Source organism: Salminus brasiliensis, chromosome 3, assembly GCF_030463535.1.
Source record: "Salminus brasiliensis chromosome 3, fSalBra1.hap2, whole genome shotgun sequence".
NCBI classification, from domain to species: domain Eukaryota; kingdom Metazoa; phylum Chordata; class Actinopteri; order Characiformes; family Bryconidae; genus Salminus; species Salminus brasiliensis.
Window position 1 is genome coordinate 31,218,443 of NC_132880.1, and position 144,179 is coordinate 31,362,621.

At 39.8% G+C, this 144,179-nt stretch overlaps 3 protein-coding genes across 3 annotated transcripts in view; 1 reads left to right on the forward strand and 2 right to left on the reverse strand.

Moving 5' to 3' along the window:
* The first annotated feature begins 6,093 nt into the window (after positions 1-6,093).
* cfap90 (cilia and flagella associated protein 90) lies at positions 6,094-8,341 on the forward strand. The gene is made up of 3 exons (XM_072675896.1): positions 6,094-6,277; positions 6,764-6,880; positions 7,933-8,341. Exons 1-3 carry the CDS (start codon positions 6,161-6,163, stop codon positions 8,110-8,112), a joined length of 414 nt encoding a protein of 137 aa, XP_072531997.1. The 5' UTR covers positions 6,094-6,160; the 3' UTR covers positions 8,113-8,341.
* A 63-nt stretch (positions 8,342-8,404) lies between these two features.
* adcy2b (adenylate cyclase 2b (brain)) lies at positions 8,405-103,770 on the reverse strand. Its single transcript, XM_072675892.1, has 25 exons — positions 103,102-103,770; positions 84,229-84,426; positions 69,884-70,045; positions 60,639-60,788; positions 48,788-48,936; positions 46,723-46,834; positions 46,156-46,283; positions 43,789-43,947; positions 43,277-43,409; positions 39,709-39,885; positions 38,997-39,040; positions 37,880-37,960; positions 37,605-37,674; positions 36,144-36,241; positions 34,407-34,491; positions 29,929-30,066; positions 23,545-23,658; positions 17,280-17,464; positions 15,616-15,700; positions 13,797-13,955; positions 13,036-13,182; positions 12,409-12,516; positions 11,635-11,749; positions 11,137-11,261; positions 8,405-9,126 (listed from the first exon to the last, which is right to left on the reverse strand). Exons 1-25 carry the CDS (start codon positions 103,633-103,635, stop codon positions 8,974-8,976), a joined length of 3,609 nt encoding a protein of 1,202 aa, XP_072531993.1. The 5' UTR covers positions 103,636-103,770; the 3' UTR covers positions 8,405-8,973.
* A 17,576-nt stretch (positions 103,771-121,346) lies between these two features.
* The window catches only part of tent4a (terminal nucleotidyltransferase 4A), a 26,633-nt gene continuing 3,800 nt past the window's right edge, over positions 121,347-144,179 (reverse strand). Inside the window, exons 2-13 of the mRNA XM_072675888.1 lie at positions 138,125-138,248; positions 137,645-137,691; positions 136,789-136,909; positions 135,291-135,398; positions 133,484-133,612; positions 131,938-132,151; positions 131,007-131,133; positions 128,801-128,907; positions 127,217-127,395; positions 126,880-127,026; positions 125,820-125,873; positions 121,347-125,309 (exon numbers count right to left, since the gene is read on the reverse strand). Coding sequence (XP_072531989.1) covers positions 125,163-125,309; positions 125,820-125,873; positions 126,880-127,026; positions 127,217-127,395; positions 128,801-128,907; positions 131,007-131,133; positions 131,938-132,151; positions 133,484-133,612; positions 135,291-135,398; positions 136,789-136,909; positions 137,645-137,691; positions 138,125-138,248 — 1,504 coding nt within the window. The 3' untranslated portion in view covers positions 121,347-125,162. The remainder of the gene's footprint in view (positions 125,310-125,819; positions 125,874-126,879; positions 127,027-127,216; positions 127,396-128,800; positions 128,908-131,006; positions 131,134-131,937; positions 132,152-133,483; positions 133,613-135,290; positions 135,399-136,788; positions 136,910-137,644; positions 137,692-138,124; positions 138,249-144,179) is intronic.

Below are 144,179 nucleotides of genomic sequence, written 5' to 3' on the forward strand. Positions count from 1 at the left end.
AAGTGTAGTGAAGAACCCTTTAAAGGCCTGCTTGGTGTATTTGAATGTTCTCCACACTCACACTTCTCTAGACACTCAACATGGTTCTTTTATGGCATCTCTTAAACCATTTGAACCATTTGAAGCATCTTCATTTTCAAGGGTGCAGTCAGATTTCCAGTGCATTTGAATTTATTATTTTAATAAAACATTTGTCCAAAATTAAATCAGTGTAAAATGAAACTGCCCACAACTTATGCTAATTTTTCTTTGTGCAAGAAACAGAACAGCCACATTAGTCACCACAACACACGCTGCCAAAAATGACAATTCATCTGATAAAATGTTCACTTTGTACTTATAGAAACTTGCTTTTCTGATTTTCACACAAAAAAAATAGTATATATATATATTGCTTAATACTTCCATGTTTAATGGGTATGGTTTTGACACAGGACCCATACTTTCTACTTTTCATCTAGTGCCTTTGATATGCATGTCAATGGAGGAAACAGCTGATTTAATTTGGTTCCTGATGTTTCATTGAGCTGCTGCCAAAATAAAAAAGGTTTAACAGGGCTCCAGTTATAAAATGGGCTCTTCTTCTTAGGGAATGGACCATTTCACTCCAAATGGAACTAATTGTGGAAAACCACTGAGACCTGAAAAGAGTGATGGAGGCCGTAATGCAGGTCACGGTGGTGTAGTTGCAGATTGGGAATGGAAAATGAGACTATTGGAAAAAGAAACTGAGCCCTTTTTGAAGGTGACAGAGCTGTACTAATATAGTGCTCAGTATCTGCCCCAAAATCATTCTCCATGAACAAAAAAAAAGGATAATAGCTCTTACTGAATCAGGCCTGAGGCATATCAGTAATTAGGAACTGTCTGTTGAATCACATTTCCAAGCTTTATAAATGCTGTTTTTTTCTTTTAATGCTTGTACTGAATTTCCTCCTCTAAGCAACTGTCTAAAGATCTGAAAACAAATGGAATCAAACTGTGAGATATACGAGATATGATTGATATATATATATATATATATATATATATATATATATATATATACACACACGTTTTATTTGGACAAAGCTTTAGCTTGACACATTGTATCCACACTTGCCTGTTCTAAAATCTTTTGATGTTAACTTATTAACATGTCAACGTCTATTAAGTGTTACCAATGCTTTGCCTTCTCTTGTGAAGTTACCATTTTGGAGATACATGTGTTTTCAGATGGCATCATTAGCTTTCATATGTACTTGCCGGAGTGATGTGGTAGGAAACGCTTGTACTTTGCTGTACCACTGTTTTAATTCAACAGTGACAACATTCAAAACAGTGTTCTGGTCTGTTAATGTAGTCTAACAGGAACAGTGCATCTCAGTGGTGTGTATAGCTGGGCTCACTGTGGCCATGTGTCAATGACGCATACATCAGCCTGTCATTCTCTCTCATTAATGGTCAGTGTCATCACCTCCAAATGATGTCACATGGAGAAAAAAACTCAAAGCTTGAAAGTGAAATGTTCAACACACCATAAGCTTCTACCTACACTACTGCTCATGGGCCATTTAATCAGCATGTTTGTTTGCACAGTTTGGTAGAACAGAATAGACTCTAGTTGTGCAATAGAGTAGAATATAATAGAGTATGATAGAATAGAATCGACAGACATTAGAACACAGTATATTCGTATTTGGCCTCCCTCCATTAGAAGTGAAATATGGAAAAAAAGGTGTGTTTAGGGCTCTTTTTGTCCAAACCTACATTTTATGTCCACAAGAGGGCGCACACAGCTTTGTTATCATGTAGGCCAGTGTTTTTCATTTCCAATCCAGAGGACCCACTGCACTTAGGTACTCACGGCTCCTTATACACCTAATGCAGCTCATGATGAATAAGTAGCTGATAAGGTGTGATCACATGTGTTGATACAAAAAAACACCTGCGATATAAGTGATTGGTCCATTTAAAAAAAAAAAACAACAACAACAAAAAACATGGACTTCACCATGTCTTCCCTTGAGATGCTCTGCTAGACCTTCACTTGCTACTTGTTTGTGGGTCTTTCTTGATTTTGCTGATCAAAATGGGTTGCGGTCAGGTGACCATTCCACTTATTTGCCTTAAGAAGTTCCTGGGCTGCTTTTGCGGTATGTGTTGGGTCATTTTCCATCTGTATTGTGAATGAGCCATCCGATCAGTTTTGCAGTTTTTGCCTGAATCTGAGCAGAAGGTAGCTCCACATATTTCATAATAATACTAATATTTCATCCTGCTACCTGTATCAGCAGTCATATCATCAATAAAGGCCAGTGGCCCAGTTCCATTGGCAGCCATTCATGCCCATGTCATAACCTCAGTGCCTCTGTCATGTTTGACAGATAATGTGTTATGTTTCGGATCACGAGCCTTTCCCACCCCGATCCATACTCAAGTTAATCTTGGTTTTATCTATCTAAAGAATCTGGCTGTAGAACTGAGCCGGCTTTCTTAGATGGTTTCTAGCAGTCTGATCTGGCCTTTCTGTGTCATGAGTGTAACCAGTGTTTTGCATCTTGACGTAAAACCTCTGTATTTACATTCATGAAGGCAACTCTTGATTACCTTGTATCAACTTTGACAATGATACGTCTGCCTCCTCCAGAGTGTTTTTGACTTGATTAGATGTTATGAAGAGGCTTTTTCTTCACAAAGGAAGGAATTCTGCAGTCATTTACTTCAGTTGTCTTTCATGATCTCACCAGTGTGTTTCTGCTTTTAGAAATGTACCAAATTGCTGTTTTGGCCGGTCCAGATGTTGTGCTATATCTCTGATGTTTGTTTTGATTTTTTAGCCTAAAGAAGGCCTCCTTCACTCAAATTGATGCAATTTTGGATCACATATTGAGACGTTTTCATGAACAGGTAAAGTTGCACGTATTTGTCACTGTACAGTGTGCACTGCACAGCGAAATGTGTCCTCCGCATTTAACCCATCTGTGGTAGTGAACACACACTCACACACACACTAGTGAACTAGGGGCAGTGAGTACACACACACACCCAGAGCGGTGGGCCGCCAACTCCAGCGCCCGGGGAGCAGAGAGGGTTAAGGGCCTTGCTCAAGGGCCCAAAAGTGGCAGCTTGCCAAGCCCAGGAAATCGAACCCACAACCCTGTTATCGATAACCTGGCGCTCTAACCGCTGAGCCACCACTGCCCAGCTGTCAAATTCAATGCTTGGCCTGATCGGTTTGCCATGAAACATTGAGGGAACAGGACATGCCTGACCATCAAACGACTTATCTTTTGATGATTTATAGAAAAATGGGAGTAATTATTATACAATTAATGACTGTGATCATTTTAAACTTGAGCACCTGTCCTGTGGTAGTGAGGATGGGGCTGTTGTGGAGAAAATGTACTTTGGCTTGAGATGCCACCATCAGTCTTCATGACTTTCCTTCAGTATCTTGCCTCAAACAGATCATTATCAGGGAAAATGGGCAGTCTGGCCAGCTGTACATTAAACTTAATAAGAATCAGAGGTGAGATCTGGATGTGTAAAAAAACAAGAATGCTGTCCACCTTTATCTGGAGTGTGTGAGCTGTTATGGGGGCCCTGCACCTACAGTTCTATGCAAAGGTTTTGGCAGCCCTGTTGTAATGGCATGCTTTCTTGCTTTTCCAAGTAAAGATTAGGTAAATCCAAGTAAAGTAAAGGTTAAAGGTTAACAAAGCCTCTACAAGACACAGAAATATGGCGGGTTCCAATACATGTCCTATGTATTTGTTACATTTAACATATAGGGGGCAAATAAAAAAAATAAAAAAAATAAAAAAGGAGGGCAAACAAAATTTAAATATGGTAAATCTAGCAAATAAGATAATAATAAAAAATATTAAATTGTGCACTAAAATGTGCACTAGTGTGTTCTCTGTGGAGGATGTGCTTATTTACACTTAGAACATCAATAAAACATGTAATTAATGTGACCACGGTGTCCGTAGCCTTTGAATACAATTTTATATAGTTTATAAATGGTTTAAATTAAGTGTTGTTCCTCTGAAACCCTAAACCATTAGCTGCGATTCAGATTCAGGTTTTTCTGTTCATTCTGGCCTTTCTGAAATCTCTGCTGAGCGTAGTCCTTAAGCCAGAGTTGCTCCCTCAACCCTCCAAGCCTCTTCTAACCTGCCTACTCACCCCCCCCTCCTACACACACACACACACACGTGATGTGTGCTGAATAACAGTGGTGTAGTGCCCTTGTACAAGTGGATAACTGTTTCAAAAATGTTAAAAAAGTAAGGTTATGAAGTAGGTTTTTCAGTAGCACCTTTCAAGAGCACTTCCCTAAAATGTCAACAACAACAAAAGTGTGGGCTACGGTGTTTGTCTCTGGGAAAAGCTTTCACTAAGTGGCGCTTACTACAGTCACTCATCGAGTGAAAGTTATTTATAAAGATCCTGACTCTTTTGGTAATGGACATGGTGCTATTACACTGCCGCTGTGGAAAAGGCTTCATCTCGCTTTGTTTTGTTGGACTCTTACAATAACACGAGCAACAATGTAGACACAGTGGGACTGAATAGGAGACAGGAACAAAAACATTTAACGTTAAGGGAAGTCGTTTCACAGCACCACAAAAAGCAGAAGTTGGGTTACTAGTGTTTCTTACTGAATATTTTTAAATCAAGTATTTTTTTATCTGTGCGCTGAATTATAATTTGTAGCTTAAATCTTGTATTTTTGAAGCCATTAAACTCTACACACTGGGTAATTCACATTTACATTTATGGCATTTAGCCAACACTCTTATCCAGCGTGACTTCCAGAGCTACTCATATTACAGAGGTGGGTCAGTGTAGTGTTAGGAGTCTTGCCCAAGGACTCTTATTGGTGTAGTGCAGCATAGTCACCCAGACCGGGAATCGAACCCCAGTCTCCCACATGGTGTGGTAGCTCAGTGGCAGGTAGTGGTTTTATCTGTTGCACCACACCAACCACCACATGTACATTGACCACTTGTGACGGGCACAGAAGGAATTTGGCTTCTGCATTTATCCCATCCGTGCAGTGAACACACACATACACACCAGTGAAACTCACACAGTGGACAGTGAGCATACATGCCCGGAGTGGTGGGCAGCCATTGCTGCGGCACCCGGGGAGCAGCGAGGTTGAAGGGCCTTGCTCAAAAGCCCAACAGTGGCAGCTTGCCGATCCCGGGTATCGAACCCACAACCCTGGCATCAATAGTCCAGTGCTCTATAATAGTTACTGAATAATTCATATTTGTCACTAAATAATATTGTATTTACAAAATAATATGTAGAAGTTACTAGTAGTTACTGAATAATTTATGGTAGCTACTGATTCATTTACAGCAGTTACATAAACCAATGGTGAAATGTGTCTCCGGTTATTCTGTCTGAAATCTGATCGCTGTGTGGGACAGAAATATGCCCAGTTATTCCCAGTTTTTCCGTCTCAGACCTCCTTCTGAAGTGGTTTGAGTGATTGGAGTCTTGGGTGTGTTTACACTTGCATATGTATGTGACTTGGACTTGTCCAGATATCTGAAGAATCTGAAGACACAGGAAGTGACCAGATGTAAAGAGACTCTCAGTCAGCCCGAGTTGTTTCTGAGTAATTCATGGTTGATACTAAATCATTTATAGTAGTTACTGAATAATTGATAGTATTGAATAATTAATAGTAATAGATAATAATTCTTCATATTTACTAGTAGTTTATTGTCTTTTTAGATATTGTATGGATTATTTTGGATACATGTTTGAGCATGGCTATGGTTTGATGTTAAAGTCAGCGTTACATCATATTTAAGACAGAAACGTACATTTTACAATGTGTGATTTTTATTCACTGTGTTAATTATGGGTTTTAAATAATATAAAATTAATATATTTCACATACATAGGCAAAAAATAATTTAAAAAAATATTTATTATTAATGACAGCGGTTATTGTCTTTATTTTGTTCTTATTTCCACGGTATTTAATAATTAATAATTTTCTAATAAATAATAAATTAATTTTCTAACTCGGACCTTTCCCTGTTGTTTGGCTTTACTGCGCCTGCGTGACTCTGAGTCCGTATCCAAGCAACCGAGGCTGGCAGGTCCAAATTAGCTCTACTTTCAGACAAATTCATGCCTTAAAGCCGCTAAAATGGACGTGTTCTCTCAAGCACGGTCCAAACCTCTCTCTGCGTTGTCCGTTTTTAGTTTTATACCGCCAAGAAGAAACGAGCCCAAAGAGAGGAGATATTTCAACTGCATTCCGAAGGTAACGTTAGGCTAACGCTAGCTGCGCACCTCACAGCCCAGCTCTCTTTAGGCTCTGTAAGACAGATAGCGCTAATTAGGGTTTTCGTTATAGCTGCTAGCTGCGACAGTCCCTAAGGAACTCTTTCTTGCTTCAGTAGTGCTAAAATATTGATATTCCACTGTGTTCTGTCGTTTATTAACCCAAAAAGTGCAGAGCAAAATGGTTTATGGAGCTCTCTCAGCTCTGGGACCATTTAACTAGCTACAGAAAAGCAGATTTATTGGAGAAATGACTGAAGACTTTTCATACTTTTCAAAGGTTAGGTCTGTTGTTAAGTAGTAATAGCATCAGTAGTGCCTCACATGGCTGAATAAATACTTTAGTGTTTTTATTTATTTTTTTTTTATCAAACTGAAGAGAGTGCCTATAAGTGTGCCCATGCCCAGGTGTACATCTGTCATTCTGACTACATGTGCTTACCTGTACCTTTTTTTCCTCTGTAAGGCTGCAGAAGTGTATTTGTATGACTGCATACATCGACGAGCTGAAGGTTATAATAACAAGTTACACAGAGATGACCGAGAACACGCCAAGAGTCGTGGCCTGGACATTTTCAGTGAGGTATAGCTAGTGCTAGCTATCTAACATTCCCCTAAAAGCTATTGAGGGTGACTTAAACACAATGTAAAGGGCCCTTATCCCACAATGCTGTTTTTTCCTGAAGTGTGTGTAAAATTCAGTTGACTTCAGCATCTCCCAAATTCTCTTTATTCTCTCTATTATTTTTTTTTTTACAGTGCCTGTTTAATGGACTCTCCTCTATTGTTTCTGTAGTGGGCTAAATCTGCAGATATACACTAATCAGCCATAACATTAATACTGAGTGAAGTGGAAAACATTGACTGCCTTAATCTACAGTGGGGTCTGTCAAGGGGTGGGATGGTGGGATATATCAGGCAGCAGTGAACAGACAGGAAACATTTTTCAGCAGGAAAAATGGGCAAGCGTAAGAAAGCCACATTGACAAAGGGCCATATTGTGATGGCTAGACGACTGGGCCTGAACATCTCCAAAATTTTAGACAGGTCTTGTGGGGTTTTCCTGGTATGCGGTGGTCAGTACCTACCAAACGTGGTTCAAGAAAGTACAAGAGGTGAACCGACTTCAGGGTCATGGTCACCTGAGGCTCATTGTAGTGATCCATGCAGGCCCCACCTCGTAATTTACAGGACTTGAAGGATCTACTGCTAACCTCTTGGCGCCAGATACCACAGGTTACAGATACCTCAATATTAGGCAGGTAGTATTAATGTTATGGCTAATCATTGTATAAAAACACTTTGGCTTTTGTGGCGTTACAAAAACAGTCCATTCAAAATGTGTATCCTTTAAGAGCTACTGCGGTCAACCCTTTCATTCCTTTGTCTTTTCCAACTTGCAGAACAGAGTTCAGAATCAGCTAGCTTAACAAACCTCCAGGAAAGTTGATTTCCATGAGTAGGGTTGGCAAACACTGGTATATAACATTCTCACATAACTTCCAGCTATAGCAGGTTTCGCCCTTTGGGCTTTGTCCTTTTAGATAAACAAAGCCAAGATAAAAGGAAGTAAATGCATGCAGTAATGCAGTGTTGTTTTATAACCCATACTGACTGTACCCCACCCTTTCTCAGGAATCATCAAGACCCATTGCTGTGCTCTCATCATCCGAGTATGGGCGACGGCTGCCACCACTCATTTACAAACCGGGGCGGCAGTTTGTCAGAGTTGCTCACATTCAGTCAGAGTTTTACAGGAAAAACGGGATTACAAAAACACTGGAGGAGGGGTATGGGCCTGTTGTTCCAGTTTGAGACTTTTGCCCATGAGGTGTATAATGTATGTGTGAGATAAACTGAAGTGTCAGCATAATAAACCCAAAAACGGGAAATCTGAATGAAACAAACACAGCAGAACCTGTGTACATCAGTCAATACAAAGAAAATACTGTTATTGTGATGAGTATTGGAACTGATATCTAAACAAACATTGCTTACACACTATATTGCTATAATCTGAAATCAATAAAATATATGAATCTTACTTGCAATGAATGCAATGTCACTGTACACACAGTTTCAACTTCACATATAAATGGCACGAATATTTTTCTATAGAAATTCTTTAATGAATAAGAAAATGGCACCGAAACATGAACACACATGTAATTTGTTTACCTGGTAACACTTTACTGAAGGGCAACATTTATAAGGCCTTTATATAAACTACATTTACAAAAGCTTATTCCAACAAACATAAATTGCCATTAAAAGCTGCTTTTTTCAATTTTACTGTCAGTTCACCTCAGAAAGTGTTATGACAAGCAAAGCTTATTGGAATAAACCTTAATAAGGTTTATTACAGCAGTCATAAAAGGCTTACAGTCCTACATGTAGTCTTACAAACACGACCCTTTTGCAAAGTGTTATCTTTTTTCATAAATATTTTACAAACCCTCAGCCGTTCTGATCTGGGTTGCTCACACAGTGACTTGTCCGGGTTTCCGATTCCTTGAAGATTGTTGAATATCTGTTTACAGGTGTTCTTAGCGGTTCAGAAGATGATCTGCCGTAGAAAGGTATCTAGGCCATAGTGATACTGAACGTGTGTCTATCTGGTGTTTTTCTGTATGCAGTTGTACACGTTCATGTTCTTGGTCTGTGTATATAAGGAGTTCAAGGCATTACATTCCCTTGCGACAAGGTTCTGGTCATTTCAGTGTGTACAAAGAAAGTCTTTAGGTCCCCCTTGCCCTTCACATTGATGATCCCTCGACAAGAGCACATGTATCCCAAAGTCTGTAAGATCCGACTTGTTTCCTCGGTTACCTGGAATAAACAATAACAGCATAAGAATGAGAAATAATAATATCATTTAACACTGTTGATGTTTCAAAGCATACCATTATTTCCCCTGTATATATGGGGACTATACTTCAACAACAGCCTGTTTTGATTGGACGTCACTAAAACAACACGTTTACATATATCTGCTTATTCAGCCTACAGTAGTTTAACCCAGCCTATTCATAGTAAAGGCATAGTTACAGGCTGTGACTGAAATGACTCCTTTTTTGCTTTTTAGGGCGCTACTAAATGTCAGCCATTTTTCTCTGAGAGTCTGAATTATAAAGTTGAATTAGAATGTGACTTTGATGGCACTACAGTCTCCCACAATGCACTTGTAATTGATATTAATATCAGAGCGTACTTCATCAGCCTGTCAAAATCCATGGAAAGTTTTCTGTTACTAAGCAACACACAGCGGAACGAACTGGAGCCAATGACGTTTGCTCATATAGCTAAGCAAATGATAGTTATGAGCCACTGACTGAGTGAATTTCACATATTTGCTCACGTTATTTGTTAATGGGGAGCACCCCTCTCATAACACGCTTGAATCCCCCTACGGCCCCCTAACTTCTGCAAAAACACGGCGACAAAGTGGCAACTTACTGTTCATATAATCATGCTTTTTTATAATTATTATATATATATATATATAATTAGGACTTTTTTGAGAATTTGTTGCATTGCAAGTTATTTATATCCAAAGCTATGTGTTTAACATTGAACCAGCTAGATAGATCCTTTATTGATCCCCATGGAAATTAAGGCAAAGCTAACTCAGCAATCACTCAACAGTCAAGAGCAAAGTGAGATTTCACACTTCTTCCAAAAAAAGAAAGCGACTTGTGCAGAAAGTCAGATAGAGCCAGATGAACATGACGAGAGTGAATATTAAACTGTATAAGTAAAATGATAAATAATATTGAATGCATACATTTGTTTCTTAATGCCTGCAAAGCACCATAAGCTAAAAAGCAGTCAGCCCCTCTAACATAACCACTGTCCCTAGACTGCCCCCTTCCCCCAGTTGGAATGGTCTAGAACCGCTACCAAAGTGGGAGGCATTGTTTGTAAGTAACGTAACAGCCCATGAACAGCACAGTGTTTTTACTAATTCAGAATTCGGCTCATGTGTGTAGGAAGCTTTAAACCCAGCTCAGCCACTCAGGTATTTGTTACTGTCGTATGGTGATGATGAGAAAGTGTCTTTCTACTACTACTGAAAATGTTCTAGGTAAACAAAATATTCCTCCCTATATTACACAATATTAATAAGGGAGTAAGGATCCATTTCGGTTTCCCAGGTCTGCATTTTGAAAGAGGCACAATACAGGGAAGTCAGTTAGAACTGAGATGATTCATTTCCAAAAGGCGTAAAGTTAAAGATAACACTGATCACGGCCAAAATGTTTTATTTCAACGTCATCAGACCACAGGACATGCATTAAATGCAGTAGACTTGTTCAGATGTTCCTTTCAAAATGTTTGCTCCTTTTTTGTTCCTTTGAAAATGCTTTTGTCCTGATGACTCTTCCATTATGGTCGTATGTGTGCAATGAGCAATGAGAACTTAGATCTCATAGGGTTCCCAAATGTTTGCATGGTGCGCCTTTCCTCACTCTAAAATTGTACAGGTTGCTATAATAATACATTACTCTTGCTTAGAATCTTGAAAAGGAGGCCTGTTCATCTTCTTACTTAACTATTTACAGCTGTTCCCAAAATGTTGCAGGCCTCTATATAGTCTATACATAGACTATAGTCTGACACAGAAGCACTGTAACAAACACGGCTACTTAATGCCAGGGAGGTTGGAAAATAACTGTTTTTGTTAGATACATATGGACCTATATGTAAGAATGTAAAATATGGACCCTTTAATTTCACAATGTGGCAAAAGTTATTACAAAATCAGACAAAGCACTGAGAAAAAGCAAATAGATTAAATTATGCCATGCTAACTGCACAGTTTAGCAGAGGAGTCCATACCTGGATTTTCCCGAGGACTCCTGTGCTCTCCATTCTACTGGCTACGTTTACAGTGTTTCCCCAGATATCATATTGCGGCTTCTGTGCTCCTATTACCCCTGCGATGACTGGGCCATGGTTTATTCCTGAAAAGTAGGGAACATGCAGCTTTGTCAAAGACTATTCTCTTACTAGTATGAAGTAACTTGGCAGCAGTGTGATCACCCACAATAGATGCTCTCCTGGCTTCGGTTTTCTAAACTGCTAAAACATTTAGGGCACTCTGGTTGGTTTCAGAAGCTCAGAAGCTGAGAAGATTAAGAACTAGTGATTACTCTGATTACTTACAGACTATCCCTGATTGATTAATTCTGAATTACGCCTCATTTTTTAGATTAGTGCAAATTGTATTACAGCGTTTTCAGCCAGAACGCATGTAGTGATCAACAGAGCTCAGAGGAATAAAATTTAGGCTAATGAAGAATAACTGTGTCACATAGGCCCACTTGTCTTACTTACCCACTCGCAGCTTGAAGTCATTGAAGGAATGTTTGTTAATAACGTCAAGTTTTCCCACCAGAGCAAAAGCAAACTCTACCATTGTGCCAATGTGCATGTACTGCCTGTCATGGTCCTTAAAACAGAGAGGGGAGAAAAAAGAGATTGTTCTACTTAGTTTATGAGAGTTTCTTTACACTGTAGATTAACGTGTATCTGTGTGCACTGTGGGCAGACTGCATTTACATTTTACAAATATGGATCCCCAGTGTGATCACAAAAGATCAGGCTTTATTTTCTGCTTAAAACATGGTTCCTCATCTGTTACTAGCAGTAACACAGGCTTTCAAAATATTGGAAGTAACCTTTCAAAACAGGGAATGAAGGATCTGCATTGATGGCTACCCTCTCACCTGCTAGTCAGCAGTGGCCAAATGTGTCCTTACATAACTGTTTTCTCTCCTAGTTGCAAATCAGCAGCTATCAGTGGTTTAACCAACCCCTCGCAGTGCCTCCAACAACAAGGGCAGCACAGAGGGGTTTTTTTATACAGTGATAAGAAACACAGAAAGCTCTAGTTCCACAAGCTGATCCACCACTGACAGTAACACTTCATACCTACTCTGAGACTGATTTTATTGCGGTAAATGTGTTGAGGAATGTAAATCCCTAGTGAGACCTTTTGTTTGATAGGGTTAAATAAACAGAAACAAATAGGAACGACCCAAAATCTCAGGACCAAGGACAGCGCCAATGAGCAACAAAGCTCATGGAGAAATGTTGGTCTAAATTTACCTGAGTATACTCTGGTCCAGGAGCGACGTTAAGTCCAGTAGCAGCCATGTAGGTGCTGCCAATAGTTTTAATCTTCTCCACTCCACTGAATTTGGGTTTGGAGAGTAACTGTGAGTGATAAGAGTTGGGTAAGAGTTTTAGAACATGCATTTTTCTCTTTTAATAAAAATTGATACTATTCTCAAACAACATTCCTAACTTTTAAGGCAAGCTAATGTAATGACTATTTGTGGACCGCTTTGATTGATCACTTCAGCTGTTATGTTTAAATGCGAAATATAGAAAAATATGAGATATGAGGTAAAATGGAGATACGTGGTATTGATATTAGTGCAATGATTTGTTCCAGAAAACACATTAGAGCTGTTTCTGAAATCAGCTCATACAGCTTAATACTTTTTTGTTTTCCATGCATACTACCTAGCATCACCTAGGTTCCCATCATTACCTCTATATTCAGATTCATTCATTTTAATACAAGCATGTGGCTGTGGGGATCAGTGATGGCAGTTCTATTCCAGAGAATTCAGTCCCCATGCAGCTTTTCATAATCGTAGTTGAAAGTGAAACTGACAGCATCGAAATGGAGAGTCAGCACACTAAATATGTTCCTACAGCATTCCGTACCTCATCAAAATCTGCTATAATCTCATTCAGAAGTCTGAGACACTCCAGCCCCTCCTTGTTCACGTCAGACTCTGTGTAAAATTCCTTGAAGTCCGGGATGGAGGCAAACATGACGCACACCAGATCGTATGACTGGTGGTAGAGGTCCTATGAAAAATGATAGCAGGTACCATTAGCAGTGTAGTGAGAAAGGGGGGCAAGGCACTGGGTGTAATTCTCATTTTTACTTCATGGCCTATAAGCCTACATTTTGTAAATACTTATATTTATGAAGAGACATATGTTCATTATATACAGGGAGAAGTCAAGAGAAGATAAACCTGCCGATTAAAAATGTAAAGCAAATGTAAACAACTCATTACTTAATTATTTAATGAGTTCTGTAATTATGTAAATGTATTTAAATTATAGCAAAATAAAAAATAATTTTCACAATTAATATCATAATAGAAAATGAGATGAACTGATGAAAATATGATCAGTTTTCAAGAAAACAGAGAAATTACGTTACTTCCTTTGAGTGATACACTGCATACTGTATCCAGATGTTGTCAGTATACAAATTAGCCTGTACAAATTGTATTTTTAAGCTTTTAAGTAAAAAGACGATTGGTTTTAGAGTAATACAGCATGTATGTAAAAAAGAAGGGCAAGTCATCACATTTGTCTGTTTTGAAATTTTATTGCCTTTTATTTATTTGCAATAGAATTGGCTATTCTGTCTGTCTTCGCTCAAACCTGTCTGCTTTAACAACACTAACCTCGTTCTTCCAGTTACGAGCCAAGAAGTGTTCTGCGACATGAGCTGGAAGAACGTTCTCCAGGAGCACACGGTTGAGGTTCTCCATCGTCTCGATCTCCTCACACTCCCGTTTGAACTTGTTCCTCCAGAGAAAGTCTAACCTACAGTAATATTCATTCTGTTACAAGAGGACACAGAGGTAAAGAGATGCAGACATCTGATCACCTTGTGTGACTTTTCACAAAGCAGAAACACAGTAAAAACTCACACATGCACACAAATCAGCTCTGTTAGGCATACAGCACAGTGCAGACTATTCTCGGTCTATCAAGCCATTAGCATGAACCATTTACATCTTATTTCTCAGTGTGGCAGATTTATATAAGCACACATTTCCCCCAGAGAGTTAAATAGCAGACTTCACATTCCCAGTCAGTCTGTGAGATACTGTTATGCACTCTTAGCCCCTAACCCTTACAATGCTAACTTTTCCATATCAGTACTATCATCTCTTTTCTCTTAAAAAACATGACAGAACTGCATGTCCTTCCATGCATAGATGGGTGTACATCTAACATCTCATCCAAATGTACATCTGCACAATGAATGGGTAACTACAAAGTTGACCAAACGCTGGGACTTTCCACTGTTTGCGCTATAAGATATCTAGGGGATATAGACAATATATGACAACACTATCTAATATATTAGACTACAACCAATGTATTGGCTGGCCAATAAGATTGACAGCTGATATTGACAGTATCACTTAGAAGCCAATTTAGAATTGATACAAAACTGGTCAATCTAAATCCAAACCACCATCACAGTTAGGAATTAAAACAAGGATATATGTTATACATCATGTAATATATTAACAAAAAATCTGTAGCACTGTACTGAGCCTTTTATGACCTCAGTGAAAAAACCCTATATAGACATGATTTATAAAATAATTCTGGGTGGCTCTGCCCTTGGTGCCACTACATTCATTTTATCTGACTGTGAGCTTCTGCTGTTCATTTGATTTTAAGAAATCTTACAATTAAGATCTTCCAATCATATATATGAGTAAACTATTGTTTGACTAAGATTACTGTGTAAGTGTAAAATTAAAATTTGAAATATAAATATTATTCTCATTATTATTAACCCCTTAAAATTGGAATCGATTTCATTTCAGTTTTCATTTCAGCTGGACTCTTTACTGAATATTTTAATGTTTAAAACCAGGTTGTTTTGATATAAAGCAAAATGTACTGCTTATTAATTGTAATGGGACACAAAAATGTCCTTTTCTCTGCACTAGGGCATTGCTGTAGCGCCATTATTTGGCATTTTAGTTATCTGTGACTCTGTGGGTTTTTACTCAGGCAATGGTCATTTCTGTAAATTGTTTGTCAGAAATGAAGGGTTTAAAAATTACTCTCTCTAAAGATTCTCTCCTGAGATACATCTGCATTACCTCCAGTTAAAAGGGCTGTTTAATGACCAGTAATATGGGTCATTAAAAAAAATATCCATAGAGTTGCAGTTCCAGATAGCTTACAGAATGATCTGAGGTTTCCACTGGGACCCCGACCCTGAAGGAATATCTCTAAGAGAGTTTATCTTCCATATATAGCTGATGGTAGTTCTGCAGTGTGAATGTAGCAGCTGGGCCTGCACCTGACAGTGCAGTTGCTACACAGAATGCACGAGTGAGTGTACCTTTCTTATGCAGATTAGCCGATCTGGCACACAAAAATCATTCAGCAAAAAGTCTAATAAGTGACATTCAGATAAACGTCTCTAATTTCTGTAGAGCTCTCGAATGTTCCAGTAAATCAGAGACCCACCTGCCTCGCCAGCACAAGCAGTGTAACGAAGAAGATGAAGAGAGACACAGAACCCATTGTCTTCAAGTCTTTTAGCACACCCGGCCTGGAAAAAAAAAGAAGAGGAAAGGGGAAGAGAGCAGATCTTGTGAAGCCGGTTCACTCCAAAGAAAGATCTTTTCAGCTGCACCTTGGGTGGGTGTCTGACTCAGGTTTGTAAGTTGCTCAGCCAGGAGCAAAATGTCAGAATCTCAAATCTACATATTATTACTGCCTCACACCTTCAGGTCAAATCTAATCTCTGAGTCATCTGCACAGAGGGAGCAGAGAGAGAGAGAGAGAAAAGAAAGAACAATAGAAAAAAAGAAAGAGAGTTATTATAAAATATAATAAAGAAAAGGGGAGATAAAAAAATATGTAAAGAAACAGAAAATTACAAAACAGAAGACGTGCGTTATGGAAGAAAAAGAAAAAAATTAAGAAAAGGAAAAGGAATTAAAGCATAAAAAGAATATAAAAAGAAAAATAACAAAATAATAATAATAATCATAATAATAATGTATTTATAAAGCGCTTATCCGAAAGCTTAAAGCTCATAACTAAACTAAACTAGGTAAAGCATCCATTAAAAAGGTACTATCCTTAATGGATAAACATACATTCAAACAAAAGAAATATTAAAATATGATTTTATATATAATATTAAATTAATAAAACAACATTTAAGGAAAGAATACTAGATAATAGAGACATAGAAACAAATAAATGGACTTGAGCAGCAGTGTGCATCTTTAAAAAGCTACATTTTAATAAAAGTTTTAAAAGGGTTCAGGCTGTCTGCTGCTTGGATGTTGTCAGGAGGCTAAATCCACAGGCGTGAAGCAGCAGAGGAGAAAGCTGCAGTGACATGGAGTGAAAGGTTCACATGTGCAACCAGTGGCGCAGTGTTGTTTAGGGCCTTGTATGTAAGCAATGATACCTTCTAAGTGATTCGATGTGACACAGGTCATCAGCGTAGGTTTCTGAGTGTAGGGTATTTCGGGTGATATGTTGATGCTGACGGGTCAGTAGCCTGGCAGCTGCATTTTGCTCAAGCTCTGGTTTATTTACAGGGCGAGATGAAGGAGCAGTGAGGAGAGCATTGCGGATGAACTTATGTATAAGAAGCTCAGCATCAGAGTAGGATAGACATGACAGGGCTATTTTTCTGAGGTAAAAGAATGCCGACTGTAAGAAACATAGAGAAGAAGAAAAAACCTGAGAATTAAGAAAAGAGGCTGGATAGAAAGAAGAAATCGAAAATTCAGAAGCACAGGAATAGGTGAGGACAAGCAGACAGATACAGATACAGACTGACCAGAGAAACAGATTTTCCAGCACATGGCTCGGCTTAATGGACAATACTTTAAATGACCTGTACATTCCCTCTCTGCTCCTGCTGTCAATCATCTGGAGAAAAATCAATCCAGTCCAATCTGCACTAAACCGGCTATCTCAGCGTCTGTCACTCATAATCTCCACACTTACTGAGGGAGAGGGCTTTTTCTGCTGCCACTCGGGTAAACTGCCCTCAAAATTTTTCCATCTCACCTGTGTGTCCCATCACAGCTCTACATCATCCTGTGTCCTGATTGTGTGTGTGTGTGTGTGTGTTTCTATGTTTGGAGTGGTTGCAGGTCTGGTACCTGTCCAGTGGCTGGGTTTTATAGAGCGCTGTGCTGTACTCATCCAGGATAGAAGCGTGGGTCTGGAGAATGATGATGTTGTAGCCCACCACTGCAGCCAACATGATCAACATCTTCAGCTCATAATTTATCCGCAGGAACACGGAGCAGGACACCAGCCCCAGGATACAGCTGTAGATGAAGTACTGAAAGGGAAATGATGAGATGAAAGATGCTGAGCTCTAGAGCTAACAACAAAAGACTGGAACAAGTACAATACTTTTACAGTGACCATTTCTTTCCCATTTAAGTGCTTTCCTGCCAGGCTAATGAAAGCATGAAGTCTCTCAACACATGTACAGACCAACTAAAGGGGGTTTAGAAAATTGCATGACTTAATTTAGTTTATAAAAAAAATATCAAATTTGTTTAAAGTGAAGATCTAATGTGTGGTATAATTCTGTGTGTTTAGTCCAGTTTAAAAGACAGAACAAGACTGAGCAGAGGCAAGGAAGTTGTCACCTAGGATTTTGCGAAACATGGCCCCATTCATCTTCCCGCCGATGCGGCAAAGTTGGCCTGTGCCCTTAAAAGAAAAACACCCCCAAAACATAATACTTCCACCATCATGCTTGACGGTGGGGATGGTGTTCTTAGGGTCATATTCTGTATTTTTCGTCCTCCAAACACGTCGAGTTGAGTTGAGGCCAAAGAGCTCAATTTTGGTCTCATCTGACCACAGCACCTTCTCCCAGTCTCTCTCGGAATCATTAAGATGTTCACTGGCGAACTTGAGGCGGGCCTGGACATGAGCACTTCTTGAGCAGAGGAACCTTGCGTGCACTGCAGGATTTTAAACCATTACGTCTCAGTGTATTACCAATGTTTTCTTTTTTGGAGACTGTGGTCCCAGCTGCCCTGAGATCATTAACCAGCTCCTCCCGTGTAGTTCTTGGCTGATTTTTAACCTTTCTCATGATCAATGAGACTCCACGAGGTGATATCTTGCATGGAGCTCCAGGCCTAGGTCGATTGACAGTAATGTTGTACTTCTTCCACTTCCAAATAATTGCATCAACAGTTGTCACCTTCTCATCCAGCCTCTTACTTATGGCTTTGTAGCCCATTCCAGCCTTGTGTAGGTCAACAAATTTGTCCCTGACAGCTTTAGACAGCTCTTTAGTCTTGCCCATGGTGGAGATGTTGGAGTGTCACTCAGTCTCTTGGCAGGTGGCCTTTTACACAGGTGACAATTTGGGACAGGTGTCTCTCATGCAGGTAACGACTTCACTGAGATTAGGGTGTGTCAGTGGTCTGTGGGAGCCAACATTAGTCATGGTTTTTAGGGGATCAAATACTTAGTTCCCTCAATGAAATGCAAATTATTTTTTATTTAAATATTATTATATTTTCTAGATTTTCTTTTTGATATTCCATCTCTCACTGTTAAAATGAAGCTACCATAAAAATTATAGACTGTTTAATTATTTGTACAAATCTCTCATTGTAAACTAATGAAGCACACATCATGGCAGTTAGTCTTTATATTGTGTCAAAATTGTTTCTTGCTGAAAAGACCAACAGGAATAGTCACTGTGTCTTACTTTGATCTCCATTAAAAGTTGAAGTTGCCATTTTGGAGATACACAATTTTTGCAAGACAGTAAAAATATACTGCAAAAGTTTGCATACTACATTAAAGTCTTGGTTAGAAAAGTGAGGAAGTGAGGGCACATCCACTACTATTAGTAGGCTAGAGTCTAAAGATACCTCTGAACTAATGCACTGGCAGAGAAGCGAGTCAGTGCTGATATATATTACAATTACAAAACATTTGTATCTAAATGATACATTTGTATCTAAATGTCTTGCAGTAATGAAAACCGATGAAATGAAATGATGTAAAAACTTCATTGTTATGATGAAAAATAAAGAAAAGCCCACATTTAATGCTCTATTGTGAGCCACATAAGAAACCAGGACAGAAATCACATACACAGAACTGCCTTAGCCATTCTACTGCCATTTCAATGACGACCACTATCAGACATCGCCACCACCAGACAAAGAGGTTAAAGAACTGAGATCATTTACAAAAGGAGTCATTAATCTTTATGAATAATTGCGTCTGTGTTTTTTCTTTCCTGCCACCTTTGAAAGCCATCTGAGAGCACACTGGAGAGAACAGTAAATACGTCATCGTTATTCAGCACAAAGCTTCTGCTTCGAGAGTTCATAAATACATCATCGATGCCATCAGTTCATTTTTCACAATGAAAAAAAACAAACCCGAATCAATATACGCTCAACAGAACACATTACAGCATGTGTTTAAACCAATGATTCACTAATGTCTAACTCACTAATGGGGGGTGTGTGTGGTTAGAATATACACTACGGCAGTTTGGAATCACTGTGGTTGTTATTGTTACATATTAACTACAAGTTTACATAATTACAAATAATTAGAAGGATGTTTGACTTTAACTGACTTTAACTGTGTCCAGAATATTGATGATCTAAAATGACTCCATGAAGTTAGAAAGCACTTATGTAGCGGTTGGAGTAGTATACCGGGTAACAGCACTGCTGGGGTTCGATTCACTGGCCATGCAAGCACACCTCACTATGCCAATACAAAAGGTGCACATATTTGTCACTGTACAGTGTATGAAATGTGTCCTCCGCATTTAACCCATCTGTGGTAGTGAACACACACACACACTAGTGAGCTAGGGGCAGTGAGTACACACACCCAGAGCGGTGGGCAGACAACTCCAGCGCCCAGTAAGGGCCCAACAGTGGACCCACAACCCTGTTATCGATAACCCGGCGCTCTAACCGCTGAGCCACCACTGCCCCTATAGGAGGAGCTGCCCCAATAAGAGTCTACCCCTATCCAGAGCACTGCCCCAATAAGAGTCCCTGGACAAGACCAACAACATTTGCCTACCTGATGGTTCAAATATAAGCTGCTCTGGATAAGAGCGTCAGACAAATTCCATAAATGTAAATGTGACGTATATCGAAGTAGCTCTAGAATTTTCCACATTTCCACACCCTCCTCTCTCACCTCCAGTTTATCCCTCAACTGTGAAGGCAGCTAGACTTTATTCCTTGATGTAAAATTCCTAAGGATAACAGAAAACTAACACTAACCTTTAACCCCTTACCCTCATTCTCAGAGTCTGGGACCAACAAGGTGCAAAATCACAGTGTCAGAAGAAACAGAAGATTCCTGTACTTTGTTGCTGTGAATGGGCAGCTTTAGAACAGCAGACCCTTCCCCCCAAGGCAGCTGCCTTCCAATTTTCTTAAATATTTTAGACATAAAAAAATTAAATATAAATGTGCATAATACATTATAATGATTGAAGGTATGAATGGCAGGCATATTAATTAACTAACATTAATGTGCTCCCATCTAATGGTTATTATTAACAGATACATATAATGGAAAAATTCCCATTTGCAGTGCTTGTGCACTTACATTCAGTTAGCTGGAGTGCCTAGCAACCCACAAACTGTGAAAAAAGGCCCCCCTGTCCATTTTTTTGTGAGCCACCTAGGTCTGAAAACATGGAATTCAACACACCATTTAGATTTGACTCCCCTACCAAAGTCTCAGGGGACGCATTAGAATGATACCACCCCCATCTGAGTATGGTATCTCCACCCACAGCTTGAGAAGAACCTTAGCATTTCAACATTATGTTGAGACTAAGGGGTACACATGAGTTGGCAGCACATACTAGCTTTATTTTTGATAACGTCTCAACTTAATTTCCTGCACAAACCACAGTGCAAACTGGTTCACCAGAGGGACCGGCTGCAGCTGGTTGGTTCTGTGGGGCTTATTAGCACAGGCATTAGCACAGATGTTACCAACAGCATCTTGCTGACTACGTGTTTTTGGCCTTGCTCATACCACCAGTTTATATAATCTCATAGTCTGGGTTCTGGTCACTGGTTTTGATCTTGCTCTGCCATTGGGAGTATGGAGCTGTAGTTAACAGTCCTTCTCGATTACCGTTCTCAAAGTGTGGTGAGTATTCTTGTTTCTAGTGCAGCAATTATCTGGCGATGTCTGTGGCAGTTTGAGCAGCATAGGGAATCTGATGTACCCTGAGGAGCCGTAACTCATTGGCAGTAGTCCTGGATTCTGTGGATTCTGTCACTCCGAATGCTGATGAATAAAGTGTCTAATTTTAAATAGTCAAGTCAAGTCAAGTCAAGTGAAGAGGCTTTATTGTCATTTCAACTATAGACAGAGTACAAAGTGAAACGAAACAACGTTCCTTCAGGACCATGGTGCAACACAACACAGTGTAGACAGACAGTACAACACAATACAGACAGTGCAGACGAGACACAGAGTGCAGAAAAGGATGCAATAAATAAATTAGACAGACTGAGCTTTGACTTTGACTGAAAGTGCATACTATGTTACTGTGGAGAATCTGCCAGAAGACAGTAGAGTGCTGCACAGGTTAGTGCGGTACTCTAGCAGCTACTTTTTAATAAATAAGTAATAGTGCAAAAATGCAATGTGCAGAAACTCTGTGCAAAAGAGTCCAATGATGCAGTGAGGTAGTATTGGGATGCTTTCACATTGTCTGGGATTCACATCTTGAGTGAATGAGTGTGTGTGTGTGTGTGTCTGTGTGTGTATAGAGGAGTATATCCATTCAGTCTCTGGAGTCTGGAGAAGTCAAATGATATATAAATAGTTGTGCACTTCACCAGAAGATCTGTCAATAATGTTTTTCTTGCCTCATCAAAGTTAATACTGACTTGCAAAGTTTGGAGTTCCTGCGATTTTTACTGAGAAAAAAATACAAATAAAATGGACTAAAAGCTAAATCTGACAGGTATCAGTATCAGAAGTATCAGTATCAGATGATTTTCTGCCAAAACATGCATTTGGCAATCAGCCAATATGTCTCTAAATAACCAATCATGAGAACCAATCTGATCATCTTTGGGAGTTAACTATTACAGCAGCTCTGCGTGAAGCTCCTGGGTCACAGGATGCTGCTGTTCCTTTCTCAGCCGATAGACTGTAGGAACTATGAAGCTCTCGCACATCTGCAGGAACATATTTGAGCCAGAATCCACATTTTGCTCCATAAAGAATCCATATTTTGCTCCATTTTGCACTCAGGGATACTATATCTCAGTGATGCTTCACATCAGTAACACTGTGTGTCCTTGTTCCATGGAGACACAGCTATGTAAAGTTAAAGTACATTTAACAAAAGGCGTAGTGATGTAGAGAATTGTGAGCAGTTTGTTCGTTTGTACCAGGCACAGACAGGTGAATATCAGCTCTCGTTCTGGCAGGCAGGTGTGGATTTCTCTGCTCAACACACTTACTGAATTTGGTAATCCACAGCCAAGTTAAACAAGGTGTGTTTTTAACCGGGGAAATCAACAAGCCCTCCTGGACCAGAAATGGTCCATATTTTGGATTCATAAATCAGCAGGGCTGCTTCTCTAATTGTGTTTGACTCTTAGAAGAGTCTAACAGCACGTGATGCACGTGGGGATCTTATGTTACCATCTGAAGCCCAATCTGTTCGGCGGTAAATATGTGAATGTGCTAGACCTAAGCTCATCAACTGGTGTCCTCGAATCCCCCTAACACAACATGTTTCGTTCTGTTTTGTTCTGTCCTGGCACAGGTTCAACTGGCGCTCTTCTGCTGGGCTACAACAAAACTGTGTAGGCTGCTGAGGACCAGAGCCGAGAAGCACTGCCATGTGTTCCAGCGTTTAACTGTGAAGTGTCAGTCACTTTGCTGTGACTTATAAGGAGGATGACTTTGGAAGCTACACATCAGCACACACAATTGAAACTAGCTGTTGTATTACATAAGCACATGAGTTCCTGTCAGTGTAATGTATGACACTACAGAATCTTAGCCTGTTTCCATCAACAAGTCTGAGAAGTACACTTGGATTGTTAATAAACAATTGCTGACACAATCTAAGGCCTAAGAAACTGACTGAATAGCAACACTGCAAAGAGAATCAACACAGAAGGTGATTCAATGAACATTATAATGTTATAATATACAGTTATGGTCCAATGAATCTGATTTAATGACTACTCTACAGTCAGAGTTGGTATACGATATGATCCATGGCGCTGAAGGACATTCTGTCGTACTTCTGTAGCCTGTAATGTGAGTTTTGTAAAATGAACCTTCAACAGCGGCTGATGAGATGATGCTACTTAGAGAGGAAGCATGAAGAGAGCAGCAATAATAACAAAGATAACTTACAGGCAGGTAGAACTTGTCTGAAGCTTGAATTGCTTGACCGCAAACACTGTAGATACTCTCATTGGAGATGTTTGGCGCAGCTGATGCAGTCAGCTTGTCATCTTCTAGAAAGAACTGCACACCAAGAAGAAGAACACAACACATTTTAGGCTTTATTACAGGTAAAACACTTACAGTAAATGTGCAAGAGTGTCCAGACATTCAGCGTGGGGCACATCCATCACTAACACAGGCATTCAATTACAAATAGCTTGCAGAATGTCCTGCAACAAAAAAGCACTGGTCCAGCTGTCTAATGTGCCACCACTATTGCTCAGAGACCGCAAGTTTCAATCCCAAGCCATGCCACTTTGCCATCTGCAGCCAGAGTCAGAGGGAGCACAATTGGCCATGTTCTGTCTGAGTGGGTAGGTGTGTAGATGGAGCTTTCTTCCCTGATGCCATCATTCTTAAGTGATGCTGCTCGGCACAGCTGTTTTTTAGTGGGTGCTGTGGAGGTGGGGAGCATGTTGGCTGAATCCACCAAAATCGAAACCAAGACCTGACTAATGCTCCTGTAGCTGAATGCAATCCCATCCTCACATCAGTGTTCCAACACCTGGCGTAAAGCTTTCCCAGACGGGTAGAGACAGCAGCAAAGTGAGACAAACTCATGTATATTCCTGATTTTAGAAGAACAGTGTAGGTGTCTACACACTTTTGGAAGTATACACCTAAAAATGAAGATGCTTCAAATGGTTCTTTGAGTGATGCCACAGAGGAACCACTTTTGGATCCATAAAGGGAGAAGAATCTTTTGAAGGTCTAAAGAACATTAACTTGATGTAAAGATTCTTTACCAATTAAAAGGTTTCTTACACTCACTCATCACTACTACAAACATGGTTCTTCATGGATCTTTTTAACTTTCATTGGAAGTCAATGGAAAATGATTTGATTTCAAATCATTCTCTATTGGTCTATTCATCACGACATATTGACACGTTGTAAAAAATTAAAAATTTTAATTGTGCAACAAGTAGAAATTTGCAAAAATGAAGGCTTTTGCATGACAGCGACAATTTGCTTGTTGTGATTGGCCTTAAAAACTTCCTATCTGACAGAAAAGCCTTGAGCAGTGCACACAAACACTGACTGAATGAGGGTGCACTAACAAAGCACAACAAACCAGCATGCAAACACATACACACACACACACAGACGCCCAGATTTGATTAAGGTTCAATGTTTTGACCCAGAGAAGCTTAATGTGTGAAATCGATTTGTGTCCAAGTGCTAAACCTTTAGCCTCACTCTCAGGTCTGAGCCGTAGGGCTGATGGGGATGCAACCCAATCACTTAATCACACACACACATCTCTTTTCCTCTGCAGACACACACACACACACACACACACACACACACACACACACACACACACACCTGAGATCAGATTCTGTCTCAGTGGGGCCATGACCAGGGCACTGACAAACACATACAGGCACATACAACCACCCACCATAAACTAGCAGTAAGATCTCCACAGTGTAAAAGATCTACGGCTTGCAAGTTCAAACCATGCTATCAGCATATGAAAATGTGGGAGGAGAAATGTAAGAGGGAGGGAACCACTGTGAGCTAGAAGGCCAGACCCCACTTTGATAAGTGGAGCTAGGACAAAGAAAAAGAGAGTTAAACGGAGGAGATGTAGTGGAGGTGGTGTGTGGAACGTTTGTCATGGGACATAGAAGGTAGAGATGGAAATTTATTAGATGTTAGGCTGAGAAGGGGAGGAGCTTTAGGCATGTTTCTATAGACACATTGTCACTGTCATGCATCTATTTTCTCCTTTTATCTCATTTTTCACTGGTTGAATCTGGAAAAATGGTTCAAATGGTTCTTTGAGAGATGCAATAGAAGAACCATGTTTGGTTCCACAAATATGAGTGTGAAGAACCTCTAAATTGTTTAAAAAACATTTACATTTATACCAAGCAAAAGCTTTATACATAATCCATACAGTTCTTTATGGAACCAAAAGTGGTTCCTCTATAGCACCGATTAAAGAACCACATGAAGCACCCTACATTTCACCAGCATATATATGTATATATAGACAATTATCTGTCATAAAATGGACAGTGAGTGTAGAAACTTGGTGGTCAGCTCCACTGACCATATAGGAGCACTAGTTTTGTAATTACAGACTGTAGTCCAGCAGTTTCTCTGCATACCTTGTTAGCCTCCTTTCACCACCATAGGGCAGGCATTATTTGGGTGCTGGGTCATTCTCAGTGATTGTGACTGACTGGTGTGGTGGTGGTGTGTTAGTGATTGTTATATATGTGGTATATGTGGATCAGACCCAGCAGTGCTGCTGGAGTTTTTAAACACTGTGTCCACTCACTGTCCACTCTATTAGACACTCCCACCTAGTTGGTCCACCTTGTAGATGTAAAGTCAGAGTCAGAATCAGTATTACCATATCAGTATAACTGCAGTGCTGAGAATGACCCACCACCCAAATAATACCTGCTCTGTGGTGGTCCTAGCAGTCAAAAGTTTTAGAACACCCTCCATTTTTTAGCAGTCCACTGTCAGTGTTCCATGGCCCACTCAAGCCTGCTTTGTTTGTTGTGCCATCTGAGTGTTGACTTCTTACTGCCACTCCACCTGTCAAACCTGCAGCTCCAGGTCTTCTCTTCATAGTTGAAACTGATACCTGGTCCAGTGTTAAGATGTGCTAACAGGTGTTTTCATGTGAACTGCCTATCACACACAGAGTTGACTCTCAGAAACATGTCCTCTGGTGATGTTGTGGCTGTGAGTCAGTTAGACCTCTTGGTGGACCAGACCACTTTAGTTTTCTCTAGTTTTAAAGAGCTTTTTGGTGTAGGAAACTGTTCTCACAACATTCAGTCTTAATCTTTAATTTATCAAAGGACAGAGAAACATTTTTAGGAGGTCAATATGCCTTCCTTCATTAAGTGTCTTCTTTAAGACATTGTAAAAGGAATCTGAATGCGCAATGATCTCAAAATGCTGTGGTGCAGAGTGCCGTAACACAGGTCCTACACTGATTTGTAAGATGCTGCCTAACTTTGTACTATTTGTGGTCACAGGACTTGGACAATGGACAATCGGAAAATCGGTAGTATTCTAAAACTTTTGACCAGTCATGTACATAACATCTCTGCAAAATCATCAACTAAAATCCTGCCAAAACCTAAAGTACAGAAAATGTTGCATGTTCCATGCTGCATGTTGGATGCATTCCCCTGTTGTTCTGAAAGTGAGTGAGATACCTCTACTGGACAGCAGGGGGTGCTAATCAAGTTTAAATTCAATGCTGACCTCTACATTGACTTCTCTAACACAAATAAAGCTCAACCTCATTAGTTTAGTATTTTAGTTTTGTATCAACATCATACATCACCAGTGCTACATCTTCACATTATCACAACTGAAAGACGCATGTCTTCAGTCATGAATATAGTATGAAGAAAAAATGAGGTTTTCACCTTGTTTGTAAATGTTGCCTTGTATTTTCTCTTTAAAACACTGAACAATATGATCACAATAAGTTATGAAATTCACACATGGCAAAATATTTTATAGTGGTCTGAAGGTCAAAATGGGAAATTATTTGAGCTGATAAGGTTTTTCAAGAGTGCTGCATTAATTTCCAGGGATAAGGAATTCTGCATCTACAAGTCTAGATTAGACTGCTGAACAGCCAGTAGGACAGTGTATCAGCCCAGTCCACCACAAAGCTATCTCACCGGCCTCATCACGCAAGATATCTCATCACACCTCCGCTTACTGCACTTAGTTACTTACTTACTGGAACTGTGACCTCTGCTCAGTCACACTGCACCCACCAAAGACTTCTCCCTACTCACACTACGCATGAATTTACATCTTAATCAATGTCTAAATGTAAATAGTAATGCAAACATCTCAGATTATATATCAAACCAGTGCAATAATGTATATATAATGTATGTATAGTGTAAGTGAATGTGCATATATTCTGTATTTCTTATTTTGTATATATTTGGTTTTTTACTACCGTGAGGGACTATGCACCTATGACTTTTCTCTCTTGATTGAAATTCCTGTGCATTTTGCTGATTGTTTGGCTCAAACACACCAGATTCAACTCATCAGTTAATGGTCAGTTGTAGTAGGTGTGCTTGAGAAGAGAGAAATCACCAGGCTGTGCTGAACTACGGCCCTTAGTTTTCAGTTCAAGCTGTTGGAGAATGTGATTGAAAACATTAAGACGAGGTCACCATATATATGTTTTATTTTACCAAGTTGTCCCATCACCTGAATCATTCCTGATTACTGCTAAACACCCTGTAAGTCACTTTCTACTGCGTTAATATGCTAATATATGACAGTAATATGCTACTATGCAGCTACTCTTTACACTGTATGAACGTTTTATGAGTAATGGAGCAATAGAAATGGTCCAAAATGAGCTTGTTACATTAACTTACACCATAGTCCAGTTTCCAGGACTTTATCCAGGGATTATTAAGCTGTGAATTATATTTATATATAATATAAAATATATAATTATATTTTAATGGGTAAAAATGTATATTGGAAACTCGAATTCTGTGTGTGAATGTGTGAATGTGTGCATAAAAGCAAACAAAGCCAATATTTAAATAATAATATTTAAAGAGCTTGAGCTTGGAAAATGCATGAGCAATGAATGGGTTAATAAGTGGATCTTTATGGAAGCCTATCTATGTCTGAGCAGCTCCTATAAGGCTGCTCAGAGACTCTCCCTCTGTCACGGGCTGACAGCCAAAGTCTATAGACTCCACTCAGGCTGTATCTGGAAAGCTTCTGCATATGCTAAAAAAGAACTAATATATGCATATGCGAACTTCAGGACTAATAAGGAAAAAAAATGCATTAGCCCATTAAAATCAGTGCTGTCTCTTTCACCAAGGCTGACTGCCTACTCTAACCACAGGCATCTAGACTATTAGAACCACATAGGGGATGGCAGAACCATCTGCTGTATGTATAAGAAATAGCCTCCGGTTAGCTGGACCAAAAAGGTCACTAAAATCGCGGGGTATTAAACTGACGACATTGAAGACGAAGTGGGGAGGGCTATTTACGTACCAATGGGACATCTTAAGCTCCATTAGGTTATATTATGCTGACCTCCAAGGCTGACTGTTTCACACGCATATAATTTAATGAACAAGGATGTAAAAATGCATTATGACTCATTGATCTGAATGTGGTGATTCAATTGTATTGATTTTTATATTTTAAAAGAGGTTTTCTCTTATGTTTTAATTTGTCAGTAATTCCTCCTGTCATATTTGCATTTTTATACTGGTTATAAGACATTCGTTATATATACAGTATCATACAGTGGTATGCAAAAGTCTAAGACCACCGTGCATTTCCAGTTAAAATGCTATATATACAATGCCCTGGAAAGCTGAAATAGGAAGGTGAACTCAGAGGTCTTTTGTACTTGATTTTGGGGTAGCCCTGTGGTAGTACCACCCCTTGCACCCCCCCGTAGCTGAGGTGAGCCTTGTAGAAGAAAGGTGGAGATGGGGTGGAGGTAGGTGCGAAGTTGTTTGTCACAAAGTGAGAAGCAGAGAGCATATACAGGGCTGGAATAGAGAAGTTTGCGGTATGGTCCTTCTCCCAAAATATAGGTTATTCATATTTTTAATATCCAGTGTTAGGAAACAAAGCAGAAAACATATTTAATAGAATGAGTCCAACCTTTACTAAAGCTTCTATGCTTTTCAGGAGACTCGTTTTCAGTTCTTCTGCAGAAATCTTTAGATATCTCAAAATTTCTGCTTTTAACCTGCCAATTCATCCATAAATGGCGCTGAGGTCTGGGCTCTGGGGTGGGCAGTCCAATGATGCAAGAGTGGAGCTTGATTTTCTCCTCTAAGATGAAAGTGCTGTTTACTTGATGGTCTACAAGCTTGTACAGTTGTTTGTGGTTAAACACCTATTCTGAAAACTCTCATTTTCCTTTGCCATTGTCCTTCCTTATGCATGTAAGTTGTGTAAGCTCCACTCTCATATTCCAGGCTCAAACCCCTTCACTGTCAGAAATGAGTCCCAATTGTATTAAACTAATCATGGAGCGATTTGAGATTTCATGATGCTTCTTAAAGATATATAATAGATCCCAAATACTCTAACACCCCTGATGATCACTTTCCCTACAGGATCTGCAGCACCGAACTGCAGGGCCTGATCCACGGCACTCGGAGGCATTAGCATTCCTGCAGGGTTTCCTGAACAGCTGACTCATAACACCACTTCTGTCTCCAGTGTGCTGGAGTGTGAGTGTGCGGGGCTGTTGCGGATGTGAAGCCCTTTGGCAGTCATGATACTCACCATGTTGAACACGGCCATGACCAGGATGAGCGCGGTGGTTGCCATGGTGAGCACAAGCCGTATCCAGGGCTTGTTGGCATCGAGTGTGGAGGAGTTCGGGAGCCAGGGCAGAGAGCAGGAGGCCACCGTGCCCCATCGCTACGGCAACAAGAGAGAGTGGTGAGAGCTTTGACTCCCACTAATGTCATTAGCATATCAGTTCCTCTACTGAGCGCCTAGGGTCACGCTTCCGATGAATAAGAAGCGCGTCAAACATACAAGTATGAACGTCTGAGGGAAACAGGCACGCAAATCCAATCCCATCCCAAAGCAAACCCGAGTCGAATGGAGACACATGGCGTGTAGTGATATGGGATTTAGAGCTGGTAAACAGATTCGGGTGAGATTTGGATCTGTACATGAAGGAACCATTCCTATTTTTGCCACTCTGCATTCTTAAAAAAGGTGCTAGTATTGGGTCCTTTGAGTGATGCCATAGAAGAACCACTTTTGGCTCCATAAAGAATAAAATAAACAATGATGTGAGCGTGAAGAACCTTTCAGTAGTCAACTTTGGGCTCTTTACCTTTTGAAAGGGTTTTCATACTTACATCTTTAACCAAAATGGTTCTTTTTAGAACCAAAAATGGTTCTTCAATGGCATCACTTAAAGAACCTAGCCTAGCAGCTTTAATCTTTAGGAGTGTATACTCATTTATAGTGACTCTGCTTTGGGAAATGACCTTTAAAACCTTTGGTTTGGTTTCCATTTGTGTGCATTTGTGTCCCTGCATGGTGTTATGTAACGTTTGACAGGGCATTGCTGAACTGTGTTGCGACCATCTGTTCATGTCTGAAGCACTCGAGTAATAGCGCTCTTCTGAGCTCCTGCTTCACGGAGATGTGAAGAGCAACCAATAAGAAAGCACCTCTGCTCACCTGGAGTGCGGGTGATGTCAATGAGTGCTTTTTAGCACCACACAAAACACCTCCCCAAGATGAATTTCACTCAAGTTCGGTTCACGGCAGTTGTGCTTGAGTTTCGGAAAAAACTGTATCCGCTTGCATCCGTGTAGCAGGAGTAAGAATGCTGCCTACTGCAGGATGGAACCAAGCAGAGACTCAATTCACAAGCACACTTCTAACCGGGGCAAACCACAGGGCTTTTGGACCCCAAAAAAAACCCTTGTTTCTTCCTACTGGTGCCCATAATGGGACATAACTCAGCTCAGGGAAAAGGAACTTACACCCTGCTGGAGAATAATAGACCACAAACGACCTAGTGAACAACCTAGTAAATCACTCAAGCTGCTACTGCAGGTTTCCTGTTTTTTAACAGGGTGGGGAGGTTGGCTTTCAGCTCAAGGTCGACTATAGCAAAGTCTGGTTTTAGAAGCGCAGCAACTAGATTCATTATGCACTGATGATTGGACTCATTATATACTGAGGCACAGATTGTGAATGAAGGGCAAATTGAGGATAGAGATTGATGTGTTGATGGCTGGGCAGACTTTATACCTAGGTACAGACTAACTGAAAAGTTTGGACCCCTCTATTCAGATGCTTTGTTGATTTTGTAAGTGTAAATAGGTGAAAACACATTTATACTTATTTGCTGAAGTAAACACTGTAAAAAAGAAAACATTCAAAATGTTTCATTAACTTTTTCCCCCCTTAATATGATAAAATACACAATAAAAACCAATATACAGTAAGCACAAGACATCAATAAAAAAATCTATGATCAAGAATGAAGAATGAATGTTCAGGATTCTGCTCCTTGTGGGCAAACATTTAGTTAAATAATTGTCTTTGTATTGAATATTGTGGAGTCCATGCCTTGAATGCTCAGATCTGTTATGGCAACACAATTGGGACCTACTGGATATTAAGCAGGTGGTATTAATGTTATGGCTGATTGGTGTACTGTACAATTTGTGCGGCTAAATGTATAAGCAGTGGATAAATCTATTATGTAGATTTAGAGTAGAATGCATACACCTTGAGAAGAATGGACTTGACGTACATCACATAACATTAGCTTAAATTTGAATGTATTTGCATATGTGCTGGGCAGACAGTATAGAAGGGACAGCTCTAGATGGTCTAGGTGGTTTGCTTTATTACCACTGCAACTTCATTTGTTCCTCACTTTGAGAGACATCAGTGTCAAACCCCAGCTACAAATGCCACATCTGGCCTTTTTGTTATCTCCATAGTAAACTAATGATGCGGCAACACACAGCTGGCCAGGCAACGACAGAACAGCCAACTGTCCAATTACTCTGGTCGCCTGAAGTGAGGGACTATGCATAAAATGGCTGCAATTCTTATATGGGTCACTTAATATACATGCAAATACTGTCAAATTAAGACTGACATTTTGCACTTTGATCTCGTTGTTTAATTTCAAATTCAATATGCAGAGACAAAACAGCACAATCTGTTCCACCGTCCAATTACTTGCAGACTGCACTGCATTTGTAGATTCCTCTGAGCAACCCTGTTGCTTCCATTACTGGGCGTGATGGCACAAGAGTGAGATTGAGAGACTAAAGAAGAGAAAGAGATGACCTTTTCAAAGCGAATTGAGACATTTCCTCTCCACATATCCTTTGGTGAAAAAAATGAAGGGGTTGTCTCTGTACATGGTGTTTTATTTCTATAGACCACCAAAGAAACATAGGACAACACAGTCACTGACCTTAATACACTGTTCTTTTCAACTCACCACACCATTTTCTCTAACAAGCAGGGGGTGGAGGGGACAGAGTTCAAATCTGTGTTAGCACAAAGCTTCTTAATGGAACATCTGATTGGTTGAGAAACTCTCAGACTGCGGATTTTAATTAAATGAATAATATATTTAATCAAGTGAACTCTGAATGACATGGATTTCTGCATTGATTACTAATAAAATGTGTTCTGATTCTTATTAAAGTCACATATGAAGACAAACACAATATAACTAAACTAAGCACACACAGACAATTGCACTGTTCATATCTTTTATTAAGCACATTGAGTAAACATCCACAGTGCAGGCTAGAAAAAATAAGTGAACCTCTGTGATGATGACTTCCTTAAAAGCTAACTGGCAAACAGTTTTCAATTAAAGAGATGAGTTAGAAATGTGGGTTTCGTGGGTGCTTTGTCCATTAAATAAAGGCACACAAAACCTAATTGCTGTCAAAGCTGTTTTTCACAATTAAGATTGGTTAGTAAGAATCATGCTTCGATGCAAACAACTTTCAGTGGACAACAGAAGACAGGGACTGAAAAAGGCCTCAAAAACATTGGTGCCCAAACTATCTGTCTACAAATGGAGAAAAGTCAGAACTGTTGCTATTCTCCCTAGGAGTAGCCATCCTGCTAAGATTAATCCAAGTATCCAACAGGCGATCCTAAAAGAGGAGAGAAAGAACCCAAGGGTAAAAGCGAAAACCTTTGTCCACTATTAGAAAAACACTGAATGTTTTTCATGGAAGGACACGACAAAGGAATCTGCAGCTGCCACAAAAACTCTGCAGCCCATCTTAAGTTTGCCCAAGAGAATCTGAATGTATTACAATGCTTCTGAGAAAATTTTCTATGGACAGATGAGTGGATCACTGAAGGAACAATGAATGTAAAGATGTATCACAACATGTAAGGGCAGTTGACCCAAAGCACATAAGTAAATTAGGCAATGGTTAAAAAGGAAGAAGCTTTGTGTTTTGGAATGGTCAGCATCAGAGTCCTGACCTTAACACTACTGAGATGCTATGGGGTGACCCAAAGAAGAACTATTCCTAAATTTGAAAAACATTTGCATTTACAGGCAACATTTGGTAGAGATGATTGCTGCTAAAGGGTGATCTATAGCTTATCAAATTCAAGGCTTCACTTACTTTTTCTAGCCTGCACTGTGGATGTTTACTCAATTTGCTCAATACACAACATGAACAGCACAACTATTTGTGTGTTATTTTATAATGATCAGAAGACATTTGATAATAGTGATCAATGCAGAAATTCAGGTAATTCCGAAGAGTTCACTTACTTTTTCATGCAACTAGAGTCAGTAATTATAGATTTACAGGAAACAATACCTGTCATTTACAGAATAATTTTTTTGTTTGTTATTAGTTATTGTTTTAGTGTTTATTTTAGTGAAATTATGTATTTAAAATTCAACTATGCAATGCAAAAGATTTAATAAAGGTTTGCCAGTATGTATTACTTTCACATCTACTCATTTTAAAAGGGGATATTTGACCAAAAATGCATTTGAACACACAGGCTTTTGGCACAGATAATTGGTACTGGAAAATAGAAAACCTATAGAGCCAGATTGAGTCTCTCTCTCTCTCTCTCTCTCTCTCTCTCTCTCTCTCTCTCTCTCACTCTCTCTCTCTTTCTTTCTTTCTTTTTAACTCTCCTGTTTGTGATGACAGCTTAATAGAAAATTGTGAAAAAAAACATGATGTTATCTGGACTAATTTGAGTGCTTTACTTACCAGTATATGATGAGCAAAACAAATTATAAGGATAAGAGAGAGCAACAGGAAGGCCAGTCCAAAAGACACCCCGAGGAGAGTGGTTCTGCACAAAACAGAAGCTCCACTCAATAAACAATAAGTGTTATACAACATGCACTTGCTTTTACTCATTAGGATACAGAAAATGCACACATCATCACACTCTGTTTCACATCATACACACAAACACACAAGCTACACATGCTATTTACATTTCTATTGAGGGATAATGGAACCACTAGGCAATTTATTTGTCAACATCAATAATAAGGAATTAGACTGCATTTTGCCTCTAAAACTGTTTTGCACATTTATGAACAATTTCTACTGAAAATTGAACCATTAAGTTGAATAGACCTGCTATTACATTGCGCAGCTAAACATGCTGACTCATTATCTCAAAGAACAGCCGAAGGCTTGCTTTTTTTTTTAAAAGAGAAAACAACCATGACAAAAGGTGTAGGAGGTAACGCATTGGGTCATAGTCTATTTTACCACTCCTAAAAGGTTTCTGCACTTGCTGCTCAGATGTGCTTTTCACCTTTTATGTTTTACACATGGTTCTGGCTGTGGTTATGAATGTGTTCCAAACAGTGGTTATGTTATGAATATCACATCCATGAACAATTTTGTTGGTGCAGGGTTTGGGGTCAAGCAGGTGGCAGGGCACAACTGAACTAGAGCCCAAGCAGTATATTTGTATACATATATATCTTATTACATTAGGATGTAAGATTATTTGTCTTACAATTATAGATATGGTGCTGGGCACATAATGTTCATAGCAGTCAGACACTAACTGTGAATTTAACATATTTAGTAAGTAAGTAAGTATGCTAACTTTTTATCTAGCACACAAAAACTACAAAATGCCTCACAATAAAATCATTTAAACAACATGAAATAAGACACACACAGACACAGTTAAGCACAAAAAATTGAGAACAGTGTGTCTTTAACTGCTTCTTAAGATGTAAAACCTGATATTGAGAGGAAGTCTGCATAGTCTTCTGTTCACTTCAGTGTAGTTCTAGGTACAACAACAATTCCTTTATTTACCCAGTACTTGAATGGGAAACTATCAGTTCACAAATGTATTTACGCCTACAACTAATAACTAATGTTGATTTCAACCAATCATCCTCAGTATTTTCAGCAGTACATGATGTCACTACACTGCACAGCCCCTGCTGTTTATATCATTGTTAATATAGACCGACCACACAATGGACTTTGCATATAAAAGGTGATCCAGGTCTTAAAGTAAGAGCTGGTCCTTGATGGCAGCTTATTTAATGGTGTTATTAACTTGATATAAAGACAGAGCCAGGAAGTGAGGACACATTATAGAGAAAAATCAATGTGTGCTTTCGGGCCTCTGAAAGTGCTTGCGGCCAACGCTCGCAGTAAATTAGAGCGACGACTCGCATGGATTTTTCTGCCTGACTCCCTACTTAAAGAGGCATAATTTCTAAAGCAGCTCGGCCTCTGATTCCTAAAATCCATATCCATCTACACAGAGCTGCCTGTCTCTGGCACACATTGATCTGTTCCCTATCAGTATGTGTCTCCATCTTTCTCCCATTCTTATTGTCACTTAGGTCTTGTAACATAGTCAGTCATGTGACAACTACCGTGGTGCCAAATAGCTGCTCACAAATATGGTACAATTGTACCATAGGAGGTTGGTTGGAGTAAGTTATGGAAAGTACTTACTTTGGCAGGACTAAAACTTGCACTACGAAAATACAGAAGAAGATGAGGCATGCACAGGTGACGTAGTACTTGAAGGCAGGCAAAGTTGTTGCTCTGTACTGTATGTGGAGTAAAAGACAAAACACGATTCAGTGACAGAAGTGAAGCACACTAATCTCACCTCTATGTTTTTTAAAATCTTTACACAAAGAAATTGTTCACAAAAAAATCTAATTTACACATTTACAAATACAATATATGGACAAAAATATTGGGACATGTACACATTACATGTACAGGAGCGTTTATGACATCCCTTTCTAAATCCTTAGGCATTAATAAGAATGCTCTGTAATTTTACATGGTCTGATACTTCATGTCTGAGTTGCTGTGGTTCCTAAACACTCCCACTTTTAATAATACCACTCACTCACAGCTAATCGTGGAATATCTAGGAGGGAAGAAATGTCACCAACTGACTTGTTGCAAAGGTGGCATCCTATTACAGTATCACACTGGAGTTCAGTGAGCTCTTTAGAACCACCCATTCTTGTGTGTAAAGGCAGACTGCATGACTAGGTGCTTGATTTTATACACCTGTGGCAATGGTACTGAATGAAACACCTACATTCAGTGATTAAGAAGTGTCTCAATACCTTTGCCTATATGAGGTATATCGTACAGCTAAAAAGTCACAATGCACTCTTTATTTCATTTCCAGTCAAAACAGACATTACATTCTTCCAGTGTTCAGTACATCAACCCTTTACTTTTATTAAAAGGTGGAGCATTTTCTGCTTCTCGCCATCCAAGTCATCCCAAACACATTCAATAATGCTGAGGTATAGACTGGTCAATAGGATGGTCAATCCATTGTCCTTAGAACAGCCACAGCTTATTTGTTTGGGTTGATCTCAAATGTTCTTCTTTGTTGTCTGTTTACTTTTCTCAGGACAAACTTCTGATCGACTCCACATCCACAGTGCTGAGTCTTCCCACAGTGTGGACAGAAGCAGAAACACCCGAAGATGTTTTCTGAAGCAAGAGTAGAGCTTGATTTGCTCCTAATTTGCTCCTCATTAAATACTGTTTATCTAAGGGGGTGCAATTATGATGGTCTACCGGGTCTTGCATGGTGGTTTAGGCTCCCATTTGAACTTTAATTTTTATTTTTTTGAATCTCTTATAACTAATTTTTTCAGAAATGTCTCCAGAAAAATGAAGAGCGTGTAATTAATGAAATAAATGAATGGTAGTCTGAAACTGCTGCACAGTGTAGTAGAGGATTCGCTTCGCAGCGCCAGAGTGAAAATCAAGAAACTTTAGACACTGAATATATCTTGGCTGATCGACTACATCTGGGGTAAGGGGCAAATTATGCTATGATCTGTTTGGTGCACTATTCCTTCAAAAAGGTGTGGACATCAACGAATCTACTGATTTTTATTATATAACACAACCAGAACATGTCTGAGAACATACCTCTTTTTCCAGAGTCTTATTGTGAAAGAAGAGAGATATCCTCTGAATGTCCTCAGACTTCAGCCACTGTCTGACAAGAGAAAGGACAAGAAAAGGGACAGCGTTTACACCCAGTCCAACGGGACAAATTGGCAATTATAAGAGATAGAAAAAGAGCGCCCATTCTATGAATGTGCTCATTAGCGCTCACTGAAACATGGTTGGCAACTCTAGCATTATCTATGAGAGGTATCTTCAGTAAATCAGAGTGAGAAGAGAACGCAAGGAATACTCACTTTTGTGAGTTGATGCCATCAATTGTGCGAATCATCCTTTCATTTAGCTCTTCTTCAAACCTCTTCTTCTGAGATTTTGTTCTGAATGAAATGAAAAGTGATGTCTGAGTAACTTCAAAAGGACTGATAAGGTCAAGGCTGGATGTTTCAATGTATGTATTGAACTGTACTGCCCTATGCACTATGCATATACAGTATATGTATTTATATATACACATAACACAATATTTACTATTTTGTACAGTTTTTATTTGCACTAATTTCTATTTTTTTGTCTTTCACTTGGATACTTTCTTGAGCAATGTTTTTTTCAATCCACTATACACTTGACTGGGGGCTTAACTGAATGTGTACTCATACCAAACCGACATAGTAATCATTGGTTCAGTACACAGTACACGGTACACAATATGCACAAAGATTGATGAAGGTAAAGAGAAGCAAATTAAAAAAAAAAAATTACAAGCAAATTCTGTATTTGCATCCATCTTGTTGTCCTGGCCCCTTTCCTTGTTTCTTGCTGCTGCATGTAGAGAGACTTGCATCAACTGATTTTTTTTTTACTGACAGATGGGGCTGAGCTCTTCGACATAGAATACTAAAAATTATTTATTGTATCAGAGGGCACTTGAGGAAAATGTGAGACAGTCTGTCTAAAAACTAATGCTCAAACATCACACTGAAAGATTTCTGCTTGGAGGAGTGGAAAAAACTTTCTCCCAGTGTCAGAGACTGGTAGGTCATTAGAGAAAACACCAAGGTGGGAAATACCACTAATAGGGCTTAGGGTGTCCTAACCTTTTCCTTACAAGAGGAAATGGGTCTTTAGTTATACTACATTCATCTCTTAATTTAAATAAAGATCAAATGTCCATATGTTTAAATATATAAAACTCTTTTTCACATGACTGTCCCTTAGTGGGAACTATACAATACGAGACTGCCTGTTCAAAATTCCTGTTGTACTGAACTCATACCAAACCGTGAGGTCCAAACCGCGTTGCGAACTGTTACACCCCTACTCCTGATGGTATAGCAGAACAGTTCTTCTTGACTTGACCTCATGTTTCCCAGTTTATATGTGTTGATGGAGAGATCTTTAGACCTATAGACTGACCTTTCAGACTGCCCTTGAAAATGGTAGTGCCCCAGTGGCACATCCTGAAAAGGAAAAAAAAGATACATTTCAATTTACTCTGTTTAAAGGTATACATAATTTCTACATGAATAAAACAAAGATATTAAACTCAAACACAATTATTTTTAAAAGTGAGTACACTTAAATTGTGTAGTTTGTAAATTGCTTTGCCAAATGTCTTCACAAATTTGTGTACACATTTGAAAACTCCAGTTTTAAAATACAGTATGATTTAATGTGTGTGGGATTTGCAGTTTCCATGCAACATCTATTTTATCAAATCAGTTTTTCGCTGAAATAAATCAGGTGAGCTGCTGGTGGAACTGAACTAATCCATACAGTGGCTGGAATTCAGCAAATAGAGGCCTACAACCAAACCTATGCTCTTCTAACCAAAATAGCAAACAACACATTCTGACTACTGACCACTGCACTTTCGTACAGTGCTGAATATGAACTTCAAGCTGGGAGTATACAGTTCCATTCTTGAACCAAAGCAGGATTATCCAGCTTTAAAAAGCTTTCTTCAGCTTTAGCTTCTCCTTAGTTATAAAGTCCATGATTGGCTGAAGCAGGTATCATAGAAGACTGTATGATGATAAACTGTGCATGGCAATCAACCAGCAACCAACTCTTAAATACTAAGCTGTTTCAGTTGTCGAACAGTGTGTGTTTTCTGTAGCAGACTCACGTGTGTGTTGATCTTGCCGTTCTCGTTGGTCATGCTGTCTCTGTGGTGCAGGTTGGCAAAGGGCTTAGCGGCTCCCCAGGACTCCAGGTACTGAGTCATACGGACAGACGCCCTCATCTTCACCCCATCCAGAGCGGGACGGGGGCGGCAGTGAAGCTGCGGGCTACGTCTCTCACCCTGGGAGTTAAAGTGCATAACACACACACAGCTGAGCAAATGTGATCACGGTGTGAGAAAAAAAAACAAGGTTACAAGGTCGCATAGGAATACAAGAGACACAATATTTCAGCCTTCTTTCCATACTGTAATATTTCTGGTGTCAAGGTACTCTGCCTGCCAAACAGGCAGGAGACCTACCTTTTCATAATGTGTTTTCTTTGTTGGTTTGCATTAATGGTGCCAAAGAAAGTATTAATTTAGCATTTCTTAAGTATTAAGATAATCCTTGATGTTTAAGTAGTGAGATCATGACTTTGATTGGGGTGTAAAATATTTACATGACTATTTACAACCCTGTTACTTTATAATGAATGCCTCAGATATTGCTTTTATGGTGACCCTCCCCAATAAAAACTAAGGCAGCATGACTTTACATACCCCAGCATAGCGTTACTGTTATCCTCTGGGTCTAGCGGGGTTAGCTTTTAGACCAGAGTTAAGACAAATTTGTAGTGTACTCCTCATAGCAAGGACGATTGGCCATACTACCCGCCAAGAGAGAGTGAGATCAATTAAGAATTCTTAGACTCCCAGCCACGGATGGCACTGACTCCAAGTTGATGGTAGTAAGTTTAAAAATGGAACATCATGGAAGTAAGAAAACTCAAATTTCAATCATTTTAAATTTCCTAAATTTGTTCTTGAGGAAAGTTCAAACAGAAAGTCTATGCCAGATTAATGATGTGTTTTTAAACTGCAGAATTGTTCGCAGATATGCTCTTATAGTGATGGATCCCATTTTCCTTGTAAATTGAACAAATCATTGGTGTCAAAATCTTCATGAAAACTGGGTAAGTGGGTTATTCTTCTTAATAACAGCTGGTAAAGGCCCATTGTCCACAGGCGTAATTATGATTTCTCCTTCTATGCATGAGAAAACTTTCCTCTGCAAACATAAACCATAGCCAAAATGCACTGAGCCTGTCAATCAATCACATAAGTGAACCAAATTTTAACCTCAATTACTATTTATCGTAGTCGTTTGAAATATGAAGTAAATTAAGATGCAATTAATCAAAAGACCCTTGGAGTGCTTTCAAGGATGACACAAGAATAGTATCATAATCAGTCTTAAATTTAGTGCAGCCCGTGAGTCAAGAGGTGGTGTAGGAGGAGCCGTGGGCTGCCGCGGGTCAGGCTGCAGAGAGGCTGTAGAGGTGGAGAACAGAAACCTGCAGGAATCCCAGGAGAGAGGCAGCTGCTGTTGAGCCCGTCGGCAAGAACTCGCATCCACTGATGCAGCCAAAATAAATGACCAGATTTTGAAAGAAGCACAGGGTGTTACGTAGCACTATATGCTGCCAAGCTGAGTGATACATGTGGGCAGAGAGAAACCCACACACATCTAAAAACATAAGCATTCTGGGATCATCTGAGTTGCAGTGTCTGCTTGCGCTCTGTGCCGTGCCAAGTTGCCACAGTAAATAGACGTGTATCAAACGAGACATTCGTGGAGGATGGCTTATGCTTGAACTGATGGTGAAGGAAAGAACTCTAGAGGCACTGCCAGACACCGCGGCTGTGAAATCTGATTACTGAAGCTGCTGTAATTGAATCAAGGGAAGTGACGCCATTGTTCTTCCATGAAACCATCAGAGTGTCAAAGCATTTTACCTGTGTGATAAAATACAACCCAACTACCTGTTGTGTCGGTCAGGAGCCAGTGTATAAACCTGTAAAGTGACAGGTATCCCTGACAACAACAAATACATGGACATTTTTTAATTATTTCTAAAAATTGTCTACTCAGTTTGGAAGCCAATTTGGAATTACCTCCCCCACTAACAATGCCCCCAACACTAGTGTGAAGACTAGCACATGTCTCCTTCAACACATATGAAGCCAGCCACCGCCTCTTTTCTAACTGCCGCTGATGCAGCATTGCTAGGCAGCCAGTGCGTTTAAAGGAAAGCATGGCTCTCCAGCTCCGATACAACAGCTAACACGCGGCTGTGCTCATAGGCATCACACTAGGAGTGATGTGGGGAGGAAGTGTCATCAATCTACCCCAGAGAGAGTAAGGCCTATTGTGCTCTCTTGGACTCCGGCTGCTGATGGCAAGCAGCATAACCTGGGATTTGAATCTGCAATCCCTTAAAATATAGTGGCAGCACCCTAGACAAGTGGAAAACACATGGAATTTTAAATGAAGTATTTCTCATTGGTAGCTCACTGAAACAAGAAGAGAAATTCTATCAGATATTTGTGTTCATAAGTAAACGTGAAGTGAAAACCAAGGAGAAACATGTGAAGAAGAAGACCCATTTCTATACTGAGATTTGTAAGGACAGTGGCATCCATCCGTATAAGAGCACAGCTGTGAACAATTCAGCCTTAATCTGATATGTATTCAAAGTTAGAATGTATTTAATGTTCTCTCAAGAAGAAATTTAAGAGACTTCAGATGAATATACATGAATGAATGAAACCCAATGTTTGTAACAGCAATTCTTCTACATTTTAGTTATTGAGAATATCTTAAATATTTTCTCAAGACCTTTATAAGACACTCTTAATTGTTCTCTTATGTATCCCAATTGCAACATAGCCTGGTATGCTGGTATTTATGGTAAATATGGTAAATATGGTAATAACACAAGTGTGTGTACCTCCCAGAAACCGTAAGCTCACATGGCATTATGGGAACTGTAGTGGTTTAGTGGAGTTCTGGCTTTTAACTCATGAAATCATGATGGATTGGAAGAAGATGCTGCATCAGCATATTTGAGTGTGTGTGTGTGTGTGTGTGTGGAAACACATCAACCATGACAACGTTTATACTTTACTGCTTAATTAGCTTACACACTACTAATACTACTGTATTAACTACCTAAGGAGGGCCTGTACAGCTGTAGATGGAACAAACAGTAATTTGCACAGCTATCAGTTCAAACTAAATGAAAATATTATTTTTATTATTATTTTTTTCCCCGTTTATCATTCTCATACCTAATGTTGAGGTCCATGAAACTATTTTTTTTAACGTGTAATGGTCAGGTGTCCACATACATGTACTTATTGTTTAACCTTTCCCACTTCAGTATTAACAGTTGTCTGCCCATTTACAGTGAGGTCAGTCTGGAGCCATAACCAAAAAATTAGTTAATTAATTTAGCCAAATTTTGGCCTGAATACAGCCTTGAAAAACATGTGGACCTGTCAACTGAATGTAAATTGAATATAAAAGCAATGTGTAACTTATTACCTAATCAAATGACAATAATATCTAGACTTCCGACAGTTAATCAAAACATAAACTAAATAGATGTAATATTTTGACATACCCATAGTCTGAAATATGCTGCATATTTGTTTGTATTTACATAATACATTTGCAATGACACCTTACCTTCGGGTTGATGACCAGGTAAGTGATGATGCCATGCTCTTTCAGGTATGAGTCCCGGCTCTGTCCCATCCCCGCCTCCACTTTATACGCCCCCTTCAAATGTTCCAGTGTTACAGAGGAGATATGAACCCGCCTGCGGAGCAGGACAAACAGCAGAGCGAGAGAAAACACTTCAATAAAAACACGCGGACGAGAAATTTTACATTAAACCCCTTTTCTGCAGCTCACAGAGAGAGGACGCTAAGTGTATAATATGAGCGAGGCGGCCAGATAATAAAAGGGACTGAACGGCTTTTATTGTCTTTTTGTCAAACAAAAACTCATCATTACCCACAAGCACCTTTAGAGTGCTCTCCACAGGATGTTTATATTACCATGAAGGGCTCTTGATAGATTTAATAGTGCTCATCACAAATGCAAAAACACAGGCACAATAAGGAGAGAGAGACAGAGAGAGAGAGACAGAGAGAGAGAGAAAAAATAGAGAAAAATAATGAAAACAAAAAGCTTACCCAGGTACGCCCCCAGCCTCCATATGATTGGCCAAAGTGACATCATGTGACCAGACATCGTACTGCCACTTCTGCAGGCCAATTACGCCACACAGAACGTTTCCTGAATGCACTCCAACACGCATGTTGATGTCAACCCCAGTGGCATCTCTCACCTTCCTAAAACGCCACATCACATTTCAGCATTACAGCACGTTCACACTGAGAACAGCGGTGCTTAGACTTACAGCTATCACTCGGCGTCAGGTTTCACCCTGCAGTGAATTTATTCAGAGTCACTTAGATGTTTACAGGTGCAACAGACAGGCACATCTGATCATTTAAATAAAATGAAAAATCATATACTGTATGTATGTATGTGTTTACATGTTATAGTATCTACTGCCAAAAATTCACTGTAAATTTGATCTTACATCACCAGGGGCAACATACAGCTAACTGTTGAAGATAAGAAGGTACACTATGTGTCCAGATATTTGTGGACACCCCCTCTAATGAATGCATTCAGCTACTTTAAGTTGCACGCATTTTCAACACGGATACATACATGCACACACACACAGCTTGTCTAGTTCCTGTAGATTAGTCTCTGGAGCAGACAGACATGAACGTTTAGGCACCATGCCTAATGCCAGGCGTGGGCTAGAGGGGCATAAAGCCCCAGAGCATTGAGCTGTGGAGCAGTGGTCCAGTGTTCTCTGGAATGATGGTAAGTTTGGGATGAGCTGGGGCATGGAGGATGAGGTAGGGTGATGATCGTCCAACATCCTGACCTCACTAACGCTCTTGTCGCTGAATTCAATCAAATCCTTAAGTAAAAAGCCTAGTAAAAGTAAAACGCCTTCCCTGGAAAATAGAGACTCCAACAAAAACAGGGTAAAATGAATTTTCTGAAGAAAATCATGAATGAGCAGGTGTCCCAATACTTTTGTCCAGATAGTGTAGAATAATGGATAAGTTAGTCAGATAAGAGATTAGAAGATAAGAAGATAAGATGCTCCTGGTGATGTGGATCAACTTATCTCCTACAAGGATGTTCTTACTTATCTTCTACAGATGTCTTCTAACTTCTACTCTACAGTACACAGAGTGATTTTACTGCGGGCTTCTCACCGCAGGGACCACCTGAATAGAAGCGAGTGGGTATGTGTTTGTGTGTTTGTTAGTGCTTGTGTGTGTTATATGTGGCTGAGAACAGCACTCTATTGCAAAATCCTTGTCTAGTGGTAACAGCTATGTTCAGGATGAGGTACATCAGAGGAGCTCATGAGTGCTCATCAGACCAGAAAATGGATTTGTAAAAAAGTCAGCTCACTATGCAACACTGTTCTGTTTCCACAGTACTCTGGTCCAGACCTCTGGTCCAGATAATATTTTATGTGATATTTAATGTGATCAATCTCATCTTTGTCTATGGAGTATAGAGCTTTGTCCCATTATTAATTATTAATTAATAGTTATTAATTCCCTCACAATGGAAATTAATTAATAAAAACAAGCAAATAAGGTGTTAAATAATATTTGTTATATTTCTAAGCATCCATCATTAGAGATTTCTAAAGGGATGGGGATGGTGGCTGAGGCAAATGTAAACAATCACAAAGATATATGTTTATTATTATTATTATTATTATTACAATGTCCAGTCCACTGAACACACTGCTGCATCCTGGCATTTACCTGGACCAATATAGACTCTCTCCACCATCCACCACAGACCACACACCTACTAAACATCTCTACAGACCTGCAGTGTAAAAAATGCTTTAAATGCTGCTATTCACAACCATAACCACCTCAGCACACCTTAATCCTTTAAATCCTTTAAATGCTACAATTTTACCCAAATCCTTCTGGTCAGCCCAACATGTATGAAAGAGAATGCTAATTGCTGATTCTGTCATGCCAGCTAACAGACAATTACTCTGGCTAGCATTGCGATAAGTGATGGGGAAAAGGGCTCCCAGATAGACTTTTTTGGCATGTTTTTCACTTTTTGTCATATTCTGGAGGTTGTTTTTTATATTGTGTCAAATTGTCATAATTAATGGACCAACAGGAATGCTTTAAATTGACCCGAGTTTAAACATACAAGTTTTTTTGTGTGTGACAGTGACGATATGCTTGTAGACCACTGTATTTAAAAAAGAGCCGAATCTAAGTGATTCAGTGATTCACTATATGACACATACATATATCTCCTATTTATAAATGCAATTAATCAAATGGTTCATTTGTATTTATTTAGTAGATGTTGGAGGTTTTGGATGTAACATTTGTTTTTATCTTACCAAGAGGTTAAATTAGAAACACATAGAGAGAGCGAGACAGAGAAAGACAGAGAGAGAGAAAGAGGTGGTGTTTTACTTGATTGCCTCACACATGTCCAGTCCCATCTTTACGCAGTTCTTGGCATGGTCAGGCAGAGACTCAGGCAGTCCAGACACACAATAATAACAGTCTCCTAAAATCTTTATCCTCATGCAGTCATTATCCTGAAACATTAGCAAGAAAAAGACAGACAACAAATTAGGCTTATTATTCAGCAGGGTATCTGCTGCATCCTTACGTTACATTTAACACTTTGTAAGACTTCGCTCTCACTCTGAACAGAATTTAAGATGACATTTGCAGTGACTATGAAATATACATTCTTCCACATATAGAGAACAATTTATCTCTGTCTAAGCCAGACAAAACATTACATAACATTGACATACATGACTTCTTGTTACACCATCTTTTCATGATCGTTTTCCCTGATGTCTTTTGGGCAGTACTGTACTGTATGTATAATATGTACAGTAGTATGGTGAGTTAGAAACATCTGGAAGTGCTAATGTTAGCTGAAAGATTAAGGGATTAACACACAGTGTACCTTCTGGTCATTCATGCTGATTTCTAGGCAGTGAGAAGATGTGTCATGTGCAGTACCTTGGCTATCTGGTCGAATTTGCCAAAAAGCTCATTGAGCATATGAACCAGTTCCCCTGGAGAGCAGTCACTGGCCAGCTGAGTGAAGCCAACAATGTCTGCATACAGAATGCTGTAAAAATAAAACAACAACAACACCAAAATATATGGGATAGCTGTCTCTACTGTACATCTGACAAGGCCTGTATAGTCCATTTTTATAGATTAAAAATTAAAAACATTAAATGCCCAAATGCTTGTGGACACCCCTTCTAATGAATGCATTCAGCTACCTCAAGTCACACTTTAAGTCGCACTGAACACATGTGCAAATGCACACACACAGCGTGTATTGTCCCTGTATGGAACAATTGCCAATAGAATAGATAACATAACCCTACTGGTACCATGCCTAATGCCAGGGGAGGGGTGGGGCGCAGTGGAACTGTGTTCTCTGCAGTGATGGTGGTGCATCTAATACTTTTGGGGTGTGTTGGGGAATTGGGGATGAGGTAGGGTGATGATCATGCAACATCCTAAAGCTCTTACTGAATGCGGTCAAGTCCTCACAGTAATACTCCAAAATCTAATAGAAAGCCTATGAATGAGCAGGTGTCCCAATACTTTGTCCATGTAGCGTAAGGCATTGTTGCACTTACTGTACAGTTCATTTTAACAGATAACAGGGTACTGTTCTTTAAAGGGATACTTGTCCATAATTTATTGACTTGTCCATACTTTATGGCCCAGTTTTTACAGTCCATATTACAGTATTACAAACCTCATAAGCAAGTCTCTCTGACATTAACAACCCAGTGTGCTTTGAGGCAAAGGCTGATGTGATGAATTAGCCAGTGCTGACTGATGGGCTATACTCTTCAACTTCCTGTCAGTTGCATGAACCTTGTAGCTTTAGTGTAAAACTACAACAAGATTTTTAGGTAAGAAGTGTATACAATTGTTATTTTGTCAAACTGTCACGTTAAAACAGCCGAGACAATTGTGCTCATTAGTGCAGTGCAGACAGTACAGAAGAAAAGAGCCGTACAGCATGTTATTGCTTCAAATTTCGTCATTTTACTCTTTCTCAGTCGACCAGTGCTCTACACCATCCCGCACGAAACCTCACACTGAGAGGCGTGCACTTCTCAGTGCACCACACACACTCTGTAATAGCACGGCTGTGAAGTCTGAGGCTTATGATCCCGGTGAAATCGTGAGTAAATGAACGCATCTGTACTCAGACCCAAATAGAGCTCTTCAGAAAGCCGTTGTGCTGCGGGAGGTCAGAGGAACCATCTAGCCATCTCCCTCTTCCTGCAAAACAAACACGAGCGCCCCTCATAATGAGGAGAGCCGTCCTTTCAGCATGCTCTCACCATGATGGAAAACATATTACGGGGGGAGTGTAAACCTTTGATGCAAAGAAAAATATTACTTCAAGAAAGGGAAGGACTCCATGTTCTCCTGAGTGATGGAAGGAAATCGATTTTGTATGAACCTGAAGAGTCTCTCTTTTTTAAGGGTAAATGATTGAATATAAAAGCTACTTATGTCCTTTACAGTAAGTATAAATACTCAGCACTCTCATATGTGGGTGTTTTTCCAAATGTGGCTCTTTTTAAGTCCCGTTAAAGTGAACCTGAAAAGGAGCCAGCTGCAAATGACCTCTTTTGTGCTTTTAAAATGGTCTTTAGTGTTCTTTGTGGTCCTCTTTTGCACTCATGAGATCTCAGAACACATTATTCACACCACACCTCCTGTCGACCATCTTGAGCAAAGTATGAGTTGTTTATCATATACGAGATCTGGGCTGGGTTTCCGAAAGCATCTTAGTACCAGTAAGTGATTCGTAAATAGCAGGGTGGGCACCACACTGTCTATTCGTGACACTAAGAAGCTTTGGGTAAACCAGGCCCTAATTGGATCACATCACATTCGAAGGCGTGTTAAAATACTCCAATAGCATTTAGCTATTTGGCTACTTTTTAGGCTATGTGTAGGCTACTCTACCCCCCTGTGGCATGCAAGCATGTGTTCAGTTAACCTGATGGAGGTGTGTGTGGGGAGTTAAGCAGTGTCCTACCTGACATTGGTGTGTCTCTGCACATAGAGGTTGTGGAAGTTGTTGGTGTTCTCGGCCTGGCCACAGTTTGGCCCCTGCAACCTCTGGATGATCTCTGCCTTCATCACACGTGCGATATGGGCGGGCAGCAAGGACAGCAAGAGACGCTCCTGTTTGGTGAAAGAAAGGCCTTACATTTTTTCCTTTTTACCCATTTTGTCTCCTTAATTTTTCTCCCTAATTACCCAACACACTCATGAGTACCCTTCTGCTATCATATGTAATGCTCCTGACACTGGGAGGGTGAGGACTAACACATGCCTCCACCAACACATGTGCAACCACTCACCACCTCTTTTTGAACTGTCGCCGATGCAACATCACTGGGCAACCAACATGCTCAGAGCAAGGTACCCGGCTCTGATGCATCAGCTAAAGCCAGAAACATACTCAGCGCAAGTACACAAATGCCAACGCCCGCCCTGATTACTGTGGTGGTAATTAGGGAGGCAATAGAGGATCAAAATTGGTCCACCATGACAGTTGACTGGAAAAGCACACCATGGGTACAAGACAACTTGTCTGACACTGTAACTCCCCTAGCTGTCATGCTGAAAATATTTGCTGAAAAGTTGCGTTATTAAATGCATCGTGACACATTTCTAAATGCAACTATGCACAAAACCCAGTCTGGTAACTTGAAGTGTCTGTGTTTGTAGTATGCGAGAAGTTTGCATTGGGCCTAACAGATATCTGTGCCGTCCAGCATCACACTGAAGTGAAGTGGGAGTGAGGGTCATCTGCCTACCTGGAGAAAGCAAGGCCAGTTGTGCTCTCTCGGGCTCTGGCTACTGATGGCAGGCAGCATGAGCTAGGGCTACGTAATTTGAAACAATATTTTTGATTTAATAAAATCCTTGTCTTACAAAATATTTAAGCAATTTCAGCTGCAGCACATTTAATAATGTTTTTAAGGCTCAACACTATATATACTGTTGACCATGTAAGATAGTATAAGATGTAAGAATTAGGAGAACATTTGGCTAAAGTAAAGCTACCTCAAAAAAGCTATGTAATCAGTGACTGTATCATTTTGATTTTTTTAGTGCATGGATCGGCTTATCGAGTTTGGCCTTTATCACTTATATAAAACATAAAGTCTAGAGAGTAAGGCTATATATAGGGCTGAAAGTTATGTGCATGTGAGGTAAAGGTCCGGTCTGGAAAAAGGTTAATCCTCAGGGAATGGTTATTCATAAATGACAGTAAACACTGCCAAATAATGACAAACAAGTTCATGAAATGCCCATTTTGCCATTAATGACTAATTGAATTTGCTGAGGCCTGCAAATACTCTAATGATGTGCATTTTAAATTCTGCTGCTAATCTTTATTCCACTATGAATCACAGCCTGATGAACAATTTCTATGCAAAACTGATAAACCGAACAAGGTAACACTTTCTGAATGCTTTTAATTCATTGTATTATGAAGGTTGTATATACAGCATGCAAACATTAGTGATTTGAGGCAGGGTACTTTCCACACTGCTGGTGTGGAGCGGACAGCAGGTGCTTCAGTAGTTTCAAAGGCTTTCTTTATATCTTTATTACTAATGCAATAGTGACAGCCGTATTGATATAATACTGACAGCCCTACTAATATAACACTGACAGCCCCACAATCAACTACAGAAATCACAGCCATCTATCAGATGCGTGATTTAAGGCTCACAGACACTGCAATGCTGTGTTTTCCTCACTCGGGTGGCTGTGTGTAAAGGTTTGGCTCCAGCCCATTACTAAAAGACAGCAATGTGCAGTGGAAACACAGATGAAGTGTGTTCGGTACAGGGCAAACTGTGACTGAGTGGGCACAAAAGGAAGGTTAATTATCGTCTGACTCAGGTGCATTTTCCTGACATTTAAATAAACGGCACACAGAAGCGCTTTCAAACGAATGTGCTATTATCAAAAAAAGACCCCTTCCTCTCAGAGATGTTCAGCACACAATTCTCCCAGATTGTTACTAATGAGAGTGGTCTAGGAGCTGAAAAACTCCTATTCAATTAAAAATACTGGATACTGAATGTATCCATACATCCTTCTCCCTTCTCAGCCTTAAGATCCACCTATTGCTGACACGGATGTTATAGATAAGTATTGTTGACAGAATGGGGCGCTGTGGAGCAGCCACACATGAGCGTAAGGTCACCATGCCCAATGCCAAGAGTAATTTACATGCGTGTAAAGCCCTTGAGATGTGGAGGAGTGGAACTACATTTTCTAAAGTGATGGAGCTCCATCCAATAACTTTGGGATGAGTTGGAGTGGCAGAACTAATCATCCAAGGTCAGTACATGACCGTACTCTAGTGGCTGAATCCAATAAATCAATATGTTTCCCACAGATATCCACAGCTTTCCTACATCTACAGTAAAGCCTTCCCCAAGGAGGAGCCCTATTAATACCCTTGATTTTAGAAGAAATCTTGAATGATGTCTACAAATGTAGTGTTGGTAAAGTAAAGTAGGTAAAGTCTTGAAAGTCAGCAAACAAGTGATTACATACAGTTGAAACCAGAAGTTTACATACACTTATATAAAAAGACATTTTTTTCTCACTGTCTGACTGTCCCGTTTTAGGTCAATTAGGATTATCAAAATGATTTATATTTGCTAAATGCCAGAATAATGAGAGAGGGAATTTAAGAAATTTTTAATTACTTTCTTCAAAGTCAAAAGTTTAAATACATTTCATTGGTATTTGGTACCATTGCCCTTAAACTGTATAACTTTGGAAATCCTTCCACAAGCTTCTCACAATAGTTGGCAGGAATTTTGGCCCATTCCTCCTGACAGAACTGCTGTAACTGAACCTTGTTTGTAGGCCACCTTGCTCACACATGCCATTTCAACTTTGCCCATAAATTTTCAATAGTATTGAGATCAGGGCTTTGTGGTGGCCACTCCAAAACATTGACTTTGTTCTCCTTTAGCCACTTTGGAACCAGTTTGGCAGTATGCTTCGGGTCATTGTCCATTTGGAAGAACCATTTGCGCCCAAGCTTTACCTTCCTGGCTGATGTCTTGAGATGTTGCTTCAGTATTTCCACATAATGCTCTTTCCTTATGATGCCATCTATTTTGTGAAGTGCACCAGTCCCTCCTGCAGCAAAGCAACCCCACAGCATGATGCTGCCACCCCGGGGTTCACAGTTGGGATGGTGTTCTGAGGCTTGCAAGCTTCCCCCTTTTTCCTCAAAACATAACAATGGCCAAACAGTTCAATTTTAGTTTTGTCAGAACACAGGACATGTCTCCAAAAATGAAGGTCTTTGTCCCTGTGTGCATTTGCAAACATTAATCTGTTTTTTTGTTTCTTTTGGAGTAATGGCTTCTTCCTGGTAGAGTGGTATTCAGCTCATGTCGATACAGTACTCGTTTCACTGTGGATAATGACACACTTCTACCAGCTTCAGACAGATTTTTCACAAGGTCTTTTGCTTTTGTTCTTGGATTGATTTGGGCTCATTTCAGACCAAAGCACGTCCATCTCTGGGACACAGAACCTGTCTCCTTCCTGAGCGGTACGATGACTGGACATTCCCATCTTGTTTGTACAGATGAACGAGGAAATCCATCTGGAAATTGCACCCAAGGATGAGTCAGGCTTGTGCAAGCCCGCAATCCTCTTCCTGATCTCTTGGCTGATTTCTTTAGACTTTCCCATGAAGTTACACAAAGAAGCAGTGTTTCAGGTGTGCTTTAAGATACATCCACAGGTGTGTCTCTAATTAACTCAGATGTTGCCAATAAACCTATCAGAAGCTTCCAAAGACATGACATCATCATATGGGCTGTCCCAAATTTTTGTAAAGGCATAGTAATCTTAGTGTATATAAACTTTTGACTTTGAAAAAAGTAATACAAATTCCCTCTCTCATTATTCTGGCATTTAGCAAATAAAAATAATCTTGGTAATCCTAATTAATCTAAAATGAGAAAAGTTTATTCTAAATTCATGTCAGACAGTGAGAATAAATGCATATGTGTCTTTTTATATAGTGTATGTAAACTTCTGGTTTCAACTGTAGGTAGATCAGGTAGGTAAGTAATTAAACTATCAAAGAAATAACTCAGCAGGTACATTATCATTCAGTCATGCACTGTATATTCAGCGATTAAATGTACAGCAATTAAATGGCTAAGTGAATCATGGCTGTGACAAACCAGACGCTTGCTGATAAAAAATGCGTAGCAGTTTTACACTACAATAACAGCGTCAAAATCATTGACTTGTAAAAGGGAGAATAGCATTACATATCTTTGTTTTACAAACTACACTTTGAAACTCATGTGGCATGACACGTGAGAACTGCATAACCCGAGTAATATTTGTGTAAAATCCTGTAATTTTACTCTATATCATTCTACATGCTTTTTTCACTTTCTACGACAGTTCTGTATCTCTGTATTTAAATTGACAATATGGCACAATGTGCAAATTACTCATCCTGACTCTAGGGGGAGCCCAGGAGCAAGAAATACCAATTCTCACATAAGGCTGCTTTAATAGTGAAAGGTGCAGTCCAATTGAACGGTACATAAGCTGGGCCAGGTCAAAAACGAGAATAGGAAGTTCTGAGAAATGTGCAAGGCAAAATCAAAGTCGAACAACATGCTAGTGTCTAAAACCAAAAACAGAGGATCAGGCAGACATAGCAAAAAGAGCAGGCCAAAAAGAGACATCCAAAAATACAAAACAGGTTGATAAGGCACTCAGATATTAAATGCTTGGCATGCTTATGATAAATAACAACAATACTTTGCAATGGACCTGATGCAAAGTGAAGTGCAAAGTGAAATGTGAAGTGCACAAGTACACGTGACTGTGATCTGGGTGTCAGGGGATTTATGAGAAGTTGGTGGAGTCAACAGGGACAGTGAGCAAGCCAGGAAAGTGTGACACTAAGGCTATGTTCACATAGCAGGTGAAGTGTCCAAAATCAGATTTTCTCACCAATTCTGTTGATGCTATCTTTTTAATGTGATATATATCTGTATGATATTTGTCTAAATATAAAGTTTTGGTTTCACCTTTGCCGCATCACATGGGCTATCACAGAGTTCCAGTGGTTGACACCCAGGCTAAGCACCAAGAATGTGTTCAAGCTCGCTGCAAAAAATTTGTTCAATTTTGTTTGAACAGAGACATCACCTCAAATATTTATGAGATCTGCTGTCTCACTATCTCGCCACCTCCCTCACTGCTGCGGCCTATTTTTCCTTCTCCTCAGCAAATGTCAAGTTGGATTTCCATAAAATTACACAAATTCCAATCTGTCACAGTCGCGTTTTGAAATTTCAATCCCCCATATGAAAGTGGCCCAAATCGGAATTGAAAATATAAGATTCTGTTTTTTTGCCATTAAGACAGCCACAGAGGTAACACATCTGTGTCACTAGATTGGATTTGGGCCCCTTTTACTTGCTGTGTGAATGTAGCCTAAGATGTAAACTGAACATAACTGGCCTTGAGATTATCAATATGTATATTAAAATCACCAGCAATAACTGCTGTAATAACTGATAGCATATAATAAATAATAAATGATAAATTATATATGTGTAAATTCATCAATTAAACTAGTGTTGTACTTCAGAGGCCTGTAGACAATTACTAATGAATTTCTTGATTTCTTGATTTCTAATGAAATTCTTGATGCACCTTTCAGAACCGTCATTAATGATGACTGTTTGCACTAAAAAAATGATTAACAGAGTAGCTATACCTCCAGATTTCTGCTGACCCATGAAATTGACCAAATGAATACAGTTGCAGCACTACATTCCTGTAATCATATTTTAGGAGTATAAAATCAAGCCCATGGACTGTAATAAAATCATCAAAAAGAAGCACCTGGATGCTGTAGATTAGATACATTCACATTATCTGACATGAACTTTCTGTTTTTGGAGTTGTCTGTTTCTGACAACTACTGGAATGGGACAGATTGCAGGCACACTGACATCATCACTGTACAAGCATGGACCTGAAAAGTATCAATTCACCAGACTTGAAAACTGGATGTCCCTTTGCTTTCAGCAGATGAAAGTGGGTAGAGCTCCTGCTGACAATGAGGTAGAGAGAGAAGCTTCCTTTTCAGTGAGTAAGGAGCTTGTCTCCTTCATTGCGGTTCTAGGTGGTGGAATGGAAGCATTAGATGAGGGTGGAGAAGGAGCTGGGGTGATTTTTCGCTGTACCCGAGGGCTGGCTGACATGGTAAGCACCAGCCTTGTCCCAGATGATACAGGCTTCTCCACGATTGTTCTGAGGTTCAGGTGATGTGAAGGGGAATGAGGGTGGACATGTAGGACAGTGCAAATTGTCCTTGGTGTGTTGGTGTCTCTGTCAGCCGATTAAGTTAATTGTCATGGCTGCAATCTGGTGACGGCAGCTCTATCAAAGTATGGTGGCTCTGGAGGGTAAACGTCAACTGCTACTGCTACAATCTCCACTAATACACTCAAATATCAAGGTGCTTCAGATACTTTGGGTTCTTTGAGAGGCGCTATTGAAAAATCAAATTTGGTTCCATAAAACATGTTTGTAACAGTGTAAGAGTTTGAAGAACATTTAAATTAATTGCAACATAAAGTGAAGGTTCTTTGGTAGTGTTTAGTCAAGACTGCTGAAACCGAGTCAAGACCAGGAGTGGCCGACACAGAGACCAAAAACCAGAGTACAGAAAAGAGACCAGATTAACAAGAAAATGGATAAAAATGAATTTCAGAATCTGCCCTCAAACAAAAACTATCCAGTTGGGCCATCATGAAAAGGAACGATTAGATCCTCAGCATGAAAAGGAACAATTGGATCCTCCAGCACATCACAGTGCTCCAGCCAGCATTCTGCCTTCTGCCATTACCATGTTACAGGAAAGTCATATCGAGACCAAAAAACGACATTGTAGATGACATGCGACTTGAAATTTACCCATGGCTTTAAACAGCGCTAAAATGCTGAAGCTCTGTTACCCCATAGAACTTTAGTACCCTGGTCTTTTTTCACCTTGAACACGGTGTGCTTCAGTAAGGGTATTAACCTCATACTGAACGTAAGAAATGAAGGTGTCAGCTTCAACCTGGCATTTATCAGCACTCTCATTGCTACACATCCAATGTTACAATGCTATGTGATGCTACTCAGCATTGTGCCGTGCGTCCGCTACCCAGTGTACGGTGGCTAATGGGCTTAATGGGGAGAGTAGAAAGTTGAGCTGTTCAGCACGTTGATTTGTACATCCTTAATCTCTACTATTAATCAATAATGTAGACAACATAGACTCAAGACATATTTGACTCAAGTACTTTAACACTACTCCTTGGACCTTTAAAAGGCTCTCTACACACATAGAGGTGGGTGAGTTGAGCTTAATGAACATTAAGTTCTCTGTCTTATAGGGCTATATAACGTATGAGCATAAGAATTGTGGGTCTGGATCTGCCCTATACTGCCTATATAAGTGCAATGATTGTGTCTTTTTAAATAAAATTTAAAAATTTTCCCTTTTTCAGTAAGTAAAATAACAAGTGTTACCATGACAACTGATTTTAAACATTTGGATAATAGAACAGATCAAGTCAAATTAATTGATTAATAAAAAGATAAAAATATAATTAAGATAAATATATTCCAGTCTATAGGTTGGGGCACATCCTCACGAGGTGGTACAGTGGGAAATAAAGCGGGTCTCTACTGAAGCCTTAGCCCAATGGTAAGGCCTGAGCTAATGTAGTGAGCGCACAGTCCATCTATAGAGCAGCTTCAGTAGAGTGGCAGTAAAAACAGAGAGCCGTCTGGCTCCGCTGATGCCGCTCAGCAAAAATACCAACACATTCTGCCACACGGCAGGCCAGAATGACTAGTGATGTACTAAGGGAAAACTGCCATCCATCTCAGTGGTAATTACAGTAGAAAAATAAAAGCATGGAGCGAAAAAGCAAAAGAGTAGCTTTTTGTGTGTGTGTGCATTAACTGCAACAGAGAAGAGGAACAGGGAGACTCGTAGACCTTAATTGCACCATGCAGAAGCGAAAAAAGCAGCAGCTCAGATGACATTTGGAGAATAATGAAATTACAGGTGTGTATATGCAGATAGAGTACTAGCTCTAACACTGTCTCCCTGCCCAAAACTCTCTCCCACCATTTTCTAACAGGCACTTTTATAATCCTTCACACAGAGTAAAACACCCACAAACGTGACAAAGCCAGCCAGAAGGAAGTCTTACACAAACTTCCACCCCACCCAGCTCCAAAAGGAAGGACAGGGTGGGGGTTACTGAGCTATTTCTGGCCAAAACAACTCTCTGCTTCACTCTGCCTTGGTATATTAGAAGCCAGTTGTAGTGACATAATGATCCTTTGTGTTCAACTGCATGGATGACTCATACTGAACCCCCCAGACCCCTATTACTCTCCTTTGCTCACTCACTTACTCATTCTTTCCCTCCCAAAGCAATACTTATTCTGCCGACCAGCAGAGCTAGCCAGTGGCTCTCGGATATCTTTAGAGCTGTCACTGTCAGTTATATTAGTAATCCAATAATCTAGTAAATGTCATGAGTACAATTAGTGGAGTAATCAGTTTTTTTTAAAAGGCCAACCTATTGAAATTGATTTAATCAAATGACAACAAACTAGAGCTGGGCAATATGATGATTATTTATTATTATGATGATAAATTACATCACTGTTTGTCAAAATACACTTTCCTGAGTATGTTGTGGATATTATTGGTACTTTTGAATACTGAAGAACTGCACAATTACTACAAAGAGAGCATACTTAGGACCAGTTACCAGACCATTATCATACTTCTGCGTCTATTATCGCGGAAGCGTAAGTGATATCATTAAACAGCTTCTGGCCATGTTGTTATCAGTGGCTGAGGAGGCTGCCCTTCCTAATTACACCAAAAATTTATTCAAACACAGTTTACACTTCAGCTGAAAAACTCTAAGCTCATTGTGTGTCATTTTTTAACGAGGCATCCAATACAAAGAAAACAAAGGCTAATCTGAACCAGACTGAACGCAGAATAAAAATGCTTATAATATCAATGTTAATTAATTCAATATTCATTCAAATTGTCATCAGCAAGGTTTGGTTTAAAACCTTGAGAAACCGACCCCGTAGCGTTGGGTCCTTCCCATCTGGTAGTTTAATGTAAAAATACAATGCTGTGTGTCTCTTTGCCAGTTGTGGGGTTAAGGGCTCTGGCAAATGTTGCTAATGTTTACATGGACTGAGTGGGAGGAATTAAACCTGCTGGACCTTTTCCCCTCTAAAATAAAGCTCAGTAAGTGTTAGTCTATAGTCTAGCACCTTGTGCATTCAGAGATGTGATGTGGGGTTAACATAAACCAACGCTCTGCTCCTTCTCTGCTTTGCTCCTTGCAGCGGTAAACAGTGCGCTGCGGCAGATGTGCAGGGTCACCCAAATGTTTTAAACCTTTGCACGTCTGCCAAGACAAACAAAGCCATTTGTCCGTGTTGGAGAGATTTCCAGACCTGTTAACTGCCCTCCTGCTGGCTGTGCTGAAGTCCAATGAAGATTTTGGAGGGAGGTTGAAAATGCTGAGCGCTCTGTTAAATGGTGCAGGCGGTAGTTCGATAGCTACTAGCTGGATGTGATGTGATAAAGGTCTATTAGGTTTGTGCAGCATAGTATAGGAAATGTTTGGTAAGAAAAGGTATAGTCATGGCTTATGATAAAGTTTAGTAGTTAAAGGTGGAGAACACGTAATTGAGGGGGGCCAAAAAATCCACCTCCTACCAGAGGCTGGAAAATCTGCATGAATACAGAAATATTTTTAGAATGATTGAATACTCAAACCAGGAACAGCAATTACAATGTAAAGTTCTTTTGTGTGCTTTGAGTAGAGACAGGATTTTTGTTTTTCAAGTCATTTACAGAAGCTTTTAATAAGGTCCAGTCCTTCTCCCTGACTGATAAAAGACAATCCGACCAATGACTGACTAACTAAAATGAACTTAGCCTTTATCAGATCTACATATCCCATTCAAGTGCATCTCAATAATCAAATCATGCAGATTTCCCCTTTACAACATCCAGAGAATTCAGAGGCCACCAAGGTGCTTGTTCAGTCTCTTGTCACTTTGAGACTTGATTACTGCAACGCAGATTCAAAACCCTGATGCTGGCCTACAAAGCCAAGAATGGACCAGCCCCTCTGTACTTGATGGCAATGGTCAAATGCCGATCTGCACTAAAAGCCCTTCGATCTTTAAGTATGGTTCAGCTTGACCCACCATCCTTTAAGATACACGGAAGACAAGCATCCAGGCTTTTTTCTGTTCTGGCATTAAAGTGGTGGAACGAACTTCCCCTGGGTGTCTGAACAGCAGAGTCGCTTGCTGTCTTCAAATGCAGACTGAAGACCCACCTCTTCCGAGAGAATTTGGGCAAATATTAATAGAGTATTATGGTCTCCATATTGACTTGTGTTTAGTAGCATCTAAACTTGTCTTTGATTTTTTTGTCTATTCAAACTAGCTGAGGTTTTCTTGAGTAAATAGTGAAGCACTTTTGTAAGTCGCTCTGGATAAGAGCATCTGCTAAATGCTGTAAATGTAAAAATAGAATATCAGGAAACCTTTTGTTCGAATTTAATTGTAAAAGTTAAAATGTCGTATATTTTGTATTTATTACATATAAACTGGCATATTTTTAAATTCTTTTTAGCAGTATGTGCTATAGGTCCTTATAATCAGAAATCCAGTATCTCAAACTATTGGAATATAATCAAGATCAAACAGAAAAGGATGTACAATACAGAAGTGTCCACATTCTGACACATACATTTATTTATACACTTAATACTTGGTTGGAGCTCCTTCACCACAAAATACTGCATCAATGCAGCTGTAATGTTATTGAAGTCCAGGTTAATCTGATAGGAGTCTCTATGGGAATCAGGTCCGGAGGGTTGGATGGCCAATCAAACATGGTAATATCATGGTCAGCAAACCACTGGTAGTAGTTTTGGCACTGTGGACAAGTTCTAAGTCCTACTTTAGACCCCAAAACCATTACAGACTGTGATTGAAATTTATTCTGGACTTCAGACACTCTGGGTTCTGTGCCTCTCCACTCTTCGTTCAGAGTCAAGGACCTTGATTTCAAAATGAAAAGCAAAATTTACTTCCATCTGATAAGAGCACTTTGGACCACTGAGCAACAGTCCAGTTCTTTTCTCCTTAGCCTAGGTAAGATGCTTCCGATGTTGTCTCTGCTTCAGGAACATGGCAGTTTTGTTGTTAGCTAAGACCTATCAGAAAATATCAGAAATCTATTTTAGTAAAAATACTACCAACAAAGAAAGCAAACAGTCTTGTTAAATTTAAACCTGTGCTAATTTTGCTGTTTTGGCAAATGTTCTACCTCCTCCAAGCTGAAGTGAAGATTCTAACTGGTTCTGCCACTGGTTTTGACCGTCTGTTGCTCACCTCCCAATTGGAATGTATATTCTGATTGGTTCTGCCATTAGCTTTGACTCTCTTTTACCATCCCCGACTGAAAAGCAAACCTTGAAAAAGACATATAAACGTATGTGCCCATCTAGCCCTTTGCCTTATTGTAAGAATTTAAAATGTGTATTTTTATCACTCAACCGGACAGCTATTACTGCCAGTGAATCGAAAAGGTGTATTTCTAAGTGATTAAGTTTATTCAAGTAGCCAGGATTCCTCCGGACTGCTCTAAATCCCTGTATACATATCTTACACTAAAAACAAACACCTGCATCAATAGAGATTGCCTGATAAAAGCTGTGCTTTTTCCATACCTGCTGATGTTTCTCAAACTCCAGTTTGATGGGTGACTTAATACAGTTACATGTATCCTGGTAGGTCTGTCTAAGAGCAAGCTCCATCAGGTGCTTGTGATAGGCACCTGCCATGTTCCCGCAGATGAAGATGATGATGTTTGCCAAGATCTGTCAAAGGAGAGAGAATGGTCTTAGTCAACATAAACAATAATCAATGGTGAGTGTTGTAGCACTCAACATCCACTTTATTAGAAAACACTCTCTTGTAGGTCCACCATGTTGGTGTACAGTTAAAAAGGTAAGTGGAAGCACAAGGTAAATGTTTCTAATTAAATGGACATTGAGCGGAAGTACAAGGCAGTTGATTCTAATAAAGTGGCCAGTGAGTGGAAGTACAAGGTAGGTGTTTCTGATTAAATGGACAGTGAGTGGAATCACAAGGTAGGTTTTTCTAAAGAAGTGGACAGTGAGTGGAATCACATGGTAGGTTTTTTTTAAGAAGTGGACAGTGATTGGAAGCACAGCGTAGGTGTTTCTATTAAAGTGGCCAGTGAGTGGAAGCACAAGGTAGGCGTTTCAATTAAAGTGGCCAGTGAGTGGAAGTACAAGGTAGACATTTGTAACAAAATGGCCAGAGAGTGGAAGCACAAGGTAGACATTTCTAATAAAATGACCAGTGAGTGGAAGCACAAGGTAGGTGTTTCTAATAAAGTGGCCAGTAAGTGGAAGCACAAGGTAGGTGTTTCTAATAAAGTGGCCAGTGAGTGAAAGCACAAGGTAGGTGTTTCTAATAAAGTGTCCAGTGAGTAGAAGTACAAGGTAAGCATTTCTAATAAAATGACCAGTGAGTGGAAACACAAGGTAGGTGTTTCTAATAAAGTGGCCAGTGAGTGGAAGCACAAGGTAGGCATTTCTAATAAAATGACCAGTGAGTGGAAGCACAAGGTGGGTGTTTCTAATAAAGTGGCCAGTGAGTGGAAGCACAAGGTAGGTATTTCTAATAAAATGGCCAGTGAGTGGAAGCACAAGACAGCTGATTCTAGTGGCCAGTGAGTGAAAGTAAAAGGTAGGCATTTCTAATAAAGTGAGCAATGCCTGTATATGGTTAGTAAGTATTTCTCATTGTATCTGTTTTAACAGTGGAAAATCTGTTTTTAGTCTGTACACTATAAAAACACGTCATTCAACTGTGGTCACATTGGAATATGTTAAATCAACATCATTACTGTGATCTTCTGGCAAGAAGTGTGTTGATGTGACATTAAATTACCTGCAACCAACACCTTTAACCATATAAATTCGCAGTGACATTTGTTTCGTTGTGTATTTTCAGTGATGTTGCTGGAGTATACTGTATAGGATGAGTGAGTAAAATAACACAGCATTAATCACCAAACAGCAGCAGTGAAGGCAAAACACTAATAAAACAAAAAACAACCCATGAGAGTGATAAACACATTGTTCAGAAGGAAAGTGGCAGGACCCTTCTCTGCTTCAGTGAGATTAAAAGTTGGGACTCACCCAGACTGTGTAGATGTGCTAAAATGTCAGTCAGTTTAATTAACCTCGGAACTCGCTCACAACTATTAGCCAGACTGTCATTATTAGCAGATTAAACTGGTCGAGCAGAGGCAATTACACTGTGCTCTTCATCAGTTAAGAACACAACGTCAACGAGGAGCTCCCTATTTTTCTTTCCCAAGAACTCATCTAAGAACACCATGTTTGTCTTTTTGAGAGACGGCTGGATGAGATTTGATTCAGACTCCACAGACGTAACGGGAGTTCTGCTCAGATGCTGTTTACTTTTCTGCTGTGTAGTTTGCTCTCTGTCATCCTCTGCTTCTTCTCTCCTACTTCCTCAACCCCCTGCTATTTCCAGGCCTGACCTACCTGCCCTGGATGAATTGGTGTTTTGAATGAATTACTTGATTCAAATGTGGCTCAAAAACATAACTGCCATCAAAGTAAGTTAAGAGAAAGACAGCAGTTGTGTTCATGCATTAATGCATCGTGTTTTAAGAACATTATTAAACATGATTAAAATAGTAACATAAGCTCTATGGACAAAAAAAGGTGGTAGTACTTTCAGGCTTTTGCAGATGCTGTTGCACAAGGATAAGCGGGCTATAAATACCTGTGGGGTGTGTGATGGGATTCATAGATTGAGAAGAGGTGGTACAGTGCAGTGAATGTATCATTTGATATGTGGAAAATGGGTTGCAAAGCAAATATCAATGATTGGCAAAAAGGAGTGATGGCATTTGGTCATCCCAAAGGTCAAAGTCTGAAGGAAGTGGCTGAATTTGCAGGTGTATCGAAGCATATGGTCATAAGGGTCTACCAGCAGTGGCAAATATCCCTGGGAACGTATGCACTTTGTTCACTAGTGTATGTGTGTGTTCACTGCATGGATGGGTTTAATGCAGAAGACACATTCATTGTGTTCAGTACCAACTGATATTAAGAATGAGCAAGAATGAGCGATATGTCCACGAAAACAGTGCAATATATTTACTTGGGTCCAACAATGTACAGTATATATTTAACAGTATAATGTATATACTACATAATATACTATATACTCTATAATTATATACTATACATTTTATAGGCACTGTGTGTGTGTTTGTATTCGTGTGGGGTATGTCAGTTTGTATGTTGATGTATCAGGTTGTGGCCACCGAGAGACTGCCCCAGTAAAGAGCAAAAGGGTGTATATTAGGCACGGACTCATGGACTAATAAGTCATTCTGCTATCTGTAATTACTGAGTCGTACCAATAAAAGGCTAAAGACAGATCAGGGCCAGCAAGGAGCGCTGGCTTTAATTAGAAAACACACACAAACACACACACGCTCCTAGCATCACACTGCTGACTTATGACTAATGCCAGGTTCACACCACACAACATTTAGAGGCATCAGATTGTTGTACTCCTCCCACTATACAACTTGTTGTCTTGTAATCAGGAATCTTTTAGTGGTTGTGTTTTATACAACTGATTTATAACAAAAACACACCAATGATTAAAAAAAGGAAGAACTCCACCCTCTTCTTTCTCCTCAACCCTTTCACACTACCAGTAATAATGAGCCGCTCCCCCAAAACAAGCCCTGGACCAGTCCTGGGTTTAGACTTGTGTATTTGGGACAGGTATGAAAACACCCCAGACTAAGGCTGCCATCAAAACAATGTGTGATCAGTGTCCAATGTAACATTTCTACATATAAAGGGGCCCCTTTATATTTTTTACTGGCTCAGGAAAAGATGAGCACAACATTTTAAAAATAGTGTTAATGTTTTAATGAGATATATGTTGTAATGATTCGTCCACAGAAACTGATTAATTTTCTTAGACAAATTGTGGCTTTGATTTCTGCTGCACAGCCCACAAATCTAAAAACTACAATGGTAGGTATAATTAATGTGAAACTTATTCACTCATATCTCAGTGTTCATTATTATTTTAAAAATGTAACAGAGGGACTTGGCTACCAAATTTCCCCCAGGACAGAATGTACCTGCTGAGTACCAAGTACATTTGAATACTGAATACTGGACACAGTATGGACAGAATATATAATTGTGGATGATAAGAAGGCAGCTAAGTGCCATAAAGGACTAATAGCTATGGGGAATATGATCTTGTAAATACTGTAATTACGGATAATACACTTTAAACTCTTCCCAGATAGTGTTGTTAGCTCACCTGTGCTTAAGGGAGATAGTTAGCTACACAACATGGTTCGGTTGCTAGCTGACACTCAGACTCACTCATAACACTATAGCAGTCATGCTTTGTGACTAATTAATAAGCTAAGTTACAGTAATATATATTAGTTGGCTGAAAAACTGGCCTTGCTACATCAGTGAAGTAAATGGTAAGCAGTGTTGATTGACCTCTTCACCCGCTGGTTTATGACGTTGCGCATTGTGTCCAGACATGAAGTGGGCCAGCTGACGAATTGTTAGCCACTCACAATGGTGCGAATGGTGGAATGGTGGTTGTCATGTGCATCCAGAGCCTGTTTTCTGTAGTTAGTGGTCCCCTTGAAAAATGACCCCCCCCCCCCTTGGTTGGCCATCGCAGGAAATCGCCTGTAAACTGAACAGTGCATCTCACCATTGATTTCCTCCTCTCAGCTATACGCCACTTTCTCTTTCTTTTACTACCCACGTATGCTTCTTTTAACATTGCTTTCAAATTAACTAACGACTCCAAGAAAAAACTTGGAAGGTCAGCTTCAGACAGTTTTCTACCTGGTTTTGGGATTTGCGGCAATAGTTTTTACTGGCCCCAGGCTATCGGGCCATTGCTTATGTTAAACACTGGTGTGACTAAAGTAAAAAAGGGATCGGCTTAGTTATTTTCACAGTCTGTGAAAAAGTCTAAATCTGTGTCTAAATAGCTGGTTGAAACTTTTCTTTTTCCTATCTGCGTTCCTTGATTTTGCCTAAACTGGTAGCCACAGGGATCCACATGCTAGGCAGCACTACCAGTTTATTCAGTGCTACAGATCAGGCAAAATGGGAATGCAAATAGGAAAACTATTCACACACAGCCCTGGAGTTAAGAGTACAATATAATCTTTAGCTGCTGTTCAAGAGTCCCGCTAATCAAAAAACTTAAGTCTGAGAAACAGGAGCCTTAAGGGCCAATTTAATGATGTGCCTGCATGGCTAAAAAAAAAGTCTGGCATTTAGTATACAGCAGCTACTCTCAAATATTAGACAGTAGTAAAAGTGGTTAGAGCATCTCAAATAATCTACTCAGACACAGTTCTGGAGATAAAGGCACAACACTTTAACTGTCCAAACAGGCACTCTGCTTCAGCTTAATGGGGAACCAGCGGGTCTCTGTTTGAGGGCTCTGTTAAAGAAATTGCATGGCTTTTCGACAGCATTCAAGCCCTTTGTGTTACCATAGCATTGCCATGGCAACCATGGTCACCACTAACCTCAGGTTAAAACAATAAATAAAAAAAAATCTCAAATTTCCACTCTAAAATGGGCTGATACAAGGAGTTCAGCAGGGACATTTCTATTCTTACAGCATTTGAGTGACAACATTCTTTGCATGTAAACCCTACTTTTTCTTTTGTCTTTTTTTCCCCCGAGGCCCACTTGTATCATTTGTGTGGTTTTATGGGTTTTATGTACCATATTTTTGTTATTGTGCCGAAGAGACTGATACATGTAAATGACGCCTATTCTGGCTATTTCTGTCTATTCTATGCTGTATTGTTCCTCGTTCAGAAAGTAGTACAAGCTGAAACACTATAATTATAGATGGGGATAGACTGCTGTAGGCTGAATAGGCAGATATACTGTGTGCAAATACATAGTTTATGTGACATCGTCAAAACAATGAATCCAAAATATCTGGACTAAATTAACTGGCAGCGTAAACAGTCTTAAAAGTTTCAAAACACATGAAATTTGGACTTATCAAGGCATAGACCCTTTTACTTATCACCACTGTCATGTAAAAGCATTGCATCTCCATTTTTGCACTTATAAATCTAATGTCAATTTGGTTGTAGTCCTTTACATTGTCTCAAAAATTCATAATGAATGGACCAATAGAAATGATTCAAACAGACCTGGAGTAAAATCTAAGTTAAAAAAGTTTTTTCTTCTCCCGGGAAAATTGCTGTTTGGGAGATATGAAGGTTTTGTAATCTGGATCATTTAAAGTTTTGGTGGCACTTTATTTGGAGTGGTCCTTTTAAATGATGTAAAGACTCTCGGTAGCAGATCACCGACATATGAATGCTGTAGCAGAATCTGAACATTCAGTCGATTATCAAGAGACCGTTACTGAAGACTTCTACTGAATTAGGACCTTTTTGAGTTGAGGTTAAGGTTGGGATTAGGACCAGGGTTAAGGTTAGGTTTTAGGTATGGCTGGGTTGGGATTTCTTTTTATTGACAGAACATCAAGTCTACTTAATGTAACATATCAACAACATACCTACTTAATGTCAGTAATGCATCAATAGTATGTTTTTAAGATATGCATCTCAATGTATTCAGGTGCTTCACTGCTACTGAACTTATTTGTTGTTGATAAGTTATTGATCATTTACCACAAGGACCACTTACTAAAGATGGCGTAATTGTAGACTGTAGATGTTTTCTGCAGAAATTTCATATTTGCGCAAAGCATGAGCATTTGCTCATTTTGGAGCATTTCTATTGGTCTATTCATCATGACATTCTGACACGATGTAAAGAAAACCTGCAATAATTAAATTATTAAGCAGTGAAACATGAAGACAAACTAAGTGAACAAACCAAGTGAACAAGCAAAGTTTGTCTACCATCAACTGCAAATGTTAAACTACTCTGAAGAGAGAAGCTGGTTAGCATTAGCTCAGTCAGCGGCATAACAATCTGTCTGAACAAATTTCAGTCTAGCTGACTGAAAGCCCACTTATAAACACTTCGACGAGAATGACTCAAATTGAGAGACTTTGAATTTAACATTATTTTTCCCGTCGTTTTAGAATCTGTAGCCCACTGGCTAAGCTTTGCTTAGCTTGCTCGGCTACAGATACACATAGTATCAGACAGCCCAGTGCAGCTGCTTTGCTGACAAACTGCTAAATAAATATAGAAATAAAAAAGAAATGACTGGTGTTGGGAGTAACTGAAAGGGGGAATTAGACAGACTTGGCTGTGTTTGGACTCATATCCGGCTATCTAGGCTTAGATAAGTTAGCTGGAAGACTACCCACAACACGTACCGTGTTCCAGCTAACTAGGGCACTAATCACACACATTTAAAAAATAAAGCCTCAGATCAGATCAGAGCAAAAAGTCGAGTGAATGGTCTTAGGAATGATTTGGGCTGTTTTTAGGCTCACACTGAGTAGACTGGCTCATCCAGGTTTGCTTGTTCTGGCTTTTAACTGAACTGAGCACTTTGCAAAACATGCAACTACGGTCGGCATGTTTTCCCACCTGTTTTACGAGAGTGTGACACCATTAATCAGTGTGCTCCCACAGCGCCCCACCCTGTGGCTCTCTTAAATGCGAACAGGGGACTGAGCTGATGTTAAGATATCGCCAGCTTTTTTAAATACTGCAGTATAAGATATTACTGTTATACCACCCAACCCTATCTCAAAGCATGAAAATTCAAGATGTAGAATCTGCAATTAATGCAGCTGATGAACAAAATGTTCATCAATATCCGTACCAATAAAAAAGACCAATATCCGTATACTTACTAAGCAATTTATTAGGGACACTATACCGTTTCTGGGAAGGGTCTCCTTTTGTTCTCAAAACAGCTTCAGTTCTTTATTGCATGGGTTCCATAAGATGTAAAAAATGTCCAGTTAAAATTCTGGTCCATGTTGGCATAATTGCATCATACATTTTCTGCAGACTTCAGGATCACCTTTATGCTGCCAATCTCCTGTTCTACCATATCCCAAAGGTGTTCTATTGGATTGGCACCAATAATCATGCAATGCTCAAAATCACTGAGATCACATTTCCCCCCCCCATTCTGATGGTTGATAGAGAGAATTATTTGAAGCTGCTGATTAGAATCACATCAAAGAGTAGATCTTAAGGTGAGTGTCTGAACATTTAGGGTTACAAATGTAGTAAAATGAACAAAATGCAGATATTGCAGGGCAGAAGTCCAACGTCACCTAAACATTCTGCTCCTCTGGAGCTCAATAAATGCATTAAATATTAAAGGTCTGATGATTATACATTTTAAAAGCAGCTGATCTGCCGATACTGATCTGATTCTAGTATTCTTCTGCTGATACTGAACGATTGGAGAAACATCCACGCATTTATGTTTTACAGCAAGCATTATCAATATCTCTTAAAGCTACCAGTGAAGCTTCATTTATTGGGTCACTCTGCGGAAGAAAAGAGAAGCCTGTCTTCAGAGATTAGCCTTACTGGCGTGGACCGATGGCATGTGGAACCCGTCTGGGTTTAGCTTTTGCCAAAGCTCAGCTCTTGGCTTGATGAAGTGTGTCATTAAACAGGGGAAGCCGTCTGGCCTGCAAGTCCCTCTGGCAGACCCACAGCAGACACACCCACCATACAAAACACCACAGCAGCTAGGACACAGCACTGCAGCAAACATAGATGGCAGAACACAGGTCTCCCTGGGCCTCCACAGCTCTGATCAAGTTTTGTAGGACAAGCTGCGCCCTATTTAAAACTTCTGATGTGCAAGCGCCATGCTTAGGTACCAGCTGCCTATTTTGTTGTCCTATCTATTAAAATAGCAGCAACGGGACATCTGAATTCACAACACACAGCCACATATGGACGGAGCATTAAAGTAGAGCCTGACTAATACACTGTTTCAGTTGGGAGAAAATACCACAAATTACACAGATAACTTCATTGCAGAGATTCACATTATGGATCTGCGGATTATAAAGCAAAATCTGTGTAACTAGGCATGGGGGATGGGGGGCTGATATTATACAATGCCTATTCAACTATTTACAGGAGTTCAAGCTAAACTGCTAAATTTAAAACTGGTTAAAAAACAAAAACAAAAAAACATTCACACCTTTAGTTCCAGAAAAAATACGGACAATAAGAAGTAATTAACACAAACCAAAGAAATGTAGGTACCCTTTCTGTACTTCAATATTTATATTATGTAAAACTGTGACTTGCTGCTGTCTTTTGAGTTAAAGAGGTTTGATTAGTTAGTATCAATCAGTAAAGCAATGAAGCATAAAATCAGAATTAATCAGAAGAAGAAGAAAAAAAAATCAGTTTTTAAAAGATATCAGTTGATAATGTTATTGTAATTTTTATTATTGGTATATAATATTGGTATTAGTCACAATTCTGTATAGATATTTATTTTAATTAATTAATGATAGGAATTAAATAAATTAATTATTAAAAAAAACATAGCATGTGAACATGTTCCCTTTGCCAATTTTGCAATACAAATAGTTAGGACCCAGAAAAATGAACCCATACATACAAATTTCTCTTAGCTCCTACCAACTGCTGCACACACTTTCTTCATACAAAAATTCTGCAAAGCTTTGAAAAAACTGCTTCCATGTCAAAAATGAAGAAGATTTGTAAGCAATGTTTTTTTATTTATTTTTTTATTTACAAGTGATAATTGTATGTTAAGACTATGTCAGGCAAGTCCCCCCTTATAATTTAATATGCGATGTGATTTCAATTTCAGCAGACATCTTTTGACACCCGACTTTTGATAGAGTGTGGATCATACATCGCACATTTACCTGCCAGACAAGAGGCTCTGCATGCTCAGTGGTGTTGGAGAGACAGATGCTGAGCACCAGGGTGTGTGAGGAAGAGGTGAGGACACTGGCGATGACAGCATCCCGCATGGAGAATGGCAGCATGGTGTAAACCACAAAGACTATGAAGAGAAAGAAGGAGACCTGCAATGGGAGAGACAGGGAGAGAAAGAGAGAGAGAGAGAGAGAGAGAGAGAGAGAGCAAATTATATACTGTTCATTATTTAATAATTAGTTACACCACCAAGCCTAAACACGTAACACAATCCACACTGTTACACTACTGATCTGTAGCACACTCCACACTGTTACACTACTGATCTGTAGCACACTCCACACTGTTACACTACTGATCTGTAACACAATCCACACTGTTACACTACTGATCTGTAGCACACTCCACACTGTTACACTACTGATCTGTAGCACACTCCACACTGTTACATCACTACTGCTCTGTAACACAATCCACACTGTTACACTACTGATCTGTAGCACACTCCACACTGTTACATCACTGACCCATAACACAATCCACACTATTACACTACTGATCTGTAACACAATCCACACTGTTACATCACTAACCTGTAACACACTCCACACTGTTACATCACTAACCTGTAACACACCCCACACTGTTACACTACTGATCTGTAACATGCTCCACACTACTACACTCCTGAGATGCAGCATTCTACATTGGTACACTACTGACCCCTAACACACTCCACACTGTTACACCACAGACTCATAACACACTCCACACTGTTGTTACACCACTGACCAATGACAATCTACATTCTGTTAGACTGCCTATTAGACTCCCTCTCATTGACAAATAATTGTGAATGTATTGTTTTATTATTATTGTTATTATTATTGTTATTGTTATTATATTACTGATGTTGTTATTATTGTGTTTGCTATTATTATAATAATGCTGTGGCAGTGTCATACACAATATAGTAATCTTAATAAAGCTATCGTGGCTGGAACTGATCTCAGAGAAAGACAAGATGTCAGTGTCTGATGTAATATTTCCCCCAGAGGTTTATTAAGATTCAGATAGGCTTTGACAAATAACTAATACAGGCGATAAAGGCTGTAAAGACGTAGAAGTAATCAGCAACAGCACAATACAGTACAGAGATACAGTGAAATGAACAGAAAATCATCATCACACCACCAGAGAATCAAATCTGGCTGCCTGTCTAAATGCAGTCAGAATCTCCTCCCAGTCTGAAGTGCTCTCACGTCCAGGGTCAAGGCCTTCACCAAAAAATCATTTCAAAGTAAATCCATTTTTGCTGTATTATGCTGCTCACTTTTCATCTGCTTTAGTCAAGCACAGAGGTGCTGTGTTTTTTTTGTGCAAGAACACAGCTAATGGCAGATGGGTTGGTAGGCAAAGCCTAATGGATTTCTGGTTTGGCCATGTTCACAAACCTTATTGTACCACACACACACACACACACACACACACACACACTTCTTCATTATTGATTCTGACCACTACTCACAAACACTGACAGGATCGGTAGAGGAGAAGACACTGTTGGATTGGACGAGCGCTGTCATGACAAATCGGTTTAAAAAACATGTTGATTTTTAATTTAATTAACATATAATTAATTACCTGAACTTGCTATTAATTAGTTGGCAGTTTGCATAATATCTGCAGACTGCAGAGAAGGTAGGTCATTGGGCATGGTGACCATGTGTGGATTCTCCAGAGTGCCCCATTCTATCAGTCACTGAACAATGGTATCTCCAATGGGTACCTTAAAGTAGCTACATTTACTGGATACTTTTGGATAAATAGTGCATTTTTTTTTCTTAAGGTTACATATAGACTGCCATTGTTTATTTGAGTTATTTTTTCATATTTTGGCATTTTTTCCCCTAAAAACCTTTTTGATTAGTCTTTTTTCACTAAAATTTTGATTAGTCATCAAAATAACTGGTAAATGACTTGCTTATTAAGCAATCACAGCCATGATTTTTTCCCATGTACTTCTGCTAAAGTGACATTCTGGTGACATTAAGAAGCACTGAGATCAGATCTTTGCCTCAAGGTTGACTGGGTTAAATGCATAATCTCCTTTGAAATGCATAGCCCATTTATGCTTGTGGAAATGTATAGAACAGGCCTGTCTGGTTGGTTGAGTAGGATTGAGACTGACAGGCCAATTCGGCTGTTTCTTCCCCCTATCAGCTCTGTTAGCGTATGTCCGGTCTCCATCGGACATTTTGAATCAGGCCTGACCTTCAGCTCCTGATTCACAACAAACCTAAGAAGCCTGAGAAGAACTTTATGCAATGTGCTGCACCTGTTCACTTTACACAAGAGACATTTCACTTCACACACTTTCCATTGTTCGGCACTCTTGGCAGTGCAATGTCCTGCCAAAGGCCAAGTTTACTACATTTACTTCACTGAACAATACAGCTACAAAACAGCCCTTTCTGCTGAGGACTGTGCCTTTATTGTTTATTGTTCTGCAGATGTTAGCCATTGTCCTGCATGTACTGTTTGTGTAGTTTATTGTATAGTGAATAGAATTGTCTGTTGTCTGTATTTATTGCATTTATTGACCTCTGTACAGTTTACTGTACTCTGTAGAGTCACCTTATCCTCTTGTCTGCTGCTGTTTCATGATAAAAGTAGCATTTTAGTTGTGGGGTGGAAACTCCCCATGATAAGGGGCACATATTTGTCACTGGTAGTGAGCATACACACACACACGTGAACTAGGGACAGTGAGCACACACACCCAGAACCAGCCAACTCCAGCACCCCGGGAGCAGAGAGGATGAAGGGCCTTGTTCATGTGCCCAATAGTGGCGTGTTGCCAAGCCCGGGTATCAAACCCACAACCCTGTCATTAATAGTCCAGAGCTCTAACCGCTGAGCCAACACTGGCTTACACGTGGTTGTGGGGCAGTGATCAACACCTGGTTGTGGTTACAGAAATGTAGAACATCCCAATTTCCAAGGAAAAATACTGTTACTTTTGTGAGCTAATGTCTCAGGTAAAAGTCTCTTCAATAAAAGGACAAAAACAGTGAAAGTGCGAAAATTGCTAAGCAACTTCTAGAACTGCAGCAAAACGTCTTAGTACATCTAGTGACAATCAGCATAGGATCTGAGGTCTTTTACGCTCCATTCTTCTCCATTCTCAGTCTGGACAAGTCTGCACTGGTTGGCTCTAGTTAGCAGATTTTCAACCAGCCGGAGCTGCCAGTTCAGAAACAAATTTGAGGCGCCGACTCAAACTTTTGCCTCCCAAATGTATTTCAGACCAGCTGGAGTTTATCTACTGTGATTAATTCTTTTGACCCGACTCTGAACGAGACATACTGCATACTGAACACTGATCAGCGACTCATTTGAAATGGACAGCCAATTAAAACTGGAAAAAAAAATAAATAGGAAAAAAAGAAAAATGATGATTTCATGAGTTACAATGATTTTAAACTTACTTTTTCACTTATATTCACATTACCCATATACATTTTACTCTTTTTTTGTTTTTACTCTCTCAACAGAGACGTCAGCAGCAGAAAACAGCAGCCGTTCTCTGCTGTGCCCCCATGCTCCTGTCTCCTAGTAACAGGACAGTTCATGTGCTCAGTTCAGTATGGCAACAACCTTAGTTAGACTATTCCAAGCCGTTAACTGTGTGATCCCCAATATTTCACCAAAAATGAGATATATTTTGGCCTGCTCAGTCGTTTTTTGTGTTAGGGCTTTAAAAGTGGTGTAGTGTAAAGCGTATATATATATATACAGACAAGAAAATAAAGTTCATTATACTTGTAATAAAATTTCTGGTGTGAGCTCCCACTGTGGCTGTAAAAAGTACTGCATTGCTTGACCGTAAGACTCTGTTTCAGTTCTGGTTACCAGTGTTTCTCAGTTTTGAAAGAGTTCATAGATATCGATCAGTTCTCCTGTAAGCCGTCTCGTTTTCACACCCCATTGCACTTCACACACTCCTGCCAATATGATTCGCTCTGAAGTATAAAACATTTAAACACAACACCTCCTCTATTGCTCCGGAGCTTATTACTTGTGATTGCACTTGTCTAGAAATTACTTGCACTGTAAATGAACCACCAACAGTGCGAAAGATCATCAAAAGCAGACGGCAGTGAGACAGTCTCAAAATATCAGAAATCCAATTTACCAGTCATCAAATATTAAACATTTGATGATCATTTTAGCTCTTTATTAACACAGCCTCAGGGAAATTGGATCCTTAATCAAAGATGTTTAATTGTAGAATGAAGTATCCGACTTTCACATAAATCTAAAAATGTCCTATTTCTGGTCTTGGGAGAAGATAAAGCAATATAAAGACCCTTTCACGCTTGTGCTTTATCCGGGCATGTGACGATAAGTAAACAAATAGGGGTTAAGTATAAACACAAGCTGTGACCTTGTACTTGAGCTTCATCAGGGGTTTAAATAGTCTGTCACATTTTCTGATAGAGCCATTACTAAAATGTGAGGAGCACCTATTGTTCCATGGCATTGTAGAACCCCTATTGTTCACAGTCTCCCAGAACAGGACAATTTAGATGAGAAAGCGTGGTTTAGTAGAAATAGAATAGGCGAGTAGAAATGACGAACGCGATGGTGTTATTTTTACACTGCAAAGTAAAATCGGATCTCATCTGGTCACACCCGGGAAGCATTTTAATGACAAGTCTAAACAGGCTCCTAGGGTGACTATATGTCCTCTTTTTCCCAGACATGTCCACTTTTTGGTATCTAAAAAATACATCCCATCAGGATTTCTAAATTAAGTAAAAAAAACGCTGCATTAATTTCACGTCAGAGTTTGACAGATTTTTACACTTTAAACACGTCCTGTTAAGTGCCATTTTCTTGTGGTCACAATTGTATGTGCATCTACATGCAGAACTTGGTCAGTCTGCTCCCAACCACCAGAGGTGTCAAGTAACGAAGTTCAAATACTTTGTTACCTTATCTATATTTTACTGGAGCAATTATTTTTCAGACAACTTTTCATTTCTGTACTTTCTACTCCTTTTTAAAAATCATTCAAAACCCCCCCAAAAAACATATTCAGATAAACTGTGCCATTCGGAAAGTATGAATTTGATTGTGGTTGGATAAGAAGTATAAACATATACCATTCTGACACCCTATTGGTTTATAAGCGATTTATCACACTTGCACATGTCACTTCACTCCAGCAAGCACACAGCAGACGTATGTAGCCTAGTATGATGAGATGTCTGTGGCAGAGACTCAAGAGAACTCGAGTGAAATGTCCCAACTAAGCCCCACATTTACATTCCAATAAAGCTTATTGATAACATGCCTCTGAAGTTTGACTCTTTGCACCATTACAATTATTATAGGCAACTACTCATCATATTTTCCCTCCATGAAACACATGTTAATGCTCAGTAGTGCACATAGATGTTCCTTTAATATATTTGATATTACTAAAATGCATTCCTTTTCAATGGACAGATATGCAGCTGAAACAGGTAGACTAGTGCATCCCAACATTTCTCAACATTAATATTTTAGTAGAACATTACAGTCATTATGGTTTTCAGAAAATGTTATTTTTAGGGAGGTGGGGTAGTCCTGTGGTGCGGCCTAAGCTTTTGGCATTAGTTTTCCTTAAATTACTTTTACCTTTATACTGTAAGTAGCTTTGAAACCAGTACTTTAACACTTTTACTTGAGTAAAAAGCTTAAGTTAATACTTAATAACTTAATAACTTCTATAGAAGTCTTTCAAACCCTAGTATCTACACTTCTACCTGAGTAATGAATGTGAATACTTTTGCCAACCACATCATAAAACTGCCTAAACACACATGTAAAAACACAAATCCTGAGGACCAATAATTCTGACAGGTCCAAAAGCATCATGTTTCCAATCAATAATGAAATCAATCACTCACACAGTTATGGCCTGCTGGAAACACCAGGAGGACTGAAAAGAGTTCTGAAATAATGGATTTTTATAGAAACAGACTGTTATATTTCTGTATTTTTTATTCTGGCAACAAAATAAAAAGGAAAGATTAGAGATAATTTGGCCACATAAGCTATTAAGGCTTGGTAAATAAGTAAATGTTAATGCATAAATGTACACTAAAATATCTGCATGGTTTTAGTGTCTAATTCCCTGCCACCATCACACACACACACATACAGCCATGATCCTACAATTTAGGCCTATTTAAAGCCCTTCAGCCACAGAATCCATGGACATGATTGGTTTCTAATTAACGTTAGCTTAGACAGATGCATTGGCCACTTGCACACGCTGAGACGCTGGTCTTGACAACCATTTCTGAGTCCACCTCACTCCGAGATCGAGAAAAGACAGATTCTAAATAAAGGCTGCTTGTTTATGGTCTCAATAACGATCTTGAGTACTACAACACTACTTTCAATAGTCCTACTACACTGCTTGGGAGATTATTGGGAGGCTCATAGTGAGACGTTCTTTGCAGTTTGAGAAAAACTTGCAGGAGTTTTATACATGATTCAGGCATCTTGCTCTAATTAGGTTTAAGGGCTACATGTGTAATTGACACACAGCCCAAACATCATTGGATTCAAGTGTGAAAGGTACTGCAGATGTTTCTAAACCCTCAAAAAGAGCAGTAGCACCTTTACTTTTCAATGTAAGCAGCTTTCTTATGCATTGTAATGTACACATCTGTAGGTGTGAACAAACTGCACTGGGTCAGGCAATCCTGTTCTAGAGACTGATAGCAAGTTTTCAGATGAGATCATATCTCATTACATGGTCACATTCTGGATATTTATACTTTGGACAGTGCTAACCAATTTTAAATGTACATTATGCTTGATATTTATTATTATTTATTATTAATCATTTAAGTCCTTTCTAAACATTCTGAGGACTACGACATCACTAGCTGCATCCTCTGGATGTGAGTACGAACAAAGCTGCCACACTGATAAAAGACAGACAAAAATAGTTTTGGAAAAACAACAAAATGAATAACATTTTGCTTAATGATGATGGCAGTCGCTCATTACTGAGTCTGGAGGGTGGAAGTTTGCTTTCTGAAGCTCGGCAGCCTGATGAAAGCGAGGCAACAGTGCCGATACATATTTTAAACTTGAAAAATACATTTAAAGAAGATCGAATATAAAAGGAAATGTAAATAGCAGCTGTCAGTTCTAGATAAAATTCTGGCTGTAAATACAAGCCGGAGAAGAGTGGCAGCTTTGTGCAGAAGAGATTCTACGACCAAATAGCAAAAAGTATAAAGAGGAATATAACTGCTGCACCATTTGGTGAATGTTGGAAATGTGAATAAGAAGCCAATTTCAGCCTCGCCAGTCTGTAAATGCACAGTACACAAGTGTACTGTCTTTCAAACACATCATACACAGGTATAAAAGCATTAAAGCATAAGTTGTTGGTTCCGATGAGCATTTTCAAAATAGCTAGATTCACCAATTTGCTTACATTGTGGCAAAGATTGTTTTAACAGGGCGGTCAATCATAGCTAGTAAGCACAGAAACACAACTACAGTAAGATGGACAACCACTAACAAGCCAATTAGCCTACTGTGTTGCAGTTCCTGTAACCATATGATTTCTAGCTTAGTTACTATAAAAGATGACTTAGAAGCACACCATAAGCTTTTTAAGCCCTGTAAGGACTAATTTCATGAAACGGTTCATTCAAGAAGCATAGCTAGATCTGTAGTAACATACACTGTATAGACAAAAGTATTGTCTATACAGTGTATGTTACTACTTATTATTACTTATTAGTTATTTCTTCTGAAATCAAGAATTGTTAAAATAGTTTGTCCTGTAATTTTTGGATTAACTGTCTCTACTGTCCAGGAAAGGTTTTCTACTAGATTTTGGAGCACTGCTATGAGGATTTGTTTGCATTCAGCAACAAGGGTGTTAGTGGGACCAGGATGTTGGATGATCATCACTTTACCTCATCCCCAACTCCCCACCCCAATTCCAAGTTGGATGGAGCACCATCATTTTAAAGAACACAGTTTCTCCAGTTGCTCTACAGCTCAATACTCCACAAGATCTCATAGAATTCGCTCATGTACCACTAAAGTGAAAATCCACACTTTTGCACAAACATATTCATACATATTTTATAATTCACAAGGACCTGCAGTCCACTGGTGCCGTTATTTTGCCAAATACACACAGGCCAGCATGTACTCATGTACTCGAAGAAGAATTGAGAAAACAGTATTCTGCACTACTCCATTATTGAGCTTAGAAATAATTGATGAATAGACACAGACACGGTTAGGGTAAGGGTTCGGTTTAGTCTATGTTTAGATTAGAGATTGTGAGCAGGCTGCAATGCTGTGGGGCTTTATTCCCCTCTAGCCCACGTCTGGCTTTCGGCTTGGTGACAACAGAGTCCTATTCTATTGGCAGTACGTCTATATAGGGACTAGACAAGCTGTCTGTGTGTGTGCATTTGTAGATCTATGTCAGTGATAAGTGCAACTTAAAATAGCTGAATGCATTCATTAAAAGGAGTGTCTATTTGGACATATAGTGTAGGTTTAGTTAATGCATATGAATATGAATGCACCTTCAGCGTACCCACTAAAGATGCACATTCATACTCTTCAGAAAAAAAAACAGCCATCTCTCCATTTCTCTTGCTTTTAACCTTCCATCCTTTCTTCCCCATCTACAGCGACCCTCCCATCATTCTTTTTGCACCCCGGATATAACAGGCCAACACGATCTCCAGGGTGGCCATTGATTAGAGCTTAATGAGAAAGTAAAGGCCCTCTAAAGCTGCTTGGGCTCTAGGTGCGTTTCCCAGGCTCTGGCCGCAGGCTGATTGGAGGAAGGTGCATTAGATCCAATATATATATATATATATATATATTTTTTTTTTACACTTTCTTCTGATTAAAGGGTTTGATTATGCGCTCACTTCTGAACAACATAAAAAGACCTTCGACTTTATAGTGGCTCTAATGGAGATTTGCGGTCCGGGGTGAATACCGCCTACGGTATGGAGCCGAATGTCCTACAGTGAGCTCTTTTCATCTGCATCAATAATGTCTCATGTTGACAGGTGTCCTTGCTTTCTTCCCTCATGTTCGCTCTTGGAAATGATGCTCCACACACGCTGATCAGCTGCTGAGGGGATGTCATCGTTGAAGAAGAAATAAATTCATTAAGAGCAGCAAGGAAACACTGTGGGAGTGTGCTGGCTTTTGGTTGGCTATGGAGTCACCTCTGTTGTATACGAAACTGTCAGTGAAAACAATTACTCGGTTTACACACACTGCCTGTGCATCACCAGTAGAAAATACACCAACATATCAGTTGAAATACTCTTGAATTGTTCAAACATGTGTCATTCAAACGGATTATTCTCAAGTTATGCAAGTGGTCATCTGAACTGGGGAATGGGTAGTGATGAATTTCTTATCAATTTGTTTGACATTCATTGTTTGATATCAGATCACTGCAATTCCTTTAATATCTTATGCAAGATTTTATCAATCCTTTCCAAATAATACATGCATTTATTTATTTTTATTAAAAAGTACTGACCACAAAGTTTAAGGAGCTAATCCAACATAAAACATAGTCATATCATCAAATCTTTCTTTACATAATAATAATAATAATAATAATAATAATAATAATAATAATCATCAGTGTGGTCTGTCCAAATGTTTGGGCACCTTACAAAGTCAGGACTTGCTGCAAAACATCAAACTGTTTTCCATCAAAGTTATTGAAGAAAACAATGCATAGGAATAAAATTGCCAGAAATTCATCACTGTCCATGTTTTTTATTGGACAGCAGCATTTTGCATTTTATAGCAACTAAAAAAAACTTGCAGTGTAGTTTATTTGGATGTATAATTTAGGCTGTTAATAGTATATTTCTCTGTTTATAGCTTACATTATATTATTCAGTTTACTTATATTATTGTGTTTATTACTTTATATCAGATCACAATTATTAACTGTTATTAACCAAGTAATTTAATTGTAAAATGTTTCTGATACCCTCAATATAATATAACACAGTACACAAAAAAACAAACAACAAGTGATTTCCACCTTTTGAATGGTATTATTACACTAAATAATTTCTTTTTTTTTCAATTCCATGCCCCCTCTGGTCATTTCTGAGCCAGCGGGGTCCAGAAGTTTTGGTAAAAACTCACCATGGTGTAGAGCTTCATGAGGACTGAAGAAACAAGACAGTATGACCCTTTGACTGTTCCCTGAACTCCCACTGACATGGACTCTTGGTCTAAAGCAGCCAGCGGTCAGTGTGTTTGTTAGACCAAATCACCCCTGACTTAGCTTTTTTCCCCCGAGGATAAACACAAAGGCAATAGAAGCTGCTCTGGTGGGGTTGACTTCAAACACAATTGTCCTGCTGTTGTGTTTTTGCTTCCACATTGACCCGCAAAACGCCAGAGGACCCGTGTTGTGGGCTGAGCCAATTTCTTCCATGATGCTATTGCTCTTCCAACCTAAACGCTAAAGCCCCCCAACTGTCCATAATATCCCTCGTGAACAAAAGGCCCCAGCTTCCAGCTGTCAACTGCAATAAGCTATGGAGCACCCTAAGAGCTGTGAGAATACAGCAGTGCTTCAAAGTGCCACCTGATCAAGCTGGCTATGAACAGAGCGATTGCAATACTAGCCTAATGGAGTGAGGTGATAAAAGAGTTAGTTCTGGTGTCTGCTTTCATACACTGTGCCAGTAGTGACCCAGAGAGAGATAGAGAGAGCGATAAAGAGAAAGAGAGGAGATGTCACAAGGACAGAGCAGGTTTCTTAATAATGCAGCACCAACAGGTATTAATATCCCCAGAGAAAGAGAGGCAGAAAGAGTGGAAAGCAAATGGAGAGAGACGGAAAGACAAAATTAGATACAGTGTAAAGGATGTGGCTTCTGAATTAAGTATATCTAGAAAATGATAAGGATTTGTCACTGGTTCTCTCAACAACCATCGCATAATCATGGGCACAAAAATCCAACAGTCATTAAAAGCTCTTCTGAGCTCCGCCACTGTCTAGAAACAGCCAACTAGAGTATTGTGAGAGGACATTAAGCCACTTTAGGCCACTTAGGCGAAACCGTCTGAAGCACTAATAGAACAGTGTCTTTAAATACAGCATATGGAGAGAGTCCATAGATTCCCTGACATCATTATTAAACCATCCTTTTTCCATTCACCTGTTATACCTCCCTTAAAGGAATACTTCCTATTTACACATCGTTTCCCTTTCCTCAAATGAGTCACTGGGAAATATATCATGGTATCCAGTGAAGAACAATGAGTACTAAAGCTAGATCTTTAGTTCGGGCCATAAAGTCGAAACCTGGTCGATACCATCTCTCCCATCTCTCCATAATTTCTGCTAGCAGACCAAAAGAACTTCTTATGATGGACGTGAATGATGACCATTGAAGCTCGATCTTCATTTTGCTTCATTTTGCTTACTTGCTTCAACTCAACTAGGAAAACTCCACTGCTAAGATAGGACTTCTGTTAGCTGCCCTGTGGGATCTCTAATAGTATGTTAGCGCTAAGCTAATGCTGGCACATATACAGATTTTTTGGTTGTTGTAGATTAAACAATTAAAGGTTTGTAAAAGATATCACATATGTTTGATACATATATTACATATTATGAAATATACATTTTAACAACTGACTGAATCATGGTTAAACTGATGCTCGTATTCACAGCCAGGGATGTACTAGAATTGAAACCTATCAGAATGACTGGAGTGACACTTCTTCTCACAAACTTGGTCCAGTGCACTGGAAATTAAAACATCACTGTTTGATTCCTCTGACAGTTCCTAAAAAGAGCTTGTTGAGCTGTATCTCCCTAGAAACCACGGAGAAAATAATCCTGGTGGGAGAATTTCTGATTAGTCATCTCAAGATTTTAAACCTTTTGCTTCGGATGAAACTTTGCAGTGAAATGAGAGTGTTACTACAATACCTGCAGAGTGTAAATACAAAAATGAAGATTCTACTAAATACAATCATTATGCCTTCTCTGTAGCTCTAGGAGACGCCGACAGCCCCCCACTGAAGGAAATGGACAATGGTTAATGTTAGCATTAATAAAGTTAATGAACCAGTGCTTCCTGAGAACTGCTCCTCAGAGCTGAATGCATGTTAAAAAGCTGACTGAATTCTGATTAGATTGTTTTTGTTATGTTTTCATTATATTAAACACCTTATTTCATTTATCTCTTATATCCAAATGAACCATAGACAGTAGTGAAAACTTTACCCAGTACAGAATGTAATGACAAAATACACAATTTGATTCAATTTAATATGGTGGTGTCTTGATATAGTCAATCCAGCAAAATCAGGTCTAAAAATGTGCCTTCTAATATGAAAATCTTTCATATTATATTGATTTGTTTATTATAATATATATTTATAATGTGTCCAGAAACATTTACATATATTGTGTATTTATAAAAGCTGGATAATGTAACTTTCTTTGTTTCATATCAAAACAAAGGGAAATATGTAAATTTGATTTTTTAATAACAACTGCAACTGATCTCGTTTCATGGGGTATTTTCCATATGCGGTCCATTAAAAATTAACTTTAACAATGTTTAAGTAAGAGTATCTGCTCAAACTCAGATGACATCAGAGCAGCTAAGCACCTCCATACGCTCCTCACACACACACACACACACTGCATGTTAAGAAATTCCCACAGGAGCTGTGTTGGACCTATTTATGCTATTTAAACAGATGCAGGTCATTAGATATCACAGCTCTTGCTGTGGAAGTGTTACCAATCTTCTGACTCAGAGTCACTCAGTGTTGCATGTATTTTACCTCTGCTCATTTCCAGGTGGCCTCCCAAGTGATGTCTGGCCCACAGTTCAGATGACTCACTGACTCACATTCATTCCTCAGTGAACAAACCGCTCATCTCAGGACTGACTTCATAGTAAAAGGCTACTGAGGGTACATAGTACGAGCACTACAGTGAAAAGTACAGGCCGTGACAGGGGGGGTTCTGTTGCATATGAGGTTCTGTTGATATGGCTTCTGTACCTTAATGAAGTGCTGAACTAAAAGCAGGTGCATTAGATGCTATACAGGATCGGCAGCAGCAAAATTAGCTAGGGTTAAAGCAGCTGGAAAAATGAAGAGGAGCGCATTTGAGAGAACGAGAGCAAGAGAGAGAGAGAGAAAGAGAGAGATAGATATAGAGTGCAGGTGTAGAGAGTGGGTGAAAAAATGAGAGTGGAGATGACAGAACTAAAGGTAGATAGAGAGAGACAGTAAATAAGAGAGAGAGGGAAAGAAAGAAAATGGTAGAAAAGGGATGAGAGAGAGAAGCAAAGAGATAGAGTGGGAGAAAAGAGAGTAAGAGATTGAAAGGTAAAGAGAGGTTGAAAAACAGAGAGAGAGAGAGATAGGTGGAGGAAAAAGAAAAGGCTAGAGATAGAGAGAGTGAATAAGAGGAAGAGATGGGTAAGATGGAGGAAATAGAAGATAGGTACAAATAGAGAGGGAGAGGTATAGAAAGAGAAAGGAAGCAGCACAGAGAGTGAGAGAGAGAGAGAGGCACGAGAGAGAGAGAGAGACAGAGCAAGAGAGAGAAGGAGAAAGGGCGAGATGAGTAGACAGAGGTAGACAACGAAAGGGGAAGATAAAGAGAGAGAGAGAGAGAGAGAGAGAGAGAGAGAGAGAGAGAGAGAGAAAGAGAGAGAGAAAGGCAGATAGTGAGATTGCGAAGAAACAGAATTGTGAGAGAGTAAAAGGAAGAGAAAAGTTGAAAATGGAGAGAGAAAGAGAGAGAGAGAGAGAGAGAGAGAGAGATGATTGACTGAATGGGAGAGAAAGAGAAAGAAGGAGAAAAGAACAGAGACAGAGAGGGTGAACAAGAGAGAGAGAGAGAAAGGGGTGAGATGGGGAGACAGAGAAGGGAGGGAGATATATGCAGTGGGGCTCAGAATCAGACACACACACACATACACAAACACACACACACACACACACACATGCACACCGCCTTTATTGAAGTTAATAATTTAATTCATGTACAACTGTAAAATGAATCAGGAACAAAGCTGTGGATGGTCTGAATCAACAAACAATTAAACGACACCAAAACAACTCAAAGTGTTCAATCAATCAATCAATCAATCAATCAATCGCCCCCGGCTTTTACAGCTGATACAGTGCTGCGGATGTTAAAAGAATGAGTGGTGTGAGGTGGGAAAAGAATCCTGTGCTGATTCTCCGGTCATACCTGGTCCCACGGACAGATGATCCCTCCAAAGAACATGAAGAGGTAACCCATGGCAACCAGGCAGCCCCAGATGAGCAAGGAGAAGAGGCGGAGAAGCTTCTTGAAGACCGACTCGATGCAGACGAGGATGAAGATGGTGAGGAAGATGACCAGTGTGGTGGGCACAGTGATGAGGAAGGCCACGTGGTCCTCAATGTCCTTTAGAGAGAGGAGGAGAGGTGGATGTTCATGAAAACAGTAAGACGAAAGGCTTTCAGAGGCTAATCAAAACAACCGTAAGCTATTCGCCTTACTTTCCGTTAAACAATAGAGGGGGCAACCTTGTTTACTTTGTGTTGGAACGTCCAATGCTACAGTGGATCTGTTGATGAAGATTATAACCATAGCGATAATAAACATATAGTGATGCAATATAATATGCTCAGTTAGAGGGTGTCTCAGTTAGAGAAGAGGAGCCTGCAGGTATGGTTGAAGATGCTACATTTAAAACATCCATCTAAACATCCACACGTCTGGTTATGAAGGTCCAGTGAAGCAGAGGCGTTGGGTGCTGGTGAGGCTCTTAGGTTAGCTATTGGGCTAAAGTCTAAAGTCAACCTCACAAACCGTGCCACAAAATGGTAAAAGCTGGATGATTGGGTGGATGTTTTAAATTTAGCATCTTCGACTACAGACGCAGGTCCTCTTTTTTGGATATGCTCAGTAGTGCACATAGATGGTCCTTTAATACATTTGATATTACTAAATGCATTCCTTTTCAATGGGCAGATATGCAGCTGAAACAGGTAGACTAGTGCATCCCAACATTTTTCTACATTAACATTTTAATATAACATTACAGTCATTATGGCTTTTAGAAAGATGTTTTTCTAAAAGCTTTTACTTTAGTATACTTAGTATAAGTAGTTTTGAAACCAGTACTTTTACACTTTTACTTGAGTAAAAAGCTAAAGTTGATATAAACCACTTCTACCTAAGTAATGAATGTGAATACTTTTGAAACCTTTGACCTTTCTATTCTTTTACCAGCCAGTAGCTTTAGACTTTTTTGGACATGAACATATGGAAGCTGTACTTTAGCTTAGCTATCTCACGCTAGCTAGTTTTTACAGCGAGTTGTTTACCTGCTTCAAAACGGTGCTCTATTATAGATCAAAATCCCATAGGAGTGAATGCTGTTCACACAATTCTGTAAAAGCATACTTTTATGATATAATTTCAGTCTTTAGGGCAAATCTGAAGAAATATTTCTGTGAACACAGTCAGAATTCACTGATGACGTTGCTATGGGACCATGAGAAGAACATCTAAGGCAGGTTCTACTTTTGGATTTTGATAACTACGTAAAATCTCCATGTTATATTTTACCCTGCGGTAGTTTATGACCTGCTTTTTTCGGTGTTCCTCAACACACAAATCAGGCATTCCATTCTGCATTGAATATATTTACAGAGTATCTAGAGAAATATATCTGGAGTGATATGCCTTAACGAACCTGCAGGACACACACTTAGGCCTACATTCAACGCTCCCAACGCACACATAAGCCAGGAGGTAGACTACATGTATATGAAATATTCAGAAGCCAACCTGACCTTTTTACATTTTCTCTCTCCTCTCTCCCTCCTCCTCTAACTGTGCATGTGTGTGTCGGGGGTGTCTCACTGAAATGCATGAAGTTTATCCTCAGGGTCATACCTCTACGATACAGACAGCCAGGCAGCTTGAGTCTAGAGCAGCGAGGCACGATACACAGAGGCTTCTTCTCTCGGAGGAGCTTCTAACAGTATTTTTCAGTTTATGAAATGTCTTCCAGTCATTTCCTCAATGTTCTGCATATACCTCAGTGTGTATGTGTGTATGTGTGTGTGTGATATGCTTAGGAAAGCGGCATGGTGTGTATGGCTGATCTGATTAGCAGGTAAGAGTAGGAGCCGGTGGAGTGAATCTAAAATAATATCATCAGTACTGAATGAGTCACCAGACGTAAGGGGAGACACCCGCGGGAGCAGTATGGTCTCAGGAAAACACTTGCGTGCGCACACACACACACACACCCACACTCACACACTGAATCTCAATGAAGTCTTGAGGAAGTTATGCTGCCTCATTTTTTCTATCACTAACACACTCCCATCTATCTACCTGTCTACCTACCTATCTGTCTGCCTGTCTACATACCTGTCTGTCTATCTTTCTACCTATCTGTTTACCTGTCTACCTTTCGGTCTAACCATCTGTCTACCTATCTATCTGTCTCTCTATCTCTCTGTCTGTATATAAGAACAGACACGCACATCTCACAGTTTTATGAAAGTAAAGTAGACCACTAGTCAGAATGTGCTGCTCAGTAATGGTATTGATATGTTGGTTAGAAGAACACATGTTTGATTGCTGATTCTCTGTGAACTCCTGTAATATGTTCAGTTCCACCAGCAGCTCACTTAATTTGCTTTAATGAAGAACTGATTAGAAAATTAGGTGTTGGATGGTACCTGAAAATACTAACTTGGGGAAGAGCTTTGGTTAAGCGTACTCAGTCACTCACACAGACAATAAATTTAACTATTGGCAAATTGTATATTTTAGTAAATAGTATATTGTCTAAAATATGTTCACACCAACACTGTAAAGCACACAGGAGGAAACATCAGCGTTGTTTTCATTGTTTAATGGCATCAGTGAGCGTGTGTTCACTGACGCGATCATGAACTCAGAGGAGCACAAAGGCTTTCTGGATGCAAACCTAAAGATGTCTGGCAAGAAACTGTTCAACTACTCAACTGACAACAATCTGCAACATCCTGGCTTCCATTTAAAAGAAAAAGCAAATGACAGTCTTGGTCTGTGTAAAATGAACATCACTCCTGTTTCTAGATACAGTTAACTTAATACATCTGGATTTATGCCAGATTATTTACTTTTTGGGTCCACTGGATATACAGAAATTAAGGATTCAATACCCTAGCTGTGTTTCTATGTAAAAAAGACAAGTATAGAGCTACCCCCCCACATATGAACTTGGGATTACAGCACCCTCCACTGCTTCACACAACAATTTCTAATCAGACATAATTAAAGTATACATTCCAGACTTTCATTTAAGGGTATTGCAATGTCGGCTTCACCACGTTGAGATCACCACAATTTTTAACACTGTCCCTCTCATGTCTCAACATTTGGCTTTATTGGTGTTTATGATAACTCAGCTGTGTCAGTGAAAGTCAAACAAGAATGGGATTGGGATTACCAAAATCAACTGTGTGGAATATCATTAAGAAGAAAGATCTTGCAGGTGAGTTCATTCTTCGCAAAGGTACTGGTAGGCCAAGGAAGACCACCACTGCTGATAGCAGAAGACTCCTCATTAATCTACAGGAAAATCTGTTGTCTGTTTGACAGATGAGAAACAGACTTCAGGAGGTGGTTGTAAATTTATCAGATACTACTGAAGAGATCTGTGGAAGACTTCATCAACAGAAATACAGAGGTTACAATGCAAGATGCAATCCACTAAAATGATTGGCCAGATTATGGCGAAAAAAGTACTGCAGAACGTTGAACCATAACAGTGTGGAATACAGTTTTACTGTACAGCTATTACTTTTTACAGTAATAATTCCCTAAATCTCATACAGAAAATAATACAGACAAATACAGACAGAGCAGCTGTGAGTCATGTAAATGGAGCATGTGGACAACCCTGTTACAGTATGTAAACACAGTGCCACGGGAAAGTCATATGACTATAGATGGAAGGATTAATCGGCTATGTATACGCATCAGCCATATTTGCTCTGCATGAGGACTATTGGTCACAGGGCGCTGCAGTTTCTTGTTCAACCACTAGATGGAAATACAGACCTCGTGCACAGCTGTAAAAACCCTGTGTTGGATTCTGATGCGTGTGCTGACAGAAAACATCTGTCTGGCAGTTTTTGTTTTTTTTAATAATATCTGACTCAAACTCAGCCAGAGCTACTTGTAAAATGTGTAAAACTTATGTACCTCAAAAGGGAAGCAGAGTACAGACTTTTTACACCATTAAATGTATACCATACTGAGTATAGGGTCCATCACTCAACCCAGTACAGTGAGTATCAGAAGAAAGCAGAACTAGCAAAGCAAGCTAATACAAAACAATGACCATGGTCTGTTGTCATATAGGCCTAATTGTCATTATAGTGTCATATAATATGACAATTGCAATACATTTAGCAGAGGTCTTCGAATCTGGACCTTGAATCCAGTTTTCTGTCCTGGACTTTGTAATGTGTGACACTACATGGCCAATTACATGAACCGTTCCTCTCATATACATTGAAAAACCAAATCCAGGACTGGAAACTTTAAAGGTCCACATTTAAAGACCTCTGTCATAGAGAACTGTCACCGAAGTAACTGTAACTGAAGTAACATCACTCTGGCCTGTCAGTGGAAAGCAAAATTATGTTTGCCTCCCTTTCTTTGCTAATCTGAATCAGGGACTCAAAATCCTTGATACGATCTGAACCGTGCGTTCTGTGATCCGTTAAACACCCCTAGCTCTATCTGCACAAAGAGACAGCCGAGAGAGTGACAGGGTTGAACAAGCTATCCCTGAGCATATATGAATATGCTAAACCAGAGCCCAATTAGCGCTCTCAGTCACTGATTGCATGATTAGCCTTAAAACACCAGACTCTCTCCTTTAACCTCTGTCCCTGCAGAGCGACTGGACGCCTGTGTTATCAATGTGGGCTAGACACTGAAAGAGCCGCCTCTCTGCTCCTAACTAGCAGAGGGCAAAACTCAGGCAGCACTCAGATTGAGCTTTTGAACCCATTTAAATCCATTTAAACCCATTTTCCAGCCGCTACAAAAGCAAACACTCTCCTCATCACCAGGCAGCTTTGTTTCTGCGGAGGCCCTTCCTGTTCATCTGCTTCGTCTACACTTCTGTGTGGCTGGGCGCGGCGGATGTGTATGTGGCTGTATTATGCATGTAACTTTGAGTGGCTGTTTGAGGGCTGTGTACGAGTGTGTGTTTGGGTGGTTATGTACAGTCCTATGCAAAAGTTTCCAGTCATTTACTAAAGTAGAAGCAAGCAGGAAACTCTACAGGAAACACATTTAACAGGGCATTTTCTGCACATTCATAGAGGTCACAGTTTGTACCCCCTTTCCAAAAGTTAACTCTTGGGCTCTGAAATGTCTGTAACATGCTTTGGGCAAAATACCACAAAGATCAAGCACCAACAGCACCCTTTTCACCCAGTCTAAAACAGCTCTGTAATTGGGCCATTGGGAGCTTTAGATAGCTGGTACAGTCAGATGTTGTTTATTGTCCAGCTCAAGTTTTCTCATAGACCAGAGACTTACACATCTGTAACCATGACCTAGCGCTTCTTGAACAACAAGTCTTTTGGTGAATTACTCAATGCTTTAAAATTAGACACTTCTTTCCGAATTTAACAGCATTCAGAGCAAGAGAATCCTCAGAATCCAGGACTACTGCCAATAAGTTATGGCTCCTCAGGGTTACATAAGATTTCCAACACTGATCAAACTGCCTCAGACTTCTCCAGAAAACTACTCATCACTTGTAAACCACAAGAAATGTGAACTATAGCTTCACTTTCCCCCACTGGCAGTCAAAGGTGAGTCCACTAAAGCTGTGGCTGGCACAGCCCGTCAAGCTAAGCTAAGACTGGCTGGTCAAGTACAGTTCCAGAAACTCAACAGAGCAAAATCAAAACCGATCAACAGAACCAAACCACAGGAGAGTATCAACCGGTGACATAGGAGTCACAAAGCCACAGAACCAGCACCATTCAAGGCAAAAAGGCAACTGTCGCTAGTGCTTTTGGTGAACTGGTTAGCACACAGGTTTAAGCAGACTGAGACATTGTTTATAAATAAACTTTATCCACTTAGCACTTCTTTTCTCTAAAGATAGAGTTGATTTGCACAGCATATTGCACTGGTCTATGAAGCCAACAACAGAACGTAGCTCCTAGCTTCAAAGTAATGATAGTGGTTCTGGCTCCTGTGAGAAAAAAAGTGGCACAGCATTTCCACTGAGGTCTTTCTCAAGCTGTGGTCGGAGATACTCAGTTGAGAGGGTGGTATAATTCTAATGTGTCCCCCTGTGACGTAGAAAGGTGAGTCAAATCTAAATGTGGCACTAAATTCTAGGTTTCCAGAACTAGGCAGCTCAGAAAACAAAAATGAACCAGTTATCTAATTTTACAGTTTGTGGGTTGGTAGACACTCCAAATACTCTATGTGGAAAATACACTTGTCCATAATATGTCCAATATGTGACCTTCTGATGAATTATTAGAAAATAATTATACAACACTGCATATATGACTTTTATTTTAAATCATATTTGGTAGATTAGGACTTAAGTTTTTTAAACAGGCTAAAACATATAAAACATAGGGTCAGTTTCTCAGACAGAGCTTAATCCTACTTCTGGACTACTTTCTCCTTTCAATAGGGAATTCTGCATGCTGTGCAGTCTAGGAATAGGCTTCATCCCTGTCTGGGAAACCAGCCCATTAAGTTTAACCCCTTATACTTAGAATTGCCTGTAAAAGTTTATTATGTATTATCTGTATGTATTGTCCTGCTGCATGCAGAAGATCTGCCATGTGTTTTGACTTTATTTTATCATTTATGTAAATCATTATTATGTATTTAATTTAATGCATGTTATGGATATCTTTGATATATTATAAAATCATCTAAGATAATTTAGGATAATTCATAATTCAATTGTCACACTGATGCTGCAAAGATCTCAGATATGACTCACATGGCTTTAAAGGGTCAAATGAAGAAAAAAAAACCAATAAATATATATTAATATGTGCAGATTTGTGTTCTGTGTAGATTATTTGCTCTTATTTACACTTAAAAAACATCCAGCAGCACATTATTTGACTGGTGGGGACCCAGTCTTTGTATATGTCTGTGTGTTTGTAAGTACATGCGTATGGCCATTTACTAGTGGCCTGTATACTGCATATAACGGCATAATGCCAGAATCCCCTGCTGAGTAAAAATGTAATTATATATGAATCATTACAATAATAATATTTATAATAAGTATTATTTTTATAAAACAGTATTTAAAAATACAAGTGTGAGAGGGTATCTAAACCACCTTTCAACCATGACTGTCAGAACTGTTCCCCCCTATCTCAAGCACTAGATTAAACACTGGAAATATGGTCAAATTTCAAGGCTGATTGCATCCGGGCCAGTTTTAGGCCACAACTCTGTGTGACCTAGAATTGGTTGCATAAATGTTACTATCTGTGATGGTGTGTGTGTGTGTTCCTATGTGCGGTTGTGTGTGCACATATGGTATATGTGTGGATGTGTTGTTGTGTGCTTGCATGTGTGTGTGTGTGTGTGTGTGTGTATGTGTGTAGATGTGTACGTGTGTGTCGTTGTGTGTGGTTTTGGAAGCCACTGCTACAGAGCTGCTGATGGAACAAGAATGCGAAAAATGTCACTCGGTGTCAGCAGTTCGGGAGCACACTTCCCAAACACTCAGAATGAGCCTCTGACACACACACACACACACACACACACATATACACACAGCTCAAAATGAGCTACAGGTTTTGTTTTTTAACAAAAGACAGAAGAAACTTGAGCAGGAGAGAAAACCTGACTAATAGGGAAACACTTGTTGTTTTTGTTTCTGCTGGTATATTTTTAATCTGTGTTTGTGGGTGTGTGGGTGTACAGTGGGAGTAACCAGAGCCTATTAACACCTTCACCACAGGAAGCCACATGCATTTCTCCTGTGCTGAGGCTTCAGTGTGCTGAACAGGGCCGGACATCTACAGTGTTAACACAGGCTCCAATTACCATCGGCACATATGCGTCTGCAATAGCAGATGCACAAGTTTTCACTGAGGAGAGATTTGGAAAGCGAACATACTTCCTTTCAGATGGTGACAGAGATACAAATACAATTCCCAGAAACACATAATCCATCACCCAGAGCCCCAGCAGGTTACATATCACTGTAATATGGTTTCCTGCTACTCTCCTTCATTCTTAACTCTTTAACCCAGGGCTGCTAAAAGCAGGGCATTAGGATGTTTGATTTGGCATAGTCGGATTCATAGTTAGTATTCAGTATTTGTGAAGTACTCTTAGGGGGCATTCAAACTAAGCCCAGAAGCCGTGTACAACAGTTGGGCAGTATCCACTTTTTTTCACACTGTCATACTGTCTCAAAGAATTTCTGCGGTACTCTGTACTACCAGTGGCGGGGGGTTGCTCAAGCAAACTCAAGCAAATGGTTCTACATTTAAGGGGTTCTCTGAACCAGCATTATTTTGAAACTGAAAAAATGATCTAATACAAAGTTCAGTTTGCTCACAGGGTGAAAAATGGGGATCAAGAAAAGTGGAAAAAAAGTGTACAAGCAATTTTATATTTGTCATTCAAAAAGCGATAAATCATCAGTCTGACAAAAACTGCAAATGTTAAACTGCTCTGAATCAGGAGAGAGACGCTGGTTAGCATTAGCTTTGTTAGCAGGACAACAAACTGTTCACTACAGAACAAATTCAAGTCTGGCTGACAGAAAGCACACTTTTAAACGTGTAGTTCACCTCATCAAGCGGGCCAGGGTATGGTTCACCGTATTGTGCTCAGGCATGGTACGGAACTATCACACTACTCAAACAAACCAGGCTTTTGCGGGCGGAAACATGCTCGGGCATGGAATGGATTGGCTAGTGTGAGTAGACCCTTAATGCTGAAATATCCTGTCACTGTCACACGAAAAAACTCACATCTCCAAAATGGTTACTGTACAGGTTCTTAACTTTCTGTGAAAGTTAAGATTCCAGGTATTTTTGGAGTATTTCTATTGGTCTGTTCATCGTGAAATTGTGACACAATGTAAGGAAAAACTGACAGATGAAATTGACAGATGAAACTGACACAAAAATGAAATCTGTGATGCTGTACTCAATACAGTATTCACTGACTCCAACACAGATGTAACACCAAATATACAGCTGGCAGTCACAAGTTAATAGAGTGTAACTGGCAGTGATACATGAACAAGAGAAGATTTAGAGACCACTGGTGTGAAGAATCTTTTCACTGAATTTATAGGTGAAAAAGAGTTTTTAGAAAAAAAAGAGGACTTTTATCAAAAAATGTTTGATGTAGTATGTAATAATTTATAATGTACCATTACCCCGGTTCATACAGTTTATAGATCGAAATAGACCTTTAAAACACAACATTTCTGTGATATTGCAAAAAACGATACATTTACAGAAGCATGTATATCAATTCAGCCTACACGCACCCATAAGTTAAAGGGAGTGCTTTAGCTTAGCTGCTTTTTGTATAATACAGGACAGCCAATCAGAACAAAGGCTATTTACACACACCCGCTGAGCACTTTATTAGGAAGACTAGACTATAACTAAGCAGAGCCTCTTTGTGCTCTCAAAACAGCCTCACTTCCACATGGCATAGGTTCCACATGATGTTGGAAACATTCCTTTTAGATTTAGATCCATGCTGACGGAGGCTGGGAAAGCCACTGAAAAACACTGAACTCTAATCATGCTCATCAAACCAGTTTGAATGCAACTAGATCTTCACAGCAAGTGTTCCAATGTCTAGTCTAAAGTCCTCCAGAAGAGCAAATGAGGAAAAACTCCTATTAATATGCTTGATTTCAGGAGATACACTGGACAAGTAGATGTCTACATACTTTTGGACACATGTAAGTGCATGTAAAGAACTGTGATATAGTGGTGTTTGGACTTGTAACATACACCCATCAAGTTCTTTATTTATGTACATCTACTCATGCATACAATTTTCACATCAGCCAATCATGTGGCAACCGTGCCATGCATACCATCATACCATCATGCAGATAAAGGTCAATCAAGGTAATCTTCACATCAACCATCAGAGTGTTGGTGCCAGACTGGCTAATTTCAGTATTTCTAGAACTGCTGATCTCCTGGGACGTTCAGCACAACAGTAGTAGAATTGACTCAAAAAACATCCAGTGAGCGGAAATTCTTTTTGATGAGAGGTCAACACAGAATGACCACAGTAGTTTGAGCTGACAGAAAGGTCAGCAATGGTAACTTTTAGCAGAGATAACCACTCTTCACAGCTGTGGTGAGCAGAAAAGCATCTCAGAAAGCAAAACATCCACGTCCAACCTTAAGGTAAATGGGTTGCGACGGCAGAAGACCATAGCATCAACCCAACTTGCCTTGTGTCAACAGTCCAGGCTGGTGGAAGTGGCGTAATGGTATCGCCCATTAATAACATTCAATTCTTCTTATTATTATCATTGCCACAATTTATCCATCTTCTAATGACTTCTAATTTCAGCATCCACCATATCAGAAAGCAAGTCTTCTCAACTTGGGTTTCATAAACATGACAATGGGTTCTTCAAAATCCATCCCAGTTACTGGATCAGAATCCAATTGACCGTTGCAATGTGGAAGAATGTGAGATTCACAGTATAAATGTGCTCCTGAAAAATCTGCAGGAATTGTGTGATACAGTCAATGAATGGACCAGAATCTCAAAGGAATGTTTCCAACAAAGCCATGAAGAATTGAGGCTGTTTTGAGAGCCAAATAAGGTCCTACCCAGCATTGGTATAGTTTTCATAATGAAAGGCGGTGTGAGTGTATACCAGTCAGCATTTTATTTCAAAGAAAGTGATTTTAAATTGAAGGATAAGGTCCCCTTTGCCCTCGTTTTCCTCTTTTCTCTTTTCCAAAGCATTAGAATATTTTCTTTCTACAGCTTTGGATTGGCTTTACTCAGTGTTCCAGCCCAATAAGCCCTGAATAAGCCGAGTGCCTCCCGCTGCACTGTCTCAATGAATGAGCTGAGCTTAGAAAAGAAAATGGATTGAGAGTCAAAAGTGAGTGAGTGTGTGTGTGTGTGTGTGTGTGTATGTGTGACTGAAACCCTGTAAGGGTTTGGGTCTGTGGTTCTGGGCCAAAACACCAGCCCTGCTCCAAGGTTTGGCTCTCAGTGTAATTTGAAAAGGATGGAAACGAGGAGTTGGATCATTAGAAATCAAATCTCACTCATAAAGGTCTGGCTGAGTGAAAAATTGTGGCCATTTCTGCCTCACCGTTGCTGATAACCATAACACTCCACCAGCTTCAGTTTATACACGACGCAGAAACATTTCACGAGCCTTCGCGCAAAAGGTTCCGAGAGAGCAGGGCTGAACCAGTCACCAAAGTCCATCATTCCACCTCGTCTACAGAATCACAGAGAAAACAAACACACCGTTCCATCCTGCTTTGGTTAAAAACCATGAGAAATCAATTACTATACAAATGAGTGACTAATTAATGAACAGCTGTGGAGTGGAGAAACATAAAGAGGGCAGATGTTTCCCGGCAGGTATTACATGATACAGTCAACAATTAACTAGGAATTCCAGCATAATTCAGAGTTCAGGATGTACACAGCCACTGGCTTGTTCAACAGAAGCTTGGCTCCAAATTGCTGTAAAGCTGTTTGTGACAATACCTGTTGTAAAAAATCTCTATACAAACCACCTTTTAATCGAACAGATGGTGTTGTTGGGAACAAGGGGATACAATACCTATAGCAGAATAATAGCCATCTTATTACCTGTAGAGGGTATGCCCTGACACCACATTCCCGCTGCAACATGCCCCCTTTAGCCGGACTGAGTGGCAAAACTCAATTCTGCAACACGGCTGCATTTATTTGGGAAAACGGCCAATTTTCTGCTCAAGTCAAACGCAGTTGGACTCGACAAAAATCCATCCAAATTATTGAGCATTATTATTCCAGAGAACACCCCTCTACCCGCTTCATACCCCTAGGCGTGAGGCCTGGCATTAGGCATGGTGCCAATAGGTTCAGGTCCTATTCTACAGGGACTAGAAAAGCTGTATGTGTGCATTTGCACATCAGATGTTTACAATGGGTACAGCTTAAAGTAGCTAAATGCATTCATTAGAAGGGGTGTCCACAAGCATTTAGGCCTATCGCGTAGCTGACTATGGCTAGTTCAAGTTAAAGTTAGTAGCAATCCCTCAGTCCAGTTGTTCCTCAGTCTAGTTGTTTAGCCGTCTGGTATCCTATATAATATTGATAGATAAGGAGATTCGTATGTCTTGCAGACAGACGTTAAGGTACGTATAAGCATCCTACATCTGGTTATTAGTGTTTCTGTTGTTAGAGCAGTGTGGTTACAGGTTCTATTCACTTAGGCTTGTGGTAATGATGGGTCTTTTTATGGAGACTGAGCAGTTTGGAAAATAGGGCACTGCAGCTCAGTGTGAGCTTTTATTGGCAATAGAGAAGACACTGCTATTTAATATCAGCACTGAGTTTGAGAATACAGCTGTCATCATGGTGGTGAGTTTCTTTTATCTTTGGCTTTGTAATCTTTGTTCTCTAAATGAATTTGGATTGAGGATGTAGTCTTTTTATGTGAATACATGCCCCTAAAATTAAGTTACATTTTGGGGTGAAGCAGACAATAATTGGCTCTGTTTTTAAAGAAAAGTGGGAGCAGTATTTAGTTCAGTTTAATTTCAACTCTTAGTAATACAGGGTTGTATAACAAAACACCATTTGGCTACGAGTGGCAAAGACAACAGAAGCTAGTGAAGAAGTGAATGAATACGTGGGTGTTATTTCCAATGACTATAACAGCACAAATAATAGACATGCAAATCTTTGAACAAAGTACAAAGTAAATGTAGTAATTTATGTCTTCTAGAGGTGTAAGAAAACGAAGTATTGCGATATAATGTTTTGCTGCATTGATTCTCGAAAACACAGTATCAGTTTTTACTGAATAGTTAACATGTAAAGATTGGTGGCAGACAGTGGTTGACTTTGTGTTGTTTTTAAACCCTGACAGCTAAATAGCTGCATTGTGCATGTGTCTTCATATCATGCATTTATGTGATAGTGTAGGGTAATGGATCAGATTATACAGGGTTATGATCTAAACCATTACCATTATATATATATATATATATATATATATATATATATAGGTCCAGTGAGTTTGGCCAGTATTGGACAGTATTGACACAACCCTGTTTAGGAGTGTACTTTATACTTTTACTTGAGTAGAAAATGTAAACCATACTTCAGCTGTTAAATTTGACTATTTGTACTTACTTAAGTATGGGACTAAATATTGCCTTGCTTATAATATCGCAATATATCGCAATATACTGTATAGTGTACCCATAAGCCCTGTATCAGGGTACATATCATATTGCCAGACCTAGTATTTATCGTAATACAAATATGGAGACAGAAAATCGAATATAGTTTTAAAGTACCCCCCCCCCCCAAGGTCTTAAGATATGTATGTTAAACTGCAGTTAATTGTATAGAAGGAGCTGCTGTACATCCTGGGAACTGCTGGACCAAAAAACGATCTTGCCATCACCTTTGAGAACTCACTGGTCACTCCTTCTAGAGAAGCTTGAAGCCTTGGTGTAGTGATGGATGATCAGTTATCGTTCTCAAGTCATGTTGCAAACGTAACTCGGTCCTGCAGATTTCTCCTGTACAACATCCGGAGAATTCGACCCTTCCTCTCTAGAGAGGATGCCCAGGTGCTCGTTCAGTCTCTTGTCACTTCCAGACTTGACTACTGCAACTCTCTTCTGGCTGGTCTCCCTTTGCGCACCATCAGGCCCCTGCAGCTTATCCAGAATGCAGCGGCACGGGTCGTCTTCAATGTTCCTAAACTCAGCCATGTCACTCCACTACTGCGTTCTTTTAACTGGCTTCCTGTAGCTGCCCGCATGAGATTCAAAACCCTGACACTGGCCTACAAAGCCAAGAACGGACCAGCCCCTCCATACTTGATGGCAATAGTCAAAAGCCGATCCGCACCAAGAGCCCTTCCAGCTTCAAGTACGGCTCGGCTTGACCCGCCATCCCTCAAAATCTGCGGAAGACAAGTGTCCAGGCTTTTTTCTGTCCTGGAAGTGGTGGAACGAGCTTCCCCTGGGTGTCCAAACGGCAGAGTCGCTCGCTGTCTTCAAACGCAGACTGAAGACCCACCTCTTCCGAGAATACTTGGACGAATAGCGAATAGAGTACTATGGTCACCTTATTGTCTTGTTTTTAGTAATGCCTAAGCTTAGAGGTTTCTTTGAACTATTAGTCTATTCTAACTAGCTAAGGTTTTCTTGGGTAAATAGCAAAGCACTTTGTAAGTCGCTCTGGATAAGAGTGTCTGCTAAATGCCATAAATGTAAAAGTAAATGTATAATCTAAAACTTTGTTACTAAGGAAGGACCTCCATGCCGTGGCTTGCCTAACACCCCTGGATAAAACGGTTGGTAATCCTTATTTATAAATGAGTAAACATGTTCGTGTGAAGGTATTTAACGTCTCTTAACGGCTCTTAACGTCACAGTAAATCTGCTGCTGGGTTTTTTAATCTGCCCCTTGATGTTGCTTGTCCTTTAACATGCACATGTCTGTAGTTATAAGATGAACTTTATAATACCAGTATTGGCATGAAGCATCATTTCACACATGCCAAAGCGAGTCAAAACCTTTTCAAAAACAAGTTCTAAGAGATTTCTCTGTCCCGCATGCTCTCAAAATGGATTTTTCATGCAGCTAACGATGGGCCGATCTTATCAAATTCATTAGCTTTTCCAATTATGGTGCCCTTTTTTCCCTGCTGCAGAATTCGAGCACTCACGGAATCTGTGTATCGCCAATGCTTTGGTGCGCTGCGGACGCTCAACAATCACACAGTGTTTGCTCTGTGAAAATGAGATAAGCGCTTTCAGAAAGAAAAAGACTTCCTGCACGAGCACAGGGCGGTTAAAAACATAAAATATGAAAAGGTTGAGATGGGAAAAGTGAGATAAAGTGACGTTTGTGTTCCCTGCCATTATCTACCTCATTAGCAGCTTTATTGTGTGGCAGCTACTGCTCCTCTGATAAGGTGCCCAAAACCCTCTTATTATAACACCATAGAACATGGGTCAGATTCATGCATGAATCTGCATTCACATGTCTGTATGTCCAAAAGTATCCAGACACCCCTTCACATAAGCACACACAGCTCATTTAATCTCCACAGGAACGTATTGCAGCACCATGTCCAGTGCCGCGCATCGGTTAGAGGGGTACAAAGCCCCCCAGTGGAACTGCATTCTCTGGAGTGATAGAGCTCCATCCAATACTTTTGGGAGGAGTTGGAGTTGGTGTTCGTGATCCAGAGCTGATCATGACACATTGCTAATGAACTACCTTTCCAGAAGAGTAAGTAGGGCAATATCTCTGGGACAGTGGTGGCTCAGCGGTTTGAGCTCCAGGCTATTGATGACGGGGTTGTGGGTTCAATACCTGGGCTTGACAAGCTTGAGGAAGGCTGCAATGGCTGCCCACCACTCCAGGCATGTGTGCTCACAATCACTTTGTGGGTTTCACTGGTGTGTAAGTGAGTCTTCACTGCATGGATAGGTTAAAGGTCGCAGCCAGATTTCATCTACATTTACCAACACAAATGGTGAATATGGTTGTCTTGTCTTGAAATATGTGCAGGTGTCTGCAGACTTTTGGACACATAATGTATATGCAGGTATCGAAACAAGCCTCATAAAATCTCTATCCTAGAAATAATGCCACAGACAGTGGAAAAAAGAATGATAGTTCTAACTCTCTCTCTCTAATTTAATCTAATAAATTTAATGTCATAACCATATTCAGTAACAGAATTGCCAAAGCTTCACAGCAATAACAGAGATTTAAGTTTGAAATGAGCTCAGGACAGAAGTAGAAATAGCAAATTAGCAATATATTTCAAATATACTCTCTCTATCTCTCTCTCTCTCTCTCTCTCTCTCTCTCTCTCTCACACACACACACACACACACACACACACGTTTGTATGCCAGCACTGAGCTAAACCTCCCTTTAGCACTCCCAGAATCTAATCACAGCAAGAGCCCAACCTTGCAGACTCATTACCATGAAAAAAAATGAGAGAGAATGAATAAGAAAAAAGCTGAAAGGAAAAAGATAACAACTTGTGAAAAAGGTGAATAAGTTCTTAAACAACACAAATACACAGACAGAGGCAGACAGAGAGAGAGAGAGAGAGAGAGAGAGAGAGAGAGAACCAAAACATAACCACACAGAGAGGAGATGAATGAAGTACAGACAGAGGGGGCTAACAGCACAGAGAAGAGTGAAGTACAGATAGAGGGGACTAACAGCACAGAGAGAAGAATGAAGTACAGATAGAGGGGGCTAACAGCACAGAGAAGAGTGAAGTACAGATTGAGGGGGCTAACAGCACAGAGAGATGAGTGAAGTGCAGATAGAGGGGGCTAACAGCACAGAGAAGAGTAAAGTACAGATAGAGGGGACTAACAGCACAGAGAGAAGAATGAAGTACAGATTGAGGGGGCTAACAGCACAGAGAGAGGAGTGAAGTACAGACAGAGGGGGCTAACAGCACAGAGACGAGTGAAGTACAGATAGAGGGGACTAACAGCACAGAGAGAAGAATAAAGTACAGATAGAGGGGGCTAACAGCACAGAGAGAAGAGTGAAGTACAGATAAAGGGGGCTAACAGCACAGAGACGAGTGAGGTACACATAGAGGGGGCTAACAGCACAGAGAGAAGAGTGAAGTACAGACAGAGGGGGCTAACATCACAGAGAGAGGAGTGAAGTACAGATAGAGGGGGCTAACAGCACAGAGAGATGAGTGAAGTGCAGATAGAGGGGACTAACAGCACAGAGAGAGGAGTGAGGTACATATAGAGGGGGCTAACCGCACAGAGAGACGAGTGAAGTACATATAGAGGGGGCTAACAGCACAGAGAGAAGAGTGAAGTACATATTGAGGGGGCTAACAGCACAGAGAGAGGAGTGAAGTACAGATAAAGGGGGTTAACAGCACAGAGAGACGAGTGAAGTACAGACAGAGGGGGCTAACAGCACAGAGACGAGTGAAGTACATATAGAGGGGGCTAACAGCACAGAGAGAAGAGTGAAGTACAGATAAAGGGGGCTAACAGCACAGAGAGATGAGTGAAGTACAGATAAAGGGGGTTAACAGCACAGAGAGACGAGTGAAGTACAGACAGAGGGGGCTAACAGCACAGAGACGAGTGAAGTACAGATAGAGGGGACTAACAGCACAGAGAGAAGAATAAAGTACAGATAGAGGGGGCTAACAGCACAGAGAGAAGAGTGAAGTACAGATAAAGGGGGCTAACAGCACAGAGACGAGTGAGGTACATACAGAGGGGGCTAACCGCACAGAGACGAGTGAAGTACATATAGAGGGGGCTAACAGCACAGAGAGAAGAGTGAAGTACATATTGAGGGGGCTAACAGTACAGAGAGAGGAGTGAAGTACAGACAGAGGGGGCTAACAGCACATAGAGAGGAGTGAAGTACAGATAAAGGGGGCTAACAGCACAGAGAGATGAGTGATGTGCAGATAGAAGGGGCTAACCGCACAGAGAGACGAGTGAGGTACATATAGAGGGGGCTAACCGCACAGAGAGACGAGTGAAATACATATAGAGGGGGCTAACAGCACAGAGAGAAGAGTGAAGTACATATTGAGGGGGCTAACAGCACAGAGAGAGGAGTAAAGTACAGACAGAGGGGGCTAACATCACAGAGATGAGTGAAGTACAGATAAAGGGGGCTAACAGCACAGAGAGACGAGTGAGGTACATATAGAGGGGGCTAACCGCACAGAGACGAGTGAAGTACATATAGAGGGGGCTAACAGCACAGAGAGATGAGTGATGTGCAGATAGAGGGGGCTGACAGCACAGAGACGAGTGAGGTACATATAGAGGGGACTAACAGCACAGAGAGAAGAGTAAAGTACAGCTAGAGGGGGCTAACAGCACAGAGAGAAGAGTAAAGTACAGCTAGAGGGGGCTAACAGCACAGAGGGAAGAGTAAAGTGCAGAGGGAGGCTAACAGCATGGAAAGAAGAGTGAAGTGAAGGGGGATAACAGCACAGAGAGAAGAGTAAAGTATAGATAGAGGGGGCATAACAGCAGAGAGAGAGAAGAGTGGAGTACAAAGGGGGGCTAACAGCACAGAGAGAAGAGTAAAGTACAGAGGGGGACTAACAGCACAGAGTTGAAAAGCAAAAAGAGAACAGCATAAAAAGAAGATTACTGAGAGATGAAGCACAACACATCACTACCACACACACTGAAAAGAGAAGGTGAGGAAGCAATAAGATAGAGGGCAAAAAGGTACCCCCAAGCAAGTGGTGGGTGAAGGGAAGAGATAAGAGACTGAATAAGAGAACAGCTAAAAAACAAAAAAAGAACAGCATAAAAAAAATAGTGTTTGGAGATCACTGTGTAAACACAACACTCATGCACACACAAATACACAGAGAAAAGAGAAAGTGAGGGAGCAATGAGACAAACATGGCAAACAGGGAAGAAGGGGCTTAGAAAAGGAGTGATAAGAGAAAAGCTGAACAGCAAAAAGAGAACAGCTCACAAAGAAGAGCACTGAGAGATAAAGCAGTGTGAACAACACAATACTTACAAGCATACACACTGAAAAGAGAAAGTGAGGTAGCAATGAGATAGAGGGCAACAAGGTACCCCCATGTAAGTAGTGGGTGGGAAGATGAGAAAAGAACTAAGAATAAGAGAACAGCTAAAAAGCAAAAAGAGAACAGTACAAAAAGAAGAGCTATGAAGCACAAACAACACAGAACACACAAAGAGAGAAAGTGAAAAGTGAAGAGTCAGACACAACATAAAACAAGAGAGACAGACAGACAGACAGGGCACAAAGAGGTAAAGTGCTTGCCCTCACCAGCCCCGAGGCGAAGAAGACAGAGATGAGGGCGAGACAGGCTCCCATGACGATGAGCAGCAGGAAGACGATCAGCGGGTGCTGCTGGCTCATGCGGTAATACGACTCATACAGCCAGTCCGGCGACTTCAGCCCAGCCTCATCCGGACCCTCCAGCAGATATGCTCTGTGCGACCGGAGCATGGGGTCAGCAGCCTGGACCCCCTCGACCCCGGAGCCTTCCTCTTCCTCCTCCACCGCCTCCTCTTCCTCTTCTTCCTGATCTTCTCCGTCTTCCCCCTCTTCCTCCTGCTCCCGCTCGTCCTCCTCTGGGTGAGCGCTCAGGGGCAGGAGAGAGAGAACGGCCGCGCGCAGCATCCTCCAGCCAACATGATGGACTGAGCACAGCAGCCACGGAGCGGAGAGAGAGAGAGCGAGAGAGAGGGAGGGAGGGAGGGAGGGAGGAAGTGAGTGAGGGAGGGAAAGAGAGACACAGAGAGAGAGAGAGAGAGAGAGAGAGAGAGAGAGAGAGAAAGAGGAAGAGAGAGAAAGCATGCGAGAGTGTGAGACTGGCAGAGAGAGAGAGAGAGAAAGAGAGCGCAAAAGAGTGTTTGTTTGAGAGGGAGGGAGAGCGAGAGTGTCAGCAAGAGAGCGAAAGTGTTAAAGTGGCTCCATGGTATGTGTGTGTGTGTGTGTGTGTGTGTGTGTGTATTTCAGAAAGGAAAAACAACTGAGTCTTGGAGTGGGCAGGAACAGAGAAGAGGAAACAGGAGGGAAGAGGCAAGGGAGGATCGGCAATCCAAAAGCTCCAGCGGTGAGGGCTATTCAAACAGTTTAACAGACCCACACAATACCCTCACTATAGAGGAAAATAGTGATTACTCTGATTATGAGAGACAGAGAGCACTCGAGAGCACGCGAGAGCACAAGATTGAAACAGCAACACATATCTGAACAACATATCTGAAAAAAAGTAACTTTACAGGAGAAAAGAAAGGAAAGGCCCTAAACGTCTGTTAATGAGAAATTCTTAAATTGTGCCCATGTCCCCAATTTATACATTCATGTTAAAAACACTTTATTACAAAAGAAATAGCTTAGAACATCAATAGTGATGAAAAGTGATGAAGTGATAAAAAGTGATTTAAAATGTAAAACAATCTTTTAGTGTGTATTAATTAGCCTCCTCCTTGTTTAGAACCAAATAAAGGAGTATGGTACTGTTGTTGGCAGAACAGAGCATTTGCATGGTAGTTTCAAATGCTGGTGGTTTCTAACCAGGCGTAATTCAAGAGTAAAGACGAGATGGGAGTAAGGTTATATCCCAAATGGGTATAACAGAAAGGAAGGTTGTTGTTATTGCACAGCTACAACCAAACTGAGTAGTATTTGGCAGCGTGGACAAAAATGTCAGAAAACAGACAAACATTTAATGGGAGTGGTTTAAATCCTCCTCTGCTGACGGATTAAGTAACTGCTGCTCTGTGTGCCGTTTACAGCAAGGCTCTAAGCTAACTCTAAGCTGAAGTTTTGCTCTACCCCGAACTCTCCATTCCACCTTAAATTAAGCAGCAGTTACATTCTGCTGTTGCAACTGCAGAACTATTTAAGGTAGGTTGAAGAGTTAGAATTAGAAGCCAACTTCAGCTCTAGAGCTCACAAGCTCTGTTTTTTGCCTCAGCAAAATAATATCTCAAATGAACCCTAAATCGGCCCCCAATCCCAAGTCACCGAATGGGATCGGGACATCCCGAAACACTAGTCTATGTTATCAACAGAGGCAATAGAATACTGAATGCAAGTAGCTGAAGATTTCCATATCCCAAAGAGAGACTAGTTTAGCCACTGCACACAATGGGCCTGTTAAATGGGACAAGAGAAACAGAAAGATTGAAGACAAGTTGGTGCCACTCTTTTAGCCATGGCTAATTTGTCTTTTTTGCAAGGGTGAAACGTGTTTAAATTTGCTGATTCTGTGCAGTGCTGTGTTTTCTAGCCCTACATAACACACAGTAGCATGAATCATATATTGGCTGAGCATGGATTTTGTCTGAGAGAGTGTGTGATTGCATTTGTATGAAACAGTAAGTATTGTCATTTGAAATCAGAGTAAGGATGCAGCATGACTGCCGTTTGACAGATACTACTATTCAAGTGTTTTATTTTTAAGAGCGGCAGTTCGTAACACAAACGCTACATAAATTCATGATTTTTAAAACTGTGCTAGATCCTATTAGCTACATATTAAAATGATTTTGTAAAATCTGGTTATTAAAAATAAACAGAAAATATATCAGCAAAAATTTTACTGTTTTGATGTCAGACCCAAGTGGTTAACACTAGTTAACCCACGTTAACCAAGTTAACACCATTGACAGAGCCAGTTCATGGAGATCCTGGCCACTTTCTTTTTTCCCCATTTTATCAAACAAAAACGCCAGAGGGAAACCCAAGAGTGAGGCCTCCATGAATGGGGGTGAATGTAGCTAAACGTCTAAAAACCCAAAGGTAAAATAGTGTCTAATCACTAATCACATCCTTCGATTTTGGTCCTTAGAAAGCAGACTGATGTATTTTGCTAAGAAAAGAAAGAAAACCTAGCTGTATCTTTCTGTTTTCCTACAGCGAATGGGTTTTGGCAGTAGGGTTAGTAGCATTACAGCTACTGAGCGCTGATTCGTTAGCTAGCTGCCGCTGGATTTTCTGCCTATTACAACACAACAGGTTTGTTTGGTGATAACTATGGCTGGAAGTTAACATCCTGGCCAGATAATGCTATGTTAAGGTGTAATGTGACTACCATTGCAATTTTAAACTAACATTATTACAATCAAGAAAAGTGCATACCCTATCTGCTCATGCCGTTAATTGTAGTAATTCTCATCTCTACAAGTTCTGTGCTATAACTAACTAGCAGCTAGTTAAGCTAGATTCTTTAGATCAATGTTAGCAAGAGCAAGACAGGTGGTTAGATTAGTCGATTCCTCTGTCAGTTCCGAATTATGTTGGTGGTTAATCTGACGTGTTACACATTCAGTTCTACCAGTGACGTCCTAATCAATGGTAGAGCTTGTTTAGCTGTATGTGCATCACATTCTTATAAAACTGGTTCACAACATTGTTAAATGTAAAAGAGTCTGCTCTATAAATACATGCTGCTCTCTCACTGTACTGTATCTCAGCTTCAGGGTGTTGAACACTACCAGAGTTGGACTCTTGGCTAATTAGGCCACAGTGAGCCTCCTTCAGATGGGTCAGCAGATATGCAGGCTCAGGAGTTTAGGAGGAGAAACTGTGATTTCTCTTCATTACTTTTATAGTGCACACTGTACTAGTTACTAAAGGACAAGGTAGGAAAGAAATACACTCTCTGCTCTTCCAAAGGAACAGGTGCACATTCTATAGTGCTTTCTAAGTGTCCCTATCACGTACAACCAAAATACTGCTCAGTCCTCTTGAAATATTTGATGCAGTATGCAAATACAAATCTTCCAAAATGTTCCGTTTACTCCCCAGCCCATATTGTCCATATGTGGACTTGGCATTGTTTTTGTGGTGTCAAAAAAACAACACATTTACATATACTGGCCTGTTCAGCCTACAGCAGTTTATTTAAGGAGTGTTTCAGCAGCACTGCTTTTTGAGTAAGGCACAGTACAGGACAGACAATAATCAATAATCTGAGAAAATATCAGAACTGACAGCACAGTAACAGAAACTGCATGCTTATTTCTGAAGAATAAAGAGTGAAGGTAAATTATGACTACGCTGGGCAATGATGTGCAATATGGCGATGATGTATTAGGTTGTGTTACATGTCTCATGATAAATATCATGTATCGGGAAAATGTCTTTTAAATATCTTGATACAGTATTTTTGTCATATCAGCCAGCCCAACATAAACATTAGTGAAAAAATTAAATACAAGACATTTAGGATATGTGATATGAGTGTAATGATACACTCAGCCTATGATTCAATTAGATTCAGTATACTGTGGTTTACCTATCAATATTCCCATGATATCTTGAACAGAATCTGAAAGACCAAAAAAAAAGGTAACTGCATCCCGTTGTTGCATAATATTCCAATAAGACTACAAATAGGAGACGGTAGTACTATGCCACATGGCATAACCATGTTGGAGCGGGTTGTTGATGGGCCCTTTCCACAAGATTGGATTGCGAATGAGTATTTGCCAGAGACACACTGGCAGTCTTATCACTCTAGCCCACCACTGGACAATTTTTATATGTTATCTTTGTCGTTGGTGCCTTGCCTGAACTTGGATTGCAGATCCCTCAATACATGGAGAAGTTCAAAAAGAACTGCTAAGCAAGTAAACGCAAACACAGAGGACGTGTCACATGGCATCCCTCCAAAGCCACCATAAATAAATATGTGCTCCCCACAAATCACTTCCCTTTAGTGCTTTTGAGGGGAAACATGGAAACTCTTCCACTAAAATTGGCTGATAAAATACTTCCAAGCGCAAACTACCCAACTACTAGGCAGGAACAACCTCCTCAGCAGCAGGAAATGCTGATTACATTCAAAGGTTCTCTCCCACTGGAAGAAAATCTTCCTTTTTGTATTTTTTGAAATTTCTGTCTATTACAGAAAGAGAGAACTATAAAGTGTGTAATACATACAGTGTGTATAGCCATGTTGTGGCTGCTGTGTTGAAGGAATTATATATTTTCCAGCCTTCTATCACCATGACGATGCCTTCATCCCTTTTAAGTGAAACCATTAATTCAAAAGAAATGGTCATTTTACAAGAGTGGTAGTTTTTGACAGAAGGTGGCATTCTTTGCATCCCCCTTTAAACTGAGCCCACATTTATTTACTGTATCATATACACATTACATATAGCTACAAGTACATGTGTTCACATTGTAGGTTAAAGGAAGCAGGTATTGATATTTTATGCAAGGATCTCAGCAGATTTTTGAAAGCAAATGTCAGGACCGAAAGTATGGAAATGTCTTTATTGATCACCCCATTCCCACTGATTATACACATTAGCATAGCCAATTATGTTCCACAGTGACATTACTGACTGACCCCATCATAGATTACAGCACCAGTAAACAACAAGCTCTGACAAAACACACACACACACACAAGTCACCAGTGTGGAACCCTCAGGGCATTGTAAACCTTCATAGAGGGCCTCATAATCTAGAATCACAATCTGTGATTCTTCTATTTAAACTCTGCTCTGTAGGATTTGATTGGAAATAAAATAGCTAAAATCCTTAGAGAGAAAATTATTCAATCACAGTTACTTTATCTAGGTAGAGAAAGCAAAGTAAGCTCTCTCACTGGTCAGTACAATAGCAACTACCAGCACAAATGACAGTATAGTGCATTAATCACATTTTAAGTTATAAAGGGTAGAACCAATTTCATTAAGAGAAAAAAATAAACTCTTGGCCTTTTGAAAGTCCTCGCTACAAGGTAAAATACATGTTAACATCTGTTAAAAGCTTCAAATAAAACATTTGGAATATCTTTCACCAGTTTCAGATGTCTCAGATTTTTTCTCCCTCTTACTGCTAATTCAAAACTGTGAAATATGTAGAAAAATAGAACATAGTAAAATAATAATTATTATTAAGCAAAGGTATCAGCATGTGTATTAGGTGACTAAGAAAACCTGTTTGAAAAACAGAGCCTCGGTCCAGCTCCTTTTCGTGTGTTTTCACTGACGTTCTGTCTATCTGTGTGAGACAACACCCCTTCACTCCACCTCCGGCTCCGTCTGTTTGGCTCAATGACTGTAAGAAACGTGGTCAGTCCAAGCTCTCTTAAAAGTGACGCAACCACAGGTCTAGCACCTCTGCTGAATGGTTGCAGTATGATGTGTAGCTCTCCTCTAAACCGTCTTTCCATCTCCAGAGTCTAATTCCAACGGTTAGTTTTCCCTGTGCTAATATTGGCCCATTTTTATTTCCCCAGTAATCCGTTTTTCAAACGCTGTTCTGCTACATCCTAAGAAGGCGGGCTTACACTCAGGAATAAAGTGACTGACAGCCTTGGCTGAGTTGTAGTAGAACTTATCTGAACTGCACTTTGACTGTTGAAACATCACACTTACTGGACAAATTGGGTATCCAGGAGACGAAATTGCTTTGCTTCTGCACTGGAAGCTCAATGTAGGTAGACAATTTTGGCTTCATTTCTACAGAAGGGAAGGGAATGGAAACACGGCATCCATGTTTTCTACAGTCACTGGTTTGGCTAAACAACATGGCTGAAGCTGGAGAGTGCCCGGCATTGCTGTGGAGTCATGCTACCAAAAAACATAACTCCTACTGTTTGAGTGACAGACTCCATAACGAATGGAGAAGATCTCCAATCTTTATCACTTAGAGAATCGAGTCAAGTAAAGCTTTGGGTTAACTTTCTTTTAGAGAATTATATGTAACACTGGTCAGCTGTAGCTAATGATTCCAACCGACTAACACAGGTAGTGACTGATAAACTCATGGGAGCTCATTACATACATGTGAGACACAGCAGCAACTTCTTATGATACGGATTTGTCAAGTCTTTATAGGTTTATGATTTCACAACACTATCACGTCTCTCAGAAATGGGAGTTTGTCGACTGCTCTTGCTAAATACCAGGAGAATAAACCAAAAATGTAATAGCTCTAATGGCTGGAAACGGAATGTAGATCTATGGGGAAGAAAGTCTTAAATCTTGACTAACACCCCTTCAAATTCATGTTCATGTGCACCAACATTAGCTTAGTGCTACCCTACTATCCAATAATTTAGATATAGTATCTGACAAATGCACTAGGCTCGGATATAAACATTTATTAGTTTTCATTTTTGACTAGTTTTAAAATGTAAGGCCTGTCCCAAAAGCCTAGCTCTAATAATCATGGATTGCCAGTGCAAATCACCAATTCTCAATAGCTGAAACCTGAAGTCTGGCAGTGCTGAAGCCTCAGGCTTTCAAAATTGGCTTTCACAGTTCAGCAAGCATGAGTAACCACCTTGTAAGCTATGTTATGCATCTGTTCTTTAAGTATGTATAATGAACGAGCATATGGTACAGCTTAGCATTTAAACAAGAGCGCTGAGGACTTGATTAATCTGTCTCCATTACAGTGGCCTGCTCTAATGGCTCAGACTGCGCCTCTCTCCCGGACTGTGACCCCCACCGCGTCTGCCCAGTGATATGGCCCCTTGATCTCATTAACCATGTGGATGTGTAGAGCTCCACACACACGGACCTGCATACACACACACACACACACACATGAATGAATGGCTCCAGCTAGCCACTGTATCAGGATGACCTTCCTTTTTTCCGTGGTGTGAACCTAATCTAATTCAAGTGTTTTAGGTATTATTGCTACTTGGCCTCAGTAATGGGGATGATGCGCTGTGGCTCAAATCCCTGTGGCCATGTCGTAATGCTATAATCAATGAAACCCAGACTAGAAAACTCAGTATTAAGTATATTAAAGAGCTGCCCTATGGATAAAATATAATCATCAGAAATAGAGTGCTTTGCTCCTCATGCGTTTACTTTCTTCCCCAAGAGAGACTGCTGTGTGCCACCTTGGCTAACCCAGAGAATCATTCATATCAGTAATAAGCTGTCCAAAGATTGTGGCGTGGCCAGAAATATGCTAAGCAAAATCACTGCATGATTCGTTAAATTAAATTGATAAGTGAGACTCGCTGCCAGACAGTAATAGGAGCGGTTATGGTATTCCGAATTTGTCATTTCATTGTTTTAGGCACCATCATGTTAACAGGCATCTGAAATAAAATCCCTTTACAACAGTTCAACTGACAGTAGCAGTAGAATAAGGACTAGTGTAGCTAGCTAGTGCTAGCTGGCTAGTAGAATTAAATCAGATATTGGAAAAAGCATTATCATGGTTAATCATGTTTTTCACAGTAGTGACTGCACACATCCATTACACCAGAAGGCAATCATTGTGTGGCAAGTCTGAACCAAACATAGCTCAATAATTGATGAATTCATGAAGCAAAGAGCATTATGTGGCCACTAGCACTTGTCTTTATTCTATTAAACAATGAAATAATCTTTATGTAGCCATTAAGATGTTTTTTTTTGTTATTAGCAATGATTTCAGATGTAATTATTGCAAGACTAAGGTTTAAATGCCTCTCTAAGGCGGGAGTCAACGGTTTTTGAATTTCATCCAAGCGATATTGGGGACAGCCGTTGCTAACATTGTCTTTGTCAGTTTGAGGTCCCCTTCTTCCACAAGAAAAGCTGTGGTCATGAGACCTGGTTTGTGCAGCAATCGCTATTTCCATAACTAGCGAAGTGTGGTGGCGTTGCTCTCCAGTATCAACGCCATATTCTTTTGCCGTTGTTAGGTTCATCCACTGAACTGGCTTTTTTGTTTTGAGAAACTGTCTCAGGGTTTTGCATTTGGCCTGTTTTCCAGCCCTGTTTTGGTTGTGCTAAATCTTCTTTTGAATGGTAAGACAAAAGTGTACAAGGTTCATGATATGTCACTTCCAAACTTAAATTCTGTAACTATGTATTCAGCTATGGCAGGGAAATATAGTTTGGCATTTTAGAGTCCCCTCAAAGGTATTGGACTAACAAGTGCAATATAAAACTACCAAAACAAATCACAATATTTTACTGAAAAACAATTGAATGTAAATACATGTAAACATAGCACCTGCATTCAAATGTAATATGTATTTTAATGAATTTAATTAAATGAATATAAATAATAAAATAAAAAACAAATATGGGCTAAATGTGTGGTCACAAAACATCTTTAACCCTTTAAAGCCCAAACCATCAAATAAATGCCAGATTTATCAATTTTTCAGTCTTTAAGACTGGATTGTTTATTTGATCTTCTGATCATTTATATTATATTGTCTTATATGTGACACATCTGAAATGTATTGCTCACAGCAGGTTTTTAAAACAAACTACAACATGCATCATACACAATTATTTACCCCTTCAAATTATACTCCCTATTGCCTTTAAAGATGCACTTAGAAATCTGTATGCATTTTTCTGGTGCATGCAGTATATAGATGACCCACCCAGGAAGCAGACAACATGTATCTGACTTTATTTCCTTATTTCTACAAATGTGTTATACATTATTGTTATTATTTATAAATCGTTTAATAATCATTAAGGATATTTCAGTATTTAATGATCACACTGATGTTTCTGTGGACTCAAAAACTGCGGACTCAAAACAAATATTGTCAGTTTAGCTTGGGCTGTTTTTTTTTTAGGCCAGATGACCTCAAACAATAATCAAGTGACCCTGTCATCTGCATTCATTGCCTGCCTAAACAATTTTTTCTTGAAATGCTCTTGCTATGAAAGAATGTATCTGTGGGCAAAGCATAGAAAAGTCAATAGTAAATTTAGAGAGGACCGTCTGATGAGCATGGGAAGGTAACATCAGTAATTAGCAATCAGCTTGATGTCAGTTAGTGCATTGGGCATTAGCAGGAGGGATCTGCATACTAGCCCTTCATTAAACGGAGAGGGTCAATAGCACTGAATGTAACACACAAGGCATTTGTTTCTGTTCCATATCTGAAGGTCAAGAGCCCAGTTCCACAATCACGGTTTAATAATATTTAATCAAGTTGAGACGAGACTCAGACCTGTAGTGTCTGACCGGCCTGCACTAGAGATGAAATTGCTCTTGAAGGTGACATGCAAATCTCACAATCCTCTCTAGCCTTTAATTTGCAGAGCCACTGGAGCGGCCTGTGTGAGACGTCCGGGCTCAGACGGGCTGTTCTCAGGCCGCTGCTTCCGGAACTAATCCGACTGGAGCTGTCGCAGGGGACAGCAGAAGACGTGGACATTCTGGCTCTCTGGCAGATTTTTTCAAAGAAGCACACGGGACAAGGACTTCCACTTCTCTGAAAGAAAGACTTGACAAAGGAGAGGCGGATGACACAGCATGAAGAGAAAGGATAAAGGCATGAAAGGGATGTGTTAAACTGAGGAGTAGATAAGTGGATGGTCAGAAATTGTATTGTATTGTATTGTATTCCGATGTTTGTGGACACTTTGCAATCTGAATTTTCCTGCAGTTTCTTTTCAGTTAAGCAAGATCAAATATTTGTTCCCATAAAGAAACTGTGTGAGATCCTCTGAGTACATTTATTTCACAGTTTCATCAAAAGTAGCCTTGACATAAAGAGCAGATTTTGCCTGAATAATAATTTGACAATTTCCTTTTCCAACCTGTTGTTAGAAGCACAGATTGAAACTCTTTAGTCCCAAGTGTGGTTCTTAAATTTTCATTAAGAGCAAAAAACACATAGGAAAAATTTGTTGATTCTCCCAAAATCCATATTTTCCCACCTCAGGCATAAGCAAATGCACACACCAGCATCTTGTCTAGTAACTGTAGAGAAATATTGCCAATAGAATAGAACTCCCTGGAGAGGATCAACCTCAACTTATTGGCACCATGTTCCCAGCTCCACCACACCAGATAACAGATGACTGTGCTGACCAACACCGCTTAAGAGTGATGAGGGCTCTCAGTTGTGCTCTCTCAGACTCACAAAGTCAACTGATGGCAAAGCAGCATGGCTTGGCATTCAAACTGGCAACCCCCAGGCCAGCTACAGATAACTGTTAAACCTAAAAGCTGTCTTAAACAAGACACCTGGTATCTTCTGTAATTTCTCTTCTGTAATTTGATCATATATCTGAGCTGCTGAGACCCTCAGGATGGAATGGAGGTGTCTGTCAGTGAGGCAAGTGATAATTTGTTTATCTTCATCACAGTGAACAACTGCTCTCACAGGTATGTGCCAAACCTGGACAGCATATGGCCTGCGTGTGGACAGAGCTCTGGCATTGTGTCTGGGATGAAAGATGGGAGCTGGGCTGCTCCAAACTCATCAAGAAATGACTGAAACTGACTGTGATTTAAACGCTAGGCTTTGATGTAAATGACGGCTTCTGTTACAGCATGCATAACATGCTCCATTCTCAGTGCTTTATAGGTTGTTGTTGGCAGGAGGAGGGTCGGAGTGCATGTTACGTTGCAGTGCATACATTTTTTGGGTCGGATTGGATTGTGTTGCAGGCCTGATGTGGCCCTCAGGCCTTGTGTTTGACACACTGGTCACAGATTAACCACTTTTGGTTGGTATATGATGAATCATGTTTCCAATAAAGATGAGAGTGAGAGTCTGAAGAACCTTCTAAAGGTCTAAAGAACATTCACTTGATGTAAAGGTTCTTTACCAATTTAAAATTTCTTTTACAAACCAGGACCAAAAGTGCTTCTTCTAAGGCATCACTCAGAGAAGCATCATTTGAAGCATCATTAGCATTAAGCATTTACATGGGTTTAAGCCTAATAATTATTACTTAAATAATTATTTTAGGCTGCTTCACATGAAATTATATGAGACTTTGACAACCTCGCCAAACAAAGTCCAAGTGATCTAGGCCGTATTTCTATCTGAATGTTACAAGGGGATTCTTGGAGTGAACTTGGCACGCTAATGTTGAACAATTATGGTGTTAATTTGCTTTTCTAGTTCTAAAGATTTTGGACCCTGTGAAAAGATGTTACACTGGGCCCCACAACAATTCCTCTGACAATTCTGCCAAATTTGTAGGGCCCCTGTCAGTCACAGGCCCTACCCACCATACAACGTCCCTGTTTGTCTTCCTGTCTCGTAACTGCACATATTCAAGAGAAGCAAAATGTGGACACCAAACATGTCTTGACCGATCGATTACATCTGAGCTATGGGGAAAATTATGTACATTTGATTTCTCTTTTACCAAAGCATTCCTTTAACCCCTTAATGCAGCAAGGCTTATTACACACTAAGGTGTATTACTCAGGGTACTGCACGGACTTCTGTACAAACTGGTGGGCCAATTTTTGCTAACAGAAGTTTGTAATAGCACTTTTAGCCCACCGGCGGTCCAAAGGCTGTTTAAGGGGTAAATAAGCGTAATTATTGTGTATGCAACATGAAAAGAGCTAATTTGCTCTTTTTTATTAGGCTAGAAAAAGGCTTTCCTGATGCAGGGAAAGAGAAAAGTACTCGTACCTCTATCGTTTTGTCTTTTTAAACATGCTGATGTGCAGAGTGGAAAACTGGTAGTCCTGATTGTTTATTCTCTTTCTTCGTAGGCTGTCCAAATGGGGATACAGGATGCAAAACACCTGCTTTAAAAAGGGTGACATGACAGAATGAGGGCAAGCTGAAAGAAGAAACTACTTGGTGTGTGTGTGTGAGTGTAAGTGTGTGTGCGTGTGTGAACTAATTCAAATGCCTTTGATAACACGTATACAGTATGAAGTTGGAGACGTGTGCAGAGGAAATTTGTTAAGGGAAGAAGTTGGAAACAGCAGCAGATGACTGTGCCTTTACGGATCACCCCTTAATGCAGCCTCACGCACATCACTTAACCTTCAGCTTCCCTTAAGAGCAGAACCCACTGACCCAGCATTCCCCCACACCAACAAACCCCAATGCTGGGTTAATGTGCGTGCTGTACCTGGGAATGATGGTGCCTTTACAATGTTCTAGACTGTTCTTCAGACTTCCACACTGATGTTCTTCCTCTATTCACACACTAGGAAAATGTTAGCAGTCATTCACACTGTTCTGGGATGTTCACCTCAATTGATTTAGACCGTTCTCTGTCGTTCACACTGTTCTAGAATGTTCTCCATCATTCACACTGTTCTAGAATGTTCTCCATATTTCATACTGTTCTAGAATGTTCTCTATCATGCACATTGTTCTAGAATGTTTTCCTTTATTCACAGTGTTCTAGAATACCCTCTTTTATTCACACTGTTCTAGAATGTTCTCCATTATTCACACTGTTCTAGAATACCCTCTTTTATTCACACTGTTCTAGAATGTTCTCCATTATTCACACTGTTCTAGAATACCCTCTTTTATTCACACTGTTCTAGAATGTTCTCCATTATTCACACTGTTCTAGAATGTTCTCTGTCATTCACACTGTTCTAGAATGCTCTCTATCATTCACATTGTTCTAGAATGTTCTACATTATTCTCATTGTTCTAGAATGTTCTCCTTCATTCACACTGCTCTAGAACGTTTTCCATCATTCACATTGTTCTAGAATGTTTTAAAATTGTATCACACTTTCCACATTCAAACCAATGTTTCCCTTATTCCAAAAGTCTACTTTGTCTAGTAATGATTTTCTTTAGGAGTCACAGCTTAACTTGGGTCTCAGCTCTGACTTTTGTATTTTTGAATAGCAAAAATCACAGACTGGCTTTTAATACAGTGCTGCTCCACAGTCACGAAAAAGGACGAAATCACATTTGAGTGTGTATGTGAGCTTTTAGATCATACATGCTATGACACCGGCATCCATGGTAACTAGCTGGTTTTAGGAGACAGAAAATGAGCCTTCCAGCAGAATCTCATGACATCATATTATCAGCCAAGAATGAAGACAGGAATTGTTAATTGAATTTTTTACATAAGAATGGCTAAAAGCACCATGATGGCTGGGCATGTATAAGAGGACTATGGGCCTTATTCATCAATATATCCATTGAAGAATTCTTAAATTTGTTCTTAAGAAAAGTCCTAACAGTTCGGCTCTTATAATGATGGGTCCCATTGTCCTCGTACAACTCCAAATAAGAAAACACTGGTGAATGTCAAAATTACCAGTACGTCTGGGAAAAAGGCAGTAGTGATCCATTTGCTCTGCTACAGACTGCTACATCACTTCCAATTGAATGGGTGACCTAAACTGCTGTGTGGGTGATCACTGCAAATGCGCTTCTGCAGTTTTGCAGCGTTTACATGCCACACCAAGCTCTAAATATTGGACTTCCTTAGGCTAATAATGGGTCCCATTGTCCTCGTAAAACTCCAAATAAGAAAACACTGGTGAAACTCCTTAGTTCTATTGGTTCTAAATGTTTTTCTATGAGAATTGAAATCCACGTGGATTACAATACCATATTAAGGTTGTAAAGAATTTATTCATCATTGCATTCCTCCGCCTATGATCAATATCCTGCCAGCAGTCGATGTTAGATTTAATAAATGCTGCTTGCCACACAGGTCTACGGGCCTTATCTGTATAATTAAGTAAGTAACAGTATGTAACTCACTCAGTGGGTGTGGAGTTATAGAAAGAGTGCAAATAGACAGGATTTCACCTATACTGTGTGTACCTGTGTGTATGTGTGTGTGTGTGCAGACTGATGCATAAGGTAATTAATTACACAGACATAATAGCTCAGCTCAGAGAGGAAGTATTAATGAAGCTAAATTAGCCTCCTGGTTCCCAGCAACAGGTTCTTCTCTGCCTGCAAAACACAGGCAGGCAGTAGTGCACTGTAGAAAGCCATATGAACTCTACAAATGTCAAGAGCAGCAGTTCTCAAACCAGCCTCATTTTTAAGATTTCAGATAATCCACTTGCATAAAGAAGAGGAATACCAACGGAAAATAAGTGGAAGCACTGGAGTTTCCAAAACTAGAGTTCAACAAATGAATCAGACATACAGAGAAGATATAACCCCTAGCAACTGTGAAAGAAGGGGCTGAGCAATGAAACTGCCCCCTTCAGATAAAATCCACTTAAGGCCCTTACCTTTAAGAGAGTGAGAGAGAGAGAAATCAAGCTCCAATCTCGCTTCAGATATGGAAATCAGAACTTGAGAAACTTGGGTGGGAGTTCAGGGCGGATTCGAATGGATGAGGCCTGAAACCAGACCCCCCACCCCACCCCACCCCCATTGCAAAGCAGAAATAGAGCATAAGTTGAACTAGAAGGAGGAGCTGGGGCAGTGGTGGGTCTGGTCCTTCTCCCAAACCTTTAGTTGTTCCATAACGTTTGTTCCATAACATGGCTTTTTGTCCATTTTTCCACTGTGAGAAGACAACTCAACACAGAGGGCCTGAATTGCATTCATTCATAATTACATTGAGAAAGTTAAACTGTCATATTTTATATTCATCACATGTAAAGTGACATATTTCAAGCCATTGTTTTACTTTTGATCAGTATGGATTATTATGGATTAGCTTGTGGAAATCAGAAATCCAGAATCTCAAGTTATTTCAATATTTAATTTCAAGTTTGAATAAATGACAAATTGAACAGTATCAACATAAAAACAAAAAACGCTTTGTCCATTTAAATGTAATTAATCTAAAATGAGTTAAATTATGAATACAAATGAATTAAATATATATAATATTTAAATATATATATATATATATATATATATATACATGACAAGTGTAATAAAAGATTAATTGCTGGCATGAAATATTAACATAAATATAAATTATTATATATTAAATATCAAAGTAAATATATGAATGTAATGTATTTGGCTAATGTGTTTTACCATATATTGTGTAAGTACATACATTTGCTAGTTTTTTTTACAACACACTTTTGCAAATCTCAGTACATTTAAATACAATTCTGTGCATTTCTTCTGTACCGCTGCCTTGTGAGGGTTCGAGTACTTTCAGTTTTTAGATCTTTAGACAGTTGTTTAAAGGAGCATTAGTATAATACTTAAAGATTTAGAGAATTTTTTAGAGCTGGGCATTTGATTCAGCTGACAGTTCCTAATTACAGTTCGTGTCTGGCCTCAAGCCTGGTTTGCCGATCAATGTTTAGGCTTTGCTTAGGGCACCCAAACTTTTGCACTGCTGTTTTCCACACTAATGATTTAGATTTTATGACGCTGTGATAATTTAATGCTGCATCGTGTCGAAATTGGGTCTTTTTACCCTGACTTCCACTGAAATGTTGAGAAGGATTTTTCCTTCTCCTTCTCTAATGGTAATTCCTACTTTTTGTGTTCTCCTCATCTACACAAACCCGTAGGAAAATCCCTGCAAAATATAATCCCACTTCCAGCCCCTTTAATTACAAAAGAAGGAGAATGGTTCTCGCCACCCTCAGGCCTGCTGGAGCTCATTAGCTGCAGTGGTGCTCAGAGAGATTTAAGGAAGCCCTGAATTCTCTCTCTTCTCTCCTCAGGCTCATCCCTCCTAATCCTGCTGCTGACACTATTTTCTCTCCCAGACTCCTGATCACAGAATCTCCGAAGGGAACACCCTCACTCTCTTTTTTGTGTCCATCATTCAGTGTTATGGGTCTGCATATCATCATCCCCATTACACTGGAACGCTCATTCACCCTGGAGCACAGCTGACTGACTAAAGAGTGAGGTAAAGCTTCCCCAGTCCATATTATCACATGTGGAAATTACATACATCCCCCCGCTCCCGGACAAAAGTATTGGGACACCTGCTCATTGATCATTTTTTGTCATTGCTTTTGTTGTAATAACTGTCTCTACTGTCCAGGGAAAGCTTTGAACTAGATTCTGGAGCATGGCTGTGAGGATTTGATTGCATTCAGTGATGATCACCACCCCACCTCTCAGACTCATAACAAAAGTATTGGATAGAGCACAATCCATCAATTCAGAGAACACAGTTCCACTGCTGCACAGCTCCACTGCTGCACAGCTCAATGCTAGGGGACTTTATACCCCTCTAGCCCACGCCTGGCATTAGGCCTGGTGCCAATAGGATCTAATCCAGAGAGTCATATTCTATTGGCAATATTTTACAGAGACTAGACAAGCTGTGTGTGTGTGTCTGTGTGCATTATAGCACATCTGTGTCAGCAATGGGTGAATCTTAAAGTAGCTGAATGCATTTATCAGTAAAGGTATCTACAAACATTTGGACATGTAATGTGTATGTATATGATCTCTGTTCTGATTGGCTGCCTCATTAAAAACAGGTCAGCGCTGAAATATGCAGAACACAGTGCTAAGTCTGGACTGCATTCCTCCGTACGTCTGGGGGGAAAAGGCAGTAATGATTTATTTGCTCTGCGACAGACTGTCTAGAGGAACATCACTTCCAATTGAATGGGTGACCTAAACTGCTGTGTGGGTGATCACTGCAAATGCGCTTCTGCAGTTTTGCAGCGTTTACATGCCACACCAAGCTCTAAATGTTGGACTTCCTGTTGGTTTGTAACATCAAAACCAATATGAAGTCAGAACAGAACGTTTTTGGAGCCGGTACAACAGAGTGTCACTGTGTCAGAACATCAGCAGTTCAAATTAAAACAAAACCAGGGTCCGGTTTCCACAAAATGGGCCCGTCAAACGCCTGCATGTCTTTCAAGGCCTCACATAGAATGGAACTGTTCATGGTAGTGTGGTGAATTACAGACCTGTAGAACTACACAGAAAGTGAGAACAGTGAGGAGGGAACCAGAAAGCCTTCAAATCCTGGTTAAGCGCTAAAAAGATCAAGGAAAATGCAGCAGTGGCTCCTCTAGAGTAGTGTGCTGTCTGTGTGTGCTGAGCTACAGAGTGGCAGTGCCCTCTAGTGATGTAGGCCAGCCACTCACTTACACTTAAAGGAGGTTTTAAAGTTTTAGAGAAAACTTTTTTTTGCACAAGTAGATGATCTTTGCCAAGGTAACACAGTTTTCACATAATACATATAATTTAATCTATATCTAAAAACAATATCCAGAGCGACATGGCAGATGCAACATCAGCTAATGTAGCTAATGTTAATAACTTGCTTTACGCTAGCAGAGCAGTCAGTCAATTTGTGATGGATACATCCATAAATAGAACTGTACTATATCAAATTAAATGCACATTGATTACAGGTTAAAATAATGTGGACAAACAACCATTAACAGCAGCTGCACTGTTGAAAAATAAAGAATTATGTGCCATGCAGTTTTGCGCTTTTCCTGCTCAAACAACCCAATTCAACTCTCTTGTTAACTGCCAGGTTTAGAAGGTCTGTTAGAGCAGGGAATTCTGCAAGCTGTGCTGGACAGGAAGCACCCCAACACAAAAATGTCCTATAAAACTCAATTCTAGACTTGATTCTAGACTCAATCGGATCTAATTTCAAACGCTAACAGATCAGTTTTACACGCCAGACTTCACAGATTTTCCTGAAGACAGAAGGCTCCTTCAGTTCTGCCCCTGCATGGCCACGGTCCATAACAGCAGGTGTTTTTCCTGCTGAAACAAACCGGATTCCACGGCTTTGTTAATTGCCAGGTTTTGCGAGATACCAGATATATATATATATTTACCAGATACCAACCTGTGCTGGACACTGGCCCTACAGGACTAGAACTGAAGAACCACAACACTTAGTATATGTGTAATGAGTGCAATGTGAGACATGTGGATGGTTTTGAGACTTTTATTTAAAAAATAAAATAGAAAAGAAAGTACATAAAAAATATTGAAGAGAAACAAAGGGGAGAGAAAAAAAAAAGAAAAGAAAAAAAAGAAAAATCATCTTCCACATGACCTCTTGGATGCTTTGAGGGCTTTCCGTATCGCAACTGACAAGTTCAGGGGTGCTTTTGGCCACTGCAAAATTACAGACGTCAGCAAAAAAGAAAAAAAAAAAAGTACATTTAAAATCGTCCACCGACATCTAAACAGGGAGAGTCACACCGGAGATAACAGTACGTGGCCGCCAAGGTGAAACCCATGAATAAACACCATCACACACCAGCCAGTCTCTGTGTGTCTGTGATAAAGAGCTGGTAGATAGGACAAGCTTAGTTAAGAGCAGCTCGGTGTCTGAGCACTCACAAAGATGCTGCATCTACCTAAAAGCAGATTCTGCAGTTATGCTTAGATTTGCCATATTGCATTGATAGGTGGGGAAAGTCAAGGGTTAAAAGGACACTCCTGCAGCTCAGACCAGGTGTGTGGCGTCACATCTGTCTGTGACAGGTACGACCTCGTAAAAGCGCTTCACAGACACAAAGTTTTTGTGACGGCAAAAGTCATTCCATACAGAGGCATTCAGAGTCTGCTTTTTTTTTGGCAGTTGCCACAAACAGTTTTAGCAAGAGACAGAGAGATTGTGAAAGAAAGTGTGAAAGAGCATGAGAAAAATAACAAAAAAAAATAAATAAATAAAATAAAAAAAAGGAAGCAAAAGAACCTAGACAGAAGAGAGAAGTGAAGAAGAATGGAGAAAGAACAGGACAGCAGAGTGAGCGCTCCGCAAGAGTTAGACAATGAGAAAAGGAAAAAAGAAAGAAGAGTGGGAAAGTGAGAGCAAGCAAAATAGAGACAGATAACGGCACAGAGAAATGAAAGTAAGAAAAAAGTGAAAGTGCGAGAGTAAAGAAAAAAAGGCAAGTGAGAAATTTAAAAGAAAAAAAAAAAGTGAGAAATACAATAAATAAAGAAAACGAGGATAGCGTGAGAGCATGTGTGCAGAGAAAAGTGGGAGAAAAGTGAGAAAAAGACAGAAAGCGAGAGTGCGCGAGAGAGTGAGAGAGAGCAATCAAACTGCTGCGTAAACAGTTCTGAGCAGCAGTGGTAGCTGGATATTACATTTTTTAAATAATTTTTCTTTTCCTTTTTTTGTTTTTTTTGTTTTTTTGTTTAACATTTTTTTCCTCTTTTTTTTGAAAACAGACTGAAGTTGCAACCAGGAACTGTTCACGTGTACCTTGATCAGCCAGCTATATTAGATAGAGTGGTCCTGCTTCGGCAGGTTTGCGAGTGCTTTCGCTCCCCTTCTTTCACCTCGCTGGTTTCAAGCGACCACAGCCACGACAGACGAACGAAGAGAGGCTCAAGAGAAACTCCACTTTGCATAGTAACAATAACCTGTATGCCTGTAACGCTCCGAGTAACAGCAATACAGTTTAGTGTGCCATATACAGACAGAACCCATACAATACAGTACAAGAATAAAACAAAAATAAAAAATATATAGATATATTTATATAATACAAATAAAATGGCAAGGCAATACAATACAGTAAGTACCTGGAAAAGCACATTGAAGATTCCAGATAGGAATCAATCATAGTAAGTTTCCCTTTCTCATCTCCTCCATTTGATTTGGTGCCCATGCACATCTCTAGGGGTCAGGTTTTTAGAAGCAGATTAAGTTTAAGCTTAGACTAAATTGGACTGTCAAGGTGAAATACTATTAGTCCAAGACCAGGCTTAATCCATGCCCACAAACCCGGTCCTATGCGGTGGACACTTTGCATAAAGTTGCACTGCCTAAGAGGCCACTCAGCATTAGCTGTATGTTCAGGCTCCCTGCTTCCATCGTTACTTACAGCAATCTAAAAGGGAATCGCACACAGATGTATGCACGCACACACCACGACTGGGTCTACCATGGAGGCTCGAATGCTGCAAAACTTCAACAGGCTTCTCTGGCTGCCACACAGCATGGCACCAATTTAAAGAAGTGGTTTGGTGAAACACCCGAAGTTCCACAAAGTATGTAGTCCATCAGCCATGACCACTTTGCTGTCCAAAACTGGCTTTCTTGGTTTAGTTTTGGAGCTACAAAGCCAATACAGCTAAGCACTAGAAGTCAACAGTCACCTAAAACGTTTCTGTGAAAACATTCCAATAGCCTTCTCCAAAACTTCTCCAACAACATAGCAGGGTCTTCTTTAAGGCTGCATATGATGCAGTATGGCTTTCTGTAACTTCACCACAACGTAGGTTGTGGGGCAGAATCCCGCACACAGACACTACAGACGACAGCAAAGAGAAAATCAATGCCTGAAAGCCAAAGTTTCTATGTCAGAATTTGTCAGCTTTGGGCTATGAATTTCTGTTCATTCTTACAGTTCGCAAGAAGTCATCCTGTCACCTAAACCAGAATCTTAAGAAAGGTCTTGATGCTGTTTGGGCAGACTGAGAGAATTCATGGAAAAGATTTGGGTGACCATTGACTTCCTGTTTTTGTTAGTTACATTAGCCTTGTTGCTTACTTAGCCTTTCAGCCACCAAGGAAGCAATATTTAGACAACAAGCATGTCCTGGCTACATGTGGGGCAAGTGGGAAAACTGTGGAACTTTTTGTCCAAACCACTCCCTTAAGCCAAGAAGGTCCTGCCAAGCTGTAGGTAAGACTGATATATGTCAAGAGGTCAATGCGACACAAATCCCCACTCACTCACAACCACAAAAAAATACACACACACACACACACACACACACACACACACACACACACACACACACACAATAAGTATTCAGAGGAAAGAAAAACAGCTGGAGGAGGGCTCCAAGAATTGACAATCTTGGTGAAATGGCGCCACCTGCAGGCAGAGTGATGATCATTCCACAGAATGAATAAATCAACATATGCACAAAAACCATGCACACACACACACTTCATCATCCGAGTGTAGCTCAGTCTTCTGAGATAACGCAAATAAAGCAAAGTGTGTTGATACTTTGTAAACAGAAAATGCAATAACAGGCTTAAAACAAACAAACAAACAAACAAACAAACACTTGATAAAATAAAAGCAAAACAAACAAAAATACTAATAAATATGCTTCTCGTCCAAAGTGGTGTGGGGGGTGGGGATTTGGGAGTACTTAAGAACTTAAAAGGTTATTGCACAAATGACCCACTCGAGCCACCCACTCCACACAAACACACATCCCTTTCCCTCAGCTCTATGGAACAACTAACCCCTGATGACACTACAACCATAATCCACTGGACCTAGCATGTCCTGTCTGCAGATGTGTCCTCTTAAGCCCGCCCCACCAAAAATAAAAAGAAAGAAAATATAAACTGCTTATGAAATGTTTACAAATGCAACAACAATAATGACCAAAAAACAAACAAACAAACAAACAACAAACAGTTTTTCCTTTGAACCGATATCATCACAGGGTTAATGACAGAACAGGTCCGGTTTTGGAAGCATCCTCAGGGGCATCGTCCAGGTAGAAAAAAAACTAACAAAAAGAAAGGAAAGAAACATGCAGGGATTAAGTGGTAAAGTGAAAGTAGCACCACCATGACCACAGCTACTGCACAGAGCGAGCTGGGGCAGGAACCGCTGGTCTCTCTGTCCAAACCCCACCAGCACGGGGGATGGGAGGGTGTCAAGTTCGCATCATCTTTAACCGCATATAAAGAACGGGGGAAGAACAGGAGGAGGGAGATGATGGGAAGGCGAGGGACAGGGCTGGAGGTAGGGGGCGCTGTGGTTTATCTGCTGACGCTGGCCGGTAAACTATCCCTTTTCCTGCGGCGGGCCGGGTTGCGGTTGTACTGCATGTGGCTGCGGCTGGCCAGGCCTGGGCTGTGCACCACCGCAGGGTTGTGGAAGCCCTTCAGGGGGAACTTGGGACCTGCCTATAAAAAAAGAGAGTGTTTGGTGATTCCACTGCACAAGTTTTAAAAGGTTAGACCGAAAAAAAAAAAAAAAAAAAAAGGAAGCTTAACCTGCTTTTGCTGGAGTCTCTCCATGTAGTGTACATTCTCCTTTATTGCCCCCAAAATATCTTGGAATTGTTAACCAATAACTTGCCCCCCTTTAATAACAATAACAATTTGGCTATTTTTTCCTGTCCAGGCAGTCTACTGCTTACATTTGTACCATTTGAGGACACTGGACTATTTCAGGTTATTCGCTACACTTCAGCTGCTAAAATGTAAATAAACACTAGGAAAAAACATGGGTGTTCTAAAACTTTTGACTTGCTGCATATATAATGAGTATGCAAGAGAAATAAAAATATTCTCTATACTGACCAATTTTAAAATACTGCCTGAAAGGGTCTGTACACAAAAGCAACTCAACCAGTTGTTGCTGTTCCAGCATAAGACAAAGTAGTAGTAGTTCAGTGCCACACATTTACATACCTGTCTGCCAGGTAAAACGTGGATAGGAAGATTCCCAGGCATCGACACTCTTGCCTAGGAAAGAAAATATCAGAGTTAAACCCTTTCAGAACTGAACTGAGCAGTTGTGCACCAATGACTGAACTAATTAACATGTTCAAGCACACAGAACCATCCTGTAATGATGTGTGAGCAATAGCTTGAGATGATGTAGTGATTGGACTCTGTAGTGATTGGAAAATGTACATTAAAGCATTACTCTCCAAGAACTGAGGACTAGCAAGCAACAGAATAAACAAAAACAAGAGCAGAAGAATCGTTCTCCGTTGATGATGACCTTTGTATACTGCTCATCTTTCATCACAGGATTTTTCCTGTTGTGTTTTTTGGTCTGTTATTAATAATTACAAAAGGACGGATCACAGCTAAACAAGAACAAAGAGCTTGTATTATTATACCCCTAATCTCTTACTGAAGGGCATCATTTTATGAATTATTTATTAGATATTTTAACATAACTATTATTTGCCCTCCTATTTGTACGCTATGTGGACAAAGGCATTGCAACGCCTGCTCAATTTCTTCTATAAATAAGAGCACGTTTGGGTTAGTGTTTAAGAAAGGCTTTCTACTAGATGTTGGAGCACTGCTGTGAGAATTTGATCGCATTCATCCACAAGAGTGTAAGTGAGGTCAGGATGCTGGGTGATCGCGACCTCACCCTCATCCTCATCCCAAAACTACTGGATGGAGCACAATTACTCCAGAGAACACAGTTCCACTGCTTCACAACACAACAGTGGGGGGGCTTTATACCTCTCCAGCCCTCTCCTGGCATTAGGAATGGTGCCAAAAGGTTCATGTTCATCTGCTCCAAAAAGTCCTATTCTATTGGCCATACTTCTCAACACGAACTAAACAAAATGCGTGTGTAATGGGTGCAATTTAAAGTAGCTGAATGCATTTGAAGGTCAGAGAAAGGTTGCCAATCTTCTGGTCATACCGTACTAAGCCCCTGTTAAGTAGACACAAATGACAAGTCTGATTGATTGTTGATCAAAGGCAGAAACTGTGTGCTCACTTGGTTGGTAGGGGGCATTGTGAATGGCATGCTAAGGTTAGCTTTGACCGTGCCCATCTGCAGGTCAGTAGGCAGCGCGCCCAGGGCCAGTGTCTGCAGAGGATAGGTTGTCACTGCTGGAGCCGCACAGGGTGTGCAGTCAGAGTCCTGCCGGGAGATAGAGTGAGAGTGCATTTATGACTTAAATGAGGGAAGACCAAAAACCAGGATTTTAAATCACTTCAGCCCAAAATTGAGCACTGTCCAATAGCAATCTCCCCTAAACTAGGCTAAGTATTCTGAAGAAGAACTGAAAAATCTTGTGAAACTTCCTTCAGACGGACAGGTTAAGACTTACAATATCACTGCCGGACAGTGAGGAGGCAGAGGACTGCTGCTGGGGGCTGGACAGAGACATGGGAGAGTCTGCGCTGTTCGGAGAGACAGAGTCCCTCTGAGGAGGCTCTTCCATGCTTACACCTACACCCAGCAGAGCGCTGGGGTCAGCCTGGTCCACAGAGTCTTTATGAGCTGGACCTGCACACACATACACAATACACACAAAGTTATGCCAATAATGTATGTATAATAGCATGCCTCATCTTTCTGTAATTGATCTGAAAGTCTGAACAATACAAAACCCAAGAAAAAGTACTGCCAACAGTATAGAACTATCTGGAGCAGATAAACATACACCTATTGCCACCATGCTTAATGCCAGGTGTGGGCTAGATGGGTAGAAAGCCCCCCAGTATTGAGCTGTGGAGCAGTGGAACTGTGTGATCTATATATGAATATATGAGTAATATCTCACAACGATAACAGTAGAACTCGATCTCACAAAAGCTCTTGTATCACTGAATGCAATCAAATGCTCACAGCAATGTTCCACAATCTAATAGAAAGTCTTCCCTGGATAGTACAGACAGGTACTTTTAAAAAAAGTAGGATAAGCAGTTACACTCATTAATTCCTAATACTTTTGTCCATATAGTGGGCCATAATGGTTCGGACCAAACTAAAAAGTCCAAAGGTCCGGTAGGTAGGTGTGAAAGGACACCTACCATGTTAATATTACCATATTATTGATTATTTGCAATTCATGCATCCCAGTTTTGACTCCATTACACTATCTAACACCTAGAAACTGTAAAAACAGGAACAGATGTTACAAATCAAGTCAGATGTAATTTTGGGGAAATGTATAGCTGCAGCATCACATACATTATCAATTCTATAGAATTATCAATGGGAAAACCCATTGGGTTGTAGATTTAACCTTAGGGGTGTCTAGAATGATGGACAGAGCTGTAGGGTTGCTCTAAGGTGACTACTTTTCATGGCGATTGTTCAAAAGTTTATGGATGCCAAGGCAGAACTACTGTCGCAACCTAATAAAAGCCATCAATCATATGTAATCTCATTAATGAGGAGTAAAGGGAGTGGATGGTGGACAGGCTGCTGACTGAGTGACCGACATCCCCCACCCCCCCATCACAGACAAGTGACATTCTGCAGAGTTCAAATTAGACTTCCAGCTCTGGTCAGCAGTTTAACTGCTAGGATCCTAATTTCTGAAAGAAACTGCTGGACACTCCTTCTTCACAAGTCTCTGTGGTAGACAGACAAGGGTTTTACTGGGTCAGAGTATATACAGAATGGCGTTTGGGTACCCTATAGATAACTGTGATGTAGATTTGATCTATGCTGATGGGTTTCACAGTAGTATAACCCTGTCTTAGCTGAACTTTACTTTTAATGATGTACAGTGATCTTACCTTTAGCTTAGATCCAATGATATTCAGCATCAGACTGTGTATGTGTGTGTAAATGAATCAAGATAGCTGGCTTTGTATGTATAATATGTAGGCCAGCAAGGCTGAAAAATCCTCAACCTATCAAACCTGTGCCATGGTTTTTAGCTCTTATGCAGGCAGCTTACCACCATTCCTCTCAGGACGGGAAACGTGCTTGCTGCCCCACTTCTGAACGATCCACTCCCTGTAGTTGATCACCTCCTGAGTGACCTTAATGATGCGTCCCAAAGTGCTGCAACAGAGCAAGCAAAAGACCAAAGTAAATCTCAAGTTCTTCATTGTTACATGCACATGGAAGCAAGCTGCATTACAGAATTACATTATTCAGCACTATTCACCACTTGACACAACCACACTGACAAAATTAAAATTAATGTTAAATTACACTTTACACATTACACTGTCCAGTGTGTACACATCTGGTAGTAGTTCAAGAAGGAGGGGGATTTTCAAATGAACATAATGAAGGTACTTTTTATGAATTAGTAATAAGACTATAGTGGCATGCAAAGGTTTAGACACCCTGGTAAAAAATGTGTTTCTGTTAATAATGAACTGACTAGGACCTTCTGCTCACTTACGTCTCGTCCGCGTACAACCGAAACAGCAGTAATAATTTCCACACATCAAGCGAATTTGCCTATTCTGTCCCACACAGCAAACGAATTCCAGCCCAAACAAATAGACGCATCTGACTACTGAGTATAAATGCATTTGGCTGAAATCTATTTAGGATACAACGCAGATACTAGTCACATGAAGTGACCTGGTGTAAACGGGGTCTAAAAGATCAACTCCTCTCCAAAAGGCAAAAGTTAAAGATGAAAGATTCTTTTCAAACAAGATTAGTGTATTTGTATTTGAAGAAAACAAAAAAATAATAAAAAGGGAGCACCATACAAATGTTTGAGCACCTGAGAAGAATTGAGCTTTTCAAGAAGTTTTACCAAAGTCTCAGACCCTAACTAAGCCAGGTGATGCAAATGAATAAAGACTCCCCAAACCTTGTCCCAACAATCAGCAGTCATATGCTCTTCTAAATAGCTGCTTAGCTATTTAAGTTGCTGATACCCACAAAGCAGGAGGCAGCTATACGAGGGTAGCAAAGCATTTTCAGATGGCCCATTTTCTTAGTTTATAATGTAATCAAGATGTGACAATTAGCAGGAAAGATCATGAACACTTTCAGAGTGAACTGCTCAAAGGATTGATATAATTGCCCCCACCTGGCTGCAAAAGACTTAAGAGAGATTTAGCAGAATTTGGGAGTGACTGTATACTGTTCTACTGTGCAGCAACACCTGCACAAGAGCAGCACAAGAACACACCTTCAACTTTTAAATGACGTTTGGGTAGATCATGCTTTGGGTTTGTGATGCAGCCAGTGGCACACTGAACATTCGACTGGTACAGCAAAGAATATTTTCTCTACTCTTCAATTATATAATCTGCTAATTCTGGAAGCAAAGCAGACATGTCCGTTAAAAAAAACGTCTACAGGGGGATAGATCATTCAAAATACATTTCAGTATCTCAGAACCCACAGTAAACTACCTCGAGAGGCTCAAGCGGCCATGGGCCGTACACAGTCCTCCGACCTAAACATCATTGAAAATCTGTAGCTAGGCCTTAAAAGAGCTGTGCATGCAAGACATCTAAAAACTCAAAGAAGTAGAAGCCTTTTGTCAGGAGGAATGGGAGAAAACCACCAAATATAAATAGAAAAAACAAACTTTCACTTCAGGCCCTTTTTTGTAATAATAAAATGATAAAAAAAGCAAACAAAAAAAGGATCAAAGGATCAAATAACCATTAAAAAAAGTTTGAAATGTGGAATTTATCAGGTCATCTTTTACATCTTTTACCAGAGATGCCCAAACCTTTGCATTCCAGTGTTTGTTCCCAGGTTTGTAGACCCCTGCTTATTCAACATGTCCTCTGAAATCAAGTGAGTTTGTCCCAGTTTGTTGGAGTAATAGCCTCTGCTCTTCTGGAAAGGCTGTATACTAGCTGCTGGAAAATTGGCTTATAGATTTGGTTCTATTCAGCCACGAGAGCATTAGTGAGGTCATGTATGGCTTTCCCAGAGCATGCCATTCTACTGAATACCTGTGTCTGTAACAGATTCATCCTAAAGTAGCTGAACTCACTGATTATTAAGAGTGTGGCAACTTTTGGACAGATCATGTGCCAGTTATTAAAATAAGGAAGAAGGTAAACCCTGTCACCGAGGCTAGCAGTGCTTGAATTGGGTTACAGAATAAAAAAAAAACAAACACTAGAGCAAATTGTGACTGCTTCACTCAATCATACACATGTGTGATGTCCCACCTGTCACTGTCTTTGTTAGGATAGGAGTTGGCCAGAGGAGACACTGCATGGCTGAGGACGATGTAGGCATAGTCAAAAACCTGCTTCACCTGCATGGCTCCATACGAGCTCCTGCCCACGTCGTTACCTGACACACCAAACCGAAAACATGGTAGTGTTCATACCAAAGAATACATTTATTAATTACATTCTTCCACACAGCACATACACTTGCATGCATTAAGAATAATGGTGCCCTTAAAGAGTTCAATTGTTAACATGTAAATAAAGCCATTCATAGTGGTTTGGTGTAAAATGCTCAGCTCTACAAAAACGTACCAAGTTTTGAGGAGCTAAAGCTAATAAAACATTTAAAAAAAAATCAATTATTGTGAATAAGCAATAGCCCTAACAAGCCAATTAAGGTCGGAGGCCTTGGTAAAAGCTATCTGAGAGCACAAATCTACTGGGGTGTCTAAACTCGTGAACACTGTTTATAGACTCATTGGTCCATCGGTGGATATTGGATGGTAACTATAATTGCTATATTTACATTGCAGTGGTTCTCATCACCACCACCACCACCATGAAGAAAGTTCTCAACCACAAACCAGTTCACTCCCAATGTAAAAATTATCCCCATATTTAGAAAACTCTGTTACTATAGTTTGAGACAAGTGTGTGATGATGATTTAGCCATGCGGTTTGGTTTGCATGATGCTAATTAGTGGTTATAGGCCTCCATTGCTTGTTAGCTACAGCCTTGTTGTTTCAAAGCAAAACTAAAGAATTTTCAAAACACCAAAACTTTTGGTTTTCACTGCATGACCAAATAGGGGTAAAAGGAAGAAGGGTGTGCAATATCAGTGCAAACAATTGGTCAAATATGAGTATTTCTTATTAGCCACACTACATAGAAAACTAGCAGTAGGTTGAAGAGGCACATACACACCTTGAAGCAGAGGGTCTTCTATGCAGAGCATTGAGGGCCTGTAGCCGTTGCTCATGGCTTTCATGATGTCTTCTTTAGGCATGTACGCACCGCCGTTCTTTATCCTGATGCCTGTTTTCAGGTAGTTAAAATGTCTGCCATACAACTCGAAGAACTCGATGAGCAGAACGCCCAGGTTCGTGTTTGGAGTGCGGGCATCAAATCGTGGGTGTAGCTATGAAACAAGACAAAAAAAAACACAAACAAAAAACAACAACAACGAGAGTTAGTGTAAAGAACATAGAGCTACTCATTAACTAACACACACACACACACACACACACACACACACACACACACACACACACACACACACACACATATATATATTTAATTTGACTTTAATGTAGCTTTTTGGTCTTGAATATATATGTCCACCAGTCACATGTTTGCTGTCTATAGGTTTCTCCTTAAGTTCTGAACTGGAGCTACAAGGCTAATGGAGCTAGGAAGTATATTTGTTCACCAATCATCAATGTGCACCCTTGCTTCAAGCCATACAGAGGCTGGTTACACCTAAAATGAACATGCATTTCATATACAGATAGTATCTTGACATCCTTTCGCCAGATTCTGTCTTACTTTCCACTAAAATGCACCTCCAGTGTGACCAGAAGAGGCGCAATTTCACTTTACCACATAAAAAGCACATCAACACGTCCATAATTTCCATTTTACTTCCTGTAAACAACTGTAAACATGGTTTGTCATCGGCTATAACCAGCGAATTATATGCTATTAAACCTCTCTTTGTCATGCAGCTGCTGTGATTTCTGCAGTGGCCGACAACTCTACTGTCCAGATGACGTTTTAGGCACAAAAGAGAAGACCCGTGGGAAAGATCTGTGTCTGGTTTCACAATGCTTGTCGTTTTGTTTTCTGTTAAAATGCATTTCTGCTTGTCTATTTGTATCTGGGCATGGAAAACGCATTCTGTTTACACTTGTGTTAAATATGATTGAGGTGCATCTCCAACCACCTCAACCCCCTGATTATGGTTTGTGTGATCCGATCATAACCAGGGCATGTTTACGCCTGGCTTTTCACATGGTCAAGCAAAATCTGAATGTGATCTGATTACAGAAAAACACATTTATGCAAGGGGTAAACAGCCTAGATAGTTTACACATGAACAAACATTTAAAAAGAATAAAAAATAATAATAATAATGATAATTTGACTGAAAGTTTGTGGACACCTCTTCTGCTGAATGCATTCAACTTACTCAGCTAAGCAGCCACTGCTGACACAGATGTGTAAATGCACACACACAGCTCGTCTAGTCCCTGTAGAGACGTACTGCTAATGAAATAGGACTCCCTGGAGCAGATAAACATGAACATATTGGCACCATGCCCAATGCCAGACGTGGACTAGAGGAGTATAAAGCCTACCATTGCAGCCTTCATATAATGTGTACTAAACACAGATCGACCCTTGTGCATTTTTATCTTTACAAGGTTAGGAGGAAACATATGCCATTATAGCATAAATTGCAGAGCCTCACCTGCAAAAAGCTAATGACCATCAGGATGAGGCTGTAGGAGCTGATGCCTCCAGTAAAGACTTCATTCAGGTCTCTCTGCAGGAGGAACTGCTTCAGAACGAAGATCAAGTAAGGCAGCACGGTATACTTCTACAAGAGGAGAGAGAGAGAGAAGAAAAAAATATGGAAAGGCTTTAAACAACCCACTCCAGCAGCAGAAGGGACAGGTCAGCTGCAGGAGAAACAAACACACAGGACGGAGATCTGAAAGCAGAGGTAAAGAAGGCCTAATTTCACATGGGACAGCTCCATCTGTTCAGTCGCAGAGCAGCAGCTACATTCTGGCTCGGATTCCAGAATGAAAGTGCAGTAAAGCTGAAAACTATCTCAGTGAAAAGTGATAAGACACAGTGTTCTGCCTCTTCTTGCAAATTCCTCACCGGACAACTGCATGCATTATAAAGACAGATTTAGGATGCCTTTATACTTTCCTTGGTCCAGACCAAAGCATAAAGATACATTAACGTATTTTCAGTATAAGTAACTTTATTGTCAAGTGGGTTTATTGTCATTTCAACTACATACAGAGTACACAGTGAAACGAAACAACGTAAGAGCAGCTGGAGATGCCGGGGATTGAACCCGGGGCCTCATGTCTTTATGCTTGTACAGTACAACACAGTTCTACTCTTCATATATCCCAGATTTAGAAAATTGGTGCAGAGCCCACAATGCTACAGTGTCCCAGGTGGAGCCCAGGCGGTCAAGAAGGGCTGGTGGTCTCAAACTGGACTACCTTAGCTGACTACCAAAATACTGCTACAGACATCAGAGACAAACCAGGGTGATATAGTGGGGGCAAGGATAAAAGCTAACAAGCTAAAATTTCTTCACCTTATTTATTTATAAATAAAACATGTTTAATATGCAGCTTCTGTGAACCTGGCATATTGTCCTATATCAGGCAATATTGTTTTTTTACCCTCTGTAAATGGAAAATCAGTTTAATTCTTAAAATATAAGGGTTGTAAACAGGCTTGTAATATTGCATCTGAGCATTATTTCAAATATTACTTAACTGTCTCTAAAATATTCTTTTTGATCTTACGTTCAGAATTGACATACTTCTTAAAAATTTGACAATCAACTCCGACTACAGCTACAGTTTACAATGTATTGCATTATCTCCGTCACGCTCTCCATCCTCAATTCCATCCTATTAAAAATTCTAAAAAGAATTCTCTCCTACTGCATTTACCCAATTCTGTAATAACTTCAGAAATCATATTCACATTTCTACCCACACATTTGAAGTTTGTTAGTCATCAGTCATTCCGCTGAATCCCTCAAAAACAGACCGCTCCACTGAGAACATCACGTGCCCCGAATAAATCCTTCACTGCTGACACTTCTTCAGGAGCACGTTACAGTCTCTGAAGTTGACTAACTGTCAAACGTGATGGCACGATGCAACAGCAGGAATGCAAAGGGAAAAAAGGGTCTGGAATATGACTTCACTATCCTCCCATCATTCAGATGTTCAGGCTAGCTTCTTCTGCCCTTAATCAAACAAACCAGGATGCTACATGCCAAACACTAGTCTGTTAAGCACCTGACAAAACTAGGTCACATACTACAAACAGCCTACTATGCAATCCTGCTTACCATTATCATGATTACAATAGTTCCCAATACAGCATTCCATTAATAGTTATTCCCATTAGGAAGCCTTCATTCATAACAAATCTGTCACAGAGTCCTATGATGAAAAAAAAACTACGCCAGTAAGAAGGGCGGCCAACAAACTGCCAATTTAAACAGGTGTTACCTTCACGTAATCTTTGATGAAGCGGGCAGCTTTGACGCCAGTTTCCACATTGAAGCTGATGTCCACTTTGACCTCCGTTTCCTGGTCTGTCAGTTTGATAATTGGTACCTTGGGAAAATATATTATATATAATATTTTTGTCAGTGAAAAGAATTTATGATTAAGCCATAAATAGCGTAAACATAAAGCAAACAGCAGCCCATAAAGCCTGCAAAAAAATGAACTTCTCAAATCAAATAAAGTGTTGGTTAATAAAATATAATCAAAAAATAAATAAATTATATATATATATATATATATATATATATATATATATATATATATATATATATATATATATATATATATATAGTAAAAATATATATTAAATATATATATATTTTTTACATACTATAAAAAATATAAATAAATAATAGAAATACTGGAACGGTGGGTCGGCACGTCTATCCGAGATTTTATGTACGTCACCCAAAGGCATGAGTAACGTTAATAAAAATATAGAAATTGGATCCGCAATACAGGGAAATAGAATATTTATTTCTGAAGGGTTTGAATCTGTAGAAAATTGTGCTTCCTGACGGAAACATAGCAGAGCTTTCCATCTTCCAGGTAGTAGCTAGGCTGTTGCTACATGGTGACTTTTGTTCACTTTAGCTAGGTGCTACCTAGTTGCTACAGTATACCAGGTGGTTGCTATAGTGGTGCAGGGTGGTCGCTATATTGCAGCGAGGTGGCTGCAATGGTGTTGTTAGATCAAACCTTTGCAACAATGTGGAACGTTTAATTAGCCTGTGTTGCCATGCAGAAACCATACATCTAATCAAAAAAGCTATATGCAAGCTAAGATAAGAGATAAGATAATCCTTTATTAGTCCCACAGTGGGGAAATTCTTGTATGCTCGTATGCGTATGCTCTGCAATGCACAGCTATAATGAAATGCAGACATTTTAATGCAGCAGTCCAGCATCACCTAAACATTCTGCACTTCTGATGTTTAAATAAACACATCAACTAAACATCGGTAAGCCCCCAATTTTCTAACATGAGCATATTAGCTTGCATCTCTAACTAACTAACTAACATCACAACATGCATGTATTTCACAAGGATCGCACCAACACTCTGCAAATTCTTAACCAATGCTGATATCTGAGATCTTTCATGCATGTGTGTGCGTCAATGGAACAAACTCCACCTGGATTAGGACTATGGACCAATGTAACATTTACCTGTAACTTCTAATAATGCTTATACCAATAATGTAAAATGGACAAAGCAGATATTTTAGCCTAGTAGCCCAGAATTGCGTAAATGTCCTGCCTCTAGAAGCCAATAAATGGATCAATGTAATTTTAAATGATTAGCCTAATCAGTGCAATCTCTTTCCTTAAGAAATCATCTTCCAACGGTATCCATGCACCTTAATATCCCAACTAACTGACGATCATACAGGTTGAATGCAGGTGTGCTGCCTTGGAAACATCATTGATCTCTCACCGTAGCTTTGTCGAGTACTTTGATGGAGTACGGCTCAGCCACATTGTTTTTTCGGAGGGCCTGCTCCAACTGCTGTAGAGGGGGTCTCTCCCACTTCCCAAACACCACCAAGTCGATGTCACTTCAAAAGAAAATACAACACCACAAATCCTGATTAAGTCTTTCAGAAATACACTACATGCACAAACAGTATTGGGACACCTTCTCATTGCTTGTGTCTTCTGAAACAAGGTTTCTTAGAGTAACTGTCTCTACTGTCCAGGGAAGGCTTTTCACTAGATTTTTAGGAGCACTGCTGTGAGTATCTGATAGCATTCGGTGACAAGAGCAGATGTGAGATCAGAATGTTGGATGATCACCATCTCACCTCATATACAACTCCTTATCTAATCCCTTAAAGTTTTGGATAGGGCACAATCATTCCATACAGCGTTATACCCATCTAGCTGCCTGTAGCAATATAGGCAGTACAGAAGCCACAAAATATAAAAAGGTCCCAATTACACAAATGAAAACCACAATCAATAAAGCTTACGCCAGAGGACATAAGCAGATGGCAGTTGGACTCTGGAGATGCATTATGAGAACTCAATTAAATAAATTAACAAATGAATTAATAATGAAAACACTGTCTCTGCAAATTTCTCATGATGTCCAGAACTCATGAACATCCATGGCCATGAATTTGTTAAGCCAGTGTAGCCTATTAATCACAGATACATTGGTGGGCCAAAGGGTAAAAGAGCAATATTACGGACTATAAAATGTACTTGAGATTTTAAATCTTTCTTTACAAGCTTCTAAATCTCCTCAGGCTATTTGGGAGAACCATTAAAGTTATTACTCGCCTACTCACCTGGTGGGGAGGTAGAGTCCAGTGCTAAAGCTGCCAAATATCTGAACCTGGAAGAGAGAAAATCAGAGAGAGATGTAAAAATAGAAAGAAATTCTGGTCATTTAGGACTGAGATGTTGCAATTTAGGGTCCGTTAGAAAGAAACAATTATATGGAAAAAACACCACTTCTGCTGTTCATTCTTTTTGCTGTGAATCTGACCACTGTTTTTCAAATTATTTATTAATTTTTTTACATTGACTTCCACTGAAAGGCGAGCTGGTTAATCACGGATTTTGCTTTACGGCAAGCTCTGACAGATCCAAACATTTCATTACCTCACTCATATCAATTAACAAGCTCTTTAGTCATCATTAGAACTCTCAGTCTCTGCAACTTTAACATCTGTGACGCACGAGCCTGCCCATCTGGCCCTAAATAACTCGCTCTGTGTAGGTCCATAGCGAGCGTGCTTGTATACAAAAATGGTCCATTCACTTACGTCAGCACTTGGCCACTGCTCCTTGATGACAGACTCTATTCGGTCAACCACCTCTTGCCTCATGGTGGCCTCTTCAGGCCGAGGGGACATGAAATTGTAGAAGTCTATGATCTCCTCATGAAGCCTTCAACAATGGGACAGGAAAACAACAGAGTTAAGCCCGTTTTTACATTTCTACCACAGTTCAACACTAAACTACCTTAGCAGGAGGTCTGTCTGGAAGACCTAGCCATTCCCTCAATTAGCTGACACAGCACTGATGAAGTCTGGGAGACTCTCGATATCTTCAGATCAACACTGCAAAAGGTCATGATTTTGGTTATGCGTTGGTTTCCCAGCCTTTTAGAACCAATCAAAGCTATTTATCAGCATGACCCATCCGCTTTAATGGACTTCCTTCTTCCTGAGTGCTGCTACTCTGTGTTAAAAGAACATCTTTATTAAAGTGGCATAGCCTGTTTGGTTCTGGTTTCTTTCAATATTAAACCTAAATAAACATTACACCATATTAAAATCAATAAAAGAAAGCTACAGTACAGTAATAGGAACACCACTGTTTGATGGGCATTATACTAGATACACTACCTTTTCATTACAATCACTCATCCACTTGGTCTTTCCATTTTCCTTTCAAAGGAATCTCAACGCCATCTCAAGGGTCATTTTATTTATTTATTAGCCAAACATAGTTCATAGATTATAGGAGTCCTCACAGGGTGAGGGATCGAGCAAACACACACCGTTCCATCCTGGTTCCACCTGACCTGGCTCTCTAATACCCTCCTGCCCACTGTCCTGCTCTGGGACCTCGCACTGATTCATCCTCACCTCACTGCATGACTATCATTCTCACTCACATTTTCATCTTGTATGGCTTGATGCCACATTTACCTTTTTTTTACCATTTCAAGTCAGCCTTGTTTTATTTTTGTCTTTATTCCTGTTTTGATTTTTTATTATGATCCTGTGTCGACCTGAGGAGGATGGGTTCCCCTTTTGAGTCTTGGTTCCACTCAAGGTTTCTTCCTCTAGACCAGAGGGAGTTTGCCTTGCCACTGTTGCCACTAGCTTGCTCAAAAGACCAGGATCTCTGTACAGCTGCTTTGTGACAACATTTGTTGCAAAAGAGTTATAGAAATAAAATTTAATTGAATTCTGGGCAAGTTTTGCTGTTGAATCATTGCAACCCATTGCATTTCCCCTTTCAAACTCATTTTTAAATCTATTTAATTGCTTATTATTTAAAAACCTCCGGGATCGCCGATACAGCTTCACTATTTTACTCAGCTTGCTTGCTAGGTAGGGAGCCAACGACGACGACCAATTATTAACATTTTGCACTGTAAAGTTTGCATGACTAGCTGATTGCTAGCTGGGTGGATTGCACAGAGGGTGACACGATCGAAAGTGAATGCTGTTAAACCTACTTTAATTACCTTTCAAATAGGTCCACAAGAAAACTCTAAAAACTAACAGCAGTATCAGGATTTACTGATATCGCTCAGCACGGGAAGTGATATCGTGTACAGATTAGAGATAACCCAATACCCCTTTTTCCTTTCCGATACTGAAACCAGATTTTCAAGCGTTTGCAGATACCAATACCAATACCAACTCTGACTTAAATACTCGACAGACAGCTATAAAGCCTGATATGGTGTGTGGTGGATATCATTATAGCTTATATTTATATATTACGATACAATACGCTTGAAAGAGCAGCATTTACTGGTTGAGGAACTGCAGATCTGATATAATAAAAAAAAAGTCCACAATGCAGAAACACGTGCAAGTAGGGACGCATAATCTCTCGCTAAGCTCGACCAAGAGCTTTTTAATCAGTGTTTAAAATGCACATTTCAGAGTAGTGAAAAAATGCCAGTTTAGGAACGAAAAGTGCTTATGAGTAATTTCACATTCAAGTACACGTCTGTATGTAAAAAGCTACTATACGTCAGTGTATGGCCTGAATACAAGCGGCTCGAAATCAACTTTTGGTTTCAGAACCAAAAAAAAAAAGAAAACTGCATGGAAAAAAGGTGCTAATGTAAAAGTTCAAGGAAAGATCTGTTTAATGGTAAAACTGGCTTTTACTAGTTCTTTAAATGTTTGGTTTCATAACAAGGTATGCAAACAAAACTTAATGAAAAACACTGATACAGTGCACATGACCGATTATTGCAGGAAGAGCGTTGTCTGTGGATTATAAACAATAAATCCCAGAGAACGCCGCCTATCTGATAGGACTGTGCCATTAGCAACACTGAGGACAATCTGGAAACCAGCACACAAACATACTGACATTACAGCTCCACAGAGGGCTTGATTAGAATTTGAAAAAGTGCAATACAAACAAGTCACACATCACTAATGAGCTATAAGAAAGCAGTTATTAATCAAGGCCGTAAACTAGATGGCCCCAAACTACAGCACCGTCCAGCAGACAATCTGTTCACAGCAACAAAGAACAAAAAAGGAGAACGGCAAACAGAAGAAAGGCATAATACACAAATCAGCAAACACTTTCCTACACAGGCCTTCACTGGGGCTTTAAATGTTTGACAGTGCACATCTGCCGAAACGGCCCGAGAAGACAGATGGTTCTTGTTGAACTGTTACAAAGACTTAAGAGGAAACTACTGGACACGGAATCAGAGCCTCACGGTGCTTTTCCACCAGGCATCGCAGTACAGTGAGGAACGGGTACTAATCCGGATCTAGAACCATCTGAACCATCACAAACTGGTTGTGTGTGAAAAGTAAGAGACGTGCTAGCTCTCGGTTATCTGAGCCTTCATGCAGGGCGATCAACTTCTTAGCCAGTGTCTGCGGAAGGGCAAGTCAAACTTGGCTAGCCAGAAGCTAAAGCTGGGAAAGCGAGCAAGAAACCGGAGCCCCAGACTACAGCTAACCACACATCAGATGGGGAACCCAAGAATGCAGCCTAGCCAAACTAAGGAAGTCGTGTACATGTGCTCGGCTACATGGTTCCTGTGACTGCTGCGCTGACATAAGCAATAAATCTTAACTATCTGCCACTATTATTATTATTATTATTATTATTATTACTACCATTAACCATCATTACTCTTACCACTCGTACCATCAGTACTTATGATTTTAATATTATGATTATTTTGCACACCTGAGCAGTAGAACAGTCTTGATGGTTCAGTAACTTTTAAATCAACCATTTATAAATAGTTCAGACCAGAAGAGGACGGGTCCCCCTTGGTTCCTCCAGCTCTGAGGGAGGTTTTCCTTGCCAGGGTCCCCTTTGGCTTGCTCACTGGGGGGGTCTTATGTTTTTAATGTCTTTTTATGTGGTGATGATCTCTTATCCGCTTACTGATAACTGCTACTGTAAAGCTGCTTTGTGACAATAACAGTTGTAAAAAGCACCATACAAATAAATCTGATTTGATTTCATTAGCCAATAAAACAGAGCTCAACTATTTCTAGGAACCCTTTCAAAAAGGAACATTTGCAGGTGTCAAAAATAGGAATGTATATTGGCATCTGGCCATTTTCTGGCCTCAAAGTAAGTCGCATGCTATTTGCATATACACATATACATAAGAGAACAACTGAAAATACTAGTCCTCTGCAGAACAAATCAAAACAATATATATTTAGTTGGTATTCCTCACTGCAGAATCAGGCACAGGGAATGTTGAGAAATGAAATGGAATATATATTTAGTTAAACCAGACAAAAGTGTTGTATGTGACCTGTCCTGGTAGGGTACGCCTGGCACCCCAACCAAAACCAGCTGTACTGCACCGCCCAGTGGAACATGAAGCTCAAACAGTGCCCTTGACTGACAGCTGCTGTTGCTACAGTCATCTGGCAAGAAATGATGAGAGACATCCCTCCAGGCATTTCAGTGTGAAAACACAATTCCCTGTTACCTGGTTCTTGGGTACACATTCCACACTGCCTTTTAAACTCCTTGGTTAAGTCTATATCGCCATATTTGTGTATAAAATGTTCAGTTTTAGACTAATTTCATGGAGTAGATCACAGTGGTGGTGATCTGAACCAGAATACATTACATTTACTACATAAAATAATTATGAATATACTGTCAAAAACAAAATCAAAAAACAAGTCAGTCATGTCAAAGCAGTGCATGCAGGGCTATGGAGAAAACTGGTCCCTACTGGGATCCTGACAACATCAGTAGGTTTCTCTTCACATGAAACAATCTTTAACAACTGTTTACTTCTCAATGACTGAATCATGCAGATATTTTAAAAATGAAATTCTCCTTTTAAACAGCCAATGAGAAAAATTTATAAAAACTTGCCCAAATAGGAATACATTACTTCAAATCACCCAATGTTCACCTTTAAAAGCCACCATCTGGTCATGCAAACAGACCCGAGAATTAAGAATCGCCAATTTTCCCCTCAAATAATAAAATAAGAGAGGTAATCATTTTCTCTTCCCTTTTAAACATTTATAAGATAATTTACTTAATTGGACATTTTTGAACAAACTAATATGCAATTAAAATGCTGATAATTATATAAAAAAAAAGGTTAAAAAGGTAAATTTCTTATAAGCATTAGTAATATTAATATCATGACCAATAGAATTTTAAACTATTACCATTTTATTTCATTTAAAAATCTGCATTATTTGCAATTTTTATTTTAATATATTTAATTGTAGTTATTTTGCATTAATTCATTGGTTACACTTTTTTTTTTTTAAATGTATTACCATTAACAGCTCAGTGCACTTGTGTGTTACAACTTGTAAGAGGGTCCGACTTTATTAAAATGATATGGACAGTACAATCTTCAAAACCCCTCCTTCCTCAAGTGCTCCTGGCAAAGCTAATTCAAAAAGCTGGCAAATGATAGAGGACTGAACCGTCACCTCTCGTGTCAGTGCCTAGACCTCTAATCATGATGAATGTGCCAAGTCTAAAGTTTCAATGATTTCAATTTTCAGCATTTAATATAATTTGTATGAAAAAAGTGGGCCCATAATGTAATGGGAAATAGTTCATAATTCAATCTCACTTCTGATCAAACCGTAGCTGTCAGTTTCAGACTCGAGCCATTTTAATTTAAAGTTGAACTATTAAATAAATCAAGTTAAGTTCTGCTTCCTCGATCCAAAACAGCTCTGCGTGTCGTGCTGAAGGGAACAGTCCTGTTCCTAGAAAACAGCAAACAAAGGAAATTTGGGACAAATGTTTGATGTGCCTTGAAAGAATGCCTTAAAGGTCTACACTAAGGGTCGACAAATCACACACACAAACCTACTTTGAAATCTGGGAGATGAAATTGACTCAAACATTATCCTATAAATGGGCTCCTGCAATTGGTCCAGGATCATTTTACTAGTATGGTAAATTTTACCTTGATTATGTTCACTTTCCCTTATTTTTGTTTTTACATAGAGATGGCATACTCTTAACAATCATACTATGTATATATATATATATATATATATATATATATATATATATATATATAAAATCAGAAACTTCTGGATTTGAGATCAAGGTAATGGATGAGAAAATGTGTCATCATGTCACCCTCAGGTTTAACAGCCGGTAGCTTGTCATAATGCGCAATGTGTTAATATTCTCATTTCAACAGTCAGCAATTTATAGTATAAATTCTAATCACATTAAAGCCCACTATATCTCTCTCTCTCTCTCTCTCTCATATATATATATATATATATATATATATAAAAAGGCAAGAACAGCGAATCTATGAAATATGAGCTAGTTTTATTGAATATTTAATTCCAATTTCACAGAATTCAGGCGGCTTTATTTTTCTAAAACAAAGGGTTAATGTTGTCAAATTGGGGGACAAATCAAAAAACCCTCACTGACTCAAATGTAATTGACTTACATTATGTAACAGCTTAACATGTTTCTGGTATGAGCTGAAAAATAAATAAATAATATATAAAATTAATTAAAGCTTGCGCATTATAGACCTGCCCCTACTGATCGACATCTCGTTTGATTAGACCATTAAAAACACACAAAAAGAAAATGTAAAATGCTGCACTTTAACCGTTA

Excerpts from the sequence above, each read along its gene's own strand:
- adcy2b (XM_072675892.1), bottom strand. The coding sequence starts at position 103,635 with ATGCTTTCTCTCTCTTCCTCTTTCTCTCTCTCTCTCTCTCTCTCTCTC. Across the intron at positions 30,067-34,406 it reads GTTTTGCTCATCATATACTG|CGATGGGGCACGGTGGCCTC; the intron begins GTAAGTAAAGCA and ends TTGTTGCCGTAG. Across the intron at positions 11,262-11,634 it reads TGACTTCAAGCTGCGAGTGG|GAATAAACCATGGCCCAGTC; the intron begins GTAAGTAAGACA and ends CCTACTTTTCAG.
- cfap90 (XM_072675896.1), top strand. The coding sequence starts at position 6,161 with ATGGACGTGTTCTCTCAAGCACGGTCCAAACCTCTCTCTGCGTTGTCC. Across the intron at positions 6,278-6,763 it reads ATTTCAACTGCATTCCGAAG|GCTGCAGAAGTGTATTTGTA; the intron begins GTAACGTTAGGC and ends TTCCTCTGTAAG. Across the intron at positions 6,881-7,932 it reads GCCTGGACATTTTCAGTGAG|GAATCATCAAGACCCATTGC; the intron begins GTATAGCTAGTG and ends ACCCTTTCTCAG.